This window comes from Lepidochelys olivacea, assembly GCF_965140295.1.
Source record: "Lepidochelys olivacea isolate rLepOli2 genome assembly, chromosome: 4".
NCBI classification, from domain to species: Eukaryota; Metazoa; Chordata; order Testudines; family Cheloniidae; genus Lepidochelys; species Lepidochelys olivacea.
The window spans coordinates 96,304,592-96,448,770 of NC_140414.1; the positions used below are offsets into that span (position 1 = coordinate 96,304,592).

The 144,179-nt window shown below is 42.0% G+C and overlaps 1 protein-coding gene across 1 annotated transcript; it reads right to left on the minus strand.

Annotated features, from left to right (window-relative positions):
• Positions 1 to 13,991: 13,991 nt before the first annotated feature.
• Positions 13,992 to 91,591, minus strand: KIT (KIT proto-oncogene, receptor tyrosine kinase). The gene is made up of 21 exons (XM_084626421.1): positions 91,466 to 91,591; positions 60,213 to 60,461; positions 55,378 to 55,662; positions 51,601 to 51,737; positions 47,871 to 48,030; positions 43,437 to 43,626; positions 41,428 to 41,543; positions 31,814 to 31,928; positions 30,293 to 30,486; positions 29,184 to 29,290; positions 28,973 to 29,099; positions 28,547 to 28,651; positions 28,348 to 28,458; positions 26,076 to 26,226; positions 24,047 to 24,135; positions 21,793 to 21,920; positions 19,342 to 19,464; positions 16,818 to 16,929; positions 16,621 to 16,720; positions 15,787 to 15,892; positions 13,992 to 14,449 (listed from the first exon to the last, which is right to left on the minus strand). The coding sequence occupies exons 1-21, from the start codon at positions 91,527 to 91,529 to the stop codon at positions 14,333 to 14,335; spliced, it is 2,886 nt and encodes a 961-aa protein (XP_084482547.1). The 5' UTR covers positions 91,530 to 91,591; the 3' UTR covers positions 13,992 to 14,332.
• Positions 91,592 to 144,179: the final 52,588 nt, after the last annotated feature.

A 144,179-nucleotide genomic window follows, 5' to 3' on the forward strand; every position in this document is an offset into this window, starting at 1 on the left:
AAGGACTGTTATAAAAAGGCAGTCAGCTGCGAACCAGCTGAGCGGTGAACAGCGGAGAGGCTAGCAGAGGGAGTTCGCCTGGGGAGAGCCCACTGAGGCTTTCATCTTGCAGGCTTCTCTGAGTAGTTACTACAACACCTGAGGCAGTTTGTAGAAGGAAGGTAAAATGGATGGTGATGGTTCAGCTGTTGTTACCTGCACAGGATGTGCCATGTTAGTCTTTCTTCCACAGGACAGAAGTGACTTTGTCTGTACAAAGTGGAAGCTGGTCTCCATACTGGAAGAGAAGGTTCAAGGTCTGGAGAAACAAGTATCGTCCCTTCATTACATAAGAGAAACTGAAGATTTCCTGGACAGACGTCAGGATATGCTTCTATGGGCACAACATTCGGAAAATTCAGAGCAGGTTGCATAGCGGGGAGAGAAGGACGGTGAAAAAATTTGGCAGCATGTGATCTCCAGAAGAAGAAAGGGGAGTGTCCATGTACCAGCAATGCAGATACAGGTAAGCAACCATTTTCATGTTCTCTCCACAGGTACTAATGCGGAGAGTGGACTAGATGATACATCTGAGGGAAGGGAGCAGAAGGAGACTCCACCGATTGGAAGGCATGAGATGCACTGTCTTAGGGAAGGGAGTTCCACGACCACCGCTCCCAAGAGAAGGAGGTGTGTGGTGGTGGTTGGGGACTCCCTCCTCAAGTGGACTGAGTCATCTATCTGCCACACTGACTGGGAAAACCAAGAAGTCTGCTGCTTGCCAGGAGCTAGGATTCATGATGTGACGGAGAGACTGCCGAGACTCATCAAGCCCTCAGATCGCTACCCCTTCCTACGTCTCCACGTGGGCACCAATGATACTGCCAAGAATGACCTTGAGTGGATCACTGGAGATGACGTGGCTCTGGGAAAAAAGATAAAGGAGTTTGAGGAACAAGTGGTGTTCTCATCCAACCTCCCTGTGGAAGGAAAAGGCCTGGGTAGAGACCGCCGAATCGTGGAAGTCAACAAATGGCTATGCAGGTGGTGTCGGAGAGAAGGCTTTGGATTCTTTGACCATGGGATGGTGTTCCAAGAAGGAGGAGTGCTAGGCAGAGATGGGCTCCACCTAATGAAGAGAGGGAAGAGCATCTTCGCAAGCAGGCTAGCTAACCTAGTGAGGAGGGCTTTAAACTAGGTTCACTGGGGGAAGGAGACCAAAGCCCTGAGATAAGTGGGATACCAGGAGGAAGCACTAGCAGGAAAGCGCAAGAGGGGAGGGCTCCTGCCTCATACTGAGAAAGTGGATGATCAGCGAGTTATCTTAAGTGCCTATACACAAATGCAAGAAGCGTGGGAAACAAACAGGGAGAACTGGAAGTCCTGGCACAGTCAAGGAATTATGAGGTGATTGGAATAACAGAGACTTGGTGGGATAACTCACATGACTGGAGCACTGTCATGGATGGATATAAACCGTTCAGGAAGGACAGTCAGGGCAGAAAAGATGGGGGAGTTGCATTGTATGTAAGAGAGCAATATGACTGCTCAGAGCTCTGGTATGAAACTGCAGAAAAACCTGAGAGTCTCTGGATTAAGTTTAGAAGTGTGAGCAACAAGGGTGATGTCGTGGTGGGAGTCTGCTATAGACCACCAGAGCAGGGGGGTGAGGTGGACAAGGCTTTCTTCTGGCAACTAATGGAAGTTACTAGATCGCAGGCCCTGGTTCTCATGGGAGACTTCAATCACCCTGATATCTGCTGGGAGAGCAATACAGCAGTGCACAGACAATCCAGGAAGTTTTTGGAAAGGGTAGGGGACAATTTCCTGGTGCAAGTGCTGGAGGAACCAACTAGGGGCAGAGCTCTTCTTGACCTGCTGCTCACAAACCGGGAAGAATTAGTAGGGGAAGTAAAAGTGTATGGGAACCTGGGAGGCAGTGACCATGAGATGGTCGAGTTCAGGATCCTGACACAGGGAAGAAAGGAGAACAGCAGAATACGGACCCTGGACATCAGAAAAGCAGACTTTGACTCCCTCAGGGAACTGAGGATCCCCTGGGAGAATAACATGAGGGGGAAAGGAGTCCAGGAGAGCTGGCTGTATTTTAAAGAATCCTTATTGAGGTTACAGGGACAAACCATCCCTATGTGTAGAAAGAATAGTAAATATGGCAGGCGACCAGCTTGGCTTAACAGTGAAATCCTTGCTGATCTTAAAAACAAAAAAGAAGCTTACAAGAAGTGGAAGATTGGACAAATGACCAGGAAGGAGTATAAAAATATTGCTCGGGCATGCAGGAGTGAAATCAGGAAGGCGAAATCACACTTAGAGTTGCAGCTAGCAAGAGATTTTAAGAGTAACAAGAAGGGTTTCTTCAGGTATGTTAACAACAAGAAGAAAGTTAAGAAAAGTGTGGGCCCCTTACTGAATGAGGGAGGCAACCTAGCGACAGAGGATGTGGAAAAAGCTAATGTACTCAATGCTTTCTTTGCCTCTGTCTTCATGAACAAGGTTAGCTCCCAGACTACTGCAGTGGGCAGCACAGCATGGGGAGGAGGTGACCAGCCCTCTGTGGAGAAAGAAGTGGTTCAGGACTATTTAGAAAAGCTGGACAAGCACAAGTCCATGGGGCCAGATGCGCTGCATCCGAGAGTGCTAAAGGAGTTGGTGGATGTGATTGCAGAGCCATTGGCTATTATATTTGAAAACTCATGGCGATATGGGGAGGTCCCGGACGACCGGAAAAAGGCTAATGTAGTGCCCATCTTTAAAAAAGTGAAGAAGAAGGGGGGATTTGATAGCTGCTTTCAATTACCTGAAAGGGGGTTCCAAAGAGGATGGATCTAGACTGTTCTCAGTGGTAGCAGATGACAGAACAAGGAGTAATGGTCTCAAGTTGCAGTGGGGGCGGTTTAGGTTGGATATTAGGAAAAACTTTTTCACTAGGAGGTGGTGAAGCACTGGAATGCGTTACCTAGGGAGGTGGTGGAATCTCCTTCCTTAGAAGTCTTTAAAGTCAGGCTTGACAAAGCCCTGGCTGGGATGATTTAGTTGGAGATTGGTCCTACCTTGAGCAGGGGGTTGGACTAGATGACCTCCTGAGGTCCCTTCCAACCCTGATATTCTATGATTCTAAGGAGTTACAAACCGCAATGGTCAATGAGACAAACACCAGTCCATAATCTAGTCCCTCTCCTCAATGACTGACGTGGCAGAGGAACAGTTCAACACCCACAGCCCCATGACACAACTCCTAGTCGAAGCATAAGTGGTGTTCAAAGTCTTTTGCAGGTCTTCCACACTGGGGTGAATTTCCCCTGAAACCCACAAGACAGTCAGACATACAGTGTATCGTACCGTAGCCCAAAGTCCCAAGCACTATCATAAACGCAGCAACAGTTTATCCTCTGTGACACACCAGTCAAGTACACCAATCACATACACTGTCCCGTATTTATGGGTACACTCATCCAATCATAGAACACCACATGGCAACATGTGATAAAACTCAGATGCCAATATACAGTTAGATTGGCAATGTGGGTTGGGGTGTTTTTTTGCAATATTTTTTAAAAAATCAAAATAAAACCATGAAAAATTATACTGAAATTTTAATTTAATTAAATTTTTGATGAAAAATGGGAAATTTGGAAATCTAAATAGTTACATGAAGCATTTCACTTTCTTCATATTTTTTACATTTGTCATTCAAAACATTTTGACTAACTGTAATGTATGTTATTATAATACATTAATTAGACAACTGGTGAATAACATGCAGCAACATAAATCAGGGTGTTGAAGGAGAAGGGAACAGATAATTTCCATGTAGCACCTTATACATCCTGATTTGCTGGGCCACTTGTTTACCATAATTACTTCTAAGGTTCTAACATAAGTTTCTAATTGCATAGTCACTAGAATTGCCTGGAGGATGACAATTCTGTTTTGCAGCAACTTTCAGGGTTTCAAAATTTGTTTTAATTTCACATTGGAACAAAGACAAACCCTTTTGCATGTTTTCATGAAAATGGAATTGTGTTGAAATGTCTATTTTTGTGTCCAAAGGTGCATTGATGGGGTTATTCCATAGCCTGGTGGTTGGGGCTCTACCCTAGAACTTGGACAATCCCAGTTCAAGTCTCCCTAAGTTTTTCATCTGGGATCATTCTGAATCAGGCAGAGTAAAGATTTGAACACAATACTTCCACCTTCTAGGCCAGTACCTAAACTGTCAGGCTATAGAGTCTGAGCTCCTCTTGTAATCCTTTCCCTCTCCCCCCAAAATGAAAACTTAGTTGAAACTGATCTGTCACCACATCATATGTTGGTTTTGATAGTCCCACAATAAAACACATTTATCTGAGCTGAGAGAATAATTCACAGTGAATAATTTATTTGAGTAAATTACAGTATACTCCCGTTTATCGGAAACCCTATTTTGTGAACCTCCGCATTATCCAAACTCCCGATTATCCAGATAAAATCTGTACCCTTGGGAGTATACTGTAGTCTCTTCTTTCTGCTTTTGGATTCTCTGCAACTAGATCATGTATCTCCACAGATGTATTTGTTGTTCATATTTATTCCATGAGCATCTTTGCAAGGGTATGTCTACATGCAAAAATATCCTGTGGCAGCTAGTCTCAGAGCCTGGGTCAACTGATTCAGGCTCGTGGGACTCATGAGATGGGGCTAAAAATAGCTCACACTGAGGGGGTAGGTTTTAAAGTCTGGGGCCTACCCTGAGCCCAAATGTCTACACTGCTATTTGCAGCTCCATAGTGTGAGTCCTGCAAACCCGGGTCAGTTGACCTGGACTCTGAGACTCACTGCTAGGGTTTTGGTTTTTTTTCCATATAGAAGTACTCTAACTGTTTTACTGTATGGCTTGATTGTGAATATTCAAAACATGAGCTGTGTTAGATAGCATGTTTCTGTTCCATAACTGGCAGAGCCTGCAAGCATCTCCAGCATGAAAATCTACAAGTGCAAACTTAAAATGTGATTTCTGCCAACACTCACGCATAGAAGTCTGAAATTTGCTTTCCATAAACACCATTCAAATAGAATTTGTTCACATGCACGTCGGCTAAGAGAACACAAAAGGGCCACGAGCAAAGGAAAAGTACATTTATTTAAAAATATGACTGAATATTCAAAGAAATTGTTTGCTCAGCTCTTATATTTATGAATGGCCTATCAGGTAATTAATGCAGTTTAATTGTCGTCTAAACTTTTACGTACTTGAACAACAAAAGGAACTAAACTGAAGCAGCAGCTATTAATTTCATGCTAGTTGGCAAGTCACAGGATTCTTCTAGTTACTATGAATAGTGCCATCTGGGGAATTTCCGGCCCCCCGGCTCTGCAGAGGCAGCCGTGACAAGAACCGGAGCCTCCCCGATGTGTCACTGTGGGCAGCCCACTGCTCTCAAATCTTTCTTATGGACTGGAGACACAGTAAGCCTGGATACCATCGCCAGAACTGGAGGTGGGAGAAGTTGGTTGGCTCCACAAGAGGTCAGCAGAATGGGTGTACAAGAACATGAGGCCCTAGTCCCTCCTGCTGTTTTTTGGAAGGGGGCGGGGGAAGAGTTCAGGTGTGCCGGACTGACAGTAGGATTGAATAATAGTTTCATTCACAGTAAGAGCTGAGTAGCTGGAGTCCAGCTATCATCTGAATATTAGCACCTCTGAATATGAATAGTACTTAAACCTGGCTATGTGCTCAGAAGCCACCTAGGTCTCTACGTAGATTCTGTTGCTGATATGGGCCCTTCAGCAGTTCTTCTTAGTGTATGAGTGTATGCCCTCCATGCCTCAGGTGCCACATGGCCAGGATTCATCACCAAATTTGAGCCACTCATTGGATCATTTGCTTCCCTGGGTGGGGCTGGGTTCTGAGGGGGAGTGTGACGTGAATGCTGATCAGTGCCCATCCCCCAGCAGTTATTTTGTGTGCAATTTACTTTATGTTAGAAAAAGCTTTATAGTTCATGCTGAAAAAAACTATTGTGCCTTGCTTTATTCAAGCCAGGAAATGGAGCACTCTGGCTAAGGCCTTGCCCACTCTCCCCCCATGGCAAAATGGGTGGGCTGCCATCCCACTGAAGTAATCACATGCCCAAAGAATTATATTGTCAAAAAAAGGGTATATCTATAGAATACTTACAGTGGAGAGCAGCTGGGCCCTGATCCTCAACAGATGCCACATGGGTGGACCCCTGCATTCACGTGGCACCCCAGCAATTTCACTGAGGGTGTGTACAGGAGCTTGGGAAGGCTCTGAGTCTCCATTGTTACATGTGCTGTGTGGTATTGTTCCCCTTCCATGACTGTTGCTTTAACAACATCGTGAATTTCAATGAGCACATAGTTCCCACTGTAAAATGGAAACTTCACAGAGTGGTTTCATAGTTAGACAACTCAGAATCCACTGGTTGGTGACTGTTTCAGCATTCCTGAGCACTTTCATGAGCAAAGCTCAGTCCCCAGAATATTTGCAGGAAGTGAACACAACAGGGATACAAGCACACAAAGTAGAGTTGTTTAAAAAAAACTAAAATTGAGGACAAATTTTAGCTCTGCTCTGAATTTGATTTATTAATAGTATTTTTATGGGAAGAAAACCAACCAAACCCCAAAGCAGTTCTACTTAGATCTGGTAATTGATGTTTTCGGTAGGTCTAACTTTACCTTTAGACCTCCCCAAGGGGCTGCCCACCAGCTGGGAATGGACAGAGCTCAACACAGTTTGGTCACCCCTTCCACAACAACCCTTCTTGCCCCAACAAACTTCTGTGTCAGGTGCAGGATGTAATATAGGAGGTGCCTATGCAGGTCCCCAAAGCCAGAGGAATCCCCCACTGGGGAGATGCATCTGGCTTTCAGTCCCCGTGTACACTTGGGCAGCACAAAAGGAATGAACAAGCTAGAGAGAGAGTTAGTCTCCTACCATTAATTTAATGTGAAACTCTTTTTGAACACAATAGGAGAGCCCTGCTGCAGAATGAGGGTATATAGCTCTTAAATCTTTTTGAGTTGTGTATTATTACAGGGGTCTACTCGTCAGATAAGTTCAACATGCTTTCAAGATGGTCTAACAGACACCTAACAAGTGAAAGTATCTGGCCTTAGCTAGTGTCACTGCCATGCAGTTCCTAAATAACCAATTCAAGTAAGTAAAGGCTGATAATCTGTTTGTCAGTGGTATCCCAGTGGATAAAGATAGGTATTTTAATACAGTTAAACCTGAACAAAAGAACAAACTTATTAGGCAACTTCCCTTCTTAGGAGGCTATCCCAAAATATCACCATACACACCAATTACAATGTTTCTTCTTCAGTAGGTGGCCACCTCTGATAAACAACCCTAGACAGGTCATCTGAGACAGCTTGTTGTATCACAAGATCCATACATGTGCAGCCATTCCTTGCTGCTGCCAAGTCGCAAATAGATACATCACTAGGAACATTTCAGTTTTTGTCTGTTTCCTTTCTGCATCTGGGTTAAATGTTGTTGTTGTCTACATGCTATGAAGACTTTTACTACAATAAATTATATACATATAAGGGGTGACCAATAAATAGACACACAGAGAGAGGAAATTACATGTTTCTGCATCTGCATCTTAGCAATGTGAGAGTACGGTGAATTTAACCAATTAACAGAGCCCCGTACACTATTGCAGCTATTGTTAATATTCAAATAATTGCACTTTCAAGCAACCAGAAAGTCTGTTTGGCTCATCCGGCTGTCTCTACAGACCATGAGAGCCCTCGATCAAGATCAGGACAGAGACAGAAAATCCAGTCTGGATGATAGTCTCTGCTAATTGATTAAATCAGCTCTAAAGTTTGGCTGGCAGGTAATAGTTACCATTAAAATAGTGCTCTATTGATGAAGAAATTTAAGAAATTCAGAAGATATCTACACTAAGTATTTCTGACAACTTCGCTTTTGGTTACAAGCTTTATACAATTGTGGACTTATCTCTAAAGAACCATAGGAAACTGAGGGCCAACTGCAACCATTGATATACTGAAAGATTTTCTCAAAACCACAGTAGAGCTGCAGAGTAGGTTTTCATAGCAGTGCTACTATTTCCAGATTTTAAAGTTAGGTGATTTGAAATCTATTTAATTTCTTAACTACTTTCTTGAGACAACTGTGGATGCTTTTACACATTTAATAACTATATCATTGTCCAAGGAGGGGGAAATTTGCTAGTCTTCATGGAAGGTGAGCAAAATTTTGCTCTAGCCTAGTTTCATCATATCAAATAGAAAAAACTAGAATGTCAGGGGGGAAAACCTGCTCCATATAACTTCACTATTACCATTTGTTTGATCTTGTGGCAAGGTTATATTCTGTAGAGTGATTAAGAACATTTCATTCCTGATTAGTACTGTATGACCTGGTGTCTTGGTCAGGAGCATTCCATGACCATTAGCTGCAAAGATGTAAATTTACTAAGGGCCCACATTTTATAGTGGGGAGAAAAATGAGACCATAACTAGAAAATTTGAGAGAATGTAGGAATCATCAATGCTGAGATAGTTTTTCCGCTCCCTTAGCCTTCCGTCTCCATTACAGGCCCTAGTTGCCCTTCACAAGTGTCTTTTTAAGGCCAGCATAATTTATTGATTTCTTTTCTTGCCCTAAAATCTACACTTGGCTGATAGATCTTGCAAGCAGATTGGTCTTGTTTTGTCTGATTAATATAAAATTGTACTGTTAATGATGCTCGTTGGTTGCATCAGTAGTTTCTTAGGGATACTAGTGCTGGCTGAGTTTTAGCATTCAGGATACATGGACTAGCTGAACTGCTTTTTATCCCTGAATTTTGAATATTTCCCCTCCTACCAAGAGCTCCCTATAAAACTCAGAGGTCGTTTCCAGCTACGCTTGGTCATCAGTACTCGTTCTTCATCAGTTCCTGCCCTTCCATTGGAGAGTGCTCAAGGTCTTTACTATCACCCTGGTCAGTACTAAATTGTCTTTTCCTTCTGTGATTAGGTTGGAGATCACCTGGCTGGTGTTATGGACGCACATTGCTCAGTGCCTCCACACACACTGCAACACTTTCAAGGTCTTTCATTCTTGTTACCTTCCATGCAAGCTATAGTCATTTTGTTCTCTCTTTAATTAGTAGGGGAGAAGGCTGAAGGATCAGTCCTAGTGTTCAATAGCAGACTGGTATTTTCCATGCTTCCAGCCAAATGAATGCATCCGATGAAGTGAGCTGTAGCTCACGAAAACTTATGCTCAAATAAATTGGTTAGTCTCTAAGGTGCCACAAGTCCTCCTGTTCTTTTTGCGGATACAGACTAACACGGCTGCTACTCTGAAACCAGCCAAATGAATGTTACAAGTGAGATTCCCAAAGTTTGGTCACATGGTGGGGACTCTTGCTCATTTCCAGTTGCATTAAATGATAGATAAAAACTACATTAAACACTTTCCTAATATCACTTTCCATGTAAGCAATTGCTATAGCTGACACAGGTATGCATCTGATGAAGTGAGCTGAAGTGAGCTGTAGCTCACGAAAGCTCATGCTCAAATAAATTGGTTAGTCTCTAAGGTGCCACAAGTCCTCCTTTTCTTTTGACACAGGAAAGTTATTCAATCACCAGTGGGAAGAGAACTTGTTCATGTGATCGTTGATAGTAGGGGAGGTGGTAAATGCTGCAGTCTCCAGAATAGGAACATAGTCTGGATGATTTTCTACATTTGACAAAGAGCCTTGACACAATAGTCTAGGCTCTTTTTTCAAAAATGCAAATTAATGATACAGTAAGCCCAGAAATAAGTGAATTACCTCTGCAACGTAATTAGAGCTGTGTTGTAATAATTTATAAATATTGTACATTGATCTGGTTATTGGGATGTTTACTGCATACATTGGTTGGTTTACTTTAGTAGTAGGGTTGGTAGGAAAAACAACCAAGAAGGGAAGCAATGGCTCAGGATCAGACACTCCTTGGTAACCACTTCAGTGTTAAGAGGCAATGCCCGAACTATTAGCTTTACAGATTCTACATCTTGAATCCAGCCACATTCTATCTCCTGGGTGAATTCAAGATCACTCCCAGAGAAGTAAAGGTATGAGGCCTGGCACCTCTGGGAATGCACTCAGAGACCCGATGGGTCATAGAGTTGCAGCTAGTTCTATAACCATGACTAAGGTTAAGAATTCGTTGTGGGTATTTTTAGTAAAAGTCAGAGGCAGGTCATGGGCAATAAACAAAATTTCACAGAAGCCCATGACTTGTCCCTGACTTTTCCTACAAATACCTTGGTGGGGGGTGGGGGTGGGGGGCGACCGGGGACGGGGGACTAACAGTCCGAACCCTGCTGCCAAGCGCTGACCGCTGGCAGCTGCTCCAGTCCCAGCTGCTGCTCCAGCAGTGGGGGCTGCTTCGACTTCAAGGACTGACTCATCCCCAGCCACTGCTCCAGCTGGGGGGGCTGCTCCAGCTCCGACCACTGCTCCAGGTGACAAGGTTCTGCTCTAGTCCTGGCTGCTGACGCAGCCCTGGTGGCTGATCCAGCCCCAACTACTGCTCTGCCTGCTGCTCTGGCCATTGGGAACTGACCCAGTCCTGGGGACTGACCCAGCTCCGGCCACTGCTCCAGCCACCGGTGCTGCTCCAGGTCCAACCACTGCTCTTCACCAGGGATGATCTGGCTCCAGACACTGCTCCAACCGTTGGAGCTTGACCAAGCCCTGGGGACTGACCAAGCTCTGGCTGCTGCTTCAGCCACTGGGGCTGCTACAGTTCCAGGGACTGACCCAGCCCCCAGGATTGACCCAGCCCCAGCTGTTGGGGTCTGGCCCAACTCTGGGGACTGACCCAGCCCCAGCCCTAGCCACTGTTCCAGCCCAGGGCTGAAGCCGAAGCAGTCACGGAGATCCGTTAAAGTCACGGAATCTGTGATTTCAGTCACAAAATTGTATTCTTAACCATGACAGCCTGCACTAACCCACGGTGAACCTGCATCACAGTTACAAGTTGCAACTTGTTTTTCATCCCAGACCCCACAAAACATATTTTTTCCACTTCCTGGCTCATTATAACAGACAGCGCACTATGCATAATTTTGTTACTTCACTGATCAGTGGTATTATTAATGTAACAAAATGATGAATCCTAATAATTTCACTGAACTAGGAAATGGAAGTAAATTAAAACTTATTTCTATACCAAATGTCCCCCAACACCTGGTTGAAGGGATGATTCAGCTCATAAATAACTTGCTGAACTGAGGCCTAAGCATGTGCTTAATGGTACTGCTCACAGCAGTATATTTCTAAACTTCTTGCAACATTTTATCTCAACTTTAAATTACTCAGACCAATAAAATATGTATTGTGGACCAATTCTCTAGCATCAAAATACTTTCACTCTTGGATACCAAAACAACCCTGCGTGCACAGATTCTTAAAGTTTTTCACATGCTGATCTAATCTGTTTATACGTAAAGAGGTCTCCAGAGAAGCATCAATAGATTGTTAGTGTCATAGCACACATTTTCAAAAATATTTCAGAATTCCAAACTTCGCCTCTGTGGATCCAGATACTGTGGTTTTGCATCCACCCAAGAGTTTATTAAGATTTATAACTAAAGGAAATATTACATTTTAAGATATTACACATCAGTAGCATAGGAATATGTATTTACATTTTTATTTGAACTCTTTAGAACTGCAATTCTACAACTGGACACCATATCCAAAAGTGTTTCATAAACTTTCGAACACTTACATTATTTATACATATGGTTTTTGCATATCTATATATACATATAAAAATATTTTTGTGACTCAAGGACTGAGACTAGTCAAAATGACATTATTGCTACATTTCCATATTTACAAAAAACAATGCGTAAAACCATTTAAAACATCAAGCCACTACAAAATAAGTTTCAAAAAAACCCAAATTATAAAAATATAAATTTAAAGAATATTTGAGACCAAAAATTCTTTCAGCTAAGTGCCCGCAAAGTACCAAGACATCTACAATTATACCAGCTAGACTGTCTACAATAGCTCTGAAAGCCAGCACACTACAAAAGAATTTTCATAGCATTGAAACAAGAATGCTCAACAAGAAGTATGATATGCATAAGTGTGCCCCCAAACAACTGGTTAACTTTAGAAAGGTGCAACAGCATAGATAGGTCCAGTGCAAATGGCTATTTTAAGATTGGTTGACAAATTTCTAGAACTATATACGAAATACATGGTTGTATAAAATAAAGTATGAAAACATGAGGTACTAAAATTATAATACCAGTGTGTGCATTTACAGCTATCTTGTTTTAGGTTGTTAGTTACACATAAAAAGTAAATGTAAACTCAGAACAATGAGACTGACTAGTATGTTGAGTATAAATAACAGAGTGCTTAAGTGCAGGCACATTGTAAATAAATAGGTACTTAAGTAGTACTGTCTCCTACATGCTTCTTTCAATGTTTTTGCTGATTTATACTTGACAGGAATATAGGAAGAGAAGAACTAGCAGTATTTGTGCTGGAAAAAATGGTTGTTTCGGACACTTAACCAGAGTCTTGGGCTCAGGGCTAGTATTTTTAAAAAACATATTCTCACCCCAAATCTACATACCTGTAAAATAAGGCTGAAGCTCTATTTTGTGTTCTGCTACATTAAGATCCAAATGTTTCCCAATTAATAATCTCTCCCTCTTATTAATTTTACCATCACACAATATTCATCTGGAAAGACGAAGGGACTGAGAACAAAGCCCTTCCCAGGTTACGGGTATGTGGGCCCATCTGTGGGAAATTTACACTTGTATGAACACAAGGGGCCTCTGGAAAGAAGAATTCTTTGACGAAGAATTTGAAGAAGAATTATTTGTTTAAAATAAGGTGAAAAATTAACTGCCTGTCCTTAAGGTATGTGGATTTTACTATAAACGTCTCCTCTGTACCCAGATCAAACTACTACAACTACGGAAAGAGATTTTTCACTTTCACATTTTTTGTCCATTTTTAAGATACAAATATTAGCCAAGCATGTACTACTCCCTTTCCACCCTGCAACACCACACTCTTTGCTTGGAATGAAAACTATGTGAAATACGGGCTGGGACATGAGTAAGGCTAAGATTATGTCACAGCGGTCACAGAAGTCATGGATACTGTGTCTTCCAGCGACCTCTATGACATCTCCCTTCAGCCCTGGGGTGAGCGGGGCTGGAGCTGTCAGCCAGCTGGGACCCTGGAACTCCAAACCACAGCTCCCAGTTGCCATGGGTGGGGAGGGTGCCCCTGCAACTCTCAGCAGCTGCTGGTGTCAGAAGTACCCAGAGCTCCAAGCCGCTGGCCCTGGAGCTCAGAGCCACTGTGAGAGGCAGAGGGACCCTGGAGCTCCGAGCCACTGTGGGCGCCAGGGGGCCCCAGAGCTGTCAGCCGAAGCAGTGGGTGCTGGACCCCCCTTTCCCATCCTGCAGCAGGGCTCGGGCTCTCATCCCCCACATCAGCCCCATTTTGTCAGTTATTTTGAGTATTTTGAGGGACAGGTCATAGGCTTCTGTGAATTTTTGTTTATTGCACATGACCTGTTCCTGACTTTTACCAAAAATACCCGTGACAAAATCTTAACCTCAGACATGAGGGAAGGGGAGAGAAGCTCCACAATGCTCTCCTTCCCCCGATGTCTGGAAAGCCTTCCCTAATTGCAGAGTCCCTTCAATGGTCTAGTGGCTGCACAGGCTGAGGTGCTGGGGAGGAAAGGCGGGAGGTGTTATTCTATTCACTCCCACCCCTCTCCATGTCCACATGTTACCCTCTTCTCGTGGCATCCAATTCAGAACACCTGCTTGTGACATTTGTAGGGTTTTAGACTTGCCACTTGCAAGCAGCTATTTGTATGTGTGTATGTATGTATGTATGTATTTATTTCAGAAATGTAGCAAAAAATCCCCAACAACCAAGCAATCAGAAAATGACTATTAGCTTTCCAGGCACAGATCTAGAGATGGACTTTTAATAGTTGGTTTGGTTTGTATTCAACTAGCTCCAGACCCAGGTTTAAGATTTAGATTTTTGTTTATATGACTCCCTACTGCAAAAACATACAATATAGCAAAGTATATACAGCTTCAGTCAAAACTGCAACAATGGATGTGGTGGATGGACTAAGTTTACATGTAACGGTGCATGGTAAAGGACAGTATTATAGCAACGTTCAGACTACCCTGGTAGTGAGTAAAGTAAGACAAATCATTAATGTCTACCCTCTCTTGTCCCCTACAGAATAAGAGTGCCTAATCCATCTGGGTTGCCTATTTTCCAGATGTCCCTCTCCTCTTTCAAGCATCTTCGCGTACCACAAGGGGCTGAGTAGATGAAGTGCTGCTCCCCACAGAATTAATCCTCACTGAGTGATCTGCAGCATTTCCTTGATGGGGTGAAAAGTTTGAGTAAGCCTGGAGAAGACAGACACTATTATCAATATTTCACTGAATGCCTCCTTCATATAAGCAGAATTCATCATTGCTGTTAGTTGCCCTGTTTTACAATGTGCCCTGGTAACATCTATCCAGGTAATTTGTTTCCTTGGGAAATTAAAGTACATCCTGAAATAGAATTTAAGAGTGCCTGGATTTAATTGTTCTCTAAAATGGATCAGAACCTCAAACTCAGTTATTAAAAAAAGACAGGAGATTTTGTAAGATAATTTTAAACAGAAATCTTTGAAATCTTTCATCTGAATCTTTGAAAATCCCTCCAATAATTTCATACTTTTCCTCACATTTTTGCTTTTGTTTCAGTAACCCTTGTAGTTTGTCAAAAATATGTTAAAGGAAGCAATTGAACCCCAGCAGTTTTTGGTTTCCTCATTTCTCAACATATTGGGGAGCCACTTGTGTTTGTGTCAAAGCCAGGCACCTAGAATTTCCAAGGAACCATTATTTTTAACCTAGAAGCAAGTTCGAACCCCATATATGGTCACATGATCCTTAGGTGCAGATCTGTAAATCATTCGTCACAGGGCAGGATCTGTGTCTATGAAATGGCATAATTCCTTCTTTAAGACCTGTTGTCCATTTATCCATCCACAAAGTTCTTAGTAAGAGAACTGAGTACAGCAAGATGCTAGCTTGTCAACACTTACATTCCACGTGACAGGCACCAGGGCCCAGATTTTTAAAGGTCTGTAGGTGTTGCTTCATTCATATGCAACACCTAACTGATTTAGAAGCCTAAATCTCATTTTCAAAAGTGATGTAAGCAATTAGGAGCCTACGTCTCACTGATAAAATAACAGAGCAGACAGATCAAAAAGTAAAGAAAGGCCAAATCCAGAAAGTGTCTTACTTAGCTGTTCAAACAAAAGAAAAGGTACATTCCTGACTGATACATCCACAATTATGAGATTCCATACATATATATTAGTCTGTGTTTTAAGATATGAAGAAATCAAAAGCTATGACCATATTTTATAACAACATGTACAGCATGTACATTTTCAAAAACATGCAAAACATCAAAAACATACTCTAACTTGTGTTTATTTCATTTTATGCAGATACACAGTTTTCAAAAGTTAGTATGAGCATACCATTTGTGAAGGAATGGCGCAGCGAAGAGCTAGGGGTAAGTCTGAAAATTATCCTAACAGGAAAAATTTACAGTGCAAAAGTACACCAATAACAAGGCCACTAAATTTTTTGCTCTCTTTTTAGAGTCTGATTTACATCACACAGGTTTTTGAGAAATGTAATATTAAAGATTGAAGATCCATTTGGAAGTTCATACTTACATGGTTTGCATTATCTGAAAGCTGCTGCTCAATTAGCTGTACAATTTGCTTAAATGTTGGTCTCTGTACAGGATCAGCATCCCAGCAACTCTTCATTATCTCATACCTGCAAAGATGTTAAATTAAATATTATTGACTGGAAATTTCAGCAAGAAATAATTTCTGTATTAAAACTCCATTATTATCTGTATGGGCTAAAACAGATTGAAGTTATCCAGTGTAACAATAGCAACTTATTCCAAAATTTCAAAACACAGCTAAGTAAAACTGTTTAAACAAATTTTATAAGAGTAGAAATAGTAGCACTGGCCCAATTGGCTATGAATACTAAGGACCGAATGCTGCTGAGATTCTGTGGGGAGAACTCCATTTGACAGTAATGGAAGTTCTGCGTAAGGAGTTGCTACAGCAGGATGGCTACCTATTTAAAGATAATGGGTCTGATATTGACAAATTTGAAAAAAACACTACACTGGAAATGGCTAGTAAAAAAGATGCTTGGACCATCTTATTCCAATCAGGAAGTAGAACACAACTACAGTAATTGCACAAGTCGGTGCAATTTAACCAGTTTACATCAACTGAAACTGCTTAGTATGCTTTGTCTATTATCTTTATTATCTTTACCTTAGAATATCTTTAATGACAGAGCCATTAGGCCATAAAAGGATCACAGTATGCAGGTGTTATACAATTAAAGCTAGTTCAGCTGTAGAAAATTTGAAGGGGAAAAAAAGGCAACATTATAAGGTACATTTAGCCCATATCTGGAAGTTTTACTTCCTTTGTTTCAAAAATTATTGGCTGATTAGTAAGTGATAGCTTGTCTCTTACATTTCAACTGGTGCACATTCTGGACTAAACATTCTGTATCCTTCCTTAATCATTTTATAAAACTTGGAGTCCACAGGCATTCCAGGGTAGGGGCTGCTTCCTGTGGATACAACATTTAATTAATCAATGCCATTTTAAAATCAGAAATAAACTCTAGGTGAAATACAAAGTACACATTCAATCAGTAAATATCTTACCTAAAGAAAACAGTTCCCAAAGCAATATTCCATAAGACCAGACGTCACTCTCGAAAGTATAAACACAGTTGAAAATACTTTCAGGTGCCATCCACTTTACAGGAAGCCGAGCCTTTACAGGGGTAGGGTATGAAGATGAAAATAAAAATTAGACAAGCAGGTTAGAAAATTTAATAATATCAAATGTACATTTACATAATGGTTACCTATCTTTTTATATATTATTACTGAAGTGGAATTCTCTCTGCAAGTCAGAGTGCAGAGATACCATACAGTTACTGATCCATCACTGTACAGGCTTTCTACATTTATACCATTCCTTGCACTCTGATTAGTTTAAGTGTCTGATTTGCATAACAGCTATATAGTTGTGGCACCTTAGAGACTAACAAATTTATTTGAGCATAAGCTTTCGTGAGCTACAGCTCACTTCATCAGATGCATCAAGTACTCAAGTGCCACAAGTACTCCTTTTCTTTTTGCGAATACAGACTAACACGGCTGCTACTCTGAAACCAGTTATATAGTTGTTTTTATAAACAGTGTGTGACTCCCTGTTTCTGCTTTAAAATGGACGATAGCCAATCAGAGTGCAAGGATTTGTATAAACATGGTATGGTTGTTTAAAATAATCAGACTCTGAATATGCATATCTCTTTATTTGAATTAGCTATTATGCTTACACTGCTCTGATGCACTCCAGTTTTTCAAGCAGACAACCAAGGCAGCTGCTTTAGCTTCTAATACACCCTCCCCCACCCTCAAAAATGCAAACTGCTGAAAAGGAAATGGTTAAAAAAAAGTGTTCAAAACCTCTTGATTGATTTCCTTTCTTCCCTCTCATTCCTTTGACCTTTCCGCTGTTGCCAGAATGTTTGTATTGCAATGGGAGAATCCCAGCCCTTTCCTTCTAACTCTTTTGAAACAATGTATACCAAAATATATTATAGCTACTCTGTCTAGGAGAGCCTTGATGTCCTGTAGGGAAGGGAAGCAGGAAGTAGGGAAAGGACTTAAGAGGAAGAGTGGAAAATGAGAAGGGTAAGGAAAGGGTAATATCTTTCCATCAACTGCCTAGAGTTATGGGTGATGAAAAGAACATGTAGATGTTGGAGTAGATGAGCAATTTGAGTTACTCATGGTTTACTAAATGAAATATATAGCTGCAATAGTTAGATATTGGAATAATGTTTGGCTGAGTTAGAACAACCAAATACTCGTGCAGCTACTTGCAGCAGAAGTGGCTGCCGCCATTGTTTGGAGCATCAATGCTCCTATAGCCGTAGCTGGGTTTAAGATCAGGCCAGACACAATTAGAGGAGCCCCTCCCACAGCAGCCCCAGTTTCCCTTCTTCCCCAGCAGCTGCTGCCTATCCTTCTCTAACCTTCTCAGACTAAGAAAAATCCTATTGTCAAGCAGCTCAGGGCAACCTAAAGCATAGTCTAGACAAGTGTAATGTAATTAGTTACTGCCCACCTCACAAGCTGCTGGCCTGCACTTAAAAATCCTTGATCAAGCAGATCCTGACTTGAGGTTGAAAATTAAACCTGGCCTCTCACTTCAGTTTCTTTGTAAATGTCACTGAGCAGCACTCAGTAGATATTTTACCAACCCAGCCTGGCTGCTTTGCTGAATTCTTCCTCTGACTTCAGTTGTACCCTATACTGAACTTTGGGAACAGCACACATGGCTGGGGCGGATCTCCAAAACCAGCTGACAAATGCAGTCTTTTTCACTTAAGCCTTAAATGGTCACATTCTGGTTACCTTAAAGACTGCCTCTTCCTGTGGGACACCAAAGCAGTTGAGATTATCAAAGGCACCTAAGCGATCACCCATTGGGTTTATTCGGGAGGAACAAGCACTTTCAGTGAGAGAGGGACTGTGGAATTCTCTACCCTTCTCAGCTTGCCACAGCTTGATTTTTTGTTTCTTCAGCATGCTCCTGTAGTTTATTCCCATATGTGTCAGATTTTCACCAAGGACCCATGAACAGCTCTGGCAGTTAAAAAGGGACTTAAACTGGGCATAAATGCAATGTGCATTCACTTTAAGATTTGGTGAAAAGGGGTCTTAGCGTAATTGTGAATAGTCTGGATTGGAGTATTCAGACTTTTCTTTTTTGGTCCAAAATGTCACATCTCACTACAGTCCATATCTATCTGGATCTACAACTGCAAGTGTCAGGTTATGTCTGTTACATATACAAATTAAAGTCAGTTTCATTGCTAACCTCAGAATATAGAACCAGTGAAAAATCAAGCCTATTTCTGCTTCCCACTTTGTCCTACTCAATAAATATCCCACATTTAGAATACAATTTCTGTTATCTGCATGATATTTATAACAAAGCAAACACCATAAAACCTGATTTTTAGAATATTGTTGTATGAATACTTACTTTAATAATTAACCAAACAAATACAGCACCACTAAGTTTAAAGGACATAAAAATAACTAAATTTTAGAAAAAGATTCTTTCACAATTAAGACAATTTAGAATGCTTCTGAGTCAAGTACTTACATTTCCTTTGACCACATAGTTTGAGTCATTCCTTATATCTCTAGCAAGGCCAAAGTCACAAATTTTTGTTATTCGACCATGAGTGAGAAGTATGTTTCTTGCCGCCAGATCCCGATGAATGCACTAAAGTAATAAAACAAGCAAACAGGAAAATATTTGTTAGTATGTTCAATCCTTTTCACTGCTGATGCAGAATTGCTGACTGTGTGTGTTTTCTTGAATATACATGTACTTAACGATACATAATATATAGTGCAAACTGAAAGTCAAAGCGTTTGAGTTTAAAAAGCTTACTTGGCTATCAAGCTTTATAGCATGATAATGTTACCGAAACATACAGGAGGAAGTGCATATACTGCTGTCTATAGTTAAGGTGGCCTAAGCATTTCCATTAGGAAGGATCATTTTCTGTTCCTTATAACTTTCTCAGAGTTTCACACTTTCAGCTGAAGTTCAGTGTGCTTGCTCTGAGCCAGAAATTTTTTTTTTCTGAAAGTTTCATTAAAAAGCGATTGGGCTATTTTCTAACACAGTCAGAGGGGGAAAAATGCAATTTGTTTCTATGGAAAAAAAATTATAGTTTTTTTTTTAAATAATTTTCATGACCTAGGGGAAGGTCATGGAAACTAGAAATTGGCAAAAATATAGGCTCAAAAATTCAACTATATTACTTAGGAACCTAATTCTCATTTTCAAAAGTGACTAAGGCTTTCATTAAGACTTGTTTGTGGAGCAGGAAGTTTAAAATTACATATATTTGTTTTTACAGTAGATTCAAAATATACTGTACAACATAATGTTCCTAGATTTTATTACTTTTTTCATATTAATTGCCAAATTGTTTTCAAAAAGTAAAAATCTTATTGCAACTGCAGGGACATTATTAATAGCTCTAACTTTCTATTTGGCACAAATCCCTTTCTGATATTCCATAATTTTTCCTATGAAACCTTTAGAAAGCACAGAGCACACAGTGTGTCCAAATGAAAACAATTTGTGGGTCTCTATGTTGATTTTAACATTTTTAAAAAAAATTACAAAGATTCTTCAGTAGGAAACTAAAAGTATCCCATATGTTAAACCAAAACTTTGAAAATACCCATCCTGTAATGATCCACTTGTTTAAGAAGGTGTTCTATGGTTCAAAAGTATCAGATCATCCAGGGTTTAATTCTGAACACATACATTTTGTGCAAATAGACCTTTCTTCAGAGGTCTTCTAATGCTCTTCAATTTGTAAACTGTTTACAGATATCACAGAGAGTAAGCCATCTAAAACATTCAGGAGTTTACTGTCTTTTTGGAGGGATCTCCTCCTTTGAAGATCAGATTCATTCACAAATTCTATCTAGTTTCCACACTATAAAAGTCCCTGAAAAATTAAGTCTTCAGGGCTTGTGTGGGATCAGATAGCACCAAAAAACAGATGGAGATTTTATTAGACGGGCTGCGTGCTCCAGGAGTCAAAGGAAAGGCCAAACTTATTGACCCTCTGAGCCGAACTACGACAATCTTCAGAAGTTTGAGAGCTGGGCACGCCAGTTGGAGCAGGGCTTCTGCCCTGCGGTGGGGTGGTGGGGCTAGGAGCTTCTGCCCAGAGGGTAGGGGAGTCTCAGGGTGTCAGCCCCAGGGAACATGCCTGCTGGGGCTCAGGACTTCACCCCACGGGACATGCCTCCTGAGGATTCAGCCCCGCTCCTGCTGAAGCCCTGATCCCAGCAGGTGCACCCTGCAGGGCTGAAGCCCCAAGACACCCCCCTCCCCTGCTGGGCAGAAGCCCCTAGCCCCACCACCCTGCTGCCGGGCAGAAGCCCCAAGCTCCCCTGCAGTCTGGTAGATGGAGAATTGGGGGGGGGAGCTCTGTGAGTCGCACTTTAATCATAAAAGAGCCGCAGTTTGGCCACCCCTGCTATAGACCAAAATCCTCAACTTCACCAGCAGGACATAGGAAGTAGCAACAGAAAAGGACCTGCTGCTCCTGCTTTCTCCATACACACACAGTCAGTGGAGTTTGTGGATACGGTGCACACACCCTTACAACTCCTCAGGCCTATCCCTCCCTTCACACTTCTGGGCACAGAGCCATAGTATTGCTCTGTTCCATGCACTGAAGGAGCTCTCCAATTCCCAGTGCCCTCAGCAATGGAAATGCAACAATTCTGCTGCCTTTTGAGCATTGTACTCCCAGAGGTAGCCTAGAGGTTTTTCTTCATGCGAGTAAAGTCCAGGGAAAATTAATTCTGAGCAGACTAGCACTTTTCAGGGCAAAACTCTAGGCTGGTAAAATGCAGGACTAGATTACACAAAGGAATAGACTAGTCAAGTCTTCACAGTACAGCAGAACCCTGTTAATTTGCAGTGTTTGTTAAAAAGATTACTGAACAGGTGAAATAGTCATGTTTTAAAATGTCAATATGTGAAGAAAACCTGTCACTCAAATTCACAACTTACATTTTTGGAGGCAAGGAAGCTCATGCCCATTGCCACTTGATAAGAAAAACTCAGTAGATCTTCAACGTCCAGAGCCAATTCATCATCTTCTAATATGGCAATGGTAACATCTTGATCCATATATGATCCTAAGCAACACAAATGCAAACACTTTATAAATGGACTAAGTATGATGGCCTGGAAACATATTTGGCTTATATTTATCAGAATGTGGTGCTGAATAAATAAGGAAACTCAGTCCATACATAGAATCATATGACTGGAAGGGACCTCAAGAGGTCTGGTATTCTAGTCCCCTGCACTCAAGGCAGGGCTCAGTATTATCTGACCATCCCTGACAGGTGTTTGTCAATCTTGCTCTTAAAAATCTCCAATGAGGGAGAGTCCACAACCTCCCTAGGCAATTTATTCCAGTGATTAACTACCCTGATAGCTACCCACCACCCCACCTAATGTCCAACCTAAATCGCTTGCTGCAATTTAAGCCCATTGCTCCTTGTCCTATCCTCAGAGGTTAAAGAGAACCATTTTTCTTCCTCCTCTTTGTGATGATCTTTTATGTACTTGAAAACTGTTATCACGTCCCCCTTCAGTCTTCTCTTCTCCTGACTAAACAAATCCAATTTTTTCAATCATTCCTCATAGGTCGTGTTTTCTAGACCTTTAATCATTTTTGTTGCTCTTCTCTGGACTTTCTCCAATTTGTCCACATCTTTCCTGAAATGTGGTGCCCAGAACTGGACACAACTGGACTCCAGTTGAGGCCTAATCAGTGTGGAGTAAAATGGAAGAATTACTTCTCATGTCTTACTTACAATACTCCTGCTAATACACCCCAGAATGACGTTTGCTTTTTTTGCAACAGTGTTACACTGTTGATTCATATTTAGCTTGTGATCCACTATGACAGCCAGATCCCTTTCTGCAGTACTTCTTCCTAGGCAGTCATTTCCCATTTGTATGTGTGCAACTGATTGTTATTTCCCAAGTGGAGTGCTTTGCATTTGTCCTTATTGAATTTCATCCTATTTACTTTCAGACCATTTCTTCAGTTTTTCCAGATCATTTTGAATTTTAATCCTATTCTCCAAAGCACTTGCAACCCTCCCAGCTTGGTATCATCCACAAACTTTATAAGTGTATTCTCTATGCCATTATCTAAATCATTGATGAAGATATTGAACAGAATTGGACCCAGAACTGATCCCTGTGGGACCCCAGTTGGTTTGCCCTTCCAGCTTGACTATGAACCACTGATAACTACTCTCTGGGAAAGGTTTTCCAACCAGTTATGCACCCATTCTTATAGTAGCTCCATCTAGGTTGCATTTCCCTAGTTTGTTTATGAGAAGGTCATGCGAGACAGCATCAAAAGCCTTACTAAAGTCAAGATATACCACATCTATTGCTTCCCCCCATCCACAAGACTTGTTACCCTTTCAAAGAACGCTATTAGGTTGGTTTGATATGGTTAGTTCTTGACAAATCCATGCTGACTGTTACCTTATGAGCTTCTCGGCATTTGCAAGTTGATTGCTTAATTATTTGCTACATTATCTTTCCAGGTACTGAAGTTATGCTGACTGGTCTGTAGCCCCCCAGGTTATCCTTATTCCCCTTTTTATAAATTGGCATTACATTTGCCCTTTTCTAGTCCTCTGGAATCTCTCTAGTCTTCTATGACTTTTCAAAAATAATCACTAATGACTTAGATATCTCCTCTGTCAGCTCCTTGAGTATTCTAGGATATATTTCATCAGGCGTCTGTGACTTGAAGACATCTAACTTGTTTAAGTAATTTTTCAGTTGTTCTTTCCCTATTTTAGCCGCTGATCCTACCTCATTTTCATTGACATTTACTATGTTAGATGTCCAATTGCTATTAAACTTTTTATGAAAACTTAAACAAAAAAGTCATTTAGCATGTCTGCCATTTCCACATTTTGTTATTGTTTTCCCCCCCGCATTGAGTAAAAGGCCTACCATGTCCTTGGTTTTCCTCTTGCTTCTAACAATAACATCCATTACCAAAATGGTAGAATAATCATTTGAATCCCTCATCTAAATGTTTTCACAACATAGAGACACATGAAGCCTTTTTAACTGAATTTATTCTTTTTTTAGTCCTTGTCACATTGAATTAGGGTTTTAATTGGACACATCCATCATCAAAGATCATTTTAAAATTGAAAAGAAATCAGAAATCCCTCTTTGTACTATAGGATGTGAGTTAGATTTCTGGATAAGTACTTACCTGTCTTCCCTGATCTTCTTTTATCTGCTTTTGGTGGAACAACATAAGAGACTCCTGGTTTCATGTCCATGTATTCATTGATGACATCACTGTGTGGATAATTTAGCATAAAAATATTAAGAACAAATCTGAATCTAAAATTTTACAAATGATTAACACTGGAAAAACGTAAGGTTTGTGAGTGTTAATTATTTTTAAAAAGAAAATAAAAATTCTATACAGAGAGTGATGAGATTTGACAAAATAGGCTATAAGGATGTGCATTATAAGATAAGTAATGGTCTGATCTCAAAGTCTGGAGTTTTGTTCAGATAAGCACCCAAAAATTTTTTGTTTATATTCCTTATAGTTAAGGTTGAGTCTGGAAAAGAAATGGCTAGATATTTCTGATGACATTCTAATGTTTCCTTCTTCTATTCAGGACCACTTCTATCAATATATTCGGTAATTCAAGTTTCAGTTGAAATTCAGAAGATAAAACTGGAGAGAAAAGTTAACTGAACATCAGAATTTCCAAAAGGGTTCAAGTTTGGTTGCAGAAATCAGGATAAGTTAGAGGGAATTTGTATTTTTTTTAAATCAGTTTTCCCATCCCTATGCATATTCAAATGTATGGACTCTAATTACATATAGTTTATAAATATATACCTTTACAATGATGAATATTTTTCCATTTAGTATCTTTTTGAACTATATGGACACAAAAATTCACTTTACCCTGCCCATATACAACACCTTTTATCCAAGAATATCTTTTCACTTTGCAAACATTATGCTTGGTCTCACAACAAACCTGAGAGGTAATTAAACACTTCACCCCTCCATTGAAGGGCAGAGACCTCTGGGGTGTTATGCAGCTGCAATTCAACAGCACACAGCAATACTCAAATTTGGTAAAGACTCTACAGACCCCATCCAACCTTTTATAAAAAAGTGCTATGTGAAACTCAAATAATGAGATTCTCAGCTTTATATCATATTTGAAAGATGGCACCTCCAGTAGGAGTCATAACCTCATGGTGGGATTCAAATGGAAACTCCAGAACCACTTCCTTAAACACATAGGTGGTTTCTTCAGTGTTGTCTATCCATGTACTGATCTAGCATGACCAATCTTCTCTTGAAGGTGTTATGGCACAATGGTGATATGGCAGATACATCTTTAACACCAAAGGGACATAACTCCCTACTGTAGCAAAGTGCTTTAGCTCCTACTAAGAGCTCTATTGGATTCTTTTTAAGTTCAGTTTGCTAAAGTAGAGTAATGGGCTCAATGCTGCAAAGTATAGGCTGAAATATAGAGCGGGTCCTTTATTGCTATACAAGTGAAGGCTTGGTAAATGACATCTTCAGTACTTTAAAGAAAAGAAGGAATTAGGAGAACCTTTGCACAGATGTATGTGAAAATGTCCTAAGAAGAAGAACTTGGGTTGTATCTTAAATGGAATTCTTTAATAATATGCAGGCAGATGAACACTAGGGGGAAAAAAGAGTGCAAGAACAATGTTTGGGGAAATCCTAACTCCAAAATAGTGGCACAGGGTCTTTTGTCACAAGATCTGTGTGATTTAGTGCAGTACTGAAAGGCATTATTTTTGTTGTAAAAAGCCATCTGCAAATGCAGGAACTCATGGTAACACAGAGTGCTATAACACAACAACATTAGCCATATTGTCATTTACGTTGCAAACTGACTGGTGCCAACCATTAGCAGTAATGATAATTAAAAATAAAGATGGAAGTTTTTGATCCAAGGAGTGGCACTGGACACAATCATAGAAAAGCCTTTGAATCAGTAAAAATAGAAGTGTATGAAATAATTTGAACTATAATCTTTAAAACAAACAAATTACTTGTAAAAATTAAATCATCTTTTTATAATAAACTGATTTTTTAAATAAATTGATGCAATCTTTAGAAAACACTACACAAAAGCCCTCTTGTGATTTCTTTTCACTAGATCAGCTTTGATTTACCCTCCCTCTGAACTTTCTGGCTATGCCTTTATGTAGTAGCAGATTATTCTTACCATGCAGGCCCTTTTTGATGCAGAAGGTTCTCATAAACTGCTGTTTCTGCATATTCGTCATGCTTTGGGCAAATAAATGAATCGCGTTTCCTTCTCAGAAAATTCAAAAGATCACCATAGCAGCAATATTCCGTGATGACCAGAGTGGGGCCTGCAGATGCAGAGGGAGTTTAAAAGGTGGGTATAAGGTTTGCTTTCAGAGTCAAAAATCTTATACAAAAATATTCTTCAATTAAACACACAAAATGTCCTATTTGAAGTCACACAACACAGTATTGTCTAGACATGAAAAGTCATAGTGAAGTTACAGCAGCAGTTTCCTCATTCATGGACTAGTTACTATTGTGCAATTAAAGCTATGTCATTCCCAATTAATTTTTCCCCCATCAATAGTATCACACTGTATAAAAATTAAACAAATAAGTCTTTTTTCCCTCTTCATGTGATAATGTTTCTGGCCAGACACATCTGTATGATTTTGCTCACTTCCTGAAGGAAGTTATTTGTTCCAAATATTAGAGTAAGAGGCTTCAAACATTAATCCTTTTGATTCACTTCTGTTTACAGTAGAGCTTCGAGTTCTTTCAGCTATGTTTTTAAATAATGTAGGGTGTTATACTCTGCAGTATAATGGGAAAAATCATTCACATAGAACAGTCTGCTGAGACAGAAAACTAAGTTACACTAGATCTTAGAATATTAAAATGAAATTTAAAAGGGGAATTAAAAGTCACCAACAGCATAGATGTTTATAGATCATATGTATGCTTTCCGAATGAATGACTGCAGCGACGGCATTTGAATATGTAATAATGCTGCCCATTATTTCATTCGTAGGATCATTCTGTACCAATATATCCTCATAGTTTTTCTTTAGTTTAATAATTATGGTTTCCATAAGAGCAAATACTATAGTTAAGATTACATCAGGATTATTACAAACCCTATATTTTCATAAGCTTATACTTTATAAAATTCTCTTTTTTGTCTGAAATAGTCCATGCATTGATTCAGGCCATAGAATTTGCTTTGTGGATCATTTGAACCAAATCCCTTCAGTCATTTTTGAATTATGAAAGGGTGGAATGTTTTGCATAAATCTAAAACTCTGAATTATTCCAAGATTTTTTCCTTTGAAAAGTAAAATGGAGAAATTAAAAATTACAAACATTTATGTTAGCATAACATGTAGGTTACAAATTTAAATGCAGCAAAGTTAAGAAATCACTGTATATAAGCTTCAATTATTTGTTGGATTTTATTATGTGTGCATGTTAACATTACTGTTTATGTTCTTAAATATATAAAACCAAAATGTCCAGGATGTGCAATGTAAACAAAGTTACTTACTTTGAGAACCTTACTTTTTCATTTTTTGACTGATAAGTATTTAGAATTAATAACCCTAATATTCCAATAATAAATGTTTGCTGCAGTTTAAATAGATTATCTGAGGACTGTACAAGATAATACATATACCAGTTCAACAGTAGATAGTAAAGAATAACTCAGTTCAGACACTAATAAACCATAGAACCATAGAAAGTAGGGCTGAAAAGGATCTTAGGAAGTCATCAAGTCCAGCCCCCTGCTCTGTGACTGGACCAAGAAAACCTAGACCATCCTTGACAGGTGGTTTGTCCAACTTGTTCTTAAACTCCTCCAATGATGGGGACTCCACAATCTCCCTTGGAAGCAGATTTCAGAACTTAACTACGCTTATAGTCAAAAAGTTCTTCCTAATATCTAACCTGAATCTCCCTTGCTGCACATTAAGCCTGTTACTTTTTATCTTACCTTCAGTGGACATAGAGAATTGATCCCCATTCTCTTTATAGCAGACCTTAACGTATTTGAAGGCTGTTATAAGGTCCTGACTCCCCCGCAGATTTTTTTCCCTCAAAGCTAAACATGCCCTTTTAATGTCTGTTCTCATTTTTGGAAGCTAATGTTGCTGACGACAAACATAGACAGCCCATTTTATGAACTCTTAAGAGGAAGCTGTTTTATGTGCCAATCCAATAGAGTCCAGAAATGGACCATGTGCTGGGTCATGTCAGCAAAAAACTAATCTTCATTTCTAGCCAGAATTACTATGGTCTTGGGGTTTTTTGTGTGTGGATTTTTTAATATGGTCTCAAGTCTAGAAGAAAGGTCTTACATGAGAAGGTTAAACATTTCATCATGACTAAGCAATTCAAGGTATGTATGGAATAGGTTTCTACTTCTACAATAAGGCAATTACAAAAATCCAGTAATCTCATAACTTTACCTCCAACAGTGCAGGCTCCAAGTAGATTCACAATATTAATGTGGTTACCAAGGTAACTCAGAACTTTGAGTTCAGACATTAAGGCTTCTCTCTCCGTTAAATGGGCACTTGCTGGAATGAAAAACATGTCATTCAGCAAATTCAGTATACAATAGAAGAAAGTTAGGAAAAAAGAATATTGTACATAGTAGAAACTTACGTTTGAGCATTTTTACTGCTACTGTCATTGCAGCATCAGATTTAAACAGACCATATGCGGTAGCCTCCACAACTTTCCCAAAAGCTCCAGCACCAAGAGTTTTACCTAAAAATTGCCAGACAACTTTTAATGGGTGTCACAACATTTTACCTATCAGTGGTTCTTTTTGCTTTATATTAAAAAAAGATCAGTAGTAAATTATTGGATCAATTTAAGCCATTTATTCTTCTCAAAGGAAATGGAAGTAGTTTAAGACAGGAAACTGCTTCCTCAAATTGCATGCTGAAAAGCAGCTGTTGTCATTATTATATACTTTAATATTCAATATATTATTGATAGCAAATGCTATGTTTTCATGACAAGGTCTCATAGAAAAGGGATTGAAAATTTCACATTGGAAATGAAGTTAAATAAACCTAAACTAACCAAAACTCAATCGGTTTCTAGGAAACTCCCATTTCTGATCATATGGAAGTTGTGTTGGGTCTATATAAACATAGTTGTTTCCATTTATTTCTTCAACAACTTTCCACTGAACTTCATATTTGGGTTTCTGGAAAAAAAGGGGAAAAATGGCCATTTTACTGCTAAAACTTCAACAAGAACAACTAAGATGAATGTGTGCATCTGATTTTACCTGTAGATATTTGTACACAAGAATCATTACTATGATGCACATCAGTCCTGCTGCTACTCCAAACCCTATCAGTAAAGGAGTGAAGAGAGTGTGGGTACTGATATGTTCTAGAAAGAGACAGAGAAAGTTGTTAAATGTAAAATCTTTATCCCCCTAATTGTTTTTCTTCCTCAGGGAATATTTTCTTTGTTTCGGCTGGAGCCCAGATGCTTTTCCCTTTTTCCCCCCACCCGAAGGCTGAATATCAGAACCCTCCTAAATGGACAGAACTGTAAGATGATGTTGCCTGATGGCAAGTTGAGACATCTCTTTACCCTGGAAGCTGTGCAGTTTAGTTTGTTTCTTCAGCACTCCCAGCCCCATCAAACTAGGAAGCGTGAAACCAAGACCAATTAAACTCAGGATTTCTGCATGGTAGCACAAAGTTCTATCGTTAGCCCATTAAGACAGCTCTCACCAATTATTTTTAGCTTTAAAAACAGGATTCATGTCAAATTAGTGAAAGAAAAAGTTTCTTAACTGAACTTTTCTCAAAGTCCCAATTTTTTTAGCTTATCCAATGATTAATATGCTCTCTACAACATATTCTTTGGAAGCAAAGAATATGGACAATAACATAATCTTGTAAAGATCAATATGCCTCAAATCTGACCCATTTTTGTTTGTATATTATATATGGCACATAGTATAGAAAAAGAACAGCACAGAAACCTTAGCTTTTGCACAGAAAGAAAAAACAAAGAACAACATACAGGTTGCAACTGATAAGTATTTTGGCATTTCCACTTTTACAATTCTGCAAATTCTTTTATGCTGCTATGGAGGCCAAAACTCATTACCAGTGTGTTTGCAATCTGTTGTTAATTATTTTTATTATAGTGGCACCTAGAGGCTCCAACCAAACTCAGGGCCCCATTGTCTAAATAAACAGGACAGACAAAGGTGTGAGAGGGCACAGAGAGGGAATGTTACTGAGCAGGTCAGTGGCAGAAACAGGCAATATATTTAAAATATGGGTCTTATTGTAATTATTTGTGATGCACAGAGCTAAAACATCCCATCATCTTAATTACATTTTATACATTTCTATATACCATTTTGGCCACTACCTTTAACAGCAAAGTTGAAAAAAGCAGTACTTCTGGCAACATCATTGGAAGCCTCACATGATATAGTGCCATTGTTTTTGAATGTGCTGGCATCAATGGTACTTTCAACCACTATCCTTCCAAATGATGGAAGAGATGAATTTCTATAATAGATCTTCACATCCACTGGAGATATAGCTGGTGAATTGAAACACCTAGGAGAAACATTGTTGACAATTACCCTTTTATGGATAAATACTTGGAGTAAATTCTTCATTATTTGAACTTTCTTCTAAGATAAAGTTCAATATTTACAGCCAGATCCTCAGCTGGTGCGAATTGACACAGCTCCATTGAAGGATTGAGCTGAAGAACTTGCTTTTTATACTCTAATGATCAGATCTGAAGTATATTTTTTCCTCTGTGTGCAGAATTATATATGTAAATCCTCCATGACAACTTAACTGATACCTACACAGCGTGGCTCTCTGTTCTATTCTACTGGCTACTCCACATATAGAAATTTATGAGTCTGCTGCAGCCTTTGAGCTATGGAACCTGGCTCTTTAGCTCAGGCTATCAGATCCTTAGGTCCTGGTTTCAACTCCCACTGTTGATAACTTATTCAGAGACATTGTGTTTTAATAAGATAAAAATATATCCGTGGCCAATCTACAACAGCACCATATGTATCAAAGAACAAAATACCCAGCACTGCCTTACAAGCTGTTGTTTCTAAGAGCTACCCTATGAATTGGTCAAGATAAGTTGGTTTACTCTTTTTTGACCAGTCAATTGTAATGTTAAAATTTGACATCTTTACTATATAAAAGCAAGCATGCTAATTTTAGCAATATTACCAGTAACATAAGTTATAAAACAACACAGATTTTCCTTAAGAAGACTAAAAAAACAGACTATTTAAGGCTTAAAAAAATGATTCCAGTGAGATATATGTGACTTGTTAGTACTATGTCTCTGATAGAAGAAGTGAGGAGCATTTTACAATGTGTTTCACAAATATTCTACCTCAATCTTCTTAGAGACCTGGTAATTTAGTAATTTATTTTCATAATAACTCCAGACACACTTAACACGTAATCTACTGTATACACATGGAAATTTCATTATCCTGTGTCCTGGAAAATTGTGTGATTACATGATAAATCCAAAAGATAATAGCCATATATAGAAACTCTTCTGTAACTGTCATTCTGTGAAGTTACACAATTAGGGTCAAATTCACCCCCGGGGTAAAAAGGTGTGAAGCCTTTGTAGTCAGTTGGCTTACGGCAGAACTCAATTTGGCCTTTAATGTCTACTCAGTAAAATACACTGAGTATCCTCCCTTCAAGGAACAAAACAAAAACAAAAAAAATCAAACAAACAAACAGCACAAACCTAAAACAATCAAGACTATGCTTACAGAAATAATGCAACAGTTGAACAGCTATTTGTCTGTCTTCTTTCAACATCTTATTGCTTGAATTTTAAATCAGGTGTGTCAGGTCACTTTTAAGGCACATTCTGGAAATTACTCACCTCTGCTCAGTTCCTGGACAGAAACGCCAATCTATTGTAGGGGCAGGGAAGCCAGCTGCCACACACTGGAGCATGCCATTGCTAAGTCTGTCCGAAGTGAGAATCTCTGGTTTTGCTGCAATAAAATAAGTGAATACTCATGCTTTTGGTGAATAAATAATTTTCACTCTGATTTATTACTAATTCTGGCCCTAATTTTGCCAGCATTTATGCATTGGACTACTCACTTCCATAAAGTCGTGCACGTGCATGAGCGTTTGAAGGACCAAGGCCTGTATGACCACATCTTTCCTACAGTATCATTTTTAACATTAGCTACCTATGAAAATATATTTAATTTAAAATTATTATGTTGACAGGCTAACCTAGATTTTCCAAAGAAGGCAAAAGTAATACAAAAGCAAAATACTTGATCTGTGCAAGAATTTAAAACGACATAATCACAGCTGACAAGAGTTTAACCCACCAGAAAAAAAACCACCTTCCATATTTTGGAACTATTAACAAAGTTCCAACTTCTCTGCTGGCTGATCCCTCTAACATGCATTAACACTGTTTTTTTCATGATTGTGAATGTACTGTATCTGTCACACCACACTTCTGTTACATCTGCCTTTTATGTAATACAACACCATTGCACATCTAGGAAAGGTACTACAATGAAATATACAAGAACTTCCCACAATGAATTGACTAGAGAGTTGGGATTTGCTGTGTATTTAAAACACCCTGCAAATTCTCTAGATCATAGCTGATAGAGAGCAAGATTGTTGTAAGAAACTACCCAGCAAATTAAATATCAAAGGCAACTGCCCAAAAGGGTTTGAGCAGTGTACAATAAAATATAGATGTATATTTACAAATACATTGTCTTTGGTAGTTCAGGCTTGGATTTTACAAAAACTGCTTTTAAGACATTGCACATGTAGGAAATAAAACTAATATTTGGATGAATACATTAGATTCCTAAAAAGTAAGTCACAGTTAATTCATTACTTTAAAAAACATTGTATTGAGCAGCTTCCTTTCCTCAAGACACTATATTTTGTTTTAGTATATCAAGAAATAACAACATTGATGTATTTATTTAGAAGATTGTTATCTGAGCACAAGAAGAGAACGTACCAATAAAGCAGAATTTCCACATAGTGATCCAGTTTCTGAGAACTTTTGGAAGAACAGGCAATAACAGAGTATAACAATAACAGAGTTTTGACAACTTTTCTAAAACACTCTGTGAGGATTCATTTAATAGAGGATTTGGACAGTTCTAATAAATGCAGAAGTCACATTTACCACCATATGTATCTTAGCTTCCTTTCAAATAACTGTAAACGACACTAATGGAAGATTCAATCTGCTGAAATCTCCAAGGACATTGAGCAATTCATAGATGCCATTAAAAGATCTTTTTAACACATTATTTTTCATAGACACATAAGACCAAATTCTCATGTGCTGTAAATTGATGGAGCTGTATTGACTTTAGTGAAGCTAGTATGTACATTTACACCAGCTGAGATGCATATACTGTAATTTGTTTGTGGATATGAATTTCATTGTCCATTTTACTTCCTAATTAAACTTGATGAAATAAAATGCATTCAGATCCTCAATCGTATCCTCACCTACTAGTGAGACACGTTTCGGGAACTGAAAGCTCCTTCACTTCTAAATTTGCATGTAATGTTTGATTCAAAGCATCAAACAATTAACCTTGTTGCAATATGCTGGGTTCTATTTGCAACATTTAGTGTAGGACATTCTGATCATGCACATCTTGGACAATGGGGGAGTTCATGGATGATATCTAATTTTTTTTTAAGGCCCAATTCCAAAACAGTCACATTCAGAATTTTTTTAACTTAACTAAATCTGATACTCAGTGACTGATGACTGCTTTCAAACGCAAACATGACCCTTTAGAAATACATACTGTACACACTGGGCAATACGCCATCCAGCACAGATCATTGCTAGAAAAAGATGGACAAATTAATAGTCAAACTGAATTTAAGAGGAAATTGAACATTAGTTACTTTAAAAATATCATGTTGGGTGAAGCCTGAATCTAGACCTTTCTGGCTTTGGGTGAAGGAAACAAAAATAAAAAATATGCAGGTCCACTGTTCAGTAAAAGCCAAGTACAACAACATGTAAGCCAGTACCTAAAAGTTATACACTATGAGATGCTGGGCTTGAATCTGATCTTGGTTACAGGATCATAAAAAGACTGTTACCTTTTCGTAACTGTGTTCTTTGAGATGTGTTGTTCCTGTCCATTCCATTGTAGGTGTGTGTGCTCGCCACATGCACCAGTGCTGGAAGTTTTTCCCTCAGTGATATCTGTAGGGGACCACCTCTGACACCCTCTGGAGTGGCGTGAGTATGCACTGGTATGAGGGGCGCCACCAGCTCCCCAATCCCAGAGTTCCTTCTTGCCGGAACTCCAACAGAGGGGAAAGAGAGTGGGTCATGGAATGGACATGAGCAACACACCTTGAAGAACAACAGTTACGAAAAGATAACCATCTTTTCTTCTTTGAGTGCTTGCTCATGTCCATTCCATTGTAGGTGTAGTACCACCGGAGACGGGTAGTTCATGGACGTGTCGATTGCAACACAGCTCTGCCAAAGCCAGCACCATCTCAGGTGCTGAGTGATGGCATAATGCGTTGTGAACATGTGTACTGAAGACCACGTTGTGGCCCTGCATATATCCTGGATAGGGATGTGCGCCAGGAAGGCAGCTGAAGACGCCTGCAGCCTAGTCGAATGGGCCTTCACTATCGGTGGGGAGACAGCCTGCGTCAACTCGTAACAACTATGGATGCAGGTGGTGATCCAATTTGAAGTTCTGTGAGAGGACACCAGAAGGCCCTTCATCCTGTTAGCTATTGCAATAAAGAGCTGGGTCGATCTGCGGAAGGGCTTGGTGCCCTCCAGGTAGAACCCCAGGGCGTACCTGACATCCAGAGTGTGCAGCCGCCTCTCCTCATTGGTCGTGTGAGGCTTCAGACAGAACATCGGGAGGAAGATATCCAGGTTGACATGGAAGTGTGACACCACCTTAGGCAGAAAAGCCAGCTGAAGCCACAGCTGGACCTTGTTCTTTGAGAATATCGTGTACGGGGGCTCTGAAGTGAGGGCTCTAATCTTGGAGACACGCCTCGCTGAGGTAATCGCTACAAGGAGTGCAACCTTCCACGACAGGTGGGAAAGGGAACAAGAAGGCATGGGCTCAAAGGGCGGACCCATAAGCCTGGAGAGGACTAGGTTGAAGTCCCATTGGGGAACTGGGTACTGGATTGGTGGAAAGAGCCTTTCCAGGCCCTTCAGAAACCTGATCCACATCTCATGCAAGAATACCGATCTCCTGGACACGACAATGGAAGGCCAATATGGCTGCCAGGTGCACCTTGATCAAAGAGAAGGCGAGGCCCTGGTGCTTTAAGTGAAGCAGGTAATCCAGGATAGACTGCAGAGACGACTATGTCAGGAAGATGTTGCACTCCCGATACCCAGCAGGAGAAACACTTCCACGTTGCCAGGTCGCTGTGGTGGAGGGCTTTCTGCTATCCAAGAGAACCTGCTGTACCTGACTAAAGCAGACCTGTTCCTCTGGATTCAACCATGCAACATCCCAGCTGTGAGGTGGAGAGAGATGAGGTTTTGGTGCAGGAGCCGACCATGATCCTGCGAGAGTAGGTCTGGGTGACTGGGAAGTGGCCACGGGGCTGGCACAGCCAGCCCATGAGTATGCCACACCAATGCTGCCAAAGCCATGCCGGGTCAATCATAATGACTCATGCCTTATCCCTCTTGATTTTTGCTGATGAGGGGAATTGGTGGGAAGGCATACATCAGGTCCCCGACCATGACAGGAGAAAGGCATTGGAAAGTGAGCCTGGGCGGAGGCTTTGTAGAGAGCAGAACTGATCACACTTTCTGTTCTGTCTGGTGGCAAACAGGTCCACTCAGGGAGCTCCCCACTTCTCGAAGAGCACTCTGATGACCTCAGAGTGGAGGGACCACTCGTGGTGAGAGAAGAAGGACCTGCTGAAGTGATCTGCCAATGTGTTCTGGATGCCGGGGAGGTGCAAGATTTCCAGATGGATTGCATGCTGAATGTAGAAGTCCTACAGACGAACTTGCTCCCTCTTGCCTGTTGACATATAACATGGGAGGCCGTGTCATCTGTCAATACCTGCACAACCCAACCGGACAGTTGGGGAAGGAAGACACTGCAGGGCAGATGGATGGCCCTGAGCTCTCTGATGTTTATATGTAATGCAAACTCCTCTTGACACCATAATCCTTGAGTCCACAGTGTACTGAGATGTGCTCCCCATCCAAGGTCGGATGCATCCAAAATTAGGGAGACCATAGGTTGCAGGCTCACGAACAGCACACCTTCCAACATCAACGTCGGGTCGGACCACCACTGCAGAGAGATAAGTATCCTCAGAGGGACTGTGATGACTTTGTGTAGGTGATGTCTGGCCAGGGAGTAGACCGACGTCAGCCACATCGGGAGGGGACGCAGCCTGAGTCTCTCATGGTGGACAACATACATGCATGCTGCCATGTGACCCAATAGTCTGGGACAGACCCCGGCCATGGTGAGCGGATGTGAGGTGATGCTGGCAATCAGATCTGACATTGCCTTGTACCTGGCCTCTGGCAGAAATGCTCTGGCTCAGGTAGAGTCGAGAACCACTCCAATAAACTCTATCTGTTGGACAGGGATTAATGTTGATTTTTGTTCATTTATCAGCAGGCCCAGGGCTTGACAAGTGGCTCACAACGTCTCAACGCTGTGCTGGACTGGGACCCTAGAGCGGCCCTTGATGAGCCAGTCGTCGAGGTACGGGTAAATCTGGATACCCCAATGTCTGAGGTAGGCCACCACCATCAACATGCATTTCATAAACACCCTTGGTGTCATTGCTGGGCCAAAAAGGAGCACTGTGAATTGGTAGTGGGCGGTCCCAACTACGAAATGTAGGAACCATCTGTGACTGTGGAATATTGATATGTGAAAATAAGCATCCTTCAGATCGAGGGTGGCGTTCCAGTCTCCTGGATCCAGGGAAGGAATGATGGAGGCCAAGGAGAACATGCGGAACTTCAACTTCTTGAGGTACTTGTTCAGGCTCCGTAGGTCGAGGACGGGGCACAGACCCCCCTTGGCTTTTGGGATTTAAAAATAGTGGGAGTAAAACCCTTTCCCTCTCAGATGCAGTGGGACTTCCTCCACGACTCCCACCGGCAGAAGGCCCTACACCTCCCGAGCGAATACCCATGAGAAGGGTCCTTGAAGAGGGACGGAGAGGGTGGTGGGAGGAGGGGATAGAAATAAATTGGAGGGTATATCTCCCTGCTACTGTGCTAAGGACCCACCGGTCTGATGTTATAGAAGCCCAGGCAGGGATGAAGGGGGACAGGTGGTTGGAAAATAACAGGGGAGAAGGATCCAGGACACAGGCTGGAAGGCTGTCCTCGAGCGCACCTCAAAATGCCTGCTTGTTACCCAGTTGGTTACGGTTGGGGCTCGAGTGAGCAGAGAACGCCGGCTGATGGCCTTGCTGGTGCTTATAACTCTTGCTCTTATTGTGGAAGGGCTCCAACAGACATTGGCTCCCGAACCTGTGGGTGTGTTGAGGCTTAAACTGCTTCCTTGCCAGCCCCAGCATGTACAGCCCCAGGGAGCACAAGGGAGCCCTCGAGTCTTTCAGGCCATGCAATTTACTGTCCATTTGATCGGAAAACAGTGCCAGGCCATCGAATGGGAGATCCTGGATGGATTGTTGAATCTCTGTCGATAAGCCCTAAAACTGCAACCAGGACGCCTGCCTTATTGAAATGGCCAAAGCCATGGTTCGGGCGCAGAGTCTGCCACATCTGAGGCCGCTTGGAGGGCTGCCCTAGCCACTGCCCTGCTCTCATCGAGGATAGCCAGGAATTCTTTCCTGGGTTCCTCTGGAGGCGAATTTGAGAACTTGGCCATGAACTTCCAAATATTAAAATCATAATGGCCAACCAAGGCCTGATGGTTGGCCACTCTTAGCTGGAGGCTGGACATAGAATACATTTTTCTACCAAACAGATTGAGCCTCTTTGCCTCCTTGTTCTTAGGTGTTGATCCTGGTTGGCCATCTATAATGCTCATTGGCTGCCAACACAACCAGTGAGCTTGGGGCAGGGTGGGTATAAAGATACTCATACTCCTTAGTGGGGACGTAGTATTTTCTTTCTGCCCGCTTGGAGATGGGGGGCAGGGAGGAGGGTGTCTTAGTAATTTTCACCATCCCACGTGCACCGGCAATGCCACCCTGGGAGGGGGCTGCTGCACTCAGCACATCGAACAGGGAGTTTGAGGACTCCGCCAGTTCCTCGTCTTCCAGCCCCAGGTTTGATGCGACCCTCTTCAAGAGCTCCTGGTGGGCCCTGGCATTGTCCTGGGGAACTGAGTGAGAGGGTCCTGCTATCGCCTCATCGGGCAAAGATGATGAGGGGGCAGGTACAGGCAGGTCTGCCAACTCTGCCGCTTCTGACCTAAAAACCAGATATCAGCCCCAGACTCTGTAAGCAGTTTGTTTTTTTCTGGGCTAGCCTCTTTCACTGCTATTGAGTTCTCTCTAGCTTCCTCTTATTTAATGCAGTAAGGAGCCTCATCAGGAGTCAAATGAATGTAGAGTAAATAGAATCAAATGTGGACTAGCCTTGGCAAGTGTGGACACAGAGTTTCTCATTAAGCTATCCTATTCTGAGAAATATTTTATTATGGTTAGTTTTATGACTTCCAATATCTAATTATCCTTAATTTAAAAGCAGATAGGATTTTAATGATTATATGTTGCTTACTGCTTTGGCTATAACATGTTAATTATTTAACGTTTCATTAAACTGTTCTGCATACTTGCATATTCCCTTCAATAATCAGTCATTAAATGCTTTAAATCTCTAATTTCATTAAGTTTATTAACTGTTATTCAGCTCTTATTGATGTTTATTCCAAACATAGTAAAGAGGAATTAAAGATGCCACTACTATTTATAACTCGACGGTCTAGCAGTTAACATTGTTAATTTAATTACTTTTATTACCAATTTCTTTTTCCTTCATCCTTAACAGAGGAAAATAAATATCTAAAAGTAACACTTCTATTGCCATTGTCTATCACTGTAGTCACTGGAAGAGGACTTTCTTCCTACAGCTCCAGTTTCTGGATTTGAATTAGTCTCTTTAAAATATCGTGGTGACTTTCCACACACTCCCTATATTTTCAGTAAGGCTTTCTGATATCTGGGAAACTTGAATTTAGCATCATGTGATTTGTAACATCATGGTGGTAACATGACTAGTTTCCCACCTGTAGCATCATCCTGAACTGCATATATAATACTTTGTTGATTGTCGCAACCTATATTTAAATTTGAAAACGTCTTCACTAATTTCTAGCTGGACTATAGTTGCTAGTCTGAAGATTTCTATCATTTCTTAATTGTTACTCCCTTCAGCATGCTGTTTGTCAATTTATATTTTAATCTTTAGTCTTTTAATACCTCCTCCCACCCCACTCTCCTGCTACTGTGGAAAGTGTAGAAGATCTTATTATATACACACAAAGCACCCCAGAGAGTGGGGTGGGAGGAGGTATTTTTTCATGCTTTGTGTGTATATAATAAGATCTTCTACACTTTCCACAGTATGCATCCGATGAAGTGAGCTGTAGCTCACGAAAGCTTATGCTCAAATAAACTGGTTAGTCTCTAAGGTGCCACAAGTTCTTCTTTTCTTTTTGCGAATACAGACTAACATGGCTGTTACTCTGAAACCTGTCAAAATTTAAAAAGACATGTCTGAACAAAGAAGCTAAAATTCATGGAAAAAAAAAACCAGTCAGAAAACACTGGCAGGTCAAATTTACCTGAAAGCTTGTACAAATATGAAAGACCAATAGAAATTATTTTACTTTATTTATTTATTTAAAATTCCAAAGAAAACTTTTTTTAAGCAAATAAAATATTTGCAATCCATGCACTGTTGCAATGTTTCCTGTGAGGTGCTGCGTGCCTCCTTTGAGGTGGCTAAAAACCCTCAACTCCCATTAACTGTTGAAACAAAAAAGAAAGAGACTTGAATACTGGTGGTTGTAAACACAAGCAGCTCTAGATAAGCTCAGTCAGAAGGCATTTATTTTATCTGATGCAACAGCTGTAGAAGTGACCATGAGAGCAGCCACTAAGTAATACACAGCCAAACTGTTCCTAACTTGCTACCTATTACTGAACTGCTTTGTTAACCTGGAGTGTCTATATTCAGTCTCAGAACCCTGGAGCACTTGCTGTGAAGAACTGACAGGCTACTTCTGGCAGGCAGATATGACATCCCAAATCTGAGAGATCCAGTCAGGTTCACAGGAACTGATGGCCACGTACATAACTCACAATTCTTTTAGTTCCCAAGTGGCATCATTGGTAATGTGCTACAATATTGTGAATGGTGATACTGTGTAAAACTCAAATGTTAACACCCGGCAACACATGGGAGCAATTCAGTAATTAGTGCTGAACATTTAATACAATTATTGTATCCTAAAGAAATAGTCTTGACTAAAAACTGTAATACATCTCTAGAGAACAGTATTTTGTAATTAAATCAATAGGATAGGATTTGATGTAAATTTACATTTCTACATTATGGATAATGCTCTCACATTTTTCAACATGTTAATACTACCAAGTTATTCCTTTTGCCATTCAGCTTACAGTGCCTACCCTGTTCTCCTTAGCTTCCTCCATTTTGCTTGTGATCCTCTATTGCTTTGATTTTTGTTAAATTTGGTCTTAAATGCCAATTTTTGCTTGGTGAGAGCATGAAACTCTTATAGGATGGCTTAAATTGGAAGGCCAGAGCTTACTCACGGTTTCATTTTCTACACTACGCTTTTGTCTTGAAGAATGCTGTTTTGCATCTAAACTAACACTCTGGAATTTTTATATAACTTTTGCTTGGGAATGACAATATACACACTTCTAAAGTTATGTCGGCCTTTTTGAAAACACATAATCTGCATTATTTTGCAGATGTAATGAGACTGCCGAAATGCTAGCATGCACGTCAATGGGTGCAATCTCCTCGTCAAGATTTCATTGTTGGCATGTAGTCCAAACAAATTTATGCAATTAATACCCTAAATTGGTTTCTGATCTGCATTTTTTGTTACTCTAGCCTCCATAGCCTATCATATACCACCTTAAATTATTGTTTTCTTAGGCCAGGTTTCCAGGTTCTACAGATTTTTCCCCCCCATATAAACTCACCAGATCAGTATTTTAAAATTGCTCAACACTTAACCTCCAGAATTCACCTCCTATGATCATTAGCAAGGTGTATTCCATAGAATTTAACGTCAGGAATGACATAAAATGTATTTGCATAAGTACTCTGTTGTTTTATATCTTGATATTTATATAGTTTTACAGACTGTACTTTGTATTAAACATGGTCTCCTATGTTGAACCACACTGTGACATCTCGTCCATGCACTGAATTTTGTAAAATACGTCTGTGATAATAAAAAGTTTCAGACTGTTCATTTTACTTACTGTTCACATAGACATTAAATGGTATAGAGGACTTGGCATCAGAATTGGATACAAAAAATGTGTAAATGCCTCCTTCTGTTCCTTTTAATCGGGTAAGGTGAAGTTCACTCCTGTATCTGCAAAGACAGAGAAATTAAACATTACCACGTTTGTTACTCACTAAGTGAATGGAAGGCCAGTTGCTAAGTGATGAAGTTAATTTAAAGATATTCTGAATGTAAATGTTCAGACTGTTTATGTCACAGTTTATGCTGAAAACCACATTTTACTATATTTAAAGCTCTCTTAGGGCTAAATCTTGCCCTTGCCAATACAGGGAACAAACTGGGGAAAGAGCCAGAAAGGGTTTGCATAAACAGCAATACGCACACTATGAGCAGGAGTGGTAGGTTTGTAGAAATTTTGGTGGTGCCCAGAACCCGACCCCGCCCAAACTCTGCCCCCCCAAACTCCACCGCCCACCTGCCCAAGGCTCTGGGAGGGAGTCTGGGTGGGGAAGGAGGTCTGGGGTGCAGGCCCTAGGTTGGGGCATGGGATTGGGGTGCAGGCTCTGGGAGGGAGTGCAGGGGTGAGGGCTGTGGGGTGTGGCTGTAGATGAGGGGTTTGGGGTTTGGGAGGGGCTCAAGGCGAGAGTAGGAGTGTGGAGGGTGAGGGCTCTGTCTGGGGCTGGGGGGTTTGGGGTGTTAGAGAGGCTCAGGGCTAGGGCGGGGGTTGGAGTGCAGGGGGATGAGGGCTCTGGCTGGGACTGGAGATGAGGGGTTTGTGGTGCTGGAGGGGCTGAGGGCTAAGGCAGAGGGTTGGGGTGCAGGGGAATGAGGGCTCTGGCTGGGACTGGGGATAAGGTATTTGAGGTGTTGAAGGGGCTCAGGGCTAGGATCGAGGGTGCAGTGGGAGGGGTGAAAGCTCTGGCTGGGGGTGTGAGCTCTGGGGTGGGGCAGTGCTGGGGATGAGTTTGGGGTGCAGGCAGGCTGCTCCAGGACAGGGGCCAGAGAGGAGGACTCCCCCTAGCCCTTTCCCTGTCGGCAGCAGCAAGCTCTCAGAGAGGAACTCCCCTTTCCTGCCCCCCCAGCAACACACTCACCCCCACCACTGTCACTGCATTGCTCCTAGGGCCCCTCTCAGGCCCAGGAATCTCCCTCGCCTCCCCGCGGTGAGTGCCAGGGGATGCTGTGTGCGCCTCCTCCCCTGCTGTTGCCCCTGACTGTAGCCTCGCTAGGGGTGAGGGATGGGGCTGCCTCCTTGCCCAGCATGGGGCAGGAGTGGTGACCGCGGGCGGGGTGGTCCCCTGTGCTGCTGGAGGGTCCCTCCGGAAAAGGGAAGAGTCTGAGGTGGAAGGGCAGGCTCAGAGTCTGTCTGCCCTGGCAGTGGAGATGTGGGGCACTAGGACCCCGTGGCAGCATGGACGGAGGCAGCATGGAGCTGCACGGAAGAGGCAGGGATGCTAAGCTCCGGGGCCCAGGGAGGTGTGTGGGGGCAGCAAGAGGGGGCCGGGGGACACTTGGGGGAGGCGCGGGGGGGTGGGGAGGACACCCAGCCCCAAATATTGTTGGAACTGGGCCCCTGGGCTCTGAATACTGCTGGTGCCCAGGTACCACGTCGGAATATAACTCGTCGCCTATGACTATGAGGGTTTAGAAGGTATCCAGATGTAGTCCACAAGAGTGTGCTAACAGATATACTCAGCTGGCACAACACAGTGACCACAGAGAGGGCATAATTATGCACAAACAGATGAGCATCTATGCCATCATCCACAGTAAGACAGCACCAGGAGCAGCAAAAATGGTTCTCCCATACTACAAAGTTGAAAACAAGCACCCCATGGCATAATAAGCCAGGATCCCACTCTGTGCCAGGAGGATTTCTTCAACATTTCTCTTTCCCCAATCCTTTTGGGATTGGGGGCAAGGGAGTGATTTCTTTTGCATCTCCCCACCCTCATCTTCTGTTGTAAGATTCCAGTCGCTGTCTCAAATTAAATCAATCATGCTTATAATTACTCATATTACCTGTTATTGCCTACAGTCTTGAATTTGACATAATGATCAGATGAGTTGTGTAATGTTTCATTCATATACAACCACAGTTCTTCTTCTGGTCTTGGATATGCCTCATACTCAACTATTAAATTTAGATTTTCTCCAGCATTCACATCTACTGTTGTATTCTTCGTGGTAGACACATTGACAAATCCTTTATCTGATTGACATAATAAGAAAAAGAAAAACAATTTTAAAGGTAATTTTTACCCAATCCTTGGGTATTCTATTACACTATTTACTAATATCAGATCAGTGAGCCAACATCAAGCTGTGAGACAGAAAACCTTACCTAGGAAGCATACTCTGAACTCTCACCTGCTAAAACCAAGTCCACTAGTTACATACGGGATTGAAGCCTTGGCTGCAAAAGAGAGTGACAACCAAACTACTTACAGCAGCCATAGTTGGCAAACCTACAGTTGCTTTAGCAGAAGTAATTTAATCTTCTGGTAATAAATTGAAATATCCTGACCATGCTCCTGGAAAAATTGAGTACCTGCTTAAATTTTGCTAATGTACTTAAATGTTTCCGTAATTGAAGCCCCTGACTGTTTGCCTGAGAAGAAATGTTGACAACAAATGCAAGACAAATTGATTGTTTTTGACAATACGTTTTGAGTTTTTGCTACTGTGTACTTAATGTTTCACTGTCATGTGTCATTCTTAATTACAAGTGAAACTATCAAAAACTGTAATTAATGAAATATCCACTAAGTTCACAGGTCTGGATACCAGTCCTTCTAAACAAAGGCATTTCTGTTCATCTACTATTGTGTCTTAAACTTTATTTGGGACATACCATTTATCACCATTAATTTACCTTCTAAAATATCATGTAGAGCAATGTATTTACTGAAGTGATTTTCTTTTAGTTAATAAGCTCATCAGCTTTAATACTACCTTCTTTAAAAGACAAATTTTCAATTACATATTAATTCATATGTGCATTGTCAGTTTCAGATCACTTGGCAGAAAGTGATTTACTGCTTGTTCCTGATCCACAATAGCTATAATTTAAGTTAGACCAAAAGTTAGAACTTGGGGCCTGCGCGCTTCCAAATTGCTCTTCCTGGTTGGACCCATGTACTAAAGCAGGGGTGGGCAAACTTTTTGGCCTGAGAGCCGCATCAGTTTTCAGAAATTATATGGAGGGCCGGTTAGGGGAGGCTGTGCCTCCCCAAACAGCCAGGCGTGGCTCACCTCCCAACCCCTATGTGACCCACCCTGCTTCTTGCCCCCTGGGATCCCTGCCCCATCCACCCCCCACCCTCCGCTCTCTGTCCCCTTACTGCCCCCAGACCCCCGGCCCTAACTGCCCCCTGCCGCCCCATCCATCCCCCCCTTTCCTTCCTGACTGCCCCCCCAGGACCTCTGCCCCATCCAACCACCCCTTCTCCGTCCCCTGACCACTGCCAGAACCCCCACCCCTGACTGCCCCGTGCTGCCCCATCCAACCCCTCTTCTCATTCCTGACTGCCCCCCCGGAACCCCTGCTCCATCCAACCCCTCCTCACCTTCCTGACTGCCCCCCGGGACTCCTGCCTCATCCAACCCCCCTTCTCCCTGTCCCCTGACTGCCCCCAGAACCCCTGCCCCTGTCTGCCTCCCGCTGCCCCATCCAACCACCCCTACTTCCTGACTGCCCCCCCAAGACTGCCCCCACTCAACCCCACCATTCCCCACCCTCTGACCGCCCCGACCCCATCCACACCCCGGCCCCTGACCACCACCCCCCGAACTCCCCTGCCCTCTATCCAACACCCCCTGCTCCCTTACTGCGCTGCCTGGAACACTGGTGGCTGGTGGCGCAGCTCCACCAGGACAGGCAGCCGTGCCGTGCAGCACAGAGCACCAGGTCAGGCCGGGCTCTGCAGCTGCGCTGCCCCAGTGAGTTGAGGCTGTGGGGAAGGAAGGACAGCGGGGGAGGGGCTGGGGGCTAGACGTCCTGGGCCAAGAGCTCAGGGGCCAGGCAGAATGGTCCCGTGGGCCGGATGTGGTTTGCCCACCTCTGTACTAAAGCCATTGTAAAGTCCGTGGGGCTCTGTGAAAGCAGAAGTCTGACAGTTCAGAGCAGACTGCACAACTGGGGCGTTGGGCCATGAAATTTTCAAAATAGGAACACAGGAACCGTTGTACCTGGTCAAGCCTGTGGTCCATCTAGTCCAGTATCGTGTCTCTGACAGTGGTCAGAATGCTTCAGAGGAATATGTAAGAAGCCTGACAGCAAGCGGGTATGATACAACCTGTTCCCTCCTAGTTAGAAACGTGTTTAAACCCTGCAACATGAGGTTTTTATCCCATTGCAAGCTCTTGTTTTGTATTAACTCTGGATATATTTGTTATTCATTCAATACATCCTGGAATCTTATTCAGTTCAAGACTGTATCTGAAACGTTTCAAATAAAATTCAATGATTAAACTGCCAATACCCAAAGCAGAATTTTAGTAATTGCTTGTATTTTACAGAAATCAACCTGTTTAAAAGAAAAAAAAAATCAGTAGATCCACCAACATAGCTATTATTTCTTCCAAGCCTTTTGGTTAATGTCAAAAGGTGTGTTAATTTAGCGTCTGATACAATCTCAAAGATCTCAGGTTTTTTCCCCTGTATTTCACTTCTATGATACTAGGATCTGGAACAGCAAAGAAAAGCAATAACCTATTTTATCAATTACCAGTAAAAGAATCCAGAACAGATTGCTAACTTTGTTGTAGGTGAAACTCAAGGAAACAAAAAAATTTTGTTTTGAAAATGAAAAATGCCAGCTTTTAACTGATTAAGAGCTTTAATTTTTTATTAAGCATAACATATGTTTTCTTTGTAAATATATTAGTTTATGTTTTATAGTGCTATGCTCATTGCATTTAATAAAGCAAGTATGCACAGAGCAATTGTTTTTTTCTGTGTATTTCACAAAACTATTCTGAGTGAACCAATTCAGCAAAGTCATTTGCATTTGGAGTATTTATAATAGGCTCTGTACTGAACAGCCTCCCTACCCTTATAATAAACTTGCTTATTTCCCCAACCCCTGCTCTTTGTAAAAGATTCTGTTCTTTAATTCTTAACATTGCTTCAGTACTGATTAGCTTACTTTATATAACAATTTCGTTTCATGTATAGCAATAGAGCAAAACATACATCAAAATTATGGGCCAGATCTTCAACCGGTGTGAACAGGTGTAACTGCATTAAAACCAATGGAGTTGTGCTGATTTACACCAGCTCAGAATCTGATTCAAATACTTATCTTATTTCTGCTTTTCTTGAGTTACTAGAAAGAACCATGCAAACAGTTTTGTAATGTCATTTGTGAAAGAAAACTGTTGTAAAAGGAAAAAAAGATGACAACAGAGTAACCACTACTTCAAGAAATATTGAGGTTTCATAGCTAGATTTTTTTTCCCCAATTTCTACATTCTTGGAAGCAGAGGAACCAACAATCTTTTAGCCAATAACCTGGAATTACTCAAAATTCTCTTACTAACTACATCAATGTGCTCCTTTATCAATTTAGCAAATTAGCACTTAGGGTGGTTTTAATATTTTAAAGTACATCTTGTCATAAAAATTAATACAGGGCATTTGGGGTCTAAATAGTCTTCACAGCATGACCTGTTACTAAAAGGGGCAGAGTAAAAAGATCTGCTTGCTCTTAAAGGGTGTGATCCAAAGCCCTTTGAAGTCAACGGATGGGAGTCTTTCTACTGATTTCAGTGCGCTTTGAATCAAGCCCATGTATTTTATGCTATAATGCCATACAGAAAATAAATAAATAAATAAATAGAACTTTTAATTTTATAAAAATTCTTCCAAACAGAGTTCAGAGTGTGGCTTCTCCTACATAAAACATATTAACACACCAATGGATGTAACAGAAAATCAATTTCCTATACATGGAATGTGGTATTGAAGACCTGTTTTATATTTGCTCTGCCAGCACTATACAGCATGGGAATAATGTAAGGCAAATTTGTGTGGGACTAGTAATAACTCTGCACATTATTAAGACAGGCTGAGGCAAGACCCACAGCAGGAGGTAAGATTCCAGAAGATGATACCATACAAAGATGGGTGAGTAGATGAAGAAGGGGAAGTTTTGTGCTTCATTAAGACTGAAATAGTTTTAAAATTAAACCAGTTAAGAGCACACAAACCAGAGAGATGAAAACATTGTTGAGGTTGCTCTTCTATGCAAGATCACATTTGACTGACAAAGAGTAGGTTACCATCATTAAAGAAGTGATACACACTAAAGCTTTAATCTTTCTTTTTCAACATATCACCAGTCTGCAATACCTTTTTAATAAGCTCTACTGTTCGATATTGGAGGGGGTGTTTACTTTGCATTTTCGCCTTTCAGCTCTTAGAAATGTTGTATTTCTTTAAGAACTATTTACCTAGTACGTTCAAGGTTATTGTGATATTGGATGTTCCAAAAGGGTTTCTTGCTTGGCATGTGAATGCTCCAGAATCATTAACTCCCACTGAACGGATGCTCAATGTTAATTTCTTTTCATATCCATAATCACCCATATTCTTGCTTTTGCTTTTAACAGTCTGTCGGTAAAAAACAATTAACATCTAAAATACTGTGTATGCAGCAGCCTTCCTAGATAAATTAAAAATAGAAGTAATTATAACTTCACTACATTAATATTCATAACTTTAAACCGGAATAATAAGCCTTCGTGACAAACCTGTCACTGGAACGTCTCCATACAAAACAACTACATGATCAATTCTCTGTGAAAAATAATGCTCTTCCCAAAGTTGCAGTCCCTTTCCCTTGTTCTTTATTGCCTCTCCTCCTCAAACCCCACTCCTACACCCTTAGTCTGTTGGGTTTCACTGGCCTAGCTCTCTCTAAATGAGAGTCCCATCTTCTAGGATGCTGAGCACTTTCAACTCCAAATGGTTTCAATGGGAGCTACAGGCACATGACACTGTGCAATTAGATTTTATGGTCCTCAGGCAGGGGATCCACTCTGCTCACATGTCTGAAGAGTACCAGATAATTAGAAATGGGCCAATGCCACAAAGTTCAAATCCAAATTTTCCCAAATATTGGTGTTTGTGTCAGTGGGCCAAGGCCAGTTCACTGGAGGTAATTTTCCAGCACCAGGAAAGATTCAGATTCTGCAGAAAGCAAACTTCCATAAAAATAAAAGGAGTACTTGTGGCACCTTAGAGACTAGCAAATTTATTTGAGCATAAGCTTTCATGAGCTGCAGCTCACTTCATCGGATGCATTCAGTGGAAAATACAGCGGGGAGATTTATATACTGTGACAGGGTCAGGCCAGATGGCTAAAGGAGAGTAATAGAAGGCAGATATATTAGCCCCAGGCTAAGTAGGTCCCTTTTCCCAGGGTAAGGTAACAGGGAAGGTTCCAGAACAATCAGGAACCTTCTGGAGACAATTAAGACTGACAGGCTGATTAGAACACCTGCAGCCAATCAAGAAGCTGCTAGAATCAATTAAGGCAGGCTAATCAGGGCACCTGGGTTTAAAAAGGAGCTCACTTCAGTTTGTGGTGTGTGTGTGAGGAGCTGGGAGCAAGGGGCACTAGGAGCTGAGAGTGAGAACGCATACTGTTGGAGGACTGAGGAATACAAGCATCATCAGACACCAGGAGGAAGGTCCTATGGCGAGGACAAAGAAGGTGTTAGGAGGCCATGGGAAAGCAGCCCAGGGAGTTGTAGCTGCTGCACAGCTGTTCCAGGAGGCACTCTAAACAGCTGCATACCACAGGGCTCTGGGCTGGAACCTGGAATAGAGGGCGGGCGCAGGTTCCCCCCAAACCTCTCAACTCCTGGTCAGACACAGGAAGAGTTGACCTGGACTGTGGATTCATGAAAATGGCCAAACTGAGGGCTGCCATGAAGCTCCAAGGCGAGCAAATCCGCCAATAAGCTCAAGACCCACCAAGGTAGAGGAGGAATTTTGTCGCAATACATAGAGAACATGATTCTCTATGTATATAAATCTCCCCACTGTATTTTCCACTGAATGCATCCGATGAAGTGAGCTGTAGCTCACAAAAGTTTATGCTCAAATAAATTGGTTAGTCTCTAAGGTGCCACAAGTACTCCTTTTCTTTTTGCGAATACAGACTAACATGGCTGCTACTCTGAAACCTTCCATAAAAATAACGTTTCTAGTCCTTCTGTGTGGAAACTAGATGAGACCTCCGCATTGGATTTCACTTTGACATTGCTTGGAAGGTGAAGCTAGCACAGAATGTGGCTGCTGGACTGACGGTTGGTGCATCAGTCAAACAGCATGTAAAAAAACATTACCACAAAAGTTGCTCTGGCTCTCAGTAAAGTTCCAGGTAGAGTTTAAGGTGCTAATTTTAAACTGCCAAGTCCTCATAGAGCTTGAGAAGAGGCACCACTTCTTTCTTGCGTCTTTCTATCACAGCTGAGCAGCATGGAGCTCTCTCAACACACACGACAGGGAGCTGTCAGTAGGCTGCTAAGTGAGGGGTTCTTAGCTTTGGAATACATTTCCCTCTTTGATCAGCAAGCATCTGGATTTCTTAACCTTCTGGGCAAACTGGAAAGCCATTTTTTTTCCTCAAACACTTAATATGTTGGGGTTTCTGTCTAGGGGGTAAGCCTGGGAGTTGAAGAAAGATTTTAGGTGTGATCTTATGATATGGTTGGGTAGTAAGTGCTTTTAGTTTTTTGTGGCATATCTACTATTAAATTGGGATGACTTGTCATTTCAAATTAGACCAAAGCATAGTGTTGAATTATTTTTTTAGATGTTCTAATGAAAACGTTTTCATTAGGAGAGGTGCTAGAGATTTCCAGGTGTTTCATCCATTTAACACAGTTATGACTTTTGGCCTCTTTATCATTAATATTTTATACATTAAGTCTGGAAGTGGTTGTTGAAAACAGATCTTCTACTGATTTTTCAAAAGCAGCAGCAGCAGCAACAACTACTACTAGTGATCAGGGAAACAGTAAACTTTTTTTACTTTGACCTATTCAGGCCAATATGCAATTCTGCCTCTGTTTAAACTCATTAATGTTATGTATTCTAGCCATTCCAATACAAAATTTAATTTGACAGTCAATATTTTAAATGATTGCTTCCCCTGATATTTAACAAACAAGACTGAAAGGTCACACTTATTTGGTCCAAAATATTTTTCTTGTGGATTTTTCTTCATAAAAATGTAAACTAACATAGCATGAAAAAATGTGGTCAAGAAAAGATCCTGACCTTACTGCAATCAAACAAGAAAATAAAAGTGCTCAAATGCAAGATTTATAGTTAACCTTGGCAAGGAACCAAAAGCCCCATCTGCAAGTACCATACTGCCCACATGTTATTTAGGCTTTAACTCTTGAAGCTGTGAGCTGGGATTTCACAATAGATATGCACTTAGTGAAAGAAACTCTGCCAGCATCAATGGATTAGTTAGGAATGGCATAGACCCTAGAGAGTCAGTATCCAGGCCTGAGGTTGTATGATTTATCTATCATTACTGTACCACAGAAGCTTTTTTTCTATACACACATGAACAGCAAATTATGTATTCCAGTCACTGCCATTAACAACAAAAGACCTACCAATTAACAGGGGATTGTATGCTGCAGGAGTAGTAGTCGGTCTTCTTACCAACAACAACCAGTTTGGGAACTTTAGGTACTTTTATAAACTATGGCCAAACTCTTCAATGCTACTGAGATCTTGCTGCTCCCGTTGAGATCAAAGGGATTTGTGGGTGCTCAGTAGTTCTGTATTTAGGTATGCCAATATAGGCTGATCTTCAGATTTAAGAGCCTAACCTCAGGTACCCAGGTTTGAAAACACTGGATATCTGGAAGCTGCTCTCCCCCTGGGCTGTGATCAATGATGCGCGTAGCCCACACAGAAAAGCAGGAGTGTGCCTGGTGCCCCATCTTTGGCATGCAGAGTGTTGTAAGGACAAGTCACAGTCCTGCCCTAAGTAAGGAACTGAGGTAAACTGAAATTGGCCAAATGTTACTTACTTGAGATAAACACATACATATCTTCGCAGAAGTTTTATTTTCAAGGAATACGGACATAAATGCCTTTCTAAGGTCCTGTTGTTTTTTAGACTGTGTTTTAAAACTTAAATGATCTCACCGTGTTATTTTGAGGAATCCAATTAGCTGTCAACGAACTATCTACATCTCTTATTGTGCATGTAACTTCAAATTCTTCCCCTTCTTTGAGAAGCTGGCTGGGTTTGGATAAGGTGATAACAGGGAGGGTTTTGTGAACTGGAAAATAATTTATAAGTGCATTATTTTTCATTACATTCAGAGCTTCCAAGAGGGATAAAAATCAACAGTCATTAACCTTCCAACAAAATTCAGACCTCTTAGCGGCATTCAAATCTCTGTAATATATTAGACTAGTGTTTTCATGCTAAGTATATTTCCATTTTGTCCCCTTTTAAACTATACTTAAAGTTAGGAAACACTTAGATCTACTCAAGTCACATGGATAAATGCAAGTCACATGGATAAACGTGGATGGTATTTAACTATCAATCAGGTAACTCATTCTATGACAATGATGAACCTGCTGAATTTTACAACTAAAACCAGTTAGAATTATGTCACTATGGAATTGCATGTTGAAATTAAATTCAATTTCTTAAATATAAAATGTCTACATGAATTTAGTGCTCTTGTAAAATGTCTAACTGAATGCCCTAGAAAACTAAAGTTCTCCACTTAGACAAAGAACAGGAACTGCACAGGGAATGACAGTGCTTGATTTTACCACACCACCCTGCCAATGGGCCTTAACTCTGCCTGAGATGGATGATCACAAAGGGGAGAATGTAGGTCTCCATCAAGACTGACAAGGTTGCCAACTGAGATGGCTTTGGTGATGTGTTACTGACTTAGTAGGCTAGATACACAGCTGTTTTAAGTTGGTGTAGTTCTGCTGAACTCAATCAAGTAATGACAATTTACACTACCTGAGGATCGAGTACCTATGTATTTATCTGTAATATCTAAAGCTTTTCAATTTCCTCCTTTAATTTTCTCTTTTTTTTGTTGCTTCAACATTTTCCCTCAATCCTTCCTCTAAATTGTCTCTTGTACTATAGTATAATAATAAATAATAACAGAATCATAGAAATATAGGGGTGGAAGGGACCATGAGACGTCATCTAATCCAACCCTCTGTGCAGATGCAGAACCAAGTATACCTAGACTGTCCCTGATAGGTGTTCATCCATTAAATATTTCTAATGTGAGGGATTCCACAGTCTACCTTACAAGGCTATTCCAAAGATTAACTATCCTTATAGTTAGAAATTTTTCCAATTATCTAACCTAAATTTCTCTTGCTCCAAATAAGCCCCTTATTTCTTGTCCTACCTTCAGAGGACATGGAGAACAACTGATCACCATCCTCTTTGTAACAGCCCTTAATAAATTTTGAAAACTTATCAGGTCCCAGCTCAGTCTTCTTTCTCAAGACTAAATATGCTCGGTTTTTAAACCTTTCCTGATAGGTCAGGTTTTCTAAATCTTTGATCATTGTCGTTGCTGTACTCTGGACTCTCTCCAATTTGTCCACATCTTTCTTAAGATGTGGACACAATATATCAGCTGAGGCCTCAACAATGCCAAGTAGAGTTGGACGATTGCCTCCTGTGGCTTATGCCTGTTAATATACCCCAAAATGATACTAGCCTTTTTGGCAACTAATCACATATTTGACTCATACTCAATTTGAGATCCACTATAAACCCCAGATCGTTTTCAGTAGTACTATCACCTAGCCAGTTATTCCCCATTTTGCAGCTGTGCCTTTGATTTTTCCTTCCCAAGTGTAGTAATTTGCACTTGTTGTTATGGAATTTCATCTTGATGATTTCAGACCAATTCATTGATTTGTCAGGTCATTCTGAATTCTAATCCTGTCCTCCAAAGTGCTTGTAGTCCCTCCCAGCATGTTGTCATCTGAAAATTTTATAAGCATATTCTCCACCTCATTACCCAAGCCATTAATGAAAATACTGAATAGTAACGGACCCAGGACAGACCATTGTGGGACCCGATTAGGTAGGTCCTCCACAGTTTGACAGAGAACCATTGATAACTATTCTTGGAGTATGGTCTTTCAACTAATTCTGCACCTGTTTGCTTATGAGAATGTCATGTGGGACTATGTGAAAAGCTTTACTAAAAACCAAGATATATCACATCTACTGCTTCCCCCCAATCCACTAGAGCAGTAATCCTATCAAAGAAGGAAATTGGTTTGGTTTGGCATGATTTGTTCTTGGCAAATTCATGTTGCCTATTCCATTTAATTCTATTATCATCTAGGTGCTTATAAACTGATTGTTTAATAATTTGTTCCAGTATGTTTCCAGTTATCAAACTCTAAAATTCCTGGGTTCTTTTTGTTCCCCTTTTGAAAGGTAGGTAGTATGTTTGACTTTTCCAGTCCTCTGGGATGTTATCAATCTTACATGAACTCTCAAAAATAATTGCTAACAATTCCAAGATTGCTTCAGCTAGTTCTTTAAGAACACTATGGTGAATTTCACCAGATTCTGCCAACTTGAATACATCAGACTTATCTAAATATTCTTTCACCTGTTCTTTCCCAATTTTGACTTGTATTTCTTTCCCCTTGTTGTTAATAGAATACCTAGCTCTTATATAGAACTTTTCATATTTGACTTTTATGCCAGTGGAATTGAACTGTCCACTCCTGGACTACATTTGGATAATGTAAATGATGGTACAAAAAAGGAGGATGTGTTTTCCAGTGGTGAAAATGGCAGTCTCATATGGGGAGCTCTGGATTCTACTACTCCTGGTTCTACCAAAGATTTCGAGAGAGAACTTGGGCAAGCTATTTGAACCTTAAAAAGATGTTGTGCACCTCAACTGTTAATATATTTTAGGCGCTTTCATTAATTAGGCTTATATTCCTTCTCTCCAAACTGATTTACAACAATTTGCTAACGTACAACGTCACTAGAAGGTTAAATAAAAGATCTGTCTAAATGGGCTTAAAATTCAAGAGGGAGATCAGAGGTAAACAGTCACAAATGACAGCTTTACCAGTGATGTCCCATTCAAAATTAGAGGACAAGATTTCTATACCTACCTTTTTTCACCCATGAAGAAAATAAGATTGTTCCATTCCCTCCTTCCCCCACCACACAGCTTCTCTTTCTCTCTCTCACACACACACCTTACTTCAGTTGTGAGAAACTGTATTTGTTAGCTTACTACATTTTGTTAACCAAAATGTATTATCAGGTCTTCCAATTTCAATTATATAGATAACACTAAGGTGATAAGGTGTCCTAGTCTTCTGGTTTAGCAGGACAGTCCTATTCAAATCTACTGAATACTGTAAGTTTTGACAGAGCAAATGAATTAGAAAGCCAGCATCGAAGACGAGTGTCAGCACTGGACCAGGGCTCAGAAAAGCCTGGATCCCCAAATTCCTTTTAGAATCCACAGAACTACCCAAAATCAGCAGGGATTTTGCCAAAACCTTTCTAAGATCCCCACTGTCAACCCTTATGTGACACCTCTTCCCTTCTCCCTTCAAACACAAACACACACACACCCCTCTACCAAATTCCAGATCTGGAACAAGCTCTGAAGTCCCTGCAACCTATCCACCCAGCTACCAGAACCTCAAACAAGCACCTGTTTATTACTATATTTTAAAATGTATTCTGTTTTATTATATGAAAAAAAATCTAGTAATCCTAAACTCGCATTATTAACTCAAACCTTTCTATGAAAAATAGTGATAAGTTCAAGATCCATTAGTGTTTCTTAGGAAAGTATTCGCAGCAGTGTTCATCAATCTGTTTTCTTCAGATGAATGCCCATATGCATGCAGAGGGGGAAAAAGTGCATTTACCTGGCCTTACAATCAGGTATCTATTTTCTGAAGTTTTCTCAACTCCATTTTGTTTTGCCAAGCATTGGTAGCACCCTTTAAATGATCTTTGTACATTTTTTATAATGATTCCTTTCTGGGGATTGGCAATAAACGTCAAATTCTTGGGAAATGGTTTGCCACCACATAATTTCAAGGTGAAATTTGAAACATCTGGATCTGTCACTGGACATGCCACAAGAGCATCACTGTCCTCTCTTACATAGATTGAAGGGTCAGAGTCATCAAGGAAAAGGATATGTGGATCTGTAAAGAAAACAAATGTGTTAAAAAGTCAGGAATTGTACAAGTTAAGGTTCAAAAAAACCAAACTCTGCCAGATTGCTCAAAGAATACATTAAATTATACATTTTACTAATATTATGAATACTGTATTAATTCAAGTTTATTAAATTAACATTGCTAATAGAATCTTAGAAACCTTCCTTATTTTCTGACTGTGCACTATGCTGAGGTGCAGTAGTTTTAAAACTCAGTCACTTGAGAGTTTTGTGCAGGAAAAAAAATCTTATTTTTTCTTTTATCTTTAAAGAGAGGAAATGATTATTTCCTTCTTGTCTAACTCAAAAAATGCCAGAATAGATTTTGCTCAGACTATTAAAAAAATCACCTATGAGCTGAGATCAGGTCTATCAAGTTTCATGCCCAGAAGGAGAATTTCTGAGAAATGTATGATCAAGTGAAAGTTGAACTGTAACCTCAATTATAATTTTCACTTCTAAAAAAGACAATCTAAATGAACACATATTGCTACCAGAGGAAATAGCAAAATTAAAACTTCTCTCTCCCTGAAAATATTGGAGGTATTTACATAAGCATCTGGTTAATCCATAGTATTGAAAAATTATGATGTAGTTATTCTGTATGACTGCTTACAATTTGTCATGTCAGTCAATCTACAGTACAGTAATATCTGATCTATTTAGTATTTTTAAAACCAAAGTTGAAGTCCTTGCTAGCTGCTAATTTTAAAATACTAATAACTTGCTCAACAATATTGAAAACCAAAAAATTAAGAGATTTCACAATGACTGTCAAAGTTTATTTATGCCCCAGGCTACAGTTTACATTGGAGGAGTAGAATTAGAACAAGTTTTGCTCATTTTATTTAAGTTGGTCTTCATGTAACTTATACATCCACTATCCTGAAATCACTACAGGAATTTAAGAACTAGCACCAGAAAATAGAGACCCACAATGAGGATAGGAAGAAGAAAACAAGAGCATAGCATATTGTTTAACCAAAACAAGAATGAATAGCACATTTCAAGCTTGTTTTACTTATAATGTATACTTTAAAGAACTGTAGCCTAGAGAACTTTGCAGTCAGAGATGGAGTCAGCTGAGGACAGAACATCTAATCTGCAACATTCTGTGGAAGGATAAAGTTACATTGAGCTCACTGGCCTAGTTGCAATATGAAGACATAGCATTAACTGTGCTTCTTTTCAAGTGGCAGAAACCCCCCAAAATTGAAAGCAAAAGCAGCTCAGGCCAAGACCCTTACTGTAGGCTTAATGTCTTGCACCAAGAGTTTAATGGCTTCCAAATAAGATGGTAGCATACAGAGAAGCACGGAATCCCTCCAAAATCAGAAGACAATCTCAATGAACTCAAGAATAATCCATGCTGGCAAAGGCTTAAGCAATCTGTTTCCTCCTACTCAACTTCATCCTGGCTGGGTTCAGGTGCAGGAGGGTTCCCTAGGAAAAAGAGGTCCTTGGATGTGTGATAAGTGAAGTAACAGCTGGTTCACAGACAGCTGGAATTGGTGTCAAGGCCAGGGTTGAAGTGAGCAGAATTACCAAGGCTTGATCCTGTACAATCTTCCTAGATCATTCTGGAAATGGGGAGGGAAAGACGGGATGGCACAAATCAATTTGTCTAAGGGAATGAAGACATCTAAAAGGATTACACATATACTTTCCTCACTCCCCCCCCCATCTCATCCCACTGACATTTTGGGCAGTACTCCTGCTCCTCCAACACAAAATGAGTTGCTTATAATTGTATTCACCCAGCTTGCCTTTTATATAAAAGTGTCTGAGATGATTGTCCTCCATTTTATTTACCTAGAACGGGTTAATAATTGCCTCCATCTAGACGATGGAGTTGCAAGTTCCCTGCTTCTGCATGTTTAAATAGGTTGTCATTGTCCTGTTGTCTATCAACACTGCATGATTTCTGATCAAAGAATAAAGAGTGTGTGCCATGAATGACCCAAGCTCTGAAAGACAGATGATTAGTCTATATTACCCTCTGCCTTTGAAGGCTGGAATACCAGCTATAGAAATCCTGATGGTGAAATTGTGATGTCGATATCCACCATTGTAGCAAACAGAGGACTTTTTTGGAGACATTACTACATTGTTCATGTTCTCCTATGCATTCTAACTGTGTAAAAGGAAAGCCTCATAGTGTTTCATGTAGAGTTGAATGCTCTGTACTGTCCTTATGTCTGCATAGGATATCATCAAGCCCAGGATTTGAAGGGCATGCCACACAACGCTGCAGGAAGATGACACGGCTTGAAAAAATAATTTGTTTTACCTCCAGAAGCCTATTTGTCCCAGGTGAGTTAGGAATTTGACAAAGGGGTTAACCAAGTCTTGTGTGATTGCCAGAAAAAGCTTCTCTGATAATTCATTGCAAAACCATGTTCATTTGACAGCACTGGTTTGCTATCCTTCATTCTGAGGTGAAGAATATCCCACTAGTAGGTCATTCTTTTAATGGGAAATATGAATGCCTTCCTCATCAAAGTTGATTATGATAGCTACCATGAGGTTTAAGAAAATGTGTGTGATAGATAAAGCTCTATTGTGTCCATCACATACTGGCATTGGTATGTCTGACTTCATTTGTCATGATCCATGAGAAACAAAAGTATGGCTTGCTCTGAGGAAGAAACAAGAGAATGTCCCCAGTGCTAGAGAACATTTGAATGGCCTCCAAGGATTCCAGGTTACTGGATGGATAAGATGGTAGGGAGAAAGCTGGTATGGAACTGGAGAGATGGCAAAGTCCAGCACTACCACTGAACTCTTGGTCTCAGACAGCTGATGGTTTGAAGGCAGATTGTGACTGGGTGGAATGAAGAATAAATCTGTTCATACACAGGTCATAAGGTCTAAAGGAACCCAACATAGTATGTTCCTAAAAAGTCTACATGCATTTCTTGGGAAGGGGGGGTTCCAGAGTTTTAGGTTAGCTTTTTGGTCAGGTCAGCTGGATGGTTAGGCCTTGTCCTGGAATTGTGAAGTGAAAAAGAGGAAGAAATTTATCCATGAAAGAAGGATGGCTGTTCTGAGGACTTGGTAGCTTTGCATTTCTTCAGAAACGCCACAGGGCCACATAGACTACCTTTGAGAATATTCCATCTGGAGAAAATCCCCTGCCAGGCTATGCTGGCTTCTCTGTCCTTGTGAAGCAGTTCCAGAAGGATTACCAGGCCCCTAAGCAACTTCCCTCACCTCTCCCAGGGACTGCTGGCTGGAGGTGGAGAAAGAGAAACACTAGTTGCAATAGGAAAGGCCACACACACACACACAAAAAAAACCCCCACCAACAGGAAAAGAGGGCAGCCTGCGCCACATGGGCTCAGGCAAGAGAATGGGTTGCCCTAGAAATCAGCAGAGTCAGCCCACTTGAGGCACATAAATTGGCAAAGTTGACTGAGAGCCAGTGAGGCCATCTGTCAGAATCCAACAAGTCACAGAAGGGAGGAAAACCAGAGGAAAAGACAGAGGTGGGTAAAAGGCAATAGCAGTTCAAGAAAAAGTATCACAAGACAGGCAGGTACCCACTATTGAAAGGTGTACAAGAGTTAGTCAGAACTGCCTGAACTAAAACAGAGGCTGCATGCAAGATGATTCTTTGTTACCCACTGTCTTATAGAAAGGAGCGTTTAGGTACTAACATTTGTAACAAACTGCCTCAGTAAGCCAGAGGGTGGGGTCAAACCTTTAGTGACTACAGACTAGTGGATGTAAAGAATAACAACTTTTAAAATTCTACAAAGAATAAAATAACCTTTAGTGACTACAGACTAGTGGATGTAAAGAATAACAACTTTTAAAATTCTACAAAGAATAAAATTAAGGAAGAAATAAGTTTTTTGCTCTCTATACAGAACAATCCACCCAAATGATTTTAGCTCATTTTTTTAAAATGGTATCCAAATTCTCCTTCCAGAAGCCAAGTTTTTGCATATAACAGTGAAGATTTATATGGAAACGCTACCGAAAACTTCCTGTGACTACAATGACCCTAGCAAGCATCGTCTAATGTAAATACCTAACTTCTCCCTGTATGTGTTACACCATTTCTCATCCGCTGGCGTTATTGAACATTGCTGAAATATGTTGCGTTATTTTGAATATATTAAGTCCCTGCTAGGACTATTTATTATTATTATTATTTTTATTTTGGCTTAAGTCTTTTCTTTACCTGAGCTTACCAGACAATCCAAGTCTATGATTGTAGTGTATCATAAAGGACCATTGTCCGACCTCCTGCACATGCCAAGCCACAGAACCTCACCCATCCACTTCTGTAATAGACTCATAACCTTCGGCTGAGTTACTGCAGTCCTCAAATCGTGATTTACAGACTGTAGTAGCTCAGAGCCCTACCTATCTAGTGTCCCATCTCTGGCCATGGATTCCTCATGAATTTGGAATACAATTTAAACAGCTTTACTACAGTTTCTGAGTACTCATATGCAAAGGGACACACCAGACTCCAATTATGTGCTTTGGAAGGGAAGAAGGGGAAAAATACACATACAAATTTACCTTTCACAAAAACATAAATGGAGGTGTTCAAACTCTCTTTGTTTTTGCATATGTATCTGCCTGTGTCTTTGGCTGATGCATTTTTTATGTACCACTCCTTATTATTGAAATGTCTTGGTTTTCCTGAAGAGTCTGAGTTCTGAAAATCCCAAGTCACTGGACCATCATCATTGCATCTCAGTCTTACTTCTTGTCCGCTATTCACAACTAAGGAAGATTTTTCTGGAGTAATAGAAGGTATTGTACCACCTGGCAGAGAGACAAAATGCAGTATACATTGCTATATTTATTTGTCTTGTTTTAACAAATGAAAATATTTACCTGATCACTTAAGTATAATTTTAGATTTTGTGCCTTAAAAAATACAAAGTATTACACTTCATTAATTCTACAAGTTTCTGTAGACAGCTCATAACTAAAGACCCCGGCCCATATGCACAGAGGTTGCAGCCACTGCAGATGGAAACTGGGTTAAATAAATACTCTGGAAACTAGTTCCAGCTAAAACAGTTTCTGTCACGGTTTGGCTTGTCAACAGAGACAGAGCAAACAATTTTAACATGAAACTACATTTGTAAACTTGATTCTACCATGATTTGGTTTCAAGAGCCAAAAGATGACCTCTGATGGTATTTTTAATTGAGTGTTGTCAAGATTTAAACTCTCTTTGCCCAGTATTTATTACTGTTTTAGCTGCTTTGCAATAGGAACTGCAACTACATCTATTCTGTATGCATATGGCTTCAGTGTAAAGTTTACAATACATTTATTTTCTTTGATGAAATACTAATTTGTAACCTCTTATAGAAGTAAGTACTCAATATAATGCAGGTATTCCTACACCTCCTGTTGCTTGCAACGTTAGAGGAACTGTTTTCTTCCAGTAGAGCAAGCCCCCTCAAGTCACAAAAGTATCATCTCATTCACTGCACATACCCTGGTCTACCCTGATTGCAGCTTTAAAAAAGGTTCTGAGAAAGTACTGCTATGCAAACTATTATCCCCCAAATGTAAAATGTAAAACATTTTCCCACCCAAAAACCAACCAAGAGCATATTAAGGCCTGTCTGTCTAGAATGAAGCCAAATAGTTTTTTGCTGAGCTAGCATATCCCATGTTTCAGCCTAAAGAAATTCAAAATGAGTTTAGAAAATGGGAGTTTCTATGGGGAATGAAGACAAACTCTTACTAATGTTGACCTGTCTGAACCACACATATCATATTAAATTTATGCAAATTATGCTGAGGTCTTGTGACAGCAATCTATGCCTACCCTGACACCCTAAAGAATATGTATTTAGTCAGGTGAATGACCATCTGTTTATCTCATGATAACTGTCCACACATTAAAATATATTTTAAAAAATTCAGCCAGACTTGATGACCAATAGGCACATATACTGGTAGAAATATACTGCAGTTGGCGATACAATGTCCATTAGTTTTCTTTCAAAAACACACACAATTCTGATGTGGTGAATTTCCCTACCAATAGGGACAATACCACAAGTTCAATCAAAACACTCTATAATTAGTTTGGACCCGATTATATTCCAGCCTTAATTCATTTATCTCTCAGCTTTAGTGGCTCTTAAAGGTATACAAATGGATTAAGATCAAGTCAGATAAATGCTCCTGTTGCTGAGAAATCCAAAAACAATAGAAGAGTATAAGAGAAAGAATGAAGGTCAGAACTCCTTCAGATTTTAACTATTTTTTGTTTGCAGGCTGGATTTCTGGACTGAGATCTCTCTGTCATTGCTGATTAAAGGCATTTATCACTGCTCAACTAGAAAGATAAACATTTTCCATAATCCATATGAAGATCTTCAATCCATACATACAGAAATAGCAGAATTGGTATGAAGTATCTTAAAATATAATCATGTCCACTTCCAACAAAGAGGCAGACAACATCGCTGCACAGCCATACTCCATGTTCATGGCTCCGCCATACTTAGTCTGCTTTGACTATTGCATATAATATTTCAAGTCAGGAGTTCAAAGTCTACTATGACAGGTTTCAGAGTACAGCCATGTTAGTCTGTATTTGCCAAAAAGAACAGTACCCAGATGCATACTGTGGAAAATACAGAAGATGTTCTTATACATACAAACCATGAAAAAAATGGGTATTTACCTCTACAAAAGGTTTTCTCTCCCCCCACCCCACTCTCCTGCTGGTAATAACTTATCTAAAGTGATCACTCTCCTTACAATGTGTATGATAATCAAGGTGGGCCATTTCCAGCACAAATCCAGGGTTTAACAAGAACGTCTGAGGAAGGGGGGGAGGGGAAACACGGGGAAATAGGTTACCTTGCATAATGACTTAGCCACTCCCAGTCTCTATTCAAGCCTAAGTTAATTGTATCTAATTTGCAAATGAATTCCAATTCAGTCTCTCGCTAGAGTCTGGTTTTGAAGTTTTACTGTTGTAATATCACAACTTTCGTGTCTGTAATCGCATGACCAGAGAGATTGAAGTGTTCTCCAACTGGTTTATGAATGTTATAATTCTTGACATCTGATTTGTGTCCATTTATTCTTTTACGTAGAGACTGTCCAGCTTGACCAATGTACACGGCAGAGGGGCATTGCTGGCACATGATGGCATATATCACATTGGTAGATGTACAGGTGAACGAGCCTCTGATAGTGTGGCTGATGTTATTAGGCCCTGTGATGGTGTCCCCTGAATAGATATGTGGGCACAGTTGGCAACGGGCTTTGTTGCAAGGATAGGTTCCTGGGTTAGTGGTTCTGTTGTGTGGTATGAGTATTCGCTTCAGGTTGGGGACTGTCCGTTGGCAAGGACTGGCCTGTCTCCCAAGATCTGTGAGAGTGTTGGGTCATCCTTCAGGATAGGTTGTAGATCCTTGATAATGCGTTGGAGGAGTTTTAGTTGGGGCTGAAGGTGACGGCTAGTGGCGTTCTGTTGTCTTCTTTGTTAGGCTTGTCCTGTAGTGGGTGACTTCTGGGAACTCTTCTGGCTCTGTCAATCTGTTTCTTCACTTCAGCAGGTGGGTATTATAGTTGTAAGAATGCTTGATAGAGATCTTGTACGTGTTTGTCTCTGTCTGAGGGGTTGGAGCAAATGTGGTTGTATCGCAGAGCTTGGCTGTAGACAATGGATCGTGTGGTGTGGTCAGGGTGAAAGCCGGAGGCATGTAGGTAGGAATAGCAGTCAGTAGGTTTCCGGTATAGGGTGTTGTTTATGTGACCATCATTTATTAGCACTGTAGTGTCCAAGAAGTGGATCTCTTGTGTGGACTGGACCAGGCTGAGGTTGATGGTGGGATGGAAATTGTTGAAATCATGGTGGAATTCCTCAAGGGCTTCTTTTCCATGGGTCCAGATGATGAAGATGTCATCAATATAGCGCAAGTAGAGTAGGGGCGTTAGGGGACGAGAGCTGAGGAAGCGTTGTTCTAAGTCAGCCATAAAAATGTTGGCATACTGTGGGGCCATGCGGGTACCCATAGCAGTGCCGCTGATTTGAAGGTATACATTGTCCCCAAATGTGAAATAGTTATGGGTGAGGACGAAGTCACAAAGTTCAGCCACCAGGTTAGCCGTGACATTATCGGGGATAGTGTTCTTGACGGCTTGTAGTCCATCTTTGTGTGGAATGTTGGTGTTGAGGGCTTCTACATCCATAGTCGCCAGGATGGTGTTATCAGGAAGATCACTGATGGATTGTAGTTTCCTCAGGAAGTCAGTGGTGTCTCGAAGGTAGCTGGGAGTGCTGGTAGCGTAGGGCCTGAGGAGGGAGTCTACATAGCCAGACAATCCTGCTGTCAGGGTGCCAATGCCGGAGATGATGGGGTGCCCAGGATTTCCAGGTTTATGGATCTTGGGTAGCAGATAGAATATCCCAGGTCGGGGTTCCAGGGATGTGTCTGTGTGGATTTGATCTTGTGCTTTTTCAGGGAGTTTCTTGAGCAAATGCTGTAGTTTCTTTTGGTAACTCTCTGTGGGATCAGAGGGTAATGGCTTGTAGAAAGTAGTGTTGGAGAGCTGCCAAGCAGCCTCTTGTTCATATTCCGACCTATTCAGAATGACAACAGCACCTCCTTTGTCAGCCTTTTTGATTATGATGTCAGAGTTGTTTCTGAGGCTGTGGATGGCATTGTGTTCTGCACGGCTGAGATTGTGGGGCAAGTGATGCTGCTTTTCCACAATTTCAGCCTGTGCACGTCGGCAGAAGCACTCTATGTAGAAGTCCAGTCTACTGTCTCGACCTTCAGGAGGAGTCCACCTAGAATCCTTCTGTTTGTAGTGTTGGTAGGGAGGTCTCTGTGGATTAGTGTGTTGTTCAGAGGTGTGTTGGAAATATTCCTTGAGTCGGAGACTTCGAAAATAGGATTCTAGGTCACCACAGAACTGTATCATGTTCATAGGGGTGGAGGGGCAGAAGGAGAGGCCCAGAGATAGGACAGCTGCTTCTGCTGTCTACTATGTTTACAGTAGGCTCCCATCTTGCGCCTCCGACAAGCTGCTGAACACTCTCAGCTTCCAGCAGGTACTGAGACACAGGACCTGTCCCAATGTTTACAGCAAAGCCTGTATGTCCAGTGTAGCAATACAAGTTTCATGTGCTGGGGTTGGGAGGGAAGGAAAGGAGCAGTGGTAACAAACATATCATAGCATTTAGAAAGCAAAATCCATGATTTATGAATGCTCCAGTAACAGACGATCTACATTTCAGGGCATTGATACTGAAAATGTAGGACAATTATTTCTAAGCAACATAGAATAACAGGCTTCTGCCCCAAAGTTTTTACAACCTAAATTAAACTTAACGTTCTGAGTGATGTCATCAAACTAAGGATCTGATCCAAAGCTCATTGAAATCAATGGCAAGGCATTGCATGTGCATCTGTTACGGAAGGGAGTTGGAGAATGAGGGTTATAAAAGTGAAAGAAAACAAGATATGCTTAGTATTACGTATCTAAAAATCTCTGATCCTTAAAAAAAAGAAGACTAATTAATTTAAAGTAGTATGGTTTATAGGTAGTAAGTGGGATGAAGGCTGGGTGTGTATGTGTCTCTGGGAAAAGTGATTAAGTGATGGAAGCCTGAAGATTTTTTTTCAACAGTTTCCGATCCCCCTAATCCCAAACAGATTGTATACACCTTTTTAACATCAGGAACAGGACTATGCCTACAGTTGGTTTTGAACAGAGCTGGGGCACATGTAGGAGTAAACGACAGACACATGAAGTTAGTGTTCCATAGCTAAACAGTCACTTTCACCCATCCCGATTGCCTTAGTTTATCAAAGCTTGTTTAATTATTAGAATGCTGGGATCAACTGTGAGCAATACTGTTTATTGAAAAAAAGAACTGAAGTACCCTGGAAAAGACTTTGTAAGCCACAAATTTGCGGGGTGGGGTATTTGGTAATAGCAACTGCTGCAACAGAAGGGGAGCTGGAAAATAGGGCTGAAGGAATTAGAGAATGATACGGCTCTAGAGAATACTGATGGAGAGAGAGATAATAATCGCAAGTCAAAATGGAGGGATCCTACAAAGATCAGGAGATGTAAAAAACAAAAAAAGCTTTGCTTCTGGAGCAAGTAACAGTGGAAAAATCTTAAGTGTGGAATCTTGATGGATTCTGTTAGCTTCAAGCCATTTGAGCTGTAGTGCTTGTGTGACAGGGAAAGGCACTGACAGGTGGAAATTTACATCATGTTCGTAAGCACCTTCGTGTTGCCCCAAGTTGCCAACCACATCAAAGAGATTAGATTGCAGTTGAAGAATTAGACTAGGAGTCAGGAGATCTGGGTTCTACTCCTAGCTCTGACACGGGCTTCCTGTGTAACCTGGTCCCAATCACTTAACCTTTCTGTGCCTCAGTTTCCCCCTTGCCATACAATTATCAAATATTAATGGAATTGGGAGTTTATAGCAGGTCTGCAAAGCACAAAAGTGACCAGGGTACACTTTCAGAAGTGATTCTTAGAAAATCTGTTTCAGAAGATTCAGCCAAAAACACCATCAGGAATATAACTTAGTTGAGCTTTACAGTAGAACCAATATCGTGTGAAAGACATTAACTGAAATGTAATACACACTTCAATATACAGATTCCTATTATCCTAATTTTCTTACAATTATGTTATCTTTTAGTTCAAAAGACATGTTGCTGGCAAGACAAAGAAGCTGAGAGACTAAAGGAGTTTACAAGCGGACGGAGAAAAGGAGGTAGGGTGTTGGTTCTCCCACCCCCCACCCTCCTTTAACTTGCAAGTAGTCTACAAGGAAGAACCTACATTGGGAGGAAAATGGCACGTTGCCAACACCACTACTAACTCTTCCTCTGCCTGCTCCTGAGGGAGCCCCCACACCAGCCAGGCATACTGACCCTGGAGGCTTCCACCCAGGCCCTGGTCTTGACTTGCTGGGAATGAGGCCTGCACATGCCCGCCGACAAAAGCTAGGCAAGGACATCACCCCAGTGAGAGAGGTGTCTGTTGGTGGAGTCCCTCAGGAAGCAGGCAAGAGAGCTGCAAAAAGAGGTAGCTTGTCTAAATATCCCCTGGGAGCACAAGGATTTCATCACCAGGATGCAGAGGATGCTAGCTAACTACAGCGGCACAAAAGGAAGGAGAACCAGCTGCTCTATGAGGAGGAAACTGGCTTCTGACCACTTGGGGAGTAGACAGTGCTCCACCCTCCACCCAGGTTCCCCATCCACCATGGTCAAGCACCAGTATAAATATACTGGAAACAGGTGGGGAGGGGCAGACCCCAATGTCTGAAGAGGAGGAGCCACCAGCCCCAAGACTGGGACACTAACAGCCACTGCACCAAAAAGAAGAGGCATAGAGTGCTGGTGGTCAGGGACTCCCTTCTGAGGGGAATGGAGGCATCCATTTACTGTCCTGACAAAGTCCTGGGAGGCGTGCTACCTGCCTGAAGCCCACATCCAAGCCATTACAAAAAGGTTCTCGAGGCTCATCTGTCCCTCTGACCACTACCCCATGCTGCTCACTCATCCCAGCGGGCACTAATGATACTGCCAGGTATGACCCTGAGTAGTTCAGCTGTGACTACAGGGCTCTGGGAGCAAGGGTGAAGGAGTTGGGGGTTCAGGTGGTGTTCCTGTCCATCCTCCCAGTTGAGGGTAAGGGCCCAGGCAGGGATACATTTATTCCAGAGATGAATGCCTGATTGTGCAGATGTGTTATTGGAAGGGCTTTCACTTCCTTGACCATGAGATGCTGTTTTCAGGAAGGAGGACTGGGAAGAGATCAGACGCGGGGTGCCATTTAGAGGGCGCATGGCGGGGGGCTTCTGCCTCCCCTCCACCGCCCTCCGCCCTCCCCGAGTTTTGGCACATGTCCTAACTCTAGTGTGGAATGTGAGTTCTCCTGAGGAGAGGTGCTGCTCCCAGCTTGTGTCCCTGGGGCAGGGAGTCAGTGTTTTGTTTACAAACAGAGGTAGGGTGATTAAGATAAGAAAGGGCTGGAAATTAAAGTTAAATGAGCCTGTAAAACAGGAATCCCTCTGCGGGGGAGGGTAGATGTTGAAGGGAAAACACAGCGGACTCAGAAGAAATACAGCCAAGGTTACATTCAGAAAAGAGAGATGTGAAGGGGATAGGTGAAAAGAAGGGGCCATAACCAAGGCAAGGGATAGCATGTGGCACCATCACTGCAGATCGGAGTGCCTCACAGTGTCTAACCTATTTCTTCACACAGCCCCTTGGTGAGGTAGAGCAGTGCTGTTATCCCCATTATACAGTTGGAGCACTGAGGCACAGAGAGAATAAGGGCCAGGTTTTCAAAGGTATTTAGGCACCTAGTGAGATTTTCAAAAATGCTTAGAAGGTTAGATGCTTTGTAAACCCCACTAGATGCCTAGCTGCATCTTTGGGTCCCTAAAAACCTTTTGAAACAATGTCCCTAAGGCACTGGTCTGAGGTCATAGAGGAAGTTCGGGGGGGGGGGTGTAGAACCCAGCTCTCTCAGGCTGGTCCAATGGATAGGGAACTAGCCCCATCTTGACATCTGATTTGTGTCCATTTATTCTTTTGCGTAGAGACTGTCCAGTTTGGCCAAAGAATAAATGGACACAAATCACACGTCGAGAATTATAACATTCAAAAAACAGTTGGAGAACACCTCAACCACCCTGGACACTCAATAACAGACTTAAAAGTGGCAATTCTTCAACAAAAATACTTCAAAAACAGACTCCAACAAGAAACTGCAGAACTGGAATTAATTTGCAAACTAGACACCATCAAATTAGGCCTGAATAAAGACTGGAAGTGGATGAGTCACTACAAGAACTAAAAAATTTCCCCCTACTGTTACTCACACCTTCTTATCAACTCTTTGAAATGAGCCACTCTGATTATCACTACAAAACTGATTTTTCGTCCTGCTGATAATAGCCCACTTTATTTGAATTGTCTCAATCCTCCGCTTGATAAGGCAACTCCCATCTTCTCATGTACTGTTATATATCCTCCTACTATATTTTCCACTCCATACATCTGATGAAGTGGGCTTTAGCCCACAAAAGTTTACGCCCAAATAAATTTGTTAGTCTCTAAGGTGCCACTAGTACTCCTTGTTGTTTTTGCTGATACAGACTAACACGGCTACCACTCTGAAACCTTATAATTATTGTTTTCCTTGGACCCCAGCTTCTGGGGTCAAGTGGATATCTGATGATTTCAGCCTTCATTCTTAAAGAAAAGGTAAGTTGCTAGCCCTTTTGGCTGTGGAGAAGCTTCACAATGTGACCCCAGTGCACCCTAAAGGCTTAAAAGGCAGAAGGCAAATAAAAAGAACATCACATCTATTATTTTTACATAATCTCATGATTTTTAAGTGAATCCCTTGATTTTTGCTGAGCCTGACTCGGGATTTTTGAACATTCGGGGTTGGCACTACTGTGAAAGTGACTTGAAAAAGTGTCAGTTTCACTTCTGTTTAAAGTCAATTTTTAGTCTATTATTTGTACCATGGTAACACTCCTAGAGCCCAAGGCAGGTGCAGCATAAACTCACAGGGCCTTGCCCTCATAGGATGTTTCCAGTAATTAAATGATCTATTCCAAGCTTGGTGAACTGCAAAAATTAAGTACCCTAAATGACAGAAAGTAATCTAGATTTTTCTACAGTTGTTTCAAGTGTTGTATTCAAGAGTAAGAATATACATTAAAATTTTAAATCTACTTAGTGTCTTAAGTTACTTGATGCAAGATATCAGAACATGTTAGTATTAGAGCTCAATGGGTCTAATATTTATTTATTTCTCTTTCTTTATATAGAAATTAGATAAAGTGCTCCTATCAGCTAATTTCTAAGTTATTATCTGAAAAAAACCCCTAGTTTTCAGGTGCCTAAGTAGTCCCCGGAATCAAAGTTAAAATCATCCCCTCCCCTCCCCCCCCAAATGTGAAATGGCACCCCTGAAGAGATGGAGTCCACTTACCTAAGAAGGGAAAGAGCATCTTCACACATGAACTCATTAAACTAGTGAGGAGGGTTTACTAGGTTCAAAGGGAGCAGGTGACAAAAGCCCACAGGTTAACATAAAAAAAAGCAAAGTTAACACAGGGTTAGATGTTTGGAGGGACAAGGAAAATTCAAATAGGGTCATATGAGTAAGAAGAGAGAAATCAGTAGGAGAATCTGCTCAACATCTTAGAGGTCTATACAGAAATGCAACAGGAAAAATTGGAAGTATTAGTACTTAAGCTAAGTTATCACTTAATTGGCATCACAGAGAGTTGGTGAGATAAATCTTATGACTGTAATATTGATATAGAGGGGCATAGGGTGTTCGGTAAGTACAAGCAGCGAAAAAAGGAAGGCAGTGTTGTGCTATACATCAAAAATATATACACTTGTTCATTAATGATCTGGAAGATGGTGTGAACTGCAGCCTCAGCAAGTTTGCAGATGACATTAAACTGGGAGGAGTGGTAGATACGCTGGAGGGTAGGGATAGGATACAGAGGGACCTAGACAAATTAGAGGATTGGTCCAAAAGAAATCTGATGAGGTTCAACAAAGACAAGTGCAGAGTCCTGCACTTAGGAAGGAAGAACCCCATGCACTGCTACAGACTAGGGACCGAATGGCTAGGCAACAGTTCTGCAGAAAAGGACCTAGGGGTTACAGTGGACGAGAAGCTGGATACGAGTCAACAGTGTGTCCTTGTTGCCAAGAAGGCCAATGGCATTTAGGGCTGTATAAGTAGGGGCATTGCCAGCAGATCGAGGGACGTGATCATTCCCCTCTAGTCAACATTGGTGAGGCCTCATCTGGAGTACTGTGTCCAGTTTTCCACACTATAAGAAGGATGTGGAAAAATTGGAAAGCGTCCAGCGGAGGGCAACAAATATGATTAGGGGACTGGAACACATGACTTATGAGGAGAGGCTGAGGGAACTGGGATTGTTTAATCTGCAGAAGAGAAGAATGAGTGGGGATTTGATAGCTGCTTTCAACTACCTGAAAGGGGGTTCCAAAGAGGATGGCTCTAGACTGTTCTCAGTGGTAGCAGATGACAGAACAAGGAGTAATGGTCTCAAGTTGCAGTGGGGGAGGTTTAGCTTGGATATTAGGAAAAACTTTTTCACTAGGAGAGTGGTGAAGCACTGGAATGCGTTACCTAGGGAGATGATGGAATCTCCTTCCTTTGAGGTTTTCAAGGTCAGGCTTGACAAAGCCCTGGCTGGGATCATTTAGTTGGGGATTGGCCCTGCTTTGAGCAGGGGGTTGGACTAGATGACCTCCTGAGGTCCCTTCCAACCCTGATATTCTATGATTCTAAGGCAGGAGTTCTCAACCTTTTTCTTTCTGAGGCTCCCCAAAATGCTGTAAAAACTCCACAGCCCACCTGTGCCACAACAACTGTTTTCCCGCATATAAAAACCAGGGCTATCATTAAGGGGTAGCAAGCAGGGCAATTGCACCATGCCACAGGGGGCACCACAAAGCTAAGTTGCTCAAGCTTTGGCTTCAGCCCCGGGCGGTGGGGCTCGGGACCCTGGGTTGCAGTCCTGCGCAGCGGGGTTTTGGCTTTCTGCCCAGGCCCTAGCGAGTCTAATGCTGGCCATACTTCAGGGGACCCCCCTGGTTGAGAACCACTCTTCTAAGGTCTAGAAGGAGGTGAGAAGCAGACTAGTTAAAAGTTGCTGAGTAAAGATAAAAGAGAAAAAATAAGGGTATGTAGGGATCTATTATAGACAATCAAATCAGGAAGAGGAGCCAGATGATGCATTTCTAAAACAAACAATAGAAATATCCAAAACACAAGACCTGGTAGTAGTGGGAGACTTTAACTACTCAGACGTCTGTTGGAAAAATACTATGGCAAGACACAAAATGTCCAATAGGTTATTGGAGTGTGTTGGGAACAACTATTTGTTTCAGAAGATAGAGGAAGCAACCAGGGAAGCAGCCATTTTAGGGTATGTCTACACTGCAAAAAACACACGAACAAAAAAAAAAAAAAAACCCCTAGCAGCAAATCTCAGAGCCCAGGTCAACTGACTCAGGATCGTCCTATCAGGCTAAAAATAGCTGTGCAGACATTTGAGCTTGGTTCGGAGCCTGGGCTCTGAGACTCTCCCCCCTCATTGCTATTATAGTCCCATAGCATGATCCCCAGAAGCCCAAGTCAGTTGACCTGGACTCTGAAACTCATTGCTATGGGTCATCTTTTTTTTTTCTTTCTTTTTTTTTTTTTTTGCAGGGCAGACATACCCCTAAATTTCATTCTGATAAAGAGGGAAAAATTGGTTGCAAATCTGAAGGTGGAACGCCATTTGGGGGTAAATGATCATGAAATGGTAGATTTCATTGTTCTAAGGAAAGAAAGGAATGAGAATGGTAGCATATGGACAATGGACTTCCAAAAAGCAGACTTTACCAAACTCAGAGAACTGGTAGGTGAGCTTCTATGGGAAGAAAATCTAAGGGATAAAGGAGCTCAGGAGAGCTGGCAGTTTCTCAAAGAGATAATATTAAAGACTTGACTGCAAACTATCCCAATGCGAAGGAAAGAAAGAATAGTGAGAGGCCAATATGACTCCATCAGTAGCTCTTTAATTACCTGAAAAGAAAAAAAAGGAATCCTACAAAAAATGGAAACATGGACAAATTGCTAACGAGGAGTACAAAAGAATAGCAGAAGCACGTACTGACAAAATCAGAAAGGCTAAGGCACAAAATGAGTTACAACTAACAAGGAACATAAAATGCAAGAAGATGATCTTTAAATATTTTAGGAACAGGAGAAATATGAAGGAAAGTATAGGTCCTTTACTTAGTGGGGAAGGAGAGCTAATAACTGATGAAATCAAGAAGGCTGAGGTATTTAATGCCTATTTTGCTTTAGTCTTCACTCAAAAGGTGACCAAATACTCAACACAATTAATATTAACTAAGTATTCAAATTGGCAAAGCCTGATGAAATTCATCCTAAGGAACTAGCTGAAGGAATCTTGGAACTGTGAGCAATTATCTTTGCGAATTCATGGAGGACTACTGAGGTCCCAGATTATTGGAGAAAATTAGTACTTATCTTTAAAAAGGGGAAAAAAGATGACCCAGGGAATTACTGACCAGTTAGCCTAACTTCAGTACCTGGAAAGATAGTGAAAAATATTATTAAACAATCAACTTGTAGACACCAAGAGGAAAAAAGATTTATAAGGAATAGCCAACATGGATTTGTCAAGAACAAATCATGCCAAACCAACCTACTTTCCTTCTTTGAAAGGATTACTGGCCCAGTGGATAGGGGGGAAGTAGTAGATATGATGTATCTTAATTTTAGTAAAGCTTTTGACACAGCCTCACATGCTTAAGCAAACTAGTTCTCATAAGCAAACTAGAGAAATTACTATATGGTGGGTACACAACTGATTGAAAGACCATACTCAAAGAGTAATTATCACTGGTTTGCTGTCAAACTGAGGATGTATCTAGTGAATACTCGCAGGAGTCAGTCCTCGTCTGATACTATTCAATATTTTCATTAATGACTTGGATAATGAAGTAGAGAGAGAGTATGCTTATAAAATCTGCGGATGACATCAAGCTGGGAGGAATTGCAAGCACATAGGAGGGCAGTATTAGAATTCAAAACAATCTTGACAAATTGGAGGATTGGTCTGAAATCGACAAGATGAAATTCAATGAAGACAAGTTCAAAGTACTACTCTATGGAAGGAAAAATCAAATGCACAACTTCAAAATAGGGAATAACTGGCGAGGCAGTAGTACTGTGAAAAGGATCTGTGGTTATAGTGGATCACAAATTGAACATGATTAAATTGCAAAAAAGGCTAATATTCTTGGGTTTATTAAAAGCAGTGTTATATGCAAGACCCGGGAGGTAATTGTCCTACTCTACTGGGCATGAGTGAGGTCAATTCTATGCACCACACTTTCAGAAAGATGTGGAAAAATTGGAGAGACTCCAAAGAAGAGCAACAAAAATGATAAAAGGTTTAGAAAACCTGATCTATGAAGAAAGGTTTTAAAAACTAGGCATATTTAGTCTTGAGAAAAAAAAGTCTGAGGAGGAACTTGATAACACTCTTCAAATATGTAAAGGGCTGTTATAAAGAGGACTGAATGCCAGACAAGAAATAATGGGCTTAATCTGCAGCAAGGCAGACCTGGGTTAAATATTAGGAAAAACTTTCTTAATATAAGGATAGTTAAGCACTGAAATAAGATTCCAAGAGAGAATGTGGAATCCCCATCATTGCAGGTACTTAAGAACAGATTGAACAAACACCTCTCATTGATGGTCTCCTTGGTTCTGTCTCAGCGCAGGGGTCTGGACTATATGACTTCTCAAGGTCCCTTCCAGTCCTACATTTCTACGTTCTCTGAAAGGCACCCCCCAAAACCTTACATTTAACATTTTTTAAATTATCTTCCCTATTTCTTTGAAAATGGACATAAATCACAAAGCTAAAAATAGCAATGACAGTAAAGTATTTTCAGTTTTGTGTTGAAAGTCCATAATGTGGTAAGTGACTCCACTGCAGGGTGTTGCTGTGAGTGCTGTTTTACATCAGTTCCCACTAGAGATCTGGTCAGATGTTCTGAGTACCACTGTAGATTGTCCAGACACTAGGATCTATGGGCTGTAGTCCTTGGTGGGTCCACACTACACATTTCTGGATTTCAAGGAAGTAAGAGAGGATTACTTTACTCTGGCTTCCAGCAACAAAAGGTGCAATTACCTGCCTAGCCACAAGGTCTTCAACAGATACTACAAAAAGCTACCCAACTGTTCCTAACCAAGTCCCAAGGGGCAGCCCACAGCAGGGGTATAATGGTTACCATCTCATTTGGGGCCACATCTTACAAATCCCCTGCTGTGGCATATATGCTCCCCTCACGTCTTCTGCTGAAGGCCACTGTGCTGTATCCACCTGCCAGCAACAGACTGCTTTCCTGCCTGGCTTTCAGCTTTCTAGTCTCAGATTGGCCTCTTGCTCACACACAGCCGCTGGCTCTCTCCATCCCAAGCCCAAGCCACTCTGACCTCAGGATGTACTTCTTTTTCCTGTACTCTCAGAATTGTGGCTTGATATTTTCTCTACAGCCCAGCCAGGTAGTGGAAAGTTACCCCAAAATAAGACAGCAGGCTCATTAACATATACTTAGAGCAAATCCTTCCCTCTCCTTCACCCCAATATTCGATAGCAATCGAGCCAATATAAGAACCTGGGTTAATATACAGATTCTTTGTATGAGCTCAACCTTGCACGCTCTTCATAATCTTGATAGTGATAAATGGCTCCTAACTAAGTTGTACTAATATTACACAATGAAAATAATTGATCCATCACAATTTCTAAATAATCAATACTGGGTTTATGGAGAAGAAATGAGAACTGGAACTACCTTTCATATTTTTCCATGACAAGTGCTCTTGGGATCTTAAATTCAAGTAATTACATTTTCAAGATTGTTTGCAAGGCTGCAGTAAACTTGCTGAGACCTATTTCTTGTTCATCTCCTATCTCTTTGAGCACTGACTTCATCTTAAAGGATACCACACAGTTCTTGTTCACCACATTTTTCAGATTCCTATTAAATGCTATATAGGATTTGAAATAAGTTGTGTTGATGACAATGAAAATGTACAATATACTCATGTAAAGTTATGACTGAATCTGGATTTTAGTTCCTTTCACTTAGATTTTTTTTATCCTCCAATTTATGCCAAAAGGAAACAAATAAGGTTACATCTTAAATACCAGTCACATAGGGACAGCTGTAACTTACTTTGGTGTATGAAACTCTCCCAAATTTCTCCAAAGGGGAGAAGGTATTAAATGTTACGTAGTTGAGAAAAGTAATTCCCTTTTGTCCTACCCCATTCCATTGACTAGGCACCCCTCTCATGCTAGACTAGAAGTTTAGCAATGCCAAAACGTCAATTGTCTAGAATTTAATCGGAGAACCATGTCATGTAGCATTTACATTTTGCTTCTCAGTGAATAAGGCCTGCAGAGGTGCCTTTTACTTTGCAAAAGAAAGCTGCCCATGCAGAATTTGTTGCGCCCTCCAAAAAAGGGGAATTAAATGACACTTCAGTATGTGATAAAATACATTATTTTCAAAGGTGCTGCGCACCTGTAGCTCCCAGTGAATCCAACTAGAATCATGAGTATTCAGCATATTTGAAAGACAGGCCTCAGTTGTTTGAGAAAGTACCTTCTCACCCCCTTCCCCAACTTCAGTCTGAGGACTTGTCTACACTTCAAATGCTGCAGCGGTGCAGCTGCATCATGCAGTTACGCTGCTGTAGGACTTCAGTGAAGACGCTACCTACATCACCAGGAGAGCTTCTCCCATGAGCATAGGTACTCTACCTCTCCAGGAGGTGGTAGCTATGTCGACAGGAGAGCTTCTTTCATCGACATAGCACTGTCTACACCAGCAGTTGTTGTACAACATGTCCACACCTCTGAACGACATAGGTATACCAAGGGCTTGTCTATACTGGCACTTTACGGCGCGGCAACTTTCTCGCTCAGCGGTCTGAAGCCCACCCCACCCCCCGCGAGCACATCAAGTTTCAGGGCTGTAAAGCGCCAGTGTAGACAGAACACCAGCGCTGGTAACTGCGCCCCTTGTGGAGGTGGGTTTTTTAGAGCGCTGGGAGAGCTCTCTCCCAGCGCTCTGCCGCAACTACACAAGCCATGTTACCAGAGCTTTAACGTTGCCAGTGTAGACTAGCCCAACATAAGCTGCTAGTGTAGACCAAGCCTTAGAAGGCAAGGTTGAAAACTCAACCTTTCCATTGCTGTCACCAAACACATGTTGCAGGAGCTGCACAAATCAGACTAATCTTTCTACAGAACAAAGTATTTGTTGTCCAATATATTCAACAGAGTTAATATATGTTGATTATGCTTATTCCAAATAATGGTGCTCCTGAGCTACTTGGGGATTGGTCCTGCTTTGAGCAGGGGGTTGGACTAGATGACCTCCTGAGGTCCCTTCCAACCCTGATATTCTAGGATTCTTTAATAGCTGTATTAAAGTTTTGAATTCTTGAATGCTCATGGTCACTAAGGGAAGGACAACAGAGTAAGTTTAACATGGGTATTGCTGTTTATCAAACTTGGTCCTCAACAATCTGTGTCTTTTAACATTAACTTCCTTATCTTTCAAATCTAACACATTGAATAGGAACACAATAAAAGGCGGTGATGGTGTCAAGAATTAAGGTACTACTGGTAAAAACCACAACCCCGTACTCCAATGAGGTGGCTGGGCCCTTTTGGAAAGCAGTGGCTGAGTAGCAAGCCAGGAACTGCAGAGAAGCTGGATGCAGAGCGGAATCCCAGGAACTGCATGCAGAGCTTTCACAGTGGGGAACAGGCTGTGACTGCCAGACTTTACAGCTGAGTGCAGGTCTGTGCAAGACTTTTGAGGGAGCGGAGCAGCAGCAACTGGGTAGGGAGCCAGTGGGTAGGGTCCCCAGTGAGAGACACTAAATGAGCCTGGCCTGGAAACCTGCAAGCTCTGGTTTGCTTGTACAGAGACTGGACTGGAGAGGGCACCCCGGGCCTGAAGAGTCTTAACTCTCGATTAGACTGCCTACAATGCCTAGCTGCTGAATTACCTGCATTGCTTCTCTTGAGTTGCAGTACACCTAGCATGCTACTGGTACATTAGTGGTATGGTATTCTCCAGCACTGAGCAGTCTCAATAATTACAATAGCAACAAAGCATTCTAGATACACACAGTAGTCTTATACAACAGTGAATGTAGATTTTGTGGTAGCAATCTTTCCGTGATAAACAAAATTAATACTGATGCACAACTGAACTAAATCTGATTAGAAAGAATGTCTGAACTTAAAACAATTTAAATGGTTAATTCTTACTAAAATGGACAACCATAGAGTACAGATCTGCGGTGAATATAAACATGGCATTCGCCCAAATAAAATAGCTGCTTGCAGTAACACTTGTAAAATTTGATATTTTACATGTCCTCTAGAATGACATTGCCTTCTAATGTATTGTTTTCTTTTTACTCTAGTTTTCTAAATTGCTAATCAACTAATTGCTCCAATAGTTATTTTTTGCAGCCATTATACATTTAAATAAACAAAATCCAAAATAATTAAGACAGAACAATTAAAATGGATTGAAAAGCATGCTAATGGACAAAATTCGTTTATTCAAATTCTGTTTTTCATTCCTCACGACATTTGCTGGTCAATTCGCTTAATGGATTTTCAATCTCCTCACACTCTTTTTGGTGACATTTACTTTAAAAAGTACATTATCTTTTCAATTCTGTTTCCATTTTAAAAGAATGTTTCTTGTAATGAGCACAGGCTTGAAATGGAGTACTTGTGGCACCTTAGAGACTAACCAATTTATTTGAGCATAAGCTGTCGTGTGAGCTGTAGCTCATGAAAGCTTATGCTCAAATAAACTGGTTAGTCTCTAAGGTGCCACAAGTACTCCTTTTCTTTTTGCAAATACAGACTAACACGGCTGTTACTCTAAGGCTTGAAATGTTGCTTTCTGGATATTTGTGAAAAGGTAGTTCCAACAAAGGCAAGTGAGAAAACTCGGAGCACATAGTTTTTTCCCTTCGGATTGCAACTTGAATCAAAGGTTATTTGGAAAAAGCTCAATTAAGGAAGGAGATGTAGGACTTTTGGCAATGTGAATGATTATTATTTCAAGCCCTGGCAGCAACTTTATTAAAAGGTAGCAATTTCATTAAAGGTGTACTGGTTAGTCATCTATGCATCGCCTTCAGAGGGGTAAAAGATACCAATAACTGTATAATTATGTTATCTGTACTCCTACATTGGACCACATTAAATAATGCATTAGAGGACCAAAGCTTTTTACTATATCTACATATTTTATTTTGTATTAATGTTTTCAACAAAATTACAAAAATGAATAAGCCACACTATATATTATATGCTTTATGCTTTTAGGTTCAGTTTCATTTAGTGAAAAAATGGACACAAGAAATACCCAGCCACAGAATCATGAGATTAGTGTATATTGATTACAAAATGTTGTTTTAGTCATGACATATCTAAGATACTTACATGGCTCCATTACCACATTATGAAAGACATCACACTTGCATATAATGCATCCATATGACACCAAGTCTGTGTGTGTTTCTACATTTAATTGCCCATGTAAACGAATTTTCTTCATTGCATCTGTGTTTGACAATGTTTATATAGTTCTGAATACTCTTAATGTATATTTCCATTTTCTAAATATTGCATAAGCTTTGCTAATATTTGGGATGTTGCTACCCATTTCTTGGTGTTCACTCTAAGACTGAACTCTTCTACCAACTCTTGTATACATATTTTTAAGAGGGGCATCTCTTTGTACTTTGGTCTATAGAAATGCCTTGGTACATATTGCTCCAGTATATATTTTTTATGATTTGTGGCCAGGAAACATTATGTAGGGCAAATTAGCTGCTGGTTGGCAGCATCTCCAGAATTTACCATGGTTAGCAAAACCTGCTTCATGTAGTCGTTCTAGGATTCTGTAAAATCTGTGTAAAGTTTGGTTTTGGAAGTGTCATACAGATAGTGAGTCAGATGCATTTCTGACAATCTGTCATATTTCTTCCCAGTCTACTTTTGACAAGGAAATTTAATAACTAAAACTCCTTTTTTAACTTTTATCTCAGATGTTGGCATGTATTACAAATAAGTCATTTATATATATTGCCTACAAGATTGTCTTTACTTTCCTAAAATATTAACACAGTCCTCTAACGAAGAGTTTTTCTACGCACAGTTTAATTGCGTATGCAGAGTTAATTGTAGGTAGTTGCCCATAGAAAGTGCCATGTGATAGAAGCAGGTGATATGTTTTGCACAAGAAATGGCAGGAATCTAATTAGTCAGTATTTATTGCTTGTTTATTTTTGCATCTACTTGTCCATCTGCTTATAAACACACCTAACTTTGTGCTATCTAGCTAGAGGTATTTTCATCTTTGGCAAAATTAAAGAGGCAGTGAAACAGATTCTGACCTCCACTTACTCCAGTGTAGCTTCATTTACTCAAAGGAGTGACAGTACTATGGATTTACACTGGTGTAAACAGTTCCAAATCTGGCCCTTGTATTCAAAAAGCAAATAACTGCAATGTATCCAAACATGAATGCAAATAAATTTTAGACAGTCTTTGAAGAGATCTCTTTGTGAGAGTCACCATTTTATATTTGCTTAATGTCATGTAGTCAAAGGCTGTGCTTTTTTTGTAACCAACAGTTTGTTTCATTAGCTCATGGCTCAATCCCAATTTTACCACACATCTGCAAGCCCCCTTAAGCTGGTAGTCTACACAGTGTATATATTGTGTACTATACTGCATACAATCTGGGATCCTATGCACATCCCATGCAGGCCATCCCCACCATGTCCCCACCTCCTGCTTGGAATGGTGGTAGCAGAAGAGGCCACGAGATCTGTCTGCTGTAAAGGTGGGGCCAGAAGACCCACTGTTGCTCTTCTTCAGGGAGGCTCAGACCTCCTTCCTCTTCTCCAGCACACTGCTCTGTCTTCAGGGAGGCTGTAGTCCAACCCAGAAAGAGGAAGACTGTAGCCCCACCCACCCAGCAAAGAATCCTGTGTCGTGTGTGTATGGGGCAGGGGCTACATCTGCCATCTCAGTCAAGGGCCCTGCTGGGTTGGTAGCAGGAGCCACACACACACAGATTCCTCTGTTAGGCAAGGTTTTGAAGTGGTGGCAGCCCACTCTACTTCTGGACTACAGGCTACCTGGGTCACTCCTCTTGCTCAGACTAGTGGTCCTTGTCTTCAGACAGGAGGGATGGGTTCTGGTCTAGGAGGAGGGAAACTTCAAGTTTCCCAGTACCTCAGAAGAGAGTCGTGGATATCCACAAGGAGGGCTTCCTGCCACAACTGCAATTTGAATTAATATAAATTGGTCCACTGTAAGTGGCATCCCATTTTGGCATCTTGCATGGATGGAGTGTGCTTTATGGGTGGCACTTGAAAGTGTACAGCTATTTTTATTCCCACAATTTGTCCTCTTTTTACAGCACTGTAACACGTTCTTTCAATATAATATTAACGTAGCTGTGAAGATATCAGAATTAAAGAAAAAATTAGCAATGCATTGTATAATACCTGGAAGTTAGAAGTGCTATGGAATAGGAAACCTTGAGAGTCTGTGCCTCAAAAAAAAAAAAAAAAAAAAAAAAAGCCTACCACCCTATGGGGAAGAAACATTAATTTTGCTGAAGTTAATGTGACATTTTTAAGTTAAAAAATTATACTTTTCCAACCATCAAAAGAATGCTTCTATTCCACATCTGTGTTGCCTTGCTGGCCAGCTTCCAGGGTTTAACAACAGTTTTGTCCTTCCTATCCAACTCCCTTTAAGCCAAATAGTCATACTGGAAGCAGTCAAAACACAGTGTTACCTACTCTCCAACTATTTATGAGTCTTGTGATATTTAGGGTTTGGTTTTTTTTTTCTTTTTTTAAACAGCCTCACCTCCTGGAGTCATGTGAATGTGAGTTTTGGCTTTCATTAAGAAAATTTGCAAGTTTCTAGCCTTCAGAGAAAAACTTGAGAATATTACCAGTGGCACCCTAAAAGCTCAGAAACCAGAAAAACAGAAAACCCAAAACGCATTAATTAAAAAACAAAAAACAAAAAAAAATAGTGATTCATAAGGCAATATCATGATTTGGGTTGTAGATATGATTTTTGAATGTTTAAGGGTTGGCGATATGCAAAGCAACATTTGTTTCTGAGAGGTTTAGTTAATTTGGAGCTTTTCCCTTACAACTCCTTAGTTTTCTGAATGACAGGAGATTACTAAGGAAGTTCCTCTTTAAAACCATCCAGCTCAGGTTCTTCAACTCAGCATTTGTATCAGGCAGTTCACTGGTTAACAGTCCACTATATGCCATGAGGAATACACCAGTTCACCATATGTGGAACATTGCCTGGTTGAGACTACTACCCACAGAAAACAGAAGGAAATGTTGGTCAAAAACACCTCTGTCATCTCTATGCCCAATAGGGTGACCAGACATCCCAATTTTAGGGGACTTGTCCTGCATCCCAACTTTACATAGGTTGGGACGCCCTTTGTCCCGATATCAGGACCATCCGGACCATGTCCTGCTCACCACGTCCTGGGGCAGCTCCTGGTGCCCACCCACCAGCAGGAGTGCTGTGTGCTGCAGGGGCAGGGCTTGCAGGCGCCGGGAGCAGGCAGAAAGCCCTCCGCCCTTCCCCGACCTGCGACCCTAGGAGCCAGATGACCTGCCTGCCAGATGCTTCCCGGGACGGAAGCCACTCCAGGTAAGCATCACCAAGATGTCCCACCTTGCCCCCTGGCAGGTCCCTCTGGCTCTTGGGGTGGGGGGGCTCTGCGTGCTGCCGGCGCCTGCAAGCCCTGCTCCGCGGCTCCAGCAGCTCCCATTGGCGCTTTTCCCGGCCAATGGGAGCCATGGAGCTCGCACTTGTGACGGGCATAGCACGTGTAGTCTGGAGACTCCCCTCGCCATGCTCACCCTAGGAGCCAGAGACCTCCCAGCAGGGCCGGTGAGTGCGGCCAGGGAAGGGGGCAGGGGTGTGATGGTGAGTGTCTGGGAGGTTTGTGGGGGGGTGCTGGGCTGTGAGGGTGTGGAGAGTGCTGGGCAGTGGGGGGGGTTGTGTGTTTTGGGGTACTAGACAGTGGAGGCCTGTTTGGGGGTGTTGGGAAGTGGGGAGATCGGTGTGTATCAGGGCAGTGGGGCATTGTGTAGTTGTGGTAGTGGGGCTGTGGGGAAGGGCACTGGGAGGGAGGGAGGAAGGGGAAATCTGTGTGTATTGGGAAACTAGCGAGTAGGGGCTTCTGTGTGGGTTGCTGGGCAGCTGTGGTGGGGCTGTGGGCAGGGGGCGCTGGGCAGGGTGTGTGTGTGTGTGTGCACAGCACTGTACATTTGTGGTGGAAGGACTGTATGAGGGTTCTGGGCATAGTGGATCCAGGGGGCGCTGGGCAGGGGAGCTGTGTGGCACAGCATGGACCCACCCCCAACAGGAAGGGGCACTCTGGTAGCACAGGACCAGGCAGACCAGTGTGCCTCTGGCTCCAGTCGGGGCTGTGCACCTGTGTCTGTCTCTTCCCCCCCGCCCCCCGAGCTCGCCCAATGTGTCCTGATATTTAACTCTTGCGATCTGGTCACCCTACTGCCCAACCATTGTAACTCATATGTCATGTTTGCAATGAGCACTAATATGGAATGTAACAGCCTATCTGATTCAAATCTGAATTCTCAAATTTCACTTACAAAGCTCTGAAAAACAAACACAAGTCAGCTTTATCTTCCTCAGCTTGTGCATCATCAACCTATGTTCCACTCAGCTCTATCACTGCAGTTATCCCATTTGTCCACTGAAGTTTTCCCAGTATCAAGTATTAGTAGTTCTATTTCATGATTCTGTATTCAGCTGTTGGCTGAGATTTTAAATGCTAATCACTTCATGTTTTCAAATGCAAAACTATAGAAATGTGTGGTTGATTATGTTATTAAATAGTGCTTAATTTTAGTTAAGTTGCCCTCAGGTGATTTGTGAAGAGCAGTACAGCGTTACTTATTGTGCATCTGCATTAGAAAATATCAAAACCAGAAAACATTTATTGGGTAACCTACTTTTTGGAGTAATCCATCAAAATACCAAATAATAAACCCACTATGAGATTAACATTTACTGTACCTTCTAATTATTGTAATCCTGAAAATACGAGTCACATTCACTCTTCAAACACACGTTTACACTATTATTTTATGCTTTTATCACTAACTGCAGCAATCTTAGCCAGTGAGCAAACAATACATTTCAGTTTCCAGTGTAAAATCCCAAACCAATGAGACTACTCATATGTACAGTTAAGCACATGCATGGCTGTTTGCAGAATTGGCTTTTAATAGCAGTTAGGTGCCTAAGTGCCCTTTTGAACACCCTTTCAGTCTGTTAAAATTCATAAATAAAACAAAATACCCCAACAGTAAAAATAGCAAAGCAAAAGAGTTGTTTTAATCAGTTTTCTAACTAGTTCTGCGCATTCTTGTCAAAGTTTGATTTTAAATAAATGAGCAAATGCTTTGGAATGAGAGAAAGGTTTAAACCAGGGGTCTCAAACTCAAATCACCAGGAGGGCCACATGAGGACTCGTACGTTAGCCCCGAGGGCCGCATCACACCCCGGCCCCCAGCTGCCCCCGCCACCCACGCCTGTGGGGTGCAGCAGGGGGCTCAGGGGAGGGGGTTGGGGTGCAGGAGGGAGTGCAGGCTGCAGGAGGCGGCTCAGGGCAGGGAGTTGGGGTGCAGGAGGGAGTGAGCGGTATGGCAGGGGGTTGGGGTGCGGGAGGGGGCTCAGAGCAGGTAGTTGGGGTGCAGGAGGGAGTGAGGGGTGTGGTGGGGGCTTGGGGCAGGGGGCTGGGGTGCAGGAGGAAGTGCAGGGTGTGTCAGGGGTTTGGGGTGCAGGCAGGGGGCTCAGGGCAGGGAGTTAGGGTGCGGGGTGCAGGAGGGGTTCGGGTTCCGTCCCAGCACCGCTTACCTTGAGCGGCTCCAGGGTGGCAGGGGCGCACACTGGGGCCAGGGTAGGCTCCCTGCCTGCCCTGGCCCACACCGCTCCGGGAAGCGGTGGGCACCCTGTCCCTGTGGCCCCGGGGGGAGGGGGAGCAGAGAACTCCATGAGCTGTTCGTGCCTGTGGGTACCTCCCCCGAAGCTCCCATTGGCCATGCGTCCCCATTCCCGGCCAATGGGAGCTTCAGGGGAGGTTACCACAGGCAAGAACAGCTCACGGAGTCTCTGCTCCTCCTGCCCCCGGGGCCACAGGGAAGCGGCAGGCTGCTTCCCGGAGCGGCGCAGGGCCCTCAGCACCACAGGATTGGCAAATCTGCGAGCCAGATCCAAAGCACAGAAGAGCCAGATGTGGCCTGGGGCCATAGTTTGCCCACCCCTGGCCTGGAGCTAGGCTGGGGACGTGTCACGCTGGGGAGGGGATGGGGCGGCGGGGACTGCGGGGAGCTTGGCGGGCCGCAGGGAAGAACTCTGCGGGCCACATGCGGCCCGCGTGTTTGAGACCCCTGGTTTAAACAGAAAACTGGGTTTTCACCTTCAGCTGCAATTCAGCTTTTGCCTTAAACCTCATTCTCCACAGAAAGTTTCACAAGTTCATAAATTGAACAATAATCTGAACACTGAGGAACAGAACAACAATTTTGGGAGGTGGGGGAATCAGGTAGGACACTAGTGGGTAAAAACAAGGCAAAGAGCTATACATAAAATGAAAAATTGTGCCACAATGAAGACTACTTAAAGTAAAAACTCTTTTCAGGATATTAGAACTCATTTCCTCATGTCCTTTTTTAAACAGCTGAAAGAGACTTGAGGAAGTGAGTCAAAATCCTGGAAGATGTTTGCTCTACACTAAAAAGAAAAACAACATCTGTAAAATAACATGTGCATATATACATTGAGAAAGATAATGTGCAATGGCTTCTTCTCTCACGCATTTACCTTCATCAGTGGAGAGTGCAGGACAGCCCAAAAGTGATTACTGTCTCTCTTTACCAAACCAATAACATAATAGATCTTCTGTCATGTACTGTATATAAATGTTGTTGAGCCTCTTTGATGCTTTGAAATTCTTCTTTTTTCCAGATTTTGTTACTTCTTACCTTAAGATTTTTTCAGATTGTTTACTGAAAATTCAGGGTGCAAAGAAACTTTTCTTCAAAATATAAATGCATAGCATTTTATGTTTAGTTAAACTGAATGATAGATTTGTTACAAAATATTTAAAATATTTTGAATCTACAAAGAGTTATACTGTAATTACAACAAATTTCTATATTGTATTAAATTAAAGAATAGAATATACAGAATGTAGAGGCAGCATTAGGCCACAGAACAGAACTGGAAGTCAAGCTAGGTTGAAATTCTTCCATTTACTTTGGTGGGGCTAGGATTTCATTACCAGAGTCTATTCTAGACTTTGCCCCTGGCTTACTGTTCTACCTTGGTCAAGTCACAACCTTTCCGCCTCAGTTTCTCCATCTGTAAAACAGAGTAATACTTACCACTCTTTGTAAAGGGGTAACCCCTCTGATCTACATATGAGCAAGTAAATATTGTTGAAACCACACAATTTGTAAGAAGTTACTGAAGTAAAATGAAAAGTATGTGAAGATTCACCATAGCCTAATTGTGTTAAGAGTTAGAATAATTTATGTCATTGTGTTAGAAAAACAGCACACAGAAATGTCACCAATTTGTATCAATAGTATTTCAATTGGATTTGAATATAAATCCTGCTTCTTCCCAAACCCTGCACATTCTCTGTTACACAGAAATGAGTATATCCTAGAGGAATCAAATGTAGGCACGTGATCACAGTAGTTTCCCAGTGACTCTGGCAGGAAAAGTACAGTATTGCACAATCCTTGACATTTCCATTCTGCTCCTGGCAGCGCTTCGGGCAACCAATATGTGCAGGAGACTCATAACTATACTCACCTATGTAGGAAAGGGAGGAAAATACAAACAGAATTGCTGGGAGATAGAGGTAAAACACACACAGAAATGGAGGGATGGGGAATCAAATAACTTAGCAACAGTCCATCTGAATTTTTAGCAAGCTCCCCCAGGGCTGGCAGGTGTTGGGAACATAATGGAGATAGACACGCACCTTCCAGGCAGAGGGCACACCTTATATTACTGTTTAGTTGTCTGAATAAGAGTGTTGATGGGCTCTGAAAGGAACCATGCCCAATCATAGCAGCAGAGTGAATGGGATGAGAGGATTTTCAGGAAGCCTGGGAGGAATAACAAAAAAGGGCTAGATCCACAAAGGGATTTTTGGCACCTAACTGCCACTTTAGATGCCAAAATGTAGATCCTCAAACACCCTGCTCATGGCTGCAGACATCTAAAGTCCCTAGGTGCCTAAATTTCCTCTGGTAAAGTCCCCCAGGCACCTACAAAAATCTGCCAGTGACCGTCTGCACAGTCACCTTAGGGGGGTGCCTAACTCATGCCTAAGCGTCAGTGCAATCCTGAAGCTGGCCCTGCCCACCTTACCTGTGCGGAAAACCAGTGAACACTGTCAGAAGCCGTTTACATAATCAGGCCTCACACAGTGACAAAACAGTGGAGGAAGTGATAGTTCCAGACCTGTTTATAACTTTTAGCCCAGTGGTCAGGGCACACATCCCAGATGTGGAAGACCTGGTTCAATTCCCCCCACCGCCCCGCAACCTGATGTGGAGAAAGGACTAGAATTGGAGTCATCACCTCCCAGGAGAGGACCCTCACCACTGGGCTGTGGAGTATTCTGGGAATGGTCTCTCTCATACTCTCCCATTAAAACTGTTCCGCTGCATATAAATAATTAAATATGCACAGAAGGAGGCCTGGAACCTGGGTCTCTCACATGGTGATTGCCATAACCACTGGGCTATAGACTCATTCTCACTCTTTTCCACAGCTCTGTGGTTAGGGCACTCTCTTGGGAGGCAGAAGACGCAAGTTCACATCTCTACTCCACAGCAGACAGAGGGGGGAATTGAGCCTGGGTCTTCCACATTCTGGGGCTAAAAGTTATAAGGCAAGGTGCCACCACCTCCTCCATATTTTTAAAGAGAAAGTTTAGGTGCCTAATTTCAGGTGAGTGTTCATAGCTGTGAATCCTGAGCAGAGGGAGGCACCTCCCACCTGCCAAGACATAAGGCATCTGAGGGATAGGGCTTATGAACCCCTTCTCTCCTTGGCATTTCTTATTGGCTAGTCTAGGTGGCTCCCTGTTAAGCTTGCTGACTTTTGTGGGTCCCATTCTTAGATGCTTAACTCTGTCTCATGCATTGTACAGGATGCCTGGTTGCCTAACTCAGGACTGTGAATTCTACTGGGCACCTCACAGAAGCTGTTGCAATGTTGAGTCCAAGTCCCCTCTGGGAATCTAACCTGAAGATTCTAAAAGAACATCCCACAAAAAGAGTGGATGAACTAAAAAAAAAAAGTAAAAGGGGAGAAGATGGCAATAAACTGAGATGCAGAAAACACAAGGACAGGGAAAGGGCACAAAATACCAGCAGCGAAGCGAGGGGACTGAAGGTTTAGTTTGGTACCAATTCATTCTCTTTTTGCAAAAGTCAGGGAGAGGCAGGGGAGGAGAGAAACTCTTGACTATCCGATAAAGAAATTAATTGTGATGTAAAACACGGACAGACACATACACCCCCCCACACACACACATAAACAGACACTTACCCAAAGACAAACATTTTTACTATAGTGAGTCTTACATACTATTCACTTCTCATCCCATTCTAATGCACTAATTCTCATTCACTATTCACTTCTCATCAATATTAGTAAATTCATCTACGGTGCCATTCAAAGCAAATAACTCCAGAAAATGTGTCTGAATCTAATCAAGTAAGTAATCAAGAGAAAGAAATAATCTCCCCTGCACCTTCTACTCCTTGACACAAGAGCCTGGATTTGGTGACCTTCAGGACATGTTGCAAGGCTGACCTGTTTTCCCAGGCTTTTCCTGAGGAAAGGGAGGGCTGATTTGAAGGTCAGGGACAACCAGATGACTACTTAAGGGGCTGGGGTCAGAAATGGTATCTGGAGGTTAGTAGACATTGGGGGAAGTTAAATGTAATTATCTTTTATATGCTTACAAGAAGTTTGGACAGTAACCTCTTGTGGGAGGGGTTGTTAGTTGGTTGGTTTGGTGGCCCTTTCGACCCATGTAATTTCTGTACAAAACTAGAGCACTGAACTGGTATTTCATAAATGTAAAGAAATGTGGGCTACAAACTTAGGCGAGACCATGCTCAGCTTCATCGCACCTAACTTTTAAGCGCCTAGAAAATCACTGGGACTCAAAGCCTGAGTTTAGCACAAAAGCCAGCATGCTAGGTGATGCCTTGCCTAAACTAGCCAATGGGAGATACCAAGCCAATGGTTTATGCTAAGCCCCACCCTTCTTGAGACAGGTACCTGTCTGGGCTGCAGGGAGGCACCTCCCTCCACTTGGAATTCTCAGGCTTGGTCTACACTACAAATTTGTGTGGATATAACTATGTAGCTCAGGGGTGTGGCTTCTCCTGTTGACATAGCTACCACCCCTGTGTCAATGGGAGAAGCTTCACTAAGTAACACAGCTGCACCGGTGCAGCTGCAGCACTGTAAATGTAGACAAGCCCTCAGCTGCAACCCCTATGCCATTTTTGCAAGAAGCCAGGGGGGAAAAGGGCAGGAGGACAACCTCCCTCATAATAACTTTTAGCCCAGTGGTTAGGGTACTCACCTGGGATGTGGAAGACCTGTTTCACATTCCCCATGGGAAGGGATCTGCTATTTCAAGTGAATGCCCTAACCACTGAGCTATAGGAGACTCTGATGTGGGGCTCCCTCACTCATCCTGTTGAAGTTGTTCCACTGTGGCTAAATAATTACAAAATTCAATGCAGGAAGGGGACACCCACTCCCAGTGTGCTAACCACCAGGCTACAGAGTCTCTCTCAGCTGTTCCACTGTGGATACATTAAAGAATCATTGGGCCAGAGAGGGTTATCTGCAAGACCCCACTTTCAAGAATTAGGAGAGAAAAGTTCAACCACCTTTTGTTTTCTGTCACCATGCACTGCTTCCCTCCACCCTTAGCTTCAAATAAGATAAGGGAGGGAGGAATCAATTTTTTTAAGTGGTCAGGCTTCCAATTTTGATTCAAACAGTGAGCTGAATTCATCCCTGGTGCAACTCCTTTAAATCATTAGAGTTATCCAAGGGGTAAATTTAGGCCACTGAGAACATCTGATGGCTTTTCCCCTACACCTCTTTTATTAAACATTTTGATGGGGAAATCCTGAATTTGTCAGCCTGATATATCACAGTTACTACACTGACAGATTGTCATCAGTAGCTTGAGTTGGGTTTGACATTGCCTGACCTTCTATACAATCTAAATCTGGATGATGGCAACTCCTCAGGTTTCACAGACATACTCGTAGAGCAGAGACTGATTCTGCTACCTTTTTCATGTTGAGTACATTCTTTCTACTGCAAGTTGCCCCATTTATTTCAGCAGGACTACCTGCAGATTTAAGCTAAAACTCGGCATAAAGGTGATAGGAATTGCTAAATGCCTGAGTCTGAGTGACCTGTCTAAACAAAAGAGGGCAATAAATTAGAATGACAATGGCATGACAGGTTTCAGAGTGAGGAGCATACATATTTGCTGTCCCATCGGTACCATCAACTCAGTTCTCCAGTACACTAGGCACAGCATGAGTGAAATGACTTAAAAATCCACAAGCCCAGTGCAAGAACTAGAAAGCCTCCTTTAAAAGAGGGCTTGACAGGTATTCTAACTTAGAAAGAACAGGTGATTAAAAGTTTGTCTCTCACAAGACTGACAAAATGCATAAATAGGTTGACTAGGAGATGCTCTACTAAATACAGTCATGTAACAGTGCCCTCAAAATCATCTGTGTAGAAAGAATGAAACCTGTGACATCCCTGACGACTACATTTCACTTACACCTTCGCCTCTGCTGCTGGAAGCTGGACTCCTCCTCTTGGAAGTATTTCTCGTTACCATTTCTACTGTTTAACAGCCATCTGACCACAGGGACACTTTGTACTGATTACGAGATAGTTTACTGCCAAAACAACCCAACCCGGGCAGATGCAAGACCCCTCCCCCACCGACAGATAATAGTTCTCTGAGAAACAAAAAAGGTGCATTAAGTACTAACACTCCTTTCCTGGATGTGGTAGCCAGACTCGCACGCCTGAATAGGAAATACTGTATTACCAAAAAATGCAGCTGCCATTGGCTCGGGAGCAGTGATTGTTTCTGCTTCCCTCACAGTAGCCCATTCGGACACTGCAGGAGCTATCAGGCTACCGCGCTTCCCCCTCCAAAACCAGTGCAAGCCTGGCTTCAGGAAGCACTACAGGAGCATGACGAGACTTGGCATTGGAGGGCAGCAAGGAGAGCTCACGCGCCTCCAAAAATCGCGCTCAAGCTATTCATTGGCAGGACACGCTCTGCAAGGACTTGCCAAAGTTCGTGCAACTGAAACTCAGGCCAGTGGTCAATGCAACGCAACAAATACCCGGCCCCCCGTAGCAGGAGGGACCGCTAAGCAACGCGAGGAACCTGTCCTCTGCGTGAACCGCTGCAGCGCCAGAGTTTTCACAATAAACACAGCTGGCGCGGCGACCTGGTCGATCTTTATCAATGGAGTGAGGTAAGAAAGCCAGGCGCACCTTCCTTCCCAGGCAGAGGCATAGGTGCTGAACTAGGGGTGCCGGGTTTACAGTTTGGTCAATGGCTCTCAGTACCCCACTCCTCCCCCCACACACAAATTGTCCCCGCGCTCCTAGGCAGATGACCAGAAATAACTGTTTGCAATTCTCCACAAACGCCTCCACGCACCCCTGCGCTGCCACCCACCCTGCCTGTCCCAGCGCTGCTCTGGAAGCTGAGGTGCACGAGCTTTGCTAGCCCCTCACCGGCGACTGCGCAGCCCAAGTGCCCGCGGGCGCAGCTGCTGAGTGCTGCCCCTTCCCTCCCCGCTTCTGGGAGCGGCGCACCGGCTCCCCCTGCACACGACGCGGGCCGTTGTAGCGCGGACCCCCCTCCCGGCAGCGGCTAGACCACGCGGCGCAGTCCCACCTGTTGGAAAGCTCAGCAGCAGCACAGCGCCCGCAAGCTCCCAGGCCAGGTAAGAGCCTTTCATGCTGCCGCTGCGCCTTCCCCGGCGCCGCGCTCCTCGCTCCCCGCTCCCCGCGCGGCCACCAGCCTCCCGCGCGCCCAGACAGCTCCGCAGCAGCCGAGTGCAGGAGGGAGAGAGCCGGGAGCGCACAGCCACCGCCGCCCCCAACCTGCTCCTCCTCCAGCCACGCCTCTGCCCTGGCCCCCCTCCTCCCGGATCCCAGTGGCGGGCGGCTCAGGCAAGCACTGCTCGCTCGAGCTTCGCGGCGGGGGGGGGGCTCAGAGCCCCCGAGTCTCACCCGGTTCCAGGACCTCCGTCCCTTTCAGCTGATGCCAAGGGCGGGCCAGAAACTCTGCGGGGTGGCGCCGTGTGTCAGGGAGAGGGGCACAAAAATTAACGGGAATTGGCTTCATACGCTAGAGAACGGGGGAAAGTATCCCGGGAGCCCGCCTAATGCGCCGCATGGAGAAGCGACCAGCCAGCAGCTTGGTCATAGATTTAAGCCTCAGCACTCACAGTAAACTGAGGGCGAAGGGCATGTTAATAGGAAGGATCCGCGTCAATCCTGCGTGTAGCCTCCCTGGGACTTTTCTTTTTTTGTGTATAAATATATAATGTATTCAGTATAGTGTTTCGAAAAATAAGTTCCCATCATCTCAGAATACAAATAAAACACTTAACTGTAAACTCAGCCTGTTACAGTACAACAACTCTATACCTTAGATCTCTTTGGTTGGGCCATGAGCACAAACATCTTTGACCATAGGCTTTGTGTTCTATCACCTAATGGTGCAGTAAAGACTTCTGGTTATTCTCTACTCTAATGTGTACATTCTGTAAAGATTTAATCTTTGTTGTAATGCACAATAAACCCATATTGACTACAGAAATAACTGGTTAGTTCTGGACAAACAGTACATGCAGCAAAAGAATGAATACCCTTTGAATGCCAATCCTGAAAGCCAAAAGATTCACATGCTCCTTGAGTGTAGAAATGTAAGAAGGTAGTTTTAAATTATATGAAATACACCAGTGTTAGGGCAGGATTGGGCCCTAGAAAGAGAGCTCCTTCTTTAATAAAAAGAGCTACTGCTAAACAGAGTCACTTTCCTTTAAGCAAGAACCTGTCATACTATGGGATCAAATATCTCTGCCACAGTGAAAAAAGGGAGGAAATTCTTTACAGAAATAAATATAAATATACATACAGAGATACATTTTTTGTATTTTATAAAAATAATTACATGCTGGCTAATATATAATACGTATATATACCTAAACATAGACATAGGTGTTTAACAGCACTGAAATTCCACTCAGCTTGCCCCCCATAAAAGTATCATAGAGCGATTGACACTAGACAATCAAGACAAAGCCCTACTAATACCTACACGCGCTCACATGCAGCAAGAACTTTTATATACTATTAGACATCCAGAGAGAGAAAAGACACACTTGGGAAGTGTCAAAGAAAACTGTCAAAAAATGTAAAAAAAAAACCAAAAACCTTGTTTATTTTCCATCTGGATGTAGAGAGGGAGATAGGACAACTTTTAACAGGGAAAGTACAACCAGAATCAATGTGGACTTTTTAAATGTCAAGTGTGTCAGTAAAGATCAGAAAAGTTATTGAAAGTAAGTTATTCATTTTCTTTTTTCCAAAACTGTTAGATTTTTCCAAGGTTAACAGCATTGTCCCATATGGTCAGTCATTAGATCAAAGTCTTGTCTTGCATGTTTAAAATGGCTGTCTAAATTTCTCTGTTTTCATTTTAGACAACTAGTCTCTATTGCTGGGCAGATCCTGCCTTTGCCTGCAAAGGAGAATATATTTTTTAAATCAAATAGCATTCTTTAAAATCACATTTCTCACTAGGAGTCAGCCTCAAAATTAATTTCAGAGGGGAGGGGGATTTTAATAACCAAACTTTTAAAAATTTCAGTACAAGTCTATTCACTGCTACTGAGGAAGAGGGTATCTCAGACTCCCTTTATATCTAATTTATAAAATGCTTATTAAAGGCCATTGTCCCTATGATCTTAAATCAGTATTACCATTTTAGTCAAAGAGTTTTCCAGATGTCAAAAGCATAGATACAATCTTCACTAGATCTTTAAAAACTATAAAAACTATATCCTATTCTTAAAGATATGTCTTGTGTTAACACATCCATGGTACCCTATTATAAAAATTGTCCTATAAGTAGAAGCTTAAGCAGAAAATGAAGGTTCTAAACTTCTTGATAAAACCCTTTGTGAGTTTATAGTCTGCAATCTATATTAAGAAAAGAGAAGTTCTTACAAACTACAGGGTCCTGTGTTTTTCCCCTTCGCTACATGTCCGCATAGAAAATCCTGTGGAAGGCTATAGTAATAAGTTTCAGTCAGTAAGGGCACTGTAACCCAGTGCAGTGAATTTGTTTGAAAAGATTTGCAAAAAAGTTATTCTTCCCCAAGTTTTTTTCACTTCTGAGGATGGTGTGTAAAGCAAAAGACCAAAATAGCTTAACGTAACAGGAAAATATACAGAAACAACCCATTTTAGTTACAACTCAGTCCTGTGACCAGTGAGCGTAGAACTCTTGCCTTCACAAAAGCATTCTGCCTCTCATAGGTGTATTTTTATATCATTTACTCAGTGTCTGATTGGGCCTTCAAACTCTAGCCCTGCTACTTCATTCTATTCTGTGTCAGGTCTGAACAAGGAATTAACTCCTTGCTTGCTGGAAATCAAGTCAGCCCTTTACATACTGTGACAGGTTCTGTTATAAGTCATGAAAAATCCTTCTGGGATTTCTTCCAGATGAAATGCTTTGCATATCTAAAAATCTAAATAAGTTATTTGAAAGAGGTTGTCAAGCTTTTTTCCTTCTGAGGTGATTAGATCCACATGAGACTGAGTGAACTCCTCCAATATTTTCCTTAAATTGCATTTTTTGTGAATGAATTACTTTGGTAAATTAATCAAGGGAATATTTCTATCTGCATATAAACTGCAATAAAAATACTCTGAAACCAATAAAAATAATAAAATTCTTGATTGATCTGATGTACATCGGAAGAATGAGTAAGGGAATAAAGCATTTGCTTCTTGGCTATACTCTTCCTACTTGTAGCCCCGTGAGCTGAAAAGCTCAAAGCTTGTGTTTGCTTAACACATTTTAATTTAGTTATTTAGTACTTAGTAAAACTAAAGATGTGCCAAATAAAGCGCCATCAGTGTTTGTCTAGTCCCATTTTGTTTATTTAATGGAGATTTGTCAGTTCCTCTAATCTGTCAAAAAAATGGGGTCAGGGTTACAGAGTTAACCACATCTGGGACTCCTCTTGGTCTCACCGAGCACATCCCCTCTAGGTCAGGCTATCATGTGATTCCCATTCTCAGACTATGTCTTTGTTGTAGTTCCTATGCATCAACCATGATTACTTCAGCAGATCTGATTTACATCCAGATCTACAATTCTGTTCCCTCCGGGAGCAATGATAGTGGTAACCAGTGACAAGACAGCCTTCTTAAATCAGAGTATTGTTTTCTCTGAAATGCTAATGTTCTAATGAACAGTTTAGACTGTACATAAGTCTGGCTTACCAGGTGACTCTAACTTCTTATAGATTCGTCCTCAGGACCTCTCACTGTATCAACCTGTCTCCCTGTCAGAGCTCACTAACAACTTCCTGATCAGCTGCTGGTAATTGATTCCTTCAACAGAAATCAAGTCATGTTTAACTGATTATAGCCCCAGGCTGCTGGAACAATTTGTGTAGTGAGGATGCTGAGAGCCATTGAACCATTGAATGCAACTGATGAAGTGAGCTGTAGCTCACGAAAGCTTATGCTCAAACAAATTGGTTAGTCTCTAAGGTGCCACAAGTACTCCTTTTCTTTTTGCGAATACAGACTAACACGGCTGCTACTCTGAAACCTGTCATTGAACCAAACTGTAACCCATATATAATGGAAACCACTTCAAGCTGCCGCACCCCCAGCACCAATGTATAGCCCTTTGCTCCAGTAATTCACAGCCTTGGCAAAACAAAGTTTGCCATTTACTGGAGACAGAAAGTAGGATCCTCAAAGCTAACAGCTTTCTCCATTGTCTTTCAAGTGTGTGCCTGGATGATCTTAGCTGGAATCATAGGCCTTATCTACACTACCAAGTTTTGTCAACAAAAACTGCCTTTTGTCGACAAAACAATGAATGCGTACACACTGCGATGTGACTTTTGTCAGGAAAAATGCCCAGCTTTGGCAACAAAATACAACCACCCCGACGGGAGACATATATCTTTTTCCTCTAAATTTTTCTTGACAAAGTGCCAGTGTAGACACCACGCTTGATTTCATAACTTTAATTGGCCTTCAGGAGGTGTCCCACAATGCCTATTGTGACCACTCTGGTCAGCAGTTTGAAATCTACTGCCCTGCAGCCAGGTAAACAGCCATCCACCCTTCCCCCTTAAAAGCCTTGGGAATTTTTGAAATTCCATTTCCTGCTGGATCAGTGTGGAGAGGTCTCATCACATCTTCCTAGGTGACCATGATGGGTTATCGAAGCAAACGCTATCCTGCTTGGACCACTGCAGAGCTGTTGAATCTGATCAGTATATGGGGAGAGGAGGCTGTGCAGTCACAGCTGTGCTTGAGCCATAGGAATTGGGATACCTACGGGCACATTTCTCAAGGCTTGTGCGAAAAGGGCTATGATTGGGACATGCTGCAGTGCAGAGCGAAGATAAAGGAGCTGAGGCAGGTGTACCATAAGGCGAGGGAGCAAACCATCGCTCCGCTGCTTCACCTAAGACCTGCAGGTTCTATAAGGAGCTGGATGCTATCCTCAGTGGTGACCCCACCTCCACAAGCCCCGTGCATACTTCGGCAGGCCTGGAGGCGGCAGAAAGAGGACCTAACCTGGAGGATGAAGTTATTGATGAAGAGATGGAGTTAGATGACGATGTGGAATTCCCAGCGGGGTCGCCCGGTGGGGCAGGCAGCCAGGAACTGTTCTCCATTCCAGAGGTGTCTAGCCAGTCTCAGCAATTGCTCTCTGGTGAGCAAGAAGCAGGAGAAGAGACGCCTGATAAGTGGCTGTGGTTTGTGTAGTGTGGAGGTGGGTTCAGGATATAGAAATGTGGAAGGCTGACTGTGTTTCTGTGAGCTGGACATTTCCCCATGTAGCTAATCGGTGTGGCAGAACAGGGTGTTGATGGACACCAAGATCTCACGGGAATCCTCCAGAGAGAGATCTCCAGGAAAGTTTCCTGGAGGTACTCGGTAATCCTTTGCTGAAGGTTCTATGGCAGAGCAGCTTTGTTCCTTCCCCCATTGTAGGAAACTTTCCTGCACCATTCAGCAATCACTTGTACAGGGACCAAAGAGGCACACAGGCGAGCAGCATAGGGAGCAGGGCAAAAGCCACAAGCATGGAGTAGATGTACACTCATTTCCCTTCTTACCCTTAGCAGTGAGATATCTGCTAGAATGACCCCTGCCTGTGGAAAAGTGTGGCAGAATTTTATAATTTTTTCCCTAGTCAGCCGCACCATGACCCTTGCAGAGTGTGTGCTCTTTTCCCCATGTGGAGCACCTCCCTCCCACCACACCAACACTCACTGGGTTTGGGTGTTCGCAGAGATGTGTGCCTGCCATGTTATGTTGCAAAAGGTGTATTTAACTGAAATGTTTCAATGCTGTGTATGAATTTAACAATCCTGCTTCTGTGCATTGTCCCTTATTCTTCAGCAGATGTGGCCTTCAGGAACACCCCCCACACCCCAGCTGAGCATCTCCACCAGATAAGAAAGCGCCCAGGACGCAGCAAAGAAGACATGTTCCATGAATGTTCCAATGCAGAGAAAAGGGAACACAAGGAGTGCTAGGAAGCCAAACGGCAGGACAAAAAAGAGAAGCAGGAGTTTAAGGACGCAACTGAGCGGATGATTAAAGTAATGAAGGAGCAAACACAGATGCTGAAGTCTTTAATAATGCTGCAGATTGAGCAGATCTGTGCCCGCCCTCCCCTGCAGCACACTCAGAACTCTTCCATGTCTCCTCCCCTTCCCCCAACTCCACTTGCACATTCCTTTCCACTTTCCAGGACTTCTCGGTTTCCCCTTCACTCCACCTCCTCGTGCAACTTTCACAATGATAGCTGGACCTACACACAGCTGTGAAAGTCTGCCCTTCCCTGGTTCCTCCTTTCACACCAAGCATCTGTGTGTGTTTGTGTGTGCTGTTTCTTGTGCTGTAAAAGCAAAGTTTTCGAATGGTAACTCATCTTTATTTGTTTCCTACAAATTGAGATTGCAGGCAGTACCAATACATGCACAGGCATTTTAATCATGTGCTTACTGGAATGCCAGGCCCCAAATGTCACCATTCCTTCCTAGGAAAACTACATGTGATGTAACATTGCAGCGCCAATCACAGAGAGATACGTTACTGGTTCTCATTTTCAAAGTGTTGCGTCAAAGCCTCCCTGATTCGAATTGCCCCCCTCCAGGCTCCTCTGATAGCTCTGGTATCTCGCTGCTCAAAATCAGCAGCCAAGCGGGCTGCCTCAACACTGCAGCCCTGAGCAAACCTTTCACCTTAGCTTCACAGAGATTATGCAGTGTACATCACGTGGCTATGACCATGGGAATATTGTCCTCATTAAGGTCTAACCTGCCATAAAGGCATCACCAGTGCACCTTTAATCCGCCAAAGGCACATTCAACTGTCATCTGGCACCTATTCAGCCTGTTGTTGAACTGCTCCTTACTGCTGACCAAGTGTCCCATGTAAGGTTTCATAAGCCATGGCTGTAAGGGGTACGCCGGGTCTCCCAGGATCACTATGGGCATTTCAACATCCCTCACTGTAATCGTCTCGTTTGGAAAGAAAGTTCCCGCTTGTAGCTCTCTGTACATGCCGGTGTTCCTGAAAATGTGTGCATTGTGCACCTTCCCGGACCACCCCGCTTTGATGTCAGTGAAATGCCCATGGTGATCCCACATTTAGTCAATTGCAGGACTGGGCCCTAATGTCTCTGCCCCAGATTAGATGAGGAGTGGCTTTCTTTGAGATATATTGGGCACTTTCACCATTCCTCTCGCATATCCTTGGCACACGGTGGGTTTCTTGGACTCCTGCAGGCTCCTCATTCCCTTACTGGATGCTACAGGGGGTCCCTCTGCAAGAAGTTTTGGGTGCCAGTGGAGGGTGCGGTCCTGGGAGTTGTGCAGGCTCCTCATGGTCACTTGCAGGGAGCGGGAGGTGCTCCACCTCAGCAGCACCCTGGGCGTTAGCCACAGGAGAAGGAAGTGGCCGCTGTTCACAGAGAGGAGCAGTGGCCATGACAGCAGTCAGTCCCTGAAGTCGTTCGGCCATCTGTTCTAGCAGCCTCTCCATTAGGGAATGCTCCTGTTCTCTATGGTGTGCCTCCCGCTCTGTGAACCAATTCATCAGTGTCTCTTCCTGCTGAATGCCTGATCCTCCTGTGCCCTGAGGAGCTCAAACTACTCCTGGTTCTCTGTGTGTGTGCCAATGAGCAGCTCCTTCAGGGTCTTTCTCTGTCTGCCTCTGCTGTTTCTAAAATGCTGCTCCTGCCCTTCTGGCAGAATGTTTTCCCTCTCACCAGTAGAAGGTCCTGCCAAATCTAAGACAAGGGTGGCATTTTGTTTTTTTTTCCCTTTGGAAGAAGCCAAGAAATTCCCCTACATGACATATCTTTGCTATGGAAGGCCACAATATTGTTACTTTTCAGCATTCCAGGAATGTTACTGTTAGTCTATCTTTGGTTCTCAGAAAACTTTTGCAGCCCATGGAGAAGAAGCAGAGGCTACTAATCGTAAGATATATATAATAATATTTTCTGTTAATTAAAATTGTCATAGTGTATCAATGGGAAGTTGGCAGTTCCTTCCAGGGGTTACATTACCTGTTTGCAGATTTCTTCTTTTAAAGGTCAACAATTGGAGACCATAGCAGTTTTCAAGGTACCAGATATGGAAAAGAGAGATGGCTTTCCAGTCCTTTGGAGGAAATCTGGCAATCTATGCCAGAGAGATGTTTCTACTAGTGGACACCCCTCTACATATTGCTGAATGGAGGGTTTTGGTCAGCTATGAAGGAGGACCAAGCAGATTTCCACTGCTGTTGAATCTCAACCCCCACTACGCCAGAAATTTGCTGAAACCAAGGGCTTGACCACAATTTTATTTTGTTCCCTGAAGTTTCAGATCGTCAAGCCCCTGGCCTCTCTGCAGCAAAGGAACACCACACTCTGTTTATCCAACTGCCAGAGTGGCTCCTTCTCCCACCCGTTTCCCCCACCATGTGCAGCATGGCTACATGCAGGCAAAGGACAGATAGCTGGGACAGGGATGGTAAAAACTTTGTAATCTTCCAAGGGAGAAAGGACTAGCTTTTCCTCAGACAAAACAAAGCGTCCCCTTCCTTTGATCACACAAACCCGCCCCCAGCTCCACTTTGTATGGGGATGGTAAAATTGGGGAGAGAGGGAGAAGCACTGCAACTGTGTAATCTTCCAAGGGACAAAAGAGAGCTGATACAAACTTTAAACAAGCTACTGTAATTCCCATACTGTCCCATTCCCAACCAGCACCTTTCTAAGCCCACACACTCCCTTCCCCCAGTCCACAGGACCCTAGGGCCATCGCTGCCTGCATGCTGGCCGAGAATTGCACAGTCACAGGGTCACAATTGTTCATTAATAATCTGTTTTATAGCTTCTGTCAAATGCATAATGGTGGTTCATTAGAAATCAATAAAATCATTGATTTATAGCCAGGTCTTACTCAGAGTTCATGTAAGGTTGAAGCAGAGTGGGGGCTGGGCTTAAAATCAGGAATGTAGCGCCAGAATGAGAGGTAATATTGGTAGGGGTCTGTTGTAACTTACCAGCCTTGGGTTCTGATTCCTGCCGTGGCTCAGGGTAGTCCATGAGCTTGTCAGGTGGGGCTTCCTCAATTGGCTCCTACACACAGAGGTGCAGGATCACATGCTCCTTGTCCTCCAGGTCTTCCAAGGCATCCTCCACGGTCCCTGCTGCCTCCTCACCCAAGTCCTCATCGGGATCCCATTGGACAATGAGGCCAGCAGGGATGAGGAGGGGGTCATGAGCCACTTCAGGATGTGTACTGGGAGCCTATTACAGCACTGGGTCCTGCTTATCATAGAAGGGGCGTGTACAAATGAGCCCCCTGGAGCAACTGTTGGAATCTTTTTCCCTTCTGTGCTTGATGCGTTCCCAGCACTGGGCCAGAATCCGCTCCAGCCTCTGTGAAATTTCCTAGTACACATGTAAGTTCCTGCTGCTCCGGGAGAAGTCATGGAGGACGGTGTACTCTGATCACACACAGATCAGCATCAGGGAGTCGTCAGTGGGCCAAGCGGCTGTTCTCTCAGCAGAATCCATGTTCACCTGTATTGATCAAAAGAGTGCAGTGGAAAGCTGTTCTGAGGTGGTCAGTGCAGCTCGCTACTACCTGTGACAAGGAGGGATAAGGACCTTTATAGAATGTGTCAGGATCACACAGAAAAGGGTTTAGTGCTTTGTGGGAATGGGGCGGGAGGGAGGACAATTGAAACTTGAGACCTGGTACATGCCCTTTACCCCACACTGCACATTGGCATGGGTATGGGACCATGCCACAGCCCAAGGCATGTACTTACTTATCCCCCTCGAGCATGCTAGCTTACTCACCTTCAGACACTTGCGTGTGGGATTTAGATGTGGAAAATAGGGAGGTTATGGCACAACCACGGGAACTGACGTACAGTTGCCAGTGTAGATGTAGCCCTACTGTTATCAATGACCTCAGCAACTGGGTATTTTTAGGAAGCCTCCCATCTGCTGACTACACACTACCTTGCTTAGTTTGTGCTAAGAGACTGGCATGTGATCTAGTAAAATACAGGCTGTGTCTGTGTACTTTGCAAGCTTGTTAGGCAATGCTTGCAGACATTGAGTGTTCCATACCAGTTAGTGACTAAGTAGCTCTATCAAGATCTATTTGCTTCCCATACTTTACAAGCTCTATTCAGTGTGTATGGGAAACTTTTCAGATCCTTGAATCAGATTCTGTGGTCTACAGAGCTTATATATTCTACAGGCATACTTCAGAATTTGTCATTTCCTTTGACTAAAGAGTAAGGCCATGTCTACACTAGAGACCTTACAGCAGCACGGCTGAACCGATGCAGTTGCGCCACTGTAAGATCTCCCTTGTAGCTGTCATAGGCACCGACTCCATGGGTGCTCCAGCCTTGGAGCACCCACAGAAAAAATTAGCAGGTGCTTAGCACCCACCAATAGCCAGCTCCCCTCTTCCCCCCAGGCCTCCCACCCACCAGTAGTCCTGCCGACCAATTCCTCCCTCTCTCTCCAAGGGCCTCCCATCTGCCACGATCAGCTGTTCTGCAGCGTGCAGGAGACGCTGAAGGGAGGAGAAGCAGGAATGGGGTGCATGCAGGGGAGGGGGTTGAACTGGGTGGGGGTGGGGCTTGCGGGAAGGGGTGGGGTGGGGGTGGGGTGTGGAGCAGGGTTGAGCAGCTCCAGGGAAAAGAGGAAGCTGGTGCCTGTCGTAGGCGCTGTATGCTGACAGGAGAGAGGCATAATTAAACCACCCCCAATGAGCGGTGGAACCTATGTCAGCGGGAGACTGTCTCCAGCCGACATAGCGCTGTCCACACTGGCGCGTCTGTCTGTGTAACTTATGTCACTCAGGGATATGTTTTTTTAACACCCCTGAGTGACATAAGTTATACCAACAAAAGTACTAATGTAGTTGCCTAAGATAAGTTGTGCCTCCTCATTTGGAGGCCTACTAGAGTGGAAAGGGGATACAGGGAGTTTTCTTCTTAGCCCACATGTACAGAGGCTTCCAGTGCTGGGGAGTACAGCGGATATCGGGCTACCAAAGCACTGATAACCACAAGTGGGAATGTATTTTTGTGGATGTAGGTTCTCCAGAATAGCTACTTTGGAAGGAGTATGGACCTGTCATGCAAATGTAGTAAGGGACTATTCCCATCATGTTCTCCCCAGGAACCATTAAATATTTCAAAGGCATAATTCCTCCAGGTCTCTAGTAAGCAAACTACAGCTGTAGAACAATGCAGTCCAGCAATGCCCCCAACACTTCCCCTATACACCGTCTATCCTAGGAGCGGGGCACAGGAAATATTACATTGCAAGAGATGGGGTGTTAGCTCTAGAAAACAAAATTCCAATTTGGAAAGTAATTTCATTCTGCAAACTTGAAACAAATGCCCGCTGAAGTTTTAGTTGCACAGGGGATATTTCTAGAGGGCTGTTACTCCTACTTTCTGTCCCTCTTTTCACGGTTGGAGTGATGTAAACGGGCATAAGTGTAACAGAGAATTATGCTGAATGAGTTTGGACTGCACATGCCTTCCTGAACAAGTTATCTATATTCATTAACACATGCTCAATTTAAAAGTTTTCTGAAAAGACCACCATGCACATTACACCTTCTGCACTGCAGACAACTTGAATTCACATGCTGGTCAGCCTTGGTCCTTTTTGCACTATGCAATTCACTTTTGTAACAGTACCTAGTGAAATGGAAACAGGGTTTTTCTCCTGTTTCACTGAGGATGCAACAGACATAGTGAGACACACTTCAATTATAAAAGGAAACATTTTTATGGGGTGACTTCTTGTTAATCAACTTACTGCTAATGACAGGTTTCAGAGTAACAGCCGTGTTAGTCTGTATTCGCAAAAAGAAAAGGAGTACTTGTGGCACCTTAGAGACTAACCAATTTATTTGAGCATAAGCTTTCGTGAGCTACAGCTCACTTCATTGGATGCATCCAATTTATTTGAGCATAAGCTTTCGTGAGCTACAGCTCACTTCATCAGATGCATCCGATGAAGTGAGCTGTAGCTCACAAAAGCTTATGCTCAAATAAATTGGTTAGTCTTTAAGGTGCCACAAGTACTCCTTTTCTTTTTACTGCTAATGAATTACACTAAAATGTTCTACTGTTCTTATTTTTAATGATAACCTATAAACATTTACAGTACAAGAGAAGATTTAGATGTTCAAAATAAAGTTAGTATTTTTGGACCATGACATCAGTTTTTATGGCATTTCAGTCTATTTTAACTACAATTAAAAGTGCTTTTTAAAAAGAACTGTGTCTAATTTCTGTGCTACATCAAACCAGACAGCAGTGGATATTTTTACTTTAAACTGGAATATCATTAGAGTGAGTACAAGGCATTATTGTAACACAGCAAACAAACAAACAAACAAACAAAAACACACATTACTATAAAGTTATGGTTGAGAACTTAACCACACAGAAGTCTGGAAATTCAAAGTTATACTTCCCTGGGTAACTACTGCTTGGCCTACTTCCATATAAGTACCACTAAGTATGTTGTTATAATGCAGAGGCTTTTAAATGTATATTTTATATAAAATATGCAAGGCGAGTAAATTATAGCTGCTATGAGAACCACAATTTTGAAATATCTGACATCGATGAGATTAAATCTTCAACACACATTTTATGTAGAGTTTAATCAGATTCAAAAAAAGAAGAGGGTGCAGAGGAAAAAACTCAAGATCAAAATGCTCAGTCTCTGCAAAAGTAGCGTGTTCAACATAATGCCAAGGGTTTGGGAAAACATGTTAGGGATTGAATTCCTCTGCTGTGTGTATCAAGGAAATTGTTATCTATAACCCAAAGGGAAGACTGTGCCATGGCAGCATCTGACACCTGATCCAATGTGGTGAAATTAGAGTGAAGTGAGGGCACTCAGCAAACCCCAAGAGGCACTTTGCAGAGTTGGGCTCCAGGAGTACTTGGATCTCTTTAGTTTGGATTTACAGGATAGAGACTACACTCAGAATTTTGATCTGTGATGGAGATGGATACTGATGAGATGCCCAAGCCGAGATTGGTTCCTTAGAGCTATCAGCTGTTTTTGATACCATCAAGCCTGACTAATTTGCAGACCCTCACAGGGGTAGATGCAGCCACTCTTGCCTTACTCCATGCTCTTTCTGCAGCAGGTCTCTTCTGGAGGTGGCCTTTAAAAAGCCACTGCTGTCCTGGAGCTCTCCTCATACCAGCCCAGAATCAGTACCAGCAGGGCAACAAAGAAGTTGAAAGGCACTGCAGCACTACTTCCCTAACTCTCATTAGACTGCTACTGATTTGTCTGGGGACTCTGGGACCCAGTGTCTCCATCATCCCTGTGGGCCTCTCCACCTCCAGGAGCATCCAGTCTTTCTTGGTGTGAGCACTGACCAGTCCTTTTTCTCACAGAATAGTTCTTACACTGACCCTAGTGAAGTGGGAGACACTCACTGCCTCTAGCCTCCCCGGTGATGTCATCAACTTTCTCACCAGATCTTTACCAGATCTCAGACCCTTATATCACCCTTGGTTTGGACTAATTAATTGCCCTAACAGCCGTGATGCCTCTGTTTATTTTGATTTTTCTTGTCTTCACCCTTTTCCCTCCTCTTCCCCTCCACTTCTATCTTCCCTTCCATCTGCATGCCTCATCTCCTTTCACATTCCTTTACTGAACTGATTTCCATTCCCTTTCTGGGAGTGTCCTGTAAGCTATAAGCTTAACCAGTTATGGGTATTGATTTGAATTTGATGAGGTAAAGATGAGGATAAATACATACTGCGGTCCTTAAAACATATCTTTGCTTGCCTCTAAAAACTGTATAGCCATACTTATCAGTTATCCTGGGCCAACCAAGACAAAATATCTTACCCCCTCATCCATATAAACCTTCAAAAGCTAAGAGAGTTACTTATATCTTTTTCAATCACTTTAACTCTTGGTAAATGCAGGGCATTCAGTAGATACCATGATTCCTATTTTGGTTTGACATTTTTCTATTCATTGAGTAAAGATGAATAGTCTTAATTTCTGTTTACTATCTTTGATTTCTTTCTTCTTTGTGGGGTTGGAGGGGAAAGCGGGTTTCAGAGGAGGGGCTGGCTTCTATACTCCAGTATAAATAATGATTTCATAATTATTTCTGATCTAACCCTTTCAAGATTTCATGTGATTCTGTCACATTGAGGAAGTGAAAGAACAGGGATAAGTTTTGTGAATATATTTGGATACCCCCGGGCCTCAGAGTGGAGAAAATCTAGGTCTACACAGTCATTTTCTGAGATGAAGATTTCAGACACATAAGCATCTGGAGCACTCATTAATAACAAGGAACATTCTTTCATAGGATCTGTCTCTGGAAGAGACACTTTGTGCCCTGTTCTGGGAAGAAGACAGTAGCAAACACTAGTGGTGACTATTAAACCAAGGGGACTAGAAACAGCAGCAATAATAACATTAATTAAGAGAGATAGAATCTTAATTTGTTTAACGTGGTAAAACTAGCTGAGTGGAAAACAAAAGGATTTGATTTTATTGATATCTGCAAGACAAATAGACAAGCTAAGAGGCCTAAGAATAAATATATTTCCCTACACTACCAGATGTATAATTCCATGGAAACAAACACTGAGACATAAATTTCAAAATGCTAGAGGGCATTTCTAATTCATCAGCATAAGAAAGAAGGAAAATAAGTATAAATGTCACAGAAGCAATAACTCAAATATAAAGAGCACGCATTGTGTTTAAATCTTATAGATAATGTGCTAAAGATTATGTTGCACACTAATAAATAACTGCACATTTTAAAGTGGCAATGTGTAAATCATGCCACAGGAACCAAAAATATTAAATAGTTTTAGGTTTAAATGATAGTCTAACTAATATACTCTTCTGTTGAGTCATATATGGTGTAATTCCCACTTATGTTAAAGAGACACTGTCAAATTAAAAATAACTTTCTCAATTTTTTATTAATCAGAAGTAATACCTAAGGCTCCAATCCTGCAAGTGAATCTGGGTAAACAGAACCCCTGCACCTTGGCAGAATCCCCATGACTACATGGGGTAGGCCTAGGTCTACTCCAATTAAATAGATTAAAGAAAAAGTTATTTTTTACCCAATATTTTTCTAGTTTGCATACTTTGACAGCACTATTTTATTCTTACTGCTCTCTAATCAGTCAGTTTTCCTGGTTGTTTGTCTGGATTTTTCCCACCAACACAGGGAGATAAAAATATTATAAAAATAAAAGGAAAATACAATTGTATAATCTTCCAAATATGGTGAGAATTGTGAGAAAATATAGTACTTGAAACTCATTTAAAGAAATGGACTGGATTTCAAGTTGATGATGTCTCTTTAATGAGAATAAGTGGTAAAATCATCAACAGTTATGGGTATTATTTGGGAGGAGTAGGTCATCCAGGATCTCCCCCCATGTTTCACTCTACTTCCACACCCTCAAAGGCCACACTTTATGGAGACTTTCCCAACTAGGGAAGGGATCTGGATGGAGCTCCTTCTGGAGACAGTCAGTCCTTCTCCAAACTTCAACCCAAGTAAGTCACTAGAGAGTGATACAAAGCGCAGCCTCCACTCAGAATCCTGGTCCAGATCATCAAAGGTGTGGGAGTTAGGCACCTAAATACCTTTGAGGATCTGACTCCCGGTCTTTCCTGACCTGGGAATAGGGTTGCCAGGCCTCCAGGATTGTCCTGGAGCCTCCAGGAATTAAAGATTAATCTTTAATTAAAGATTATGTCATATGATGAAACCACTGGGAATACGTCCAACCAAAATTGGCAGCCCTACCTGGGAAGCAAGGGATCAAACTCAAAGCCAAAGCTCCAATAAGCCTATGTGTAAGTATTTTGTTCAACACACTCTCAAGCCCTGAAAACAATTGGTTAGATATTGAATTCCTCCTTTGTCTTGTGTACTAAGCTGTGCTGCATATTCCGCAAACTGTTTTGTTAAATTATGTACATGTTTTTGTAGAAAGTTTTAAAGGATAACAAAGGATCAAGTTACCCCCCTCTCTCACAGATGCTCTGGAAAGGGCACTGAACTCTCAATTCAAACATGTACAGGATCAGAATGGGCAATGGAAGCTCCTCAGAGTGCCAGTTATCTAACCTTAGACATTGCCTACTGTATTGGGAATCAACTATATTATAATTTATTATCTTCACCCACTGCTGTGAACTGGCTCTGGGTGCACATCCTGTGTGTCAATTTGCCTACACTTCACTGGTGTATATTTGTGCACCAAGCTTTCCAGGGCCTGCTTATATATCAGTTCCCACAGAACTCTTCTGAATTAAAATAATAATGCTTTTAATCACAGGAAGATATTTGTGGAGGAAAGGGGAAAAAGACGGGGGATAAGTGAAATTTCTCCAAAGTTCAAATAGACAAGTTAGCAACAATTAGTAGTAGCACTTTCCTAAAAGCAGGCACCATGTGCTGTAACGTGATGCAAATAATTGTTCCAGCAGCAGTTATATCTTCAAGCAATTCCTGAACCTTCACAATACAGATTTTCAGATATATTTGTTTATGGATGTGGCTTACTGAATAATACAAACAATATAGCAGTATAACAAGCATGAAGCAGGACAAGAAAAATATGATTAATATCAGGATCCAAAATCTAATTTGTGTATTATATGTCCTCAAATCACCCTTTGCCTCTAAGTTACACATTTGAAATCAGGAAGACATAGCTGAATTTTCATTATCTTTGGATGCTCAGTAGTGTATTTTATAGCTAATATAAAATGCTCGCAAATGTTTCATTCATATAATACACTGCTGAGCATCCAAATATATATAGATTTTCTTTGGTAGAATCACCAAATTAGTGGTTGAGGGAACGCAGTAAAAGTAATACAGATTTGAATAGAACATTTGATATGGTGCCTCACAAAGTCTTAACTCTCAAAATTAATTCAAATTAGCTTGGATGTAAAAATTGCCATGCAAACTGAAAACTGAAGGCACTAAGCATAACCAATCTATGTTGTTTGTAGTGTTGTTGTAGCTGTGTTGGTCCCAGGATGTTAAAAAGACAAGGTGGGAGAGGTGATACCTTTTACTGGATCAACTTCTGTTGGTGAAAGAGACTAACTTTCAAGCTACACAGAGCTCTTCTTCAGGTCTGGGAAAGGTACTCAGAGTGTCACAGTTATATACAAGTTGTAACACATTATTTAGCATAATTAGTTAACACTATTCTAAGGGACCATTCAAGGAGAAGTGGCCCGTTAACACCCCTATGGTCACTGGACAAAACATGAGGGGTTAGTGGCTGACAGATTGTTGTAATAAACCATAAATCTGGTATCTTTGTTAAGACTATGATTTTTAGTGTCTAGCAAAGTTATTAATTTAAGCTTCCAGGCTCGTGTTTTGAAGGTGTTGTGCAGGTTTCCTTTGACAATGAGGTCTGAGAGGAGAGGTCAAATATAGAGTGATCGTTTTGTGAAAAGGGTTCACGCACTGGTGATATGTTGTTTTTGTCTTATTTTTCTGTGTGAGTTCATTCAAGAGCATGGTGATTATCTGTTTTCACCCACATACTGTAGTTATTGGGGAATTTAGTGCACTGGATAAGGCACAGCACATGTTGCGATAAGCGTGTGTAGGACCAATGGATCTTGAAAGGTGTGTTGTGGGGGAGCAGTGGATATATGCCTGCAGGTTTTGCATCTGTGGTTCTGGCAGGGACTGCTATCACTTTCAGTTGATGGGTCCTGACAGTCTTAAGTGTGTTAAGATGCATGTCCCAGACTTTCTCCTTGGAGTATATTATATGGTATCTGAGGGCCTGGCTGTAGATAACAGATTTCTTGGTGTGTTTGGGGCAGTTACTGGATCTGTGAAGGTAAGTGTGGTGTTCTATGGGTTTCTAGTATATAGTTCTCTGTAGGGTTCTATTACTGAAGCTCATCATAGTGCCCAGGAAGTTAATGCTGGTGCAGGAGTGTTCTAGAGAGAATTGGATGGATGGATGGATGGTGGTTGTTGAAGTTGTGGTAGAAATCTGTAGGGAATTTAGGTTGTCTGTCCACAGGATGAAAGTATCATCAGTGTATCTCAGATATATCATTGCTTTCATGGTGCATTTGTTCAGAAATTCTTCCTCAAGGTGACCCACGAAGAGGTAGCCATACTGGGGACCCATCCTACTACCCGTGGTTGTTCCTATGGTTTGGACAAAGTATTTCTTGTTGAATGTAAAATTGTTATGGGTGAGGATGAAAGGGATTAGTTTAGGGTAGATAGCTGAGTGTTGTCCATTGTCCTGTAGATATCTGAGGCAGATACCCATTCTGTCATTGTGAGGGATGTTGGGGTATAGGCAGGTGACACCTATGTTGGCAAGGATGGTGTTCTGAGGGAAGTTGTTAATGTTGCAGAGTTTCTGGAGGAAGTTGGTTGTGTTCTGGAGGAACGGGTCATTTGCGTGGTGAGTGGTTTGAGGATGGTTTCTATGAGTCCGATATTCCTTTAGTAAGAGTGCCACGCCAGATATAATGGGCCTGCCTGGGTTCTCTTGTTCATGTAACTTGGGAAGCAAGGAAAAAGTTCCTGGAGTGGGCTCATAGGGGATGAGGATTGCAGAGGATCTCCTGGAGTTGTTTGGGGAAGGATTTAATGATATCCTTAAATTCCTGGTGTGAGGTCTTCTTTGAGTCCTTTACAGTAGGTGTTGTCAGAAAGTTGTTGGTTGACCTCGTGGACATAGTCATCATGGTTGAGAATTACAATGGTGCCCCCTTTGTCTACTGGTTTGATCACTGTCTGGTGGCTGGATTTCAGGAACTGTATAGCTGTCCTCTCAGCAGTAGAGAGTTTGTGGTGGCCGTGATGTTTGTTAAGGATTTCATAGTCCTTTTTTTTCCTGAAGCAATCAGTGTAACAATCAAGTGTGTGGTTTTGTCCACTGTGGAGTGTCCAGTCAGATTATTCTTTTTGCTTATGACTGCCTGTCCTACACATTCCTGTCATAATATATGGTGTACCTCATCCCATGCACTTAATGCCCCGATAACAACTATCAGAGTAGCAGCCGTGTTAGTCTGTATTCGCAAAAAGAAAAGGAGTACTTGTGGCATCTTAGAGACTAACAAATTTATTTGAGCATAAGCTTTCATGAGCTACAGCTCACTTCATCTGAATGCATCCGATGAAGTGAGCTGTAGCTCACAAAAGCTTATGCTCAAATACATTTGTTAGTCGCTAAGGTGCCACAAGTACTCCTTTTCTTTCTGATAACAACTATGTGGGTGAAATCAGACAGACAATCACTATACTCTCAGATGAACTCACACAAAAAATGATAAAAGACAAAAATACCATATCACCCCATAGCGAACACTTTTCACAATACGATCACTCCATATTTGACTTCTCAGTTCTCATCTTCAAAGGTACCTTACACAGCACTTTCAAAAGATGAGCCTGGAAGCTTACATTCATAACTTTGCTAGATATTAAAAATCATGATCTTAATAAAGATACTGGATTTATGGCTTATTACAACAACCTGTAACACACACACACACACACCTTTTTTTTGGTCTTACGGCTGCAGGAGTATTAACAAGGCTCTTCACCTTGAATGGTCCCTTAGGATATGTGTTAACTACTTATGCTAACCAATCTGTTCCACCTTATATTTAACAGTGACACTCTGAGTATCTTTCCCAGACCAGAAGAAGAGTTCTGTGTAGCTTTCAGGGTAGCAGCCATGTTAGTCTGTATTCGCAAAAAGAAAAGGAGTACTTGTGGCACCTTAGAGACTAACAAATTTATTTGAGCATAAGCTTTTGTGAGCTACAGCTCACTTCATCGACATCTGATGAAGTGAGCTGTAGCTCACGAAAGCTTACACTCAAATAAATTTGCTAGTCTCTAAGGTGCCACAAGTACTCCTTTTCTTTCTGTGTAGCTTGAAAACTTGTCTTATTCACCAACAGAAGTTGATCCAATAAAAGATATCACCTCACTCACCTTGTCTCTCTAATAACCCATCTACACATTACAACACTTATCTGATCATAGCCAAATACCTTTCCCCTCCCATGTGAAAAATAATTCAAAACACCGATAATTCTCAACTCAAATTGTAAACCTATATGGACACAAGAACTGAAGGCTTCCAGAAAGTTTGGAATCTTTACTTAGACTTTATATGAATAATCTAATAACTTCTACACATTATAGTTCCCTATGCTGATGAATCCCTGCTCAGCTAAATTAATCTCAGCATGATCTCCCTGGAAAGCTAAATTCACCATCATTCAGTTACTTGGAATACCTTCAATTCTTTGATAGAAACACAATTTAACTCCATTCACTCTGACCTGTTGTCATTCCCATTTCTCACCACCCCATTCATTCTGCTAAATTATTCTATGTGAATTGAATATTATTTTATGTTAAATATGAATTGATAACAAAATGTTCTGGACTAGGGCCAAGAAGTTAAAAAATGGGTGCCTAACGTTAGGCTCCTATGTCCCTATCTAGGTACCTAAATAAGTGAACCTAATTTTCAAAGTTGCTTACTACCCAGCAATTACCTCTGACGTACATTAAAGATACTTTTAAAATAAAATTAGTATTAATCACTATTTTATTTTATTATAAGGTGTTTTCTCCATCTGTAGATTCTATGATTCTGTAAAACAACCAGTTTATTACGGATCAAAAGTTTGGTGGATTTTTGTTTTAAAATAAAGTTTAAAAGGGACAATGCCTGGCTTTTAAATGTCTGAAGCACTAAGCCATCCATGTGCTGTAATTTGAACGAACAAAATGAGCCATTGTGTTGGTTCTCAACACTCCAAGCTCAGCACAGGTTGCCCTGTAATTGACATGCCCAGTGCATGGTAAGGGACAGGTTATTTTTAAACAAAAGAACAATAAGTATGTTTACAACTTGCAGTAAAGAGGTTTTAGCCTGACACAAAGATGTTATCTCCTTGCTTCTTGTTTATTCAAGGGAGGTGAGAAAACAAACAGACATTAATGGAGGACTTTCAGCCACCTCTGCTCTCAAACATTCACCAGCTCATCACCAAACAGTATTGTTTAGAAATTTAGAGGAGGAGGGGGTTAAAGCTTCAGCCACCAGCAAAAATTCTGCCTTGTTCTGACATCTGCTGTGGCCTAGCAATAGGAAGAGAACCCCAAGGTTGGGTCTGCACTTTGAGTGTATATGCACTGAGTGAGAAAACCCTTGTCAAAACACCTGTTGCATGCATGCTTGGTTGTATTGCTGTTCCTTGCAAGACTTGTAAGCAATGCTATTTTTGACAGAACCATTCTAGCATGTCCACACACTACATTTCTTATTCCCCCCCCCAACCCCCACTGCTCCTCAGACGTTCCTGTTAACTGCTGGCAATGGCCCACCTTGATTATCACTACAAAAGGTTTCTCCCCCCGCTCCTGCTGGTAATAGCTCATCTTAAGTGATCACTCTCCTTACAATATGTATGATAACACCCATTTTTTCATGTTCTGTGTGTATATAAATCTCCTCACTGTATTTTCCACTGAATGCATCCGATGAAATGAGCTGTAGCTCACGAAAGCTTATGCTCAAATAGATTGGTTAGTCTCTAAGGTGTCACTAGTACTCCTTTTCTTTTATAGTAGTACCAGTACATTCTGTGACTTCCAAAGCAACCATTTTTACAATGGGGGTTGAATAGTTTCCAGTGTGGCTGGGTCAATCTAGTGAAGTTTTCTGTAAGTGTCCTAAAATTCCTAGGCCTATTTATTATTGCTACTATCACCAGCTCAGACAGTGCCATGGAACAGCAATGCCTATTGTTTACTTGGCAGCTAGTTTCATAGGCATAAGAGAGTTGTGTAACTCTGGCAAAAGTAGGGGGTGGAATGCAGTAGGAGATTTAAGATTATGAGATTTCAGTCATTGGACAGTCAGACTATTACTCCAAAAGAAGCCTCAGGATGAGCGCCACATTGAAAAGCCTGACATGAGTGCTTGCTTTATGTGCATTCTGACCTTGAGCCTTACCAAAGTGAAGCAATAGTTGTGGATCAACACATTTTTGCTCAGATGTGGGATTATGGGAGACTGGAATAAGAGTTAGTAGTTGAAGAACTTAGTATCTGTGTGAAGTTTGGCCTGCAGTGAGATCCCATCTGTATGAGAGCTGCAGCCCCCTCTCTGTCCCTCCCTGACCATGAATGAGAGAATGGAAGACAATTGCCTTGTGAAGACAGGTTACAATTATAGAGTATCACTGGGTTTGGGGTGGTCAAGTCTATGGCTGAGGCCAATGGATACAGGTGGGTAAAGCCATACATAAAGACCAGCAGTCCTGTGTGATTGCTGTTTAAAATATCTCTGATACAGCAGAAGGGTTTGGGCATGGACTTGCCCATTTTCAAGAGTTCTGGCTTGTATGAGAAGAGACACGCTCTGCAGAAGCCTTTGATGAAAATTCTTTATTATTGACAACTATATCTGTGACAACAGGGTTCACTGACTGATTATATCAGCCAGAGTGCATTAGAGGAGAAATTGATATAGTGGGGAGCTTAGATAGAGGGGACATGGCAGAGAGGGGGGACACAGCTGGTGAACTATAGGAGGTTTGCCAGCTGAGACATTGGTGGAATGGAGCTGGTAGCTCCACTTCTGATATTCTCCCTGTGGTGGTTGAATTTTTAGATGTTTCTGACAGCACCTTCACATACCAAGAATGATTCAGACTCCGTTGTTTTCTAACCCTATAAAAACATAGCCTGTTCTGTATGTTACTTAAAACCATAGGTTTCAGAGTAGCAGCCATGTTAGTCTGTATTCGCAAAAAGAAAAGGAGTACTTGTGGCACCTTAGAGACTAACAAATTTATTTGAGCATAAGCTTTCGTGAGCTACAGCTCACTTCATCCGATGCATTCAGTGGAAAACCATAGGTAATCAATTGAAGCACTTTCGTGTGTGGTCTTGAGGAGCATTTCAAATTGATTGCTGGGTAACAAACATTACTTGACATGGTAAATTTGGCTAGTATATATAAGAGTTCCTGCATCTCAGAAACTCACTGTGACTCACTGTCTTCAAAGAGACTAGTTTTACAACCTCCAAAAGTTTTCTCTACACTAGGAAATTTATTCACTGCTGACAACAGCTGTCAGTGATGGGTGGTGCTGAATCTGTGCTGAAAAAATGGATAACTTTATGTCTACACATGCAGCTAAGCCATTTTCAGCACAGATTCAGCTCTTCCTATTGCTGATACCTCTTCAGTAATGTGTACATATTCCTCAGCTTAGGCCAGGGCAGGGCAAAGTACAGCCTGCGGGCTGAGTACAGCCCATCAGGGCTTTCAATCCAGCCTGTGGGATTGCCAGCCCCGTGGCACAGTGGGTCTAAGGCAGGCTCCCTGCCTGCCCTGGCCCTGCTCCGCTCCCGGAAGCGGCCGGCACCATGTCTCTCACAGGGTGGAAGGTTTTGGCGCCAAAACTGGCCATTTTTCACAACAAAAGTGTGTATGCTCTTGCTGTTTTGTCGCCAAAAGGCAGTTTTTGGTGACAAAAGTTGCCAATGTAGACAAGCCCTTAGGTGTCTATGTCCTTATTTGTTATGGTTGCGAAGAAAACCTGAAAAAAATGTTAATTATATATAACTGATGCAGAGATATCTACTTGAATCTGCAGAAAGCTTGGAATGATAGCTCTGAGAGGTGTGATCTGCCTCATTCATCTCAGTGAGGTGTTAACTCTGAGACCAGAGATAATGATTTATATGTCAACACCGTTAACTGTTTAATTCCTCCTATAAGGGCTTGCGTACATGGGGAAACTTTTCTGGCATAATTACACGAGTATAATTATACTGCTATAGTTATACCAGTATAACTTCCTACGTAGAGACTCTTAGGCCAGTTCCACACTAGGAGTGCTTTGACATTATAGCTATTCTGTACTACACGAGAAAAGTATTCTAAGGGCATGGCTACACTTACAGATGTAGAGTGCTTTGAGTTAAACCCACCTTTGGAGAGCGCAGTAGGAAAAGCACTGCAGTTTGTCTGCACTGACAGCTGCAGGCGCACTGGCATGGCCACATTTGCGGCACTTGCAGCGGCATTGGGAGCAGTGCATTATGGACAGCTATCCCACAGAGCACCTCTTCCCATTCTGGCGCTGTGGCTTGTGTAAAGGTGGCGGGGGCTGCGGGGCATTCTGGGTCCTATCCCAATGTCCCATGATGCATCGGTTTGCATCCCAGCAATCCCTGTGCTTCCGTCCACATTTGGTGCCATCTTTCAATGTTTTTTGTACTGTGCTCTCTGTTCCCTTTCGATTTATGGGAATGGAGCCTGAACTGCTGAGGAGTATGCTGACGAGTCTCGCCAGCACGTCACGTTTGGCAGTAGAATTATTCCTTATGATCCAAAGTGACAGTGAGGGCTCCGACAATGATATTGACTCGAGTAACGCATATGACACGAACTCCGCTTTTGGGCTCAGGAAACAAGCACTGAGAGGTGGGATCACATCGGCATGCAAGTCTGGGATGACGAGCAGTGGCTGCAGAACTTTCGGATGAGAAAAGCCACTTTTATGGGACTGTGTGAGGAGCTCACCCCCACCCTGCGGCACAAGGACACGAGATTGAGAGCTGCCCTGACAGTGGAGAAGCGGGTGGGCTACTGCAATCTGGAAGCTGGCAACTTCAGACAGCGACCGATCGGTCGCTAACCAGTTTGGAGCGGGAAAGTCGACCGTTGGAATCGTGTTGATGCAAGTTTGCAGGGCCATTAATGACATCCTGCTCAGAAGAACCGTGACTCTGGGTAACGTGCATGGCATTGTGGCTGGCTTTGCACAAATGGTTTCCCTAACTGCAGAGGGGCGATAGATGGCACACGTATTCCAATTCTGGCACCAGCCCACCTAGCTTCTGAGTACGTCAACCGGAAGGGGTATTTCTCTATGGTTCTCCAGGTGCTTGTGGATCACCGTGGGCATTTCATTGACATAAAACATAGGCTGCCCCAGAAAGGTGCATGACGCACACATGTTTCGGAACACTGGCCTATTCAGGAAGCTGCAAGCCAGGCCTTTTTTCCCAGACCAGAAGATCACCGTAGGGGAAGTCGAAATGCCCATTGTGATCCTTGGAGACCCCTCTTACCCTTTAATGCCATGGCTCATGAAACCCTACATAGGGAGCCTTGACAGCAGCAAGGAGCGGCTCAACAACAGGCTGAGCCAGTGCAGAATGCTTGTGGAGTGTGCTTTTAGCTGTTTAAAAGGCCGCTGGTGCTCTCTGTATGGGAAGCTGGACCTGGCCAATGACAGCATCCCCGCAGTTATATCCGCGTGCTGTACTCTCCATAACATTTGTGAAGGGAAGAGTGAACGATTCACTCAGGCATGGAACTCGGAGGTTCAACACCTGGAGGCTGAATTTGAACAGCCAGAGAGCAGGGCTATTAGAGGGGCCCAGCGCAGGGCTGCAAGGATTAGGGATGCCTGGAGGGAGCAATTTGAGGCTGAAAGCCACCCGTAATGTCTGGTGCCCTGCACGGGAGTGAAGTGCAATGGCTCCAATGTTTGCTACACTGACTTGCAGTGCCTGTTTCTGTCCTGGGCTAACATATCTTTTACTTTATGCAATAATAAAGAATGTTTTCAAAGCCAAAAAATCTATTTTTTGAAAACAAAATTCATTTACTAAAAAGAAACACAACAGCTTGGGAAACAGAAAGGGCAAAGGAGTGGGGTGGGGAATGGTTCAATCACAGATTTGCGTATGTCCTGTTATCATACTCATCCTTCCTGTCTGGAGTGCTGTGCAATGAGTGCTGCACTTCAGGATGGTTATACTGCATGGTAATGGCGGTTGAGTGCCGTGGGAAAGGGTCGTAGTTTTCAGGGCTGGGTGGTGAAGCTACAGGTGTTGGAGGCAGCACCTCCAGTTGGCCAGGACATCTCCCCCCTCCAGCTCCCATTGGCCAGAAGTGCAGTGCTGGTGCTCTGGGTGGGGGCAGCACACAGAGCCCCGGGGCCCCTTGCTTACAAGCTGGACCTGCTGCTGGCCACTTCCAGGGCTCAGTGCGGAGTCAGAACAGGTAGGGACTACTAGTTTTTACTGGCCGGCCACCAGGGTCCCTGGGTGCTGAGCAAGGTGACACAGTGCCTTTTATTCTGCAACCCAGTACTAGGTCGTGACCTGAACTTTGAAAACCACTGGTCTACACCACAGAGTTAGGTCAACATAAGCATTGACCTAACTCTGTAAGTATCTACATTACAATGTAGCTTCCATCAATATAACTCGCTCACTACACTGACTTAAAAACTCCACCTCCACAAAAGACTTAGGTTGATGTAGTGTCAGTGTAGACACTGCATTGCTTACATCGACTGTTGCTGCCTTTCAGAAGCCATTCCACAATGTCCCACACTGACAGTTAAATCGGGGCTAGTGATCCTGGTGAGGACACACACTGCCAACACAAGGAGTGTAGTATGGACATGCAAAAATGATTTAATTACTGCACTGGCTGTACATTGATGTAATTTAGGTCAACTTAATTTTGTTAGTCTCTAAGGTGCCACAAGTCCTCCTTTTCTTTTTGTGGATACAGACTAACACGGCTGCTACTCTGAAACCTGTAAATTGATGGAAGAATTTTCCATCAACCTTCACTGCCTACACCGGGGCTAGGTTGGCATAGATGTGGATTTGTCACACCCCTGTGAGCCGTAGCTATGCCGATGTAAGTATCCAGTGCAGACCAGTCCTTTATCACTTTGGAGTCTGAATCTCATGAAAATGTGTGACTTAGGCTCCAAAATGATTGAGGCCTCAATTTTGAGAGGTATTTGGGTTATCGTGCTCGGCTTTGTGCCACACTTAGGAGCTTGACTGTCAATGGAATTCACTGTCAATGGAACTCCTAATTGCCTAAATTCTTTTTGAAAATGAGATTTAAGCTTCTTAATCAGTTAGGTGTTGCAACACTGAGCACCGCAGCACCTAAATGTCTTTTACAAATTGGGCCTAAGGCACTTCTGAGAATTTTGCCCCAAGACTCACACTTATATGTTTGTAAAATATAAGAAACAACAGTCTCCATGTTGCTCTCCTGAGATTAGTTCATATGAAAGAGATTTTGCAAACATTGGACAGAGATTGATGATAGCAGGATGCTGGTGGCTTCAGGTGTTACTTAGTAGCTCAAGTTGTGCAAATATAGTCACACCACATCAAAAGATAAATGAAGGGCAGTAACAGGTAAGTACACTGATAAGCCTGGTCAGCCGATGGCATTATGTTCCAAAAGAAATACATCATATTTGTGCGTTACAAATCAGTGATCTGCACCAGCTAATTGAAAACTGTAAATACATTAAAATTGTCATTTGATACTGAAGTCTGATTATTAAATTGGATTAAAAGCTTGTTTTCCAAATGGGAAGCTACGGTCTGTCTGATTTATTAAGGCTTAAATCCGCCCCTGGAGCAGGCAGGGCCCTTAGTTGCAGGAAGTCTACCAGGGAGAGGTTGTGGTGGCACACCAGTTGCAACTTCTCCTCTACCCACAGACATGCAGGGGACCAATACAGTCCAAAAGGTCAGTGGTGTTGGCAAAGGGTTACAGAGCATGGCCACGGGAACTTTCAATGAGACTTACAGCTTGTCTACTCAGACCCACTCAGGAAAGTTAATCCAAGTTACCAAAAGGTGAGAGTTTAAAACAGATTAGTTAAACGTAGCTAGGTTGGTGGACCTTTTAAGCATAGACTAGCCTTAGGCTCCCAAGTCATTTAGGTGCTTTTGCAAATTTTACCTTATGTAGATTTATACAGAATTTAGATCTGCTGAAAATAGCATCCCGGCCTTTATACTGAGCTTTACTACAGTAGGCAGTATCAGAATTCCACAGTTACTTTTTAAAGATACATAATGCTTAAGTTAACATTGTTGAAAATACAGAAACTCTGCCATTGATATTTAGGAAAACATTTTCAATGATACATAATGTGCAGACTTACAAAAGGTATTTAGGCCCTAACGATGCAGATAGGTGCCTCGTGGGATTTTTAGAAGTGCTTAAGTGAGTTAAGTACCTAATTCCTATTGGCTTTCAACAGGAGTTGGGTGCCTAACCCTAACTCAGCCTAAGGGCTGTCCTGTTTCCTTTGAATCTGCATTTTCGAATGGAAACCTGGACTGGTGGAAAATTTTCAACCAGTTCTAATTATGACCTTTCTTGACTGCTGATTCCACCATGCATTGCCAAAGGCAGGAGGTTTTGCCATCCATATTGCAACTGAATAAGATGAGTTTCCAGTCAAGTTATGCATCCTTTATGAAGACAAACCCTGTATTTTATGGGCCAACCCCCCCCCCACACACACACACACAAATCCTGACATAATCTGCTGAGAAAAAAAAAAACAGAGAAAAAGATTAGATGTTTAAAGGAGAGCAACAACAAACGAGAGGATCTGTTGGAGTGAACACTGAATCCGAGTCCATACAGCATTTTGTACAACAGTCTTGCTTACTGCCCTCATAAACAGCCGTGGGTCTTAAGGGTAGGATTTTCGAAGTGCTCAAAGTGCTAGGTAGGGCTGGTCAAAAATGTTCTGTCTAAACCTTTTGTCTATGGGAAACTGGGTTTTCAATTAAGCAAAATTTTTGGCAGAAAATGTCTGCTTTCCACAGATTTTTGAAGGTTTCAGCCAAAATTGTTTAGTGTTTGACTGAAAATTTTTGGTTGTTTTTGGGTGTGTGGTTTTTTTGGTCTTGTTTTTCAACAAAAAAGTCAAAAACTTCTGCTAAAAATTTTGGTTAAAAATGAAAAAGGTTTCATTTTCATTGAAATCTTCCACCCGGAAAAAAAGATCCCAGCCAGCTCTAGAATTAGGATTTCATCTCCCATTGAAAGTTAAAGTATATTTTTCTCGGATATATTTGTCTGCATTTTGGGTTAAGTAATAAAATCTGTCTGTAAATTGTAAAATCTAGACTGATGTTATTATTGATCCCTAAACTGTAGTCAATTTGTTCCTTTCACAAAAATAGAGAAACAACAGTTCTGATTCACCAGCGGCCAAACAAGCATAAGAACGTAAGCATACCTTTGAAAACCATACTGCAGAAATGTCTTTGTGTCTCTCTTCGTTAGTGGAAGTTACATAACCATTTCACTTATCATTCCATTATTTGTGTGCATATTTTTGTTGTGCAATATTTTAAAAAAAAACACACCAAAAGTGAGGCCTGATCCTGCTGTTATGTATGCACATGAATGCTTAATTTTAAATATGCAAGTATCCCTATTAACCAAGTTAAGCTTGTCTTTTCTGGAACACGGCCTAAATTAAAAAGGAAATACAGAAGCTTTTCTCCTAACCACTGGAGCGCAACTGCAATGGAGCACATTTCTGGAGAATATTGAAGAGAAGAAGGGAAATGTGTGATACGAAGCACGTGCTTCCCACATGATTTAACTAACTAAACTCAAGATGAATACTGGTTATTCATGTTTCAGAAATATGTATCCTCCCCATTAGCATTTGTTATACATCTATCCACACCCCTAATTCATTTGATACAATCTAGAAATAAATGATCTGTGGAAGTCCCTGAGGACTTTCAAAATGAAGATTGCTTTAATATTACAGTCACCTATTTTTTCTTACCTGAGAAATATGCAATGAAAATTCAGAAAGGAAAACAAGAGTAAAAGCACAAAGGTGGTATATCTGTTTCTGGGAAACTTCTATGTGATAAGATTTAAAGTATTTTCTAAATTGACATTTTTAAAGAAAAGGTTAATATTTTCTGGAGACTTTGTGGATTGAAACACGGACAGTTTTTGTTGTAAGTATCAATAGAGTGAATTCAGAGTAACTGTACTGACAGCAGTTGAAATAATCTGGATTAGAGCAGGATGAACTACAAAAACTATACTGGTTTCAGAGTAGCAGCCGTGTTAGTCTGTATTCACAAAAAAAGAACAGGAGTCCTTGGGGCACCTTAGAGACTAACCAATTTATTTGAGCATGAGCTTTCGTGAGCTGTGAGCTGTAGCTCACGAAAGGTTATCCTCAAATAAATTGGTTAGTCTCTAAGGTGCCACAAGTACTCCTTTTCTTTTTTTTTTTAAATACTGCCACTATTTGGACTAATTTACCAATTGTGGTGTTAGTTGTGAATGTTTAGAGCTGCCATTAGGGGACATAGAACAAGGAGGCAAGAGTGTGCAAACAGGAAATACAGTAGTAAAATCAGTCTTGCATTCACTTGCCCAAGGTGTGCTGGGTCTCTAATCTGTACACAAGCAAATTTAGTTCAACCAATGTTCTTTTCTTTTGTGTTCACTTTTCACAGCAATTCAGATGTTTGAGTTTATTTGCCACAGATAATCATTACAAGTGCATGTGACTTTGCAATTTAGAAATATCCACAGAAAATAAATTTAAAGTCACATTCATGAGTATTTGCACTCCTCCAGTCAGGGAATTTAGATACCATTTCACAACTAAACAGTTCACAGATAAACACAGTTTGAACTGTGAATATTGATGACAAGGTACGTGCAGCAAACTATTCATAATGATCAATCTATAAAAAAGAAATGTATTAAATCCTCTAACATATATTTCAAAATTTTTCTGGAAACCATTTTCTGTTACTTTTACATCAACTTAGATTCTCCTTTTTGGTCAGGTGATGTACATGATGATATTAATAGTAATTAGAGTGGGAACCACTAGGGATAGGCTCCTTCTCAGCATTGCACACTGCACATGCATAGTGTGAAATCCTGGCTCTGCTGAGGTCAATGGGAATTTTACCATGGGATAGAGCTGGGCAGAAAATTTTGGATTAAACTTTTTTGTTGTCAGAAATGACAATTAATCAAAAACAAAACAGGGATGGTTTCAACAAATCTCCCAACCAGACACATTTTTGAAAAATAAAGTTTCAAAATTGTCATAAGGTTTGATTTTGATATTTTTGAAATAAAATATTGTTTTGCCAGTTTGAAGGAACATTTGGTTCAGAAATTTAAGCTAATTAGACCCCCAAAAAAGAGTTAAGAAAAGGAAAAGGCTGGATTTAAACATTAAACATTTTAAACACAGTCCCCTGGACATTTGCACGGTGCTGCGCCTGCACTGGCTGGTGCCCAGTGAGCTGCTGGGCGTGCTCTTCCAGCACGGCCAGCCTAGGCACCAGCTCCATGGGTGCTCTGGGGCTGGAGCACCCACGGGGAAAAAATGGTGTGTGCTGAGCACCCACCAGCAGCCCCCCTACTAGAACCTCTCCCTCCCCTCAGCGCCTCCTGCCCACCGGTGGGCCCTGCAGATCAGCGCCTACCTCTCCCTCCCAGCACCTACCGCCTGATGCGGATCAGCTGTTTTGCGGCATCTGGAGGTGCTGGGGGGGGAAGGAGGAGGAGCGAGGGCACAGCGTGCTCGGGAGAGGGGATGGAACTGGGTGGAGAAGGGCAAAAAGAGGTGGGGAGGAGATGGGGGAGGGGTGGGACCTTGAGAAAGGGGTGGCATGGGGATGGGGCCTGTGCAGAGCTGGGGAGGAGCACCCCCCGGAAGATTAGAAACTCAACACCTGTGATGGCCAGGGTTTCCACATGCCTGCCTGGCTGCCTTCGCTGCCGCCCGTACCATCCCGCACATGCCTAGGAGCCCTGCAGCCCACCGCGGTGATTTAGGGGCCTTTTAAATCACCCTCGCTCCTGTGCAATTGCCCATTTGCCCCCCTCTGTCAGCGGGCCTGGCTGGACCCAAGATGTCACTCATATGCTGTTCTTTGGTTGGTGGGCTATTTGGGGGCATATAGTTCTTTTAGTTAAATTTCTTCTCTTGCCCCTATTGTCTTCCTCTTTCTGCATCCTGTCAGTGCAAGATGATGCAATGTTGTGTCACCACATAGTGTTGAGACTCATGACAACAGCCACAAAAGCTAACGAGCTCCCTCTCCTACTTTGATTTATTTTAACTGCCAGAATAGAGCCACTGAATATTAAGGCATTCAGCTCAGCTTTCCAACACACAAAAGAATTATTAGCTGTGAGAGCTGCAGTTTACATGCTGAATGGTCATGGGATTATGGCTAGCCACTCAAATAATTTTTGAAGGAGTAGGCATGTAACAATGAGTTGATGTCATCAATAAGAATATACAGCTGGCACAATATATGTAGGAATCCAACTTGGGAGTAGAGTAGAAATGCTACCACAGAACTCTGCTGCCAGTCCCACTACATCAGACAGTCAGGATGATATTACATCAGGGAAGGAGTCTTATTTGGTAGGTAACAGGGTTGGAAACTGCAGCACTATGGACTAGGACTAGGGCACAGATTTTTAAAGATATTTAAGCTTTGTGCCTCTCAGTGTTTCAGTTATGAGTTTAAGCTCCAGGCTTGTCTTTTAAAGGTATTGTGCAGGTTTCCTTTGAGGACGAGGACTGAGAGGTCAGATACCTTTCCCAAACCCCGTCTTCTGGCCTTCCAGCAACCCCCAACCTTTCCAAGCTCATCATCAGAAGCAAACTCCCCACAGACCAGGACATACCAACTCAAAATGCCACCTGCCCTTGCCACATCAACAGATGCAAATCCTGTAGACATACCTCCAGGCTACAATGATCAATATCTCTCAAAACACGCCTTTCAAGATCCATGGAATCTCATCCAGTGCACTAAATAACCCAATAAATTATAACAACTATGTGGGTGAAACAAGACAGTCACTACGCTCTCAAAATGAACTTAGAAAAATGATAAAAGACAAAAGCACCATATCACTCCATATCTGACCTCTCAGTCCTTCATCCTGCACCAGCCTCTGCAACTCTAAATGTAGATAAACCCTCATGGACTTAAAGACATTGGATTTATGGCTCACTACATCCTTTGTCCTGCAATAGCAGAGGTATTAACAGCCCATTTCGCCTTGAATGGTCTCCTACAAAGTGTGAACTCCTTATCTGTTCCACCTTGTATTTAGCTGTAATACTCTGAGTTCCTTTCCCAGACCTGAAGAAGAGCTCTGTGTAAGCTTGTCTCTTTCACCAATAGAAGTTGGTCCAATAAAATATATTACCTCATCCATCTTCTCTCTCTAATAGCATGGGACCAAAATGGCTACAACTACATTGCAATATAGAATTCTATTAAAATTTTACTGTAAATTTTACTGAGGAAATACAATGTTAAACCCTGTTATGTCCATTGTGCTTTTAATATGTATTGGAATAATGAAGGATTTTAAAACCAGCAATGATAATATTCTTTTGAGGTTTGCAATCAACAGACAACAGCTAAGGAGGTGGAAATTAATCCGATTAATGAATCGGATTTATTTCCTAAGGAATGTAAATTCATTTGCCTAGTTTGTATCCATGAAGTATCTTGATTGACCATTGTATTACAATGTGTAACATAGTGATAACCACACATCAAGAATTCTGGAGCATACAAATATTAAAAAAATGGAGGGAAAAGATCTATTTACCTTAGGACTTTCTATGATATCCATCATTGTAATATCTAACCTAAAGGTATTTAGGCATCTAAAGATGCAGATAGGTGTTTGGGCACTTTTGAAAATCCCACTGGGTGCCTATCTAGCTGCCTAAATAACCTTTAAAAATCTGGCCCAAAGGTTTTTTATCAACGGGTCTATAGTGAGGCCACCATTGTTTATGCAGGACAGATGCCCAAGTAAAATACGTGGCAATAATATCCCCAGTATAGACTGTGTTATGAAGGCAACACAGAATTTTATCAAGACCTGTTCATCCTAAACAAAACTACTGAAACCAAAATGAAATCTTTAAGGATGAGGATCCCAGCTGAGATGAGGCACACATCCATTCACCAACAATATTCGGACAGCACAAAGCTCTATATGATCATTCCAATCCCACAGAAGCAATGTTTCCTTTGTGACCAAAACAAAAGAAGCAAATGGTTGTTAGTACAGTGGTTGTAGAGCATGAACCTAAGTCATGTGTAGCAGAGGAAAGCTCAAAATGACTAATGCTTTAGTGCAGACTGCAACAAAAAGAATAATAAAATGATCATGAGGAGTTACTGTATAATGATAAAAAGAAAAGGAGGACTTGTGGCACCTTAGAGACTAACCAATTTATTTGAGCATAAGCTTTCGTGAGCTTTTTTTTTTTTTTGTAGCTCACAAAAGCTTATGCTCAAATAAATTGGTTAGTCTCTAAGGTGCCACAAGTACTCCTTTTCTTTTTGCGAATACAGACTAACACGGCTGTTACTCTGAAACCTATATAATGATAGATCAGTATTTAAATGACTGGTATTATTAAAACATCATTGGTGAATAGACTGTTGAAAACTTTACCGTGACTGAAACTTCAAAAATCCTGGCAATGTCTAAATATTTGTTCTACTTTTAAAAAGTAGTCATTGATGAATGTGATCTATTCTGCCTCAGTAACGGCTTTATCAGCAAATCAATTAGAGAGTTCTTATTTTGTTAAAACCACAGACATATCCTTTCCCTTCCATTAGCCTATAATGGTGTAAAATAGCACAATGGGCTTAAACCTCTTTGTGTTATAGGATTTAAAAAAAAATAATATATCTAGTCAATGGAATTTCAGAGCCTAAATGGTGATTGTACAACTCTACTGTACAACTGACCTACTAGCAAAACAACCAGCTTTTCAACTTACTGTGGGTTATAATCAATATGCTTCTTGACTGCAATGCAAGATAAGACTATGGCAGTTTTTAATGTCAATGACTCATTAAATAAAACCAAACTAGCACATATAGTTGTTATCTCCTCACATCCTCACAACTTGAAAGACACATTATTGTCACGGAATGGCAAAATATACTACATCTGAGAACTATCTAGACTTCTGGTAGCCAAAGAAAGACAAACTGGAACAAATTAACTCCACAGTAAAATCAACACAGTTGCATTCAGAGATGGATTTGGCTTATTATATACAGGTCTGCAGTCAGTGCTTAAGTAATATTACTGTAGTACAATGAATGAATAAAGGCCACTGATCATAATTACTTCTCTCTTGCTTTATGGGAGAGTACTCTGTTTTGCTCTTACACAAAGAACAACCTGAGACTTCACTGAATCTATTCCAAAACTACTTTCAGTAGGAGCTAGTCCATTGATTTCACCGTTGAAATTATTAATATCCAAGGCTGCAACAAATTTTGATCATGTAACTTTCAGCCCAGTGAAGCACTGAGTCAGTGTGATATGTGTTACAATAATGCATAATCTGTCTGCTGCAGCAACAAAAATATAGTTCTCTGACATTGTGGTGCAGAAGCCCATTTGTGGTTCGCTACTCTGCGTCAGCAACTCTTGTCAGGCCCGACACACTCACTCCACCTCACACCCGGGTGTTATGACATTTATTTAAAAGGTGACATGTAATATATCATTTGAAACTGCTCATTAATGTCATTGGGAAATGTTTGTAACTCCTCGGTAGGTGAAATTATGGATACTCTCTGGTATTATGGCCTGGAGACTGTAAACAGACAAAGGTGACAAAACAGGTTCCTTCTGTATAAAGGGGAAAGAAAATACACTGGCAGATGCCCTGTCCAGGAAAGAGGTCTCTGACCTGCTGCCTTTGGGTCAGCCAGTGGCTAACTCTGCTGCAGCTTTGTAAGCGGGGAGGTGTGACCTGAAGAGCAACCCAGTGCCAAAGAGCAATTTGCTCACTGGTATCAGGTAATGAGTTTCAGCTGGTTTGGCTAATTCAGTGTACCCCTCCCACTATGGTTATAATCCATATCTAAAAGGTGACATGTAATATGTCATCAGAAAACTAATAACTCACTGATCATTAATATTCTTGCATGATGTATGCCCAGGGTGCAAACAAAGAGTTATGAATATGTGCTAGAATTATATTCTTAAAATGTGTTTGGCAAGCAATGCATAAACACAATCTGCTTTAGACAAAGTAATGTGTATTTGCCTTTCTGACCAGCTTGGTCATCAGGCAGAGACAATGAAGCTCCATTAGCATAGAAGGTAAACAAAGCTATCAAACTAACAAGTGGGGGAGGAGACACCCTGAAGTCTGCACCTCAGCAGGAGGGAGAACTTGGTCTGGGTTTTACTTTTCAAGAATACTTTGCAAAGGTTTACTGGTCTATAAAGCCAAGGGGATTGAACCTCAAGTGATAAGTGATTGAATTAACTGATTGTACACAATGTTTTCTGTACTAAAAAAGTGCAATGAGTGAGGTGTTTCAGGAAAGCCTATGACACACTGGTGATTAATATAGTCATAAAATGTATGTTCAGTGTGTGACAAAGTTCCTCCTCTGCCTTGGTAGGTCCTGCGCTTATTGGCGGATTTGCTTGCCTCAGAGATTCACAGCAGCCCTCAGTTTGGCCACTTTTGCTAGTGGCTCAAACATGCCGTTCACTCAGCTAACCTCATCACTGGCCAGCATGGGAAAAAGGAAGAAGAACAATCCCCGCAGTCTCTGCTGACCCACCTAGTGGATCAGGGAACAGGCCAGAGACCTTTCCCTCTGGTAGAACCCACAGTCCAGGTCAGCTCCTCCGGTATCAAGTAGGGAGTCGGGGGAATGGAGGGATACCCTCTAGTCCGGGTTCCAGCCTAGGGCCCTGTGGATTGCAGCTGTCTACAGTGGCTCCTGTAACAGCTGTGTGACAGCTACAACTCCCTGGGCTACTTCCCCATGGCCTCCTCCCAACACCTTCTTTATTCTCACCACAGGACCTTCCACCTGATGTCTGATAATGCTTGTAAACTTCTCAGTCTTCCAGTAGTACGCCTTCTCATGCTCAGCTTCTTGCACCTCTTGCTCCCAGCTCCTCGCACACACCACAAACTGAAGTGAGCTCCTTTTTAAACCCAGGTGCTCGGATTAGCCTGCTGATTCTAGCAGCTTCTTGATTGGCTGCAGGTGTTCTAATCAGCCTGTCTGCCCTAATTGTTTCCAGAAAGTTCCTGATTGTTCTGGGACCTTCCCTGTTACCGTACCCAGGGAAAAGGGACTTACTCAACCTTGGGCTAATATATCTGCCTTCTATCACTCTCCTGTAGCCATCTGGCCCGACCCTGTCACAAGTGTTAATACTGTACAAGGATATTCGTTGCTAGGCTGTACAGCCTGTGTCCAAACAAAGGGAGAAGGAAATTTCACAGCTATTTACCTGTCTCCTATATAAATTAAGCCTGGTGGAATCACAACAATGGAAGCCCCATTGACATACAATGGGATGGGAAGACCTTAGGAATGAAAAAACAACATGAGGATATACTGCCTCTTGAAACAGGGTCATTGAACTTTGGAAGGTACAAGCAAAGAGAGAAGCCATATTTGGCATCCATCACTAGACACACACAAGGGAACAGAGCTCTTGCAAGCTGAAAAAGATGGGTCCTTCAACCAAGAGGCAGATATTGAAGTCTCTGGAAATTGCATATAGATGCTTGTGAGTCACAGCAGCAGGGCATTTCAGAAACCCATGGTTGCAAGGCAAGTGGTGACACAACCCCTTACTGGTCTGGATTGCACCCCAGAGTGTGACACATTCAGATAGTTTTTCTTTCCATACCACAAGTAAGCGGAAGGGTGGTCTTGTGATGAAGGCAGTGGACCTGGGAGATCTGTGCTCAATTCCGCTTTGGCACAGACTTCCTGCGTGATCTTTGACAAATCCCCTAAATTCTCTGTACCTCAGTTCAACCACCCGTTGTCTATTTAGATTGTAAGCTCTTTGGGGCAGGAACCGTCTCATCTAATAGGCAGTGTTGCCAACTCGCAATTTTATCACGTCTCATGCGATTTGATGTTGGCTTAAAACCCCAGCTCCTGGAATTGTGCAATTACCTGAGAATCTCAGCACTCATTAAGAAACAAGTAAGTTTCCAGCCCTCATGGTTGCGGATAGAAGTTTGAAAGCACCACATGAGCGTATCCTAAAGATCAGAGGCCAGAAGGAAAATTACAAGGACCCAACATGTTTTAAAACCTCAGAGTTCTTTTGCACCCAATTCATGATTTTTGAACACTTGGAGTTGGCACTACTGTATATGTATGTGCAGCACCTAGCACAATGGGGCCCTGATCTCAGCGGGGGCCTAAGCACAACTGTAATATTCCTAGTAAGCCCTATTCTGTGGGATATGTCTTATGCCCCAATTCTGCATTTGGCTCTGCTAATACAGTGCCTTCCTCCTGTGTGGTGCCCTATAGAAGTCACTGAAGCTCCACAGGGCTCCACACCAATAGATTAGCAGGGTTGGGGCCTCAAAGAATAATTATCCTCAGACCACCTGAAAAGGGAGGGTGTTTATCCTTCAAGCATTCTTTAATTCACATGTATTACAGGTCATATTTCATTGCTTGTCTGGTCCAGGAGAGACAGCACTAGACTCTTGTCCACTTTTTTCCCACCTCAGTGTAGTTTCTCTCTCTCTCTCTCTGTGGGTGTGGATTTTTTGAGATAAAATTTGGCACTATCCATGGCAGCTCACCACAAGCACCTACTCCTGCTGCTGGCCCAACCCTACCAACTGAGTGGTGTCTCAGCTGATAGGAGAGTCCTTTTGCTCTTCCATTTTACCACCAAGGCTGCATAGAAGAGTTGCTGTGCTGTGGAGCACTTGTAAAATTTCAGTCGTGCTCTTGGTGGGAAAGTAGCTCCTTGCAATGACTCTTTCTGCTCTGTGGCACCATTCTCATCTGGTACCAGCCTGCTTACAATAAGCTACCTCTCCCTTCTTCCAGGTTAGACTTTCAAGATGAACTACTCCACTGTCATTGCTCTAGACTTAGTTGAAACATTTTCACTGACATTTCATTTAAGTGAAAAACCGGGAGAGTAGGGATAGTGAAAACTTTCCTAGCAAGTGTTGTCCATTTTCTGACCAGCTGGTCACAACATTTTCATCTAAACAAAATGTTGATCCCAGGGTGCAAAATCCCTCACTCCCACCCCCAAAACCCCTCACATTTCTTTTGGTTTCTGAGCAGTTCCGCATTGTTCCCAGTAGCCTCCTTCTCCTTCTCTATATCACAAGAACAGGTCTGTCATTTGGACCCTTTTGGAGCAGTATCTAATATTTTTCAGTACATGTTTCCCCTGAGTCATGCTCATTTACTAGAATGCATCATTGGCATGTTTTTCGTAAATGTAGCTCTTCATTCCGATTCACTGCTACCTATCCTGCAACACAAGTATCAAAGCAAGGTAGCTGCTGCATCCTGAAGATCTCCTTTTTTAGACTATGGTGCAATGATTGGCTGTAATCTGTTCAGGGGAGTGGTCTCTTTTTGTGTGATTTATGCTGGGCTAAGCATAACCTTATCTTTTCAGATGAGTGTTGTGGCAGGAGTGCACCATCACAAATCACCAGATGGTTTAAGTGAGAGATATGCTCCTACCTCTGTCACCTGCTTCAGCCCTTCTTATTCAGCTTCTACCCATGCAACACAGAATTTGGCCACCAAGTTTGAAAATACTGGCCTCAAACCTTTTTGTGCCTCAGTTTCTGCATCTGTAAAAATAGAATAATAGCACATACCTCACTGAGGGGTTCTGAGGCTTAATTCAGTAATGTTTGTAAAGTACTTTGAGATCCTTCAATGGAAAGGGCTACGTAAGTGCTAAGTACAATATAAGTAAAATATGGCTGATCCGATTTGATTTGAGTCAGTCCCAGTTAGAGTGACCAGACATCCCAATATTATCAGGACCATCCTGATATTAGGGGCTTTGTCTTATATACGCACCTATTAACCCCCCGCCCCATGCCCCCTGAAAGAAAGTGTCCCGATTTTTCTCTCTTGCTATCTGGTCACCCTAGTATCAATTCTCGGTTACTTCCATATCCTGGCCTTGGGGTCTATTTTGTTGATCCAAAATAATGTTTAGTCCATTAACAGGTATGGGTGGAGGGCATGTGGGAGGTAGCAGTGTGCTTTTCAATTAAGTTATGATAGAAAACAGTTTGGAGGACATCGAGGTCCTAGCAGGGACCATGCTACAGAAACAGAGGGATCCTGTACTCTTTTTTTTTTTTTAATATGGTAAATGCCCATGAAAAATGCTGGACTGATAGCACAGGAGACTATTTGCAGAACAGGAATATTGCAGGCTCCTCAAACTGCTCTGCAAAAATGACTCAGCTCTCACTTGGAGGCTAGTCCAGCTCCCATGCTCTGCCCTTTCCATCCTTGGGCTCTTCTTTGCACAGACTCCAACAAATGTGCCAGTCACTGCAAATCCGGTTGTTGGTTTTGGAGTTCTACACTCCAGGCCTGTCTTTCTATTGACGGCAGTGGCTACTGGATAGAGCTTTCTGAGTCTCTCTGTGAAATAGCATTCCCAGATGCAAGTTTGGATATCATCCAAAGTACGGTAACTGTCTTCTTAACAAATAAGAACCAGAACCTCTTGTCATATAGAAACACAGTAGCAGGGGTATCAGCAATGAAAAGTGATAACAAGAAATCTTCTCAAACATGCTTTAACTACTTAATATCTAGCACTTGCACATCCAGCCGCAATGCTAAAGGATTTAAACAAGAGCAGCATGGAGCCCCTGCCTGTATAATAAAAACAAAGTCTGAAATTTTAAAGAATCAATTCTTAGTCTTTGGGGGCAATTGTATTAATTGGCCAGTTTGAGACCTTACCTGTCCCAGTAATCTCTCCTCTCCATCCCCATTCTTCCTTGAATGTAGTGAGCAGCTTTTTCTCTGAAGTCAAAGACTTTGGCCCTTCCTGGAGGCCCAATCCAATTCCTATTGGAGGAAATTGAAAGAATTGACACATTAGGGCCTGACCCTGAAAGGTACTGACTCAATCTTATTTCCTTTATAGCGCCAAGTGTCAGTTGTTCCATGTATGTCATGAGAACAGAATAAAATACCACCTGGTGAAGGAGCTGCATTTTGAGCATGTGGGCTGCCAGTTTGTTCACCCTCCAGTCTGCTTTAAGTTTGTAATACTGTTCTGCTGGGGTTCGGGGGAAAGCTCATTGAAGCTGGTGGGTGTAACAGCTGCCCTTCATTCAGAATAGATGTAAGATGCAATTGAGTGCCTTTTGGAGTAAGACAGCCGAAACACAAGAACATAAGAATGGCCATACTGGGTCAGACCAAAGGTCCATCCAGCCCAGTATCCTGTCTACCGACAGTGGCCAATACCAGGTGCCCCAGAGGGAGTGAACCTAACAGGTAATGGTCCAGTGATCTCTCTTCTGCCATCCATCTCCACCCTCTAACAAACAGAGGCTAGGGACACCATTCCTTACCCATCCTGGCTAATAGCCATTAATTTATCCAGTTCTCTTTTAAACCCTGTTATAGTCCTAGCCTTCACAACCTCCTCAGGCAAGGAGTTCCACAGGTTGACTGTGCGCTGAATGAAGAAGAACTTCCTTTTATTTGTTTTAAACCTGCTGCTCATTAATTTCATTTGGTGGCCCCTAGTTCTTATATTATGGGAACAAGTAAATAACTTTTCCTTTTTCCCTTTCTCCACACCACTGATGATTTTATATACCTCTACCATATCCCCCCTTAGTCTCCTCTTTTCCAAGCTGAAAAGTCCTAGCCTCTTTAATCTCTCCTCATTTGGGACCCCTTCCAAACCCCTAATCATTTTAGTTGCCCTTCTCTGAACCTTTTCAAATGCCAGTATATCTTTTTTGAGATGAGGGGACCACATCTGTACACAGTATTCAAGATGTGGGCATACCATGGATTTATATAAGGGCAATAAGATATTCTCCATCTTATTATCTATCCCTTTTTTAATGATTCCTAACATCCTGTTTGCTTTTTTGACTGCTGCTGCACACTGCGTGGGCGTCTTCAGAGGACTATCCACGATGACTCCAAGATCTCTTTCCTGATTAGTTGTAGCTAAATTAGCCCCCATCATATTGTATGTATAATTGGGGTTCTTTTTTCCAATGTGCATTACTTTACATTTATCCACATTACATTTCATTTGCCACTTTTGTTGCCCAATCACTTAGTTTTGTGAGATCAAAAAGAAATTAAAAGGTACAGTGACTAGAGTGAAATCCCTGCAAGCTGCGTGGACACTTTTCAAAGACACCATAATAGAGGCTCAACTTAAATGTATACCCCAAATTAAAAAACACAGTAAAAGAACTAAAAAAGAGCCACCGTGGCTTAACAACCATGTAAAAGAAGCAGTGAGAGATAAAAAGGCATCTTTTAAAAAGTGGAAGTCAAATCATAGTGAGGTAAGTAGAAAGGAGCATAAACACTGCCAAATTAAATGTAAAAATGTAATAAGAAAAGCCAAAAAGGAGTTTGAAGAACAGCTAGCCAAAAACTCAAAAGGTAATAACAAAATGTTTTTTAAGTACATCAGAAGCAGGAAGCCTTCTAAACAACAAGTGGGGCCCCTGGACAATCGAGATACAAAAGGAGCAGTTAAAGACGATAAAGTCATCGCAGAGAAACTAAATAAATTCTTTGCTTCCGTCTTCAAGGCTGAGGATGTTAGGGAGATTCCCAAACCTGAGCCATCTTTTGTAGGTGACAAATCTGAGGAATTGTTGCAGATTGAAGCGTCACTAGAGGAGGTTTTGGAATTAATTGAGAAACTTAACAGTAACAAGTCACCGGGACCAGATGACATTCACCCAAGAGTTCTGAAAGAACGCAAATGTGAAATTGCGGAACTATTAACTGTGGTTTGTAACCTGTCCTTTAAATCAGCTACTGTACCCAATGACTGGAAGATAGCTAATGTAACGCCAATATTTAAGAAGGGCTCTAGAGATGATCCTGGCAATTACAGACCGGTAAGTCTAACTTCAGTACCGGGCAAATTAGTTGAAACAATAGTAAAGAATAGAATTGTCAGACACACAGAAGAACATATATTGTTAAGTAAAAGTCAACATGGTTTCTGTAAAGGGAGATGTCTTACTAATCTATCAGAGTTCTCTGAAGGGGTCAAACAAACATGTGGACAAGGGGGATCCAGTGGACATAGTGTACTTAGATTTCCAGAAAGCCTTTGACAAGGTCCCTCACCAAAGGCTCTTACATAAATTAAGTTGTCATGGGCTAAGAGGGAAGATCCTTTCATGGATTGAGAACTGGTTAAAAGACAGGGAACAAAGGGTAGGAATAAATGGTAAATTTTCAGAATGGAGAGGGGTAACTAGTGGTGTTCCCCAAGGGTCAGTCCTAGGACCAATGCTATTCAATTATTCATAAATGATTTGGAGAAAGGGGTAAACAGTGAGGTGGCAAAGTTTGCAGAAACAATAGGAGCCAGTGCCCAAAATGCAGGCCACATACAAGGCTAGTCAGGAGCCAAGCTACGTGGGCAGAGGGGTTCCACTGGGGCTGATAGGAAATGCACAGGGCTGGGTATTGTTCTGGTAGAGCTGTGTGTGCATGTGTGGACAGAAGCAGCCAGAAACACCACAGAAGCAAGCAGAGAAGGCAGTAAAGCCACAACCAGAGAAGCACTTATTGTGTGACCCTAAGATAAAACTAAAAGCTAAATATTTTTTGGGCAGAGTGTTGGCTCGAATAAGGGTTGGCACATTAAGCAAGGAAACTACCTTGTGTCTGATTTCTACTGTGTTTGGGGAGATGGGTTGTGATAAATGAAGGGGGGAGGTAGCTCCCTTTTATGGATACCCAGCCAGCTAGTTAGCTATAAAATTCCTGTTAGTAGCTGTTCTCTACTTGCTTTACCTGAAAAGGGTTAAAAAGTCCATAGGTAAATGAAAGGGAGTGGGCATCTGACCAAAAGAGCCAGTGGGAAGGCTAGAACTTTTTAAAATTGGGGAAAAAGTCCCCTTTGTCTGTCTGTGTTGTTCTCCCAGAGAGCAGAGACAGGGCTGGAACTATGCTGCTATGGTATGGTATGGTATGGTATGGTATATGGTATGGTATTGGGCCAGGTATGAAAATCATCAAATCATACCTAGAAACTATTCATTTGAAACCCCAGATATGTAAGTAGATCAGGAAATGTCTAGGAAGACGTGATTAGGTTTATCTCTTTTATTTCTTATGGCTTGTGGACTCCTCTGTGCTAACCCCAGGTGCTTTTGTTTTGCTTGTAACCTTTAAGCTGGACCTCAAGAAGCTATCTTGATGCTTAATCCTTGTAATTGTTTTTTTTTTAAAACCTAAATTCCAGATGTATTTTCTTTCTTTTTGTTTTTAATAAAATTTATCTTTTTTAAAAACAGGATTGGATTTGTGTGTCCCTAAGAGGTTTCTGCATATGTTGTTTAGTTAGCTGGTAGCAACGGCTGATTTCCGTTTTTTTTTCTTTCTCAGCTCTTCCTCCAGAGGAAGGGCTTGAGGGTACCCCACGGGAAGGAACTCCCAAATGCGCCTTCTTGAGTTCTCAAAGGGGGTTCTTTGCACTTGGGTGGTGGCAGCATCTAGCCATCCAAGGTCAGAGAAAATCTGTAACCTTGGGAGTTTAATACAAGCCTGGGGTGGCCAGTATTAATTTTTAGAATCCTTGTGGGCCCCCACCTTCTGCACTCGAAGTGCCAGAGTGGGGAATCAGCCTTGACATGGGTCTTTATCATGGGCAGTGCATCAACCCACCTGTTCAGGGATGTTAGTTCCTGCCCCGCCCATTCTGCTCGAGACCCTGCCCCCACTCCATCTCCCACCTTGCCCGTCGGGGCCAGAGGAGCCCTGGCTGGCAAGCCCAAGCCATCCCGGCCCCAGCCTGCCTGCCTGAGTAGCCCCAAGCCCTGGCCGGCTGGAGAAGCTGTGAGCCCTGGCCCCCCGGGGAACTCTGAGCCACACCACAGCCCAGCCCCGGGGCTGTGGAGGGGAGCATTAATGGAGATTCGGGGAGGCTTAGTCTCCCCCAGCCTCCATTATGTGCTGCCCCTTGTCTTTATTCTTTGTAAATAAATAGATTGCATCAAAGAAACACCTGACTACCATCCGTTTCTCCTCCTAACAGAAAAACCTGGAAGACCCTGAATATTGGCTAAACACTCAGGTCACAAGGAAGTGGGGAATCAGCTTAACAATATGGTATCTGAAAGCATACTGTAGGTTTTTCTCTCAAATCATCTATGGCAGTCTGGCCAACAGCATCAGTTACTGGCCACACCAAAATCTCTATGTTCAGGTTCCATGACAGGAGACAACTTGCAGTTCTAGCTTGAGTTTGCCCTTCAAAAAGGGAACAAAAAAGCAGGGGAAACCCCAGCATTTTGGTCCCCATTGTCAATGAGTAAACAGAACAGCTGTTGCTAAGACCATAGTCACCTTCATTGATGTTGAAAACCCTTAAGAATAGACACCCCTCTTCATCTCCACCCCCAGAGCTTTATTATTATCCACGTGCGTATCATTTATGAACAGCCTGAGAGCACATACTTCATTTCTGCCTGCTCCATCCAGATAATCTTCCCCATTTGTAAAATGTGCAAGAAAAGAAACTATGCAACTCTATTAATGACAGGGGCAAGTCTAGTACATGAAGGGGTGCTCTTTGTTCATTCATCCTGTTCCAGGGTTGAACTATTTGGCCTCACTGAAGTCAGTGGGAGTTTTGTCATTGACTTAAATAGGGCCAGGCTTTTCACCCAATGTGCGTATTGTGTCTCTGTGGATGCACACACACACACAAAGTTCATATGTTCTCTTAGGATCCATATTTTAGAGAACGATACACAAGCCTGATGAGCAGCCCATATCATGGCTGGCTATGTATGCTGTAAAAATTAGCCAACCTTTGAAAACAAAAGAGATGGCAATAAATCGGGTTAGCAAATGACTCAGAGAACTTTTTATATTCAGGTGCATTTAGAAGAAACTATGTCTTCTCTTGACAGTGTTTCTTTAATTTCATTGCAAAATAATAAAATATTGAACAAACTGGAATTGTTCTCAGAGGATTTTTCCTTGTTGCTCTTCGTTATTGTTTCTTATTTCTCCTTCAAATGTTCTGCCTGTTCTTTGCAGTTATTTCTTTCCCCTCCATTCCCTTCACCTAGTTTCAATTAGATATCCGTAGAAAGAGCAAAATATAAATGAAAACACCTGCCAGTTCAGATGAGTACAAATAGAGTAAAGCCTATTTTCAACTAGAAATTCTTTGAGATTTGGCCTCTTTCTTTAAAGACATTTCTGATTCACTTATCTGTGGTTATGCAAATTACTTGCTGATGACTGTGAGCAAGGATTACCTCACTGAATAAAATTAGCAGGATCCTAACAACAACAAGAAGATATGTTTTACATTTGCACAGCACCTTTTATTCTGGTGGATCCCAACACACTTTATAGAATGCCATTGAAATGGAGTAGGACTTGCAAATAAAAAAAAAATCACTAAAGTAGGACTTGCAAATAAAAAAAATCAATTCTCCTCTCACACTGATTTTACACCAGAATACCTCCATTGACTTGATTGGATTCACTCCTATTTTATGCCACTGGAAATGAGGGGAGAATAAACACCAAAACTTTTTAGTCATTTGCTCCAGCGAAAGTCAATTCATCCTGGTCTCTCCTCTCTCCTTCATGAAAGATCTGAGCATGTTACTCACTGCTCTGTGGTTGTCTTGTTCCACCCTTATCTGAGAAGACATGGGATCAAACAAGCATCCCATTTAGACTCTGAAACCACTGTTGCTCTGCATTACTTGGCAGGATATACCTGCCCACTCTGGCCTTAGTTTGCAGTCTCCCTAAAATTTGTCCTTAGAAAACCGTAATATCTCTTGTGCCTCCCTGGGCTTTGAAGCTCTCTTCCTCATGCTTCTTTAGGTTTTGTAGGTATTTGCCATCTGTGTCTCAATTCCTGAGAAGCAACTTCCTTCTTTACTCAAGTGTAATCCCGGACCTATTTAATCCTGGACCTATTCCCTCAGCAGGTTTTCTGATTGATTGTTTTGTTTTTTAAAACAGGAACTCCTTTTCATTACCTGGGCAAGAAAGAGTGTCTCTATAGGTTAAGGTACTTCCCTGGAAAGGTGGGGACACCCAGATTCCAGTCCCTGCTCCAATGACAATTTAATTATATATACAAAGTCGAACAGCTTCAACAGGAGAGATTGAGAGAGACGTACCCCTAGATCTCCTATAGCATGGTGATTAGGGAGTCTGGAGCAGGCCTGTAGCTAGGATGTGGAAAACCTACGTTCATGCTTTAGCCACGGGACTATAGGGAATAAGGGTACTGCCTCCTCTATTTTGTGAATGGTGCCTACGTCTTTGTGAACCTAGCTTGAAAAAAAAAATCAAAACTTGTTTCAAAAATGTTGAAATGATTCATTTTAGTCATTTAAAAAAAATTAACCAAAATAATTTGAATCTGCATTTTTTGGTGAAAAAGATGTTGGCTGAAACATTTCACCCAGCTGCAATTAAAATTTGCTGTGTTGCCTATTCTATTACAAGGGCTCTCCTTGGATTAAAAAAACAGAAGAATGTTAATAATAACATTCTTTTCACAGGTTTCAGAGTAGCAGCTGTGTTAGTCTGTATTCGCAAAAAGAAAAGGTACTTGTGGCACCTTAGAGATTAACAAATTTATTTGAGCATAAGCTTTCCTGAGCTATGTACCCAGGGCATTAGGCTAGTGACCTGGCAGACTGCTAAGCGCTCTGATAAGAAGGTAGGACTTGATCAGAAATCAGTGGGAGTCTTTTGACTGACTTCAATGGGTATTGGATCACATCCTGAGGCATGAAAGGTAAAATATCATGCCACAAGTTTCAGAATTTTTGTTTTGGGACCCTTGAAGAGAAAAATCAAACACTTTTTGTACTGTACATGCAATTATAGTTCCAGATTGGTGGCTCTAGGGAAGCAGTCAGTATTCATCTGACAGGCACTTAATTAGATTAGGATGGCTTTAAATAAGACAGCAGTAATCAGCTCAGACTCCTCCTACACAGACCTGTGGGTCTGTAAAGAAAAGTATCTTTGCTTGCTGTTAACAAGACTACAAAGAGCTTTAGCAGTTAAAAAGGAAGAAATAGAAACCAAAGTACATAGTTTAAATTTAAAATGGGATTCCATGCCTTGGAGGACCACATAGGCAGAAAATATCACCCCTAAAACAACTCTTTTCAAGTGGTTTCAGAATGGTTAATTTCCCCTTCAAGTCCTCATTCACTGCTAAAATATTTCTTGCCATTTCAAAGCCTGGGCTTCAGAAAAGAAAGACAACACATTCCCCCCCAGAGCAGGAAAGCATTTTTTTTTCCAGAAAGGAAGAAGAAAAACCACCCAAGATACACATTCTTGATACATTAGGCCAGATTTCCCCTTGCCCAGCCCCTTATGTATTCATTTGCACCAGCGCAGAACAGCTATGACATGATACAATTAGGATGTCGTAGTGTTTTACCCACACTTGGCATCGACATAAATGACTACCACAGGTGCAGGGCTCTGGAGAACAACAAGTCTTTAGAACAGGACAGCTAGGAGTTAAGAAGACTGGGTTCCCAGCTCTGCTACTAATGTGCTCTAAAACCTTGGACAAGTTATATAACCTCTCTGTACAAGTGACCCAACTGGAAAAAGAGTGTAATAATATCTACTTCATGGTGTTAGTAAAGCACTTTGTGATCCTCAGATGAAAGGTGCTATAAACAGACATTAATGGGAACAGCTTACAATAAGGATTTCACCAGCACCACTGCCATCCTTACATAGTTGCTCAGAGGGCTACCTGAAGCTTAGTGCTGGCTGCTGTGGGGAGCATGGGGGTTGCATGCCAGCCACATGCTCCATCGCTGCATGCAAATGGGAAGGGAGAGAGTAGGTGGAGACAGGGCTAATTACCAGATCATTTACTATTAATACTCACAGAATTTATCACAATCTGTTTTAAATGAGAGAGGAAATACTGGGCATGAGGTAGGAAGGGATTTTCTTCTCTCTCTCTCTTCAGACTAATCTTAAAACAAAATTGTGTGCACCTTGACTAGCAGGAACTTAATGAGAAATCTATGTAGTAACTTGGATTAGATGTTAAAAGTAGTTGAGCAAAGGATATACTAAAGGAAGAATTAAGACATTGAAGATGTTAAGATAGGCTGAGTTCCACAATAGCCTCTGAAGAGTAGTTACCTAACAGATGCCAGTACATCACTATGTACAGGGTCAGTGGAACCTCACTTGAATTCAAAGAAGTCCTTGTATTAGGCCAAAAGAACGTAGTAAAGCATCTAAGTACTGCATTATTGCAATATTTGTCACAGGAAATGTGCCTTTAGAGCAAACACTGAGTTACTTTCCCCAACGCCAGTAATGCAACATTTGAAAGAAAAAAACTAACATAGGCTCCTCTTGTTCACATATTGTATAAAACTGTTATTTTAACATATACACAGGCAGTATTGTAGCAACTGCCCCAGTAACAATGGCAGTAAGTGAAAACCACTTTCCACTGAATGCATCCGATGAAGTGAGCTGTAGCTCATGAAAGCTTATGCTCAAATAACTTTGTTAGTCTCTAAGGTGCCACAAGTACTCCTGTTCTTTTTTCTATTAACTAAGGCTAAGACTTTGTCATGGAAGTCATGGAATCCGTGACTTCTAGAGACCTCCATGACATTTTCCGCTTCAGCCCCGGGACAGATGCCCGGAGGTGTCAGCTGGTGGGGGCCCAGCAGGTCTCTGCTGACATGCAGTGGGGTACCCTGCAACTCCTAGCCGCTGTGGGTGGCAGAGAGACCACCAAGCTTCGAGCCACGACAGGCGCCCAGGGGGGTGGGGAGGAGAGAACCTGGCAGCTCCCAGCTGGCAATTGCAGCAGGAGGACACCATGCTCTCAGCCACCATGGGCAGCCGAGGGGAGGGGACCTTGGAGCCCTAGCAGCCATGGGTGCTGGACCCTTCCCATTTTGTCATAGTCATTTTTAGTAAAAGTCAGGGATAAATCATGGGCTTCCGTGAATTTTTGGTTATTGCCTGTGACCTATCCGTGACTTTTACTAAAAATAACTGTGATGAAATCTTAACCTTAATTATAACTAGTTTCAGAGTAACAGCCGTGTTAGTCTGTCTTTGCAAAAAGAAAAGGAATACTTGTGGCACCTTAGAGACTAACCAATTTATTTGAGCATGAGCTTTCGTGAGCTACAGCTCACTTCATCGGATGCATACCGTGGAAACTGCAGTAGACATTATATACACACAGAGACCATGAAACAATACTCCCTCCCACCCCACTGTCCTGCTGGTAATAGCTTATCTAAAGTGATCATTAAGTTGGGCCATTTCCAGCACAAATCCAGGTTTTCTCACCCTCCGCCCCCCCCCACCCCCACACAAACTCACTCTCCTGCTGGCAATAGCTCATCCAAACTGACCACTCTCCAAGTTTAAATCCAAGTTTAACCAGAACGTCGGGGGGGGGGGGGGGGTTGGAAAAAGCAAGGGGAAATAGGCTACCTTGCATAATGACTTAGCCACTCCCAGTCCCTATTTAAGCCTAAATTAATAGTATCCAATTTGCAAATGAATTCCAATTCAGCAGTTTCTCGCTGGAGTCTGGATTTGAAGTTTTTTTGTTGTAAGATAGTGACCTTCATGTCGGTGATTGCGTGACCAGAGAGATTGAAGTGTTCTCCGACTAGTTTATGAATGTTATAATTCTTGACATCTGATTTGTGTCCATTTATTCTTTTATGTAGAGACTGTCCAGTTTGACCAGTGTAAATGGCAGAGGGGCATTGCTGGCACATGATGGCATATATCACATTGGTGGATGTGCAGGTGAACGAGCCTCTGATAGTGTGGCTGATGTTATTAGGCCCTGTGATGGTGTCCCCTGAATAGATATGTGGGCACAGTTGGCAACGGGCTTTGTTGCAAGGATAGGTTCCTGGGCTAGTGGTTCTGTTGTGTGGTATGTAGTTGTTGGTGAGTATTTGCTTCAGGTTGTGGGGGTGTCTGTAGGCAAGGACTGGCCTGTCTCCCAAGATTTGTGAGAGTGTTGGGTCATCCTTCAGGATAGGTTGTAGATGCTTAATAATGCGTTGGAGGGGTTTTAGTTGGGGGCTGAAGGTGACGGCTAGTGGCGTTCTATTTTCTTTGTTAGGCCTGTCCTGTAGTAGGTGACTTCTGGGAACTCTTCTGGCTCTATCAATCTGTTTCTTCACTTTGTTTCTACAATTTGCAAATTGGATACTATTAATTTAGGCTTAAATAGAGACTGGGAGTGGCTAAGTCATTATGCAAGGTAGCCTATTTCCCCTTGCTTTTTCCAACCCCCCCCCCCCGACGTTCTGGTTAAACTTGGATTTAAACTTGGAGAGTGGTCAGTTTGGATGAGCTATTGCCAGCAGGAGAGTGAGTTTATGTGTGTGTGTTCCCCCCGGGGGGGGGGGTGAGAAAGCCTGGATCTGTGCTGGAAATGACCCACCTTGATTACCATGCACATTGTAGGGAGAGTGGTCACTTTGGATGAGCTATTACCAGCAGGAGAGTGAGTTTGTGTGTGTATGGGGGTGGGGGGGTGAGAAAACCTGGATTCATGCTGGAAATGGCCCACCTTGATTATCATACACATTGTGAAGAGAGTGGTCACTTTGGATGGGCTATTACCAGCAGGAGAGTGAGTTTGTGGGGGGGGGCGCGGAGGGTGAAAAAACTGGATTTGTGCTGGAAATGGCCCAACTTAATGATCACTTTAGATAAGCTATTACCAGCAGGACAGTGGGGTGGGAGGGGGTATTTTTTCATGGTCTCTTTGTGTATATAATGTCTACTGCAGTTTCCATGGTATGCATCCGATGAAGTGAGCTGTAGCTCACGAAAGCTCATGCTCAAATAAATTGGTTAGTCTCTAAGGTGCCACAAGTACTCCTTTTCTAATTATAACTAGGGCTCTCAAGCTATTAAAAAATCATGATTAATTGCACTGTTAAACAATAATAGAATACCATTTAAATATTTTTGGATGTTTTCTACATTTTAAAATATATTGATTTCAATTACAACACATAATATAAAGCGTACAGTGCTCACTTTATATTTATTTTTGATTACAAGTATTTGTACTGTAAAAAAAAAAGAAATTGTATTTTTCAATTCACCTAATACAAGTAGTGTACTGCAATCTCTCTATCATGAAAGTTGAATTTACAAATGTAGAATTATGTACAAAAACCCCTGCATTCAAAAATAAAACAATGTAAAATCTTAGAGCCTGCAAGTCCACTCAGTCCTACTTCTTGTTCAGCCAATTGATCAGATAAACAAGTTTGTTTACATTTGCAGGAGATAATGCTTCCTGCTTCTTGTTTAAAATGTTACCTGAAAGTGAGAACAGGCATTCTCATGGCACTGTTGTAGGCGTCATCATAATATATTCACATGCCAGATGCACTAAAGATTCATATGTCCCTTCATACTTCAACCACCATTCCAGAGGACATGCATCCATACTAATGACGGGTTCTGCTCAATAACAATCCAAAGCAATGCAAACTGATGCATGTTCATTTTCATTATCTGGGTCAGATGTCACCAGCAGAAGTTTGATTTTCTTTTTTGGTGGTTCGGGTTCTGTAGTTTCCGCATTGGAGTGTTGCTCTTTTAAGACTTCCGAAAGCAAGCTCCATATTTCGTCCCTCTCAGATTTTGGAAGGCACTTCAGATTCTTAAGCCTTGGGTCAAGTGCTGTAGCTATCTTTAAAAATCTCACATTGG

Coding starts and splice junctions, on each gene's coding strand:
- KIT (XM_084626421.1), bottom strand. CDS start 91,529: ATGAAAGGCTCTTACCTGGCCTGGGAGCTTGCGGGCGCTGTGCTGCTG. Junction 55,663..60,212: donor CATTTATGTTTTTGTGAAAG/GTAAATTTGTAT, acceptor TTTTCTTTACAG/ATCCACATATCCTTTTCCTT. Junction 51,738..55,377: donor ATACCTGATTGTAAGGCCAG/GTAAATGCACTT, acceptor ATTATTTTCCAG/TTCACAAAACCCTCCCTGTT.